The 131,358-nt window shown below is 53.5% G+C and overlaps 18 protein-coding genes across 21 annotated transcripts in view; 8 read left to right on the top strand and 10 right to left on the bottom strand.

The window, feature by feature from the left end:
* Positions 1–220: 220 nt before the first annotated feature.
* Positions 221–3,579, top strand: LOC116498138 (myotubularin-related protein 9-like). Its single transcript, XM_032202387.1, has 10 exons — positions 221–417; positions 967–1,075; positions 1,360–1,485; positions 1,581–1,754; positions 1,842–2,059; positions 2,189–2,350; positions 2,442–2,583; positions 2,665–2,885; positions 3,040–3,191; positions 3,331–3,579. The coding sequence occupies exons 1-10, from the start codon at positions 221–223 to the stop codon at positions 3,492–3,494; spliced, it is 1,665 nt and encodes a 554-aa protein (XP_032058278.1). The 3' UTR covers positions 3,495–3,579.
* A 927-nt stretch (positions 3,580–4,506) lies between these two features.
* On the bottom strand, positions 4,507–8,931 carry EIF3I (eukaryotic translation initiation factor 3 subunit I). Its single transcript, XM_032202396.1, has 11 exons — positions 8,868–8,931; positions 8,137–8,229; positions 7,935–8,022; positions 7,295–7,360; positions 6,849–6,998; positions 6,620–6,747; positions 6,240–6,350; positions 5,757–5,846; positions 5,455–5,528; positions 5,278–5,370; positions 4,507–4,934 (listed from the first exon to the last, which is right to left on the bottom strand). The coding sequence occupies exons 1-11, from the start codon at positions 8,868–8,870 to the stop codon at positions 4,853–4,855; spliced, it is 978 nt and encodes a 325-aa protein (XP_032058287.1). The 5' UTR covers positions 8,871–8,931; the 3' UTR covers positions 4,507–4,852.
* Positions 8,932–8,974: 43 nt separating this feature from the next.
* TMEM234 (transmembrane protein 234) lies at positions 8,975–11,012 on the top strand. The gene is made up of 5 exons (XM_032202265.1): positions 8,975–8,987; positions 9,378–9,529; positions 9,929–9,995; positions 10,135–10,227; positions 10,691–11,012. The coding sequence occupies exons 1-5, from the start codon at positions 8,975–8,977 to the stop codon at positions 10,750–10,752; spliced, it is 387 nt and encodes a 128-aa protein (XP_032058156.1). The 3' UTR covers positions 10,753–11,012.
* A 1,954-nt stretch (positions 11,013–12,966) lies between these two features.
* On the bottom strand, positions 12,967–15,071 carry DCDC2B (doublecortin domain containing 2B). The gene is given in 3 exon segments (XM_032202487.1): positions 12,967–13,132; positions 13,303–13,459; positions 14,774–15,071. Coding segments are annotated over 3 exon segments (621 nt in total).
* Positions 15,072–15,428: 357 nt separating this feature from the next.
* On the bottom strand, positions 15,429–18,444 carry IQCC (IQ motif containing C). Its single transcript, XM_032202405.1, has 5 exons — positions 18,151–18,444; positions 17,825–17,968; positions 16,965–17,304; positions 16,632–16,750; positions 15,429–16,396 (listed from the first exon to the last, which is right to left on the bottom strand). The coding sequence occupies exons 1-5, from the start codon at positions 18,442–18,444 to the stop codon at positions 16,355–16,357; spliced, it is 939 nt and encodes a 312-aa protein (XP_032058296.1). The 3' UTR covers positions 15,429–16,354.
* A 39-nt stretch (positions 18,445–18,483) lies between these two features.
* Positions 18,484–20,123, bottom strand: CCDC28B (coiled-coil domain containing 28B). The gene is made up of 6 exons (XM_032202406.1): positions 20,062–20,123; positions 19,260–19,750; positions 18,998–19,155; positions 18,767–18,921; positions 18,636–18,658; positions 18,484–18,547 (listed from the first exon to the last, which is right to left on the bottom strand). The coding sequence occupies exons 2-6, from the start codon at positions 19,403–19,405 to the stop codon at positions 18,496–18,498; spliced, it is 534 nt and encodes a 177-aa protein (XP_032058297.1). The 5' UTR covers positions 19,406–19,750; positions 20,062–20,123; the 3' UTR covers positions 18,484–18,495.
* A 1,598-nt stretch (positions 20,124–21,721) lies between these two features.
* On the bottom strand, positions 21,722–28,905 carry TXLNA (taxilin alpha). The gene is made up of 11 exons (XM_032202385.1): positions 28,806–28,905; positions 28,263–28,412; positions 26,858–27,196; positions 26,596–26,687; positions 25,433–25,603; positions 24,837–25,031; positions 24,555–24,674; positions 24,181–24,255; positions 23,540–23,632; positions 23,051–23,146; positions 21,722–22,906 (listed from the first exon to the last, which is right to left on the bottom strand). The coding sequence occupies exons 2-11, from the start codon at positions 28,378–28,380 to the stop codon at positions 22,556–22,558; spliced, it is 1,650 nt and encodes a 549-aa protein (XP_032058276.1). The 5' UTR covers positions 28,381–28,412; positions 28,806–28,905; the 3' UTR covers positions 21,722–22,555.
* A 1,434-nt stretch (positions 28,906–30,339) lies between these two features.
* KPNA6 (karyopherin subunit alpha 6) lies at positions 30,340–47,048 on the bottom strand. Its single transcript, XM_032202361.1, has 14 exons — positions 46,995–47,048; positions 39,224–39,357; positions 38,386–38,481; positions 38,002–38,101; positions 37,605–37,699; positions 36,527–36,658; positions 36,212–36,300; positions 35,102–35,201; positions 33,928–34,091; positions 33,451–33,529; positions 32,957–33,082; positions 32,218–32,345; positions 31,534–31,712; positions 30,340–30,551 (listed from the first exon to the last, which is right to left on the bottom strand). The coding sequence occupies exons 1-14, from the start codon at positions 46,996–46,998 to the stop codon at positions 30,367–30,369; spliced, it is 1,611 nt and encodes a 536-aa protein (XP_032058252.1). The 5' UTR covers positions 46,999–47,048; the 3' UTR covers positions 30,340–30,366.
* Positions 47,049–47,940: 892 nt separating this feature from the next.
* On the bottom strand, positions 47,941–48,256 carry FAM229A (family with sequence similarity 229 member A). Its single transcript, XM_032202100.1, has 2 exons — positions 48,150–48,256; positions 47,941–48,055 (listed from the first exon to the last, which is right to left on the bottom strand). The coding sequence occupies exons 1-2, from the start codon at positions 48,254–48,256 to the stop codon at positions 47,941–47,943; spliced, it is 222 nt and encodes a 73-aa protein (XP_032057991.1).
* Positions 48,257–49,021: 765 nt separating this feature from the next.
* Positions 49,022–50,229, top strand: TSSK3 (testis specific serine kinase 3). The gene is made up of 2 exons (XM_032202419.1): positions 49,022–49,166; positions 49,568–50,229. Exons 1-2 carry the CDS (start codon positions 49,022–49,024, stop codon positions 50,227–50,229), a joined length of 807 nt encoding a protein of 268 aa, XP_032058310.1.
* Positions 50,230–52,420: 2,191 nt separating this feature from the next.
* Positions 52,421–57,534, bottom strand: BSDC1 (BSD domain containing 1). The gene is made up of 11 exons (XM_032202392.1): positions 57,490–57,534; positions 57,184–57,244; positions 56,688–56,804; positions 55,977–56,147; positions 55,815–55,869; positions 55,063–55,178; positions 54,836–54,904; positions 54,556–54,637; positions 53,855–54,394; positions 53,263–53,366; positions 52,421–52,700 (listed from the first exon to the last, which is right to left on the bottom strand). Exons 1-11 carry the CDS (start codon positions 57,498–57,500, stop codon positions 52,668–52,670), a joined length of 1,359 nt encoding a protein of 452 aa, XP_032058283.1. The 5' UTR covers positions 57,501–57,534; the 3' UTR covers positions 52,421–52,667.
* A 247-nt stretch (positions 57,535–57,781) lies between these two features.
* On the top strand, positions 57,782–62,218 carry ZBTB8B (zinc finger and BTB domain containing 8B). Its single transcript, XM_032202449.1, has 3 exons — positions 57,782–58,792; positions 61,329–61,507; positions 61,817–62,218. The coding sequence occupies exons 1-3, from the start codon at positions 57,847–57,849 to the stop codon at positions 62,132–62,134; spliced, it is 1,443 nt and encodes a 480-aa protein (XP_032058340.1). The 5' UTR covers positions 57,782–57,846; the 3' UTR covers positions 62,135–62,218.
* A 10,812-nt stretch (positions 62,219–73,030) lies between these two features.
* Positions 73,031–79,430, top strand: ZBTB8A (zinc finger and BTB domain containing 8A). The gene is made up of 3 exons (XM_032202370.1): positions 73,031–73,986; positions 74,495–74,664; positions 75,068–79,430. Exons 1-3 carry the CDS (start codon positions 73,047–73,049, stop codon positions 75,398–75,400), a joined length of 1,443 nt encoding a protein of 480 aa, XP_032058261.1. The 5' UTR covers positions 73,031–73,046; the 3' UTR covers positions 75,401–79,430.
* A 3,269-nt stretch (positions 79,431–82,699) lies between these two features.
* On the top strand, positions 82,700–85,814 carry LOC116497976 (zinc finger and BTB domain-containing protein 8A-like). Its single transcript, XM_032202070.1, has 3 exons — positions 82,700–83,660; positions 84,592–84,761; positions 85,030–85,814. Exons 1-3 carry the CDS (start codon positions 82,700–82,702, stop codon positions 85,357–85,359), a joined length of 1,461 nt encoding a protein of 486 aa, XP_032057961.1. The 3' UTR covers positions 85,360–85,814.
* A 2,083-nt stretch (positions 85,815–87,897) lies between these two features.
* ZBTB8OS (zinc finger and BTB domain containing 8 opposite strand) lies at positions 87,898–92,763 on the bottom strand. Of its 3 annotated transcripts, none has more exons than XM_032202393.1 (7): positions 92,584–92,750; positions 91,131–91,155; positions 90,546–90,667; positions 90,276–90,358; positions 89,840–89,892; positions 89,549–89,585; positions 87,898–89,173 (listed from the first exon to the last, which is right to left on the bottom strand). In XM_032202393.1, the coding sequence occupies exons 1-7, from the start codon at positions 92,669–92,671 to the stop codon at positions 89,087–89,089; spliced, it is 495 nt and encodes a 164-aa protein (XP_032058284.1). In that variant the 5' UTR covers positions 92,672–92,750; the 3' UTR covers positions 87,898–89,086. The 3 variants fall into 3 exon arrangements, with proteins under 3 accessions (XP_032058284.1, XP_032058285.1, XP_032058286.1); XM_032202394.1 differs by having other exon boundaries at positions 91,117–91,155; positions 92,584–92,633; XM_032202395.1 differs by lacking the exon at positions 89,840–89,892 and having other exon boundaries at positions 89,127–89,173; positions 92,584–92,763.
* A 1,312-nt stretch (positions 92,764–94,075) lies between these two features.
* Positions 94,076–102,205, top strand: RBBP4 (RB binding protein 4, chromatin remodeling factor). The gene is made up of 12 exons (XM_032202307.1): positions 94,076–94,180; positions 94,692–94,839; positions 95,229–95,374; positions 96,649–96,822; positions 97,753–97,868; positions 98,030–98,190; positions 98,313–98,439; positions 98,547–98,624; positions 99,752–99,828; positions 99,933–99,990; positions 100,103–100,213; positions 101,046–102,205. The coding sequence occupies exons 1-12, from the start codon at positions 94,165–94,167 to the stop codon at positions 101,109–101,111; spliced, it is 1,278 nt and encodes a 425-aa protein (XP_032058198.1). The 5' UTR covers positions 94,076–94,164; the 3' UTR covers positions 101,112–102,205.
* A 426-nt stretch (positions 102,206–102,631) lies between these two features.
* Positions 102,632–108,193, bottom strand: SYNC (syncoilin, intermediate filament protein). 2 transcript variants are annotated; one of them, XM_032202383.1, is made up of 5 exons: positions 108,041–108,193; positions 106,554–106,972; positions 105,478–106,400; positions 104,337–104,461; positions 102,632–103,189 (listed from the first exon to the last, which is right to left on the bottom strand). In XM_032202383.1, the coding sequence occupies exons 1-5, from the start codon at positions 108,082–108,084 to the stop codon at positions 103,126–103,128; spliced, it is 1,575 nt and encodes a 524-aa protein (XP_032058274.1). In that variant the 5' UTR covers positions 108,085–108,193; the 3' UTR covers positions 102,632–103,125. The 2 variants fall into 2 exon arrangements, with proteins under 2 accessions (XP_032058274.1, XP_032058273.1); XM_032202382.1 differs by having other exon boundaries at positions 105,478–106,972.
* Positions 108,194–128,206: 20,013 nt separating this feature from the next.
* Positions 128,207–131,358, top strand: part of KIAA1522 (KIAA1522 ortholog) — a 7,928-nt gene continuing 4,776 nt past the window's right edge. Inside the window, exons 1-3 of the mRNA XM_032202420.1 lie at positions 128,207–128,392; positions 129,864–130,019; positions 130,267–130,322. Coding sequence (XP_032058311.1) covers positions 128,338–128,392; positions 129,864–130,019; positions 130,267–130,322 — 267 coding nt within the window. The 5' untranslated portion in view covers positions 128,207–128,337. The remainder of the gene's footprint in view (positions 128,393–129,863; positions 130,020–130,266; positions 130,323–131,358) is intronic.

The raw sequence follows: 131,358 nt of genomic DNA on the forward strand, positions 1-131,358 counted from the left end.
CGCCCCGCGGGGAGGAAGCTGCAGAGGTGACAAGCAGAGGCCGAAGGGCCCCAGCGCGGCTCGGGGAGGGAAGAAAAAGGACGGGGGGGACGGGGTGCGGAGGGGGATTTCCAGGCCTTGCTGCGCCCGCTCACCATTTCCCCTTTCTCCCTCCAGCCCCGCCGGAGGCAGCCGCAGCGGGACCCGCAGCCCGGCCACCGCCGCCACCGCCGCCGCCGCCATGGAGTTCTCGGAGCTGATCAAGACGGCGACGGTGGAGAGCGTGCTGCTGGCGGGCACGGGGCTGCCGCCGGTGAGGGGGACGCTGTGCATCACCAGCCACCACCTGCTCCTCTCCTCCTGCCCCGGGGGGGACGGCCAGCCCGGCACCGTGGAGCTCTGGCTGCTCATCCGCAACGTGGACGCGGTGGAGAAGAGGTGGGTGCCCCCCAGACCCCCTCGGTGGCGTCACCCCACGTCGGCAGGGGGGGAAATTCCCCTCCCCGCTGCCCTCCCAGCGGCTGCGGCCGCCGAGCCTCTTCCCTCCTCTTCCCCACGGCCCACGCTGGGGATGCTTGCAGCGCCGGGCGTTGACCTCCTCTTCTCCTCCGTGCCTCAGAGTGCAGAATTTAGGCTGGTACCAGCCCCCCCGGACTAACGGCTCCCCGCGAGACACCAGGTTTGGCTTTTAGCGCTCTCGGCTCTGCTAAACCCGCCCGGCAGCGCCCGGCTTCGTGCTAACCCCGCTCCGCAGGGCAGGGGCAGCTGCTCCGAGGAGGGGAGATGATGGAAATCGCAGCTCCGGGCACACGTGAGGCCGGTGCCGGATGAGAGCCAACGGGATCCCGGTCGCCTCGGCACGGCGCTTTGCCTTGCTCCATCCTCCCGGGGAGCGGGGGCAGCTCCCTGCTGCTGGCTGTCCGCGTGCGCAGCCCCCTCCTGCCCGCGCAGCCCCGCTGCCGGCCCTGACCCCGCTGCCTTCCCCAGGCTCGCCGGCTCCTCCGGCACCATCACGCTGCGGTGCAAAGACCTGAAGGTGCTGCAGCTGGAGATCCCGGGCATGGAGGAGTGTCTGAACATCGCCAGCTCCATCGAGGTGAGCCCCGGGTGGCGGGCGAGCCGTGCCGGAGCCGCTCCGGGCTGCAAAGGGTTGGCAGGAGAAGGTGGCTGCCTGCAGTGTTTGCTCTGGGTCCGTCATTACCGTGGGTAAACACTCAGCTCCTGGGCTCTGTTTGCACGGGCACTCGGCGATGCCAGCCCTCGCTTGCAGCTGGGACGTGGCCATGAGGAAGGAACGGGGATGGGGGCTGCAGGGGGGGGACGGTGGGGACGTTTCCAGATGTCCCTGCATGCCCCAGCTCCACCTTCGCTCTGCTCCAGGCCCTCTCCTCGGTGGACTCCGTGATGATGATGTACCCGTTCTTCTACAGACCCCAGGACCTGCGGCTCGAGGAGGGCTGGCACCTCTTCCCCCTCGAGCAATACTTCCAAAAAATCGCCGCAGAGGTGAGCCTGGGGAGGGGAGACCCAGCTGGCAGGGGAGGGGGAGAAGCGACTCCCTCGACCCACACCCCGCTGCCCCCATCCCGCTTCTCTTCCAGACGAGCCAGTGGCGGCTGAGCGACCTGAACAGGGATTTCACCACCTGCCCCACGTACCCTGCGGGCGTCATCGTGCCGGCGGCCGTGAGCGACGACACCTTGCGGAGAGCGGCCCGATTCCGGCAGGGCGGGCGCTTCCCCGTCCTCAGCTATTACCACCCCAGGAACGGGACCGTGAGTCCGTCTCCCCAGCCCTCTCCCACCACCGTCCCACCCTGCCGGGCCCCCAGCCCCAGCTACCCGCGGCCCCTCGCCCCGCAGGTGATGCTCCGCAGCAGCCAGCCGCTGATGGGCCCCAACCGAAAGCGCTGCCCCGAGGACGAGGTGCTGCTGGGGACGGTCCTGGACGAGGGCGAGCGGGGCTTCATCATCGACACGCGGTCGGCACAGGCGGCGAAGCAGGCGCGGATGACGGGGGGTGGCACGGAGCCCAAATCCTCCTACCCGCAGTGGAAGCGACTGCACCGGCCCCTGGAGCGGTGAGGAGCTGTGCCAAAGCCTGGCTCCTATAATTAGGGCGATCGTGCTGTCCCGCAGCCAGCACGGCACCCCCAGCCCCCCAAAACCAGCCCCGCCAAGCCCCTCACCCCATTTTCCCTCCCGCCCAGAGGCCGCCCGCTGCAGGAGAGCTTCATTAAGCTGGTGGAAGCCTGCAACGACGCCTCACTCAGCATGGACCGCTGGCTGAGCCGGCTGGAGAGCTGCCGCTGGCTGAGCCACGTCAAGGTGGCCCTGAGCACGGCCTGCCTGGCCGCACAGTGCCTCGACAGGTAGGGGGGCTGCTGCCACCCCAAAGCCCCTCGCTGTGACACCAGCCACGGGCAGGGCTGGCAGCACCCTAATTGCTTGTGCCCCCCGCAGGGAGGAGGCCAGCGTGCTGGTGCACGGCGCGGAGGGGACGGACACGACGCTGCTGGTGACGGCGCTGGCGCAGGTGATCCTGGACCCGGGCTGCCGCACCATGGTGGGCTTCCAGGGGCTGCTGGAGCGGGAGTGGATCGAGGTGAGAGCGGCAGAAGCAGGGCTGGGCACCCCCGGTCGCCTTCACCCCTGTTATTTACCCCGCTTTTTTGGGGTCCCGCAGGCTGGACACCCCTTCCACCTCCGCTGCGCCCGCTCTGCCTACTCCCATGCGCGGCTGAAGCAGGAGGCGCCGCTGTTCCTCCTCTTCCTCGACTGCGTGTGGCAGCTGAGCCGCCAGTTCCCCTTCTCCCTGGAGTTCGGCGAGAGCCTCCTCCTCGCCCTCTTCGACAACGCCTACGCCTCCGACTACGGCACCTTCCTCTGCAACAATGAGAAGGAGAGGCGAGTGCTGGGAGGTGGGGATGGCAGCGCCCCGTAGGAGCAGTGCCACGGCCACCTCCCTGCCCCTGGGCAGAGCCAAACCCTCTCGGTAACACCTGGGGTCAGCCCCAGCCCCGTGCCCCGGGGACTGAGACGCTTCTCGACGCTCCCGTAGGTGCCTGTGTAAAGTGAAGGAGAACACGCACTCCCTCTGGGCCTGGCTGAACCAGCCTGAGGAGAAGAAGAAGTACCTGAACCCCCTCTACTCGCACAACCCGCTGGTCATCTGGCCCTCCGTGGAGCCCCAGAGCATCCAGCTGTGGCAGGGTGAGCCGGGGCCAGCCCTGGGGCCTTTTCCCAAACCCGAGGCCGGAGCCGTGCTCGCAGACACCACCTCAGGCTGGGTGGCTTAGGGCAAGCTGCTTGGCTCTTCCCTCCTGCTGTGACACAACCCCTCACCTCCTAGGTTTATTCTTCCGCTGGATCCGTCCCTCCCAGTACCTGGAGGAGGCCCGGGCAGAGATGCAGAGGTTGGTGGAGGCCAACGAGGCGCCTGCCAAGGAGAGCGCAGGGAGCAGGCTGAGCCGGTCGCTCTCCGACCCTGCTGCCCGGACGGAGAATGAAAGATGAGCAGCAGCACGGGCACCTCGGTCCTGGCAATCACATCCCCCTCACCCATCACCGTGGGCTGAGGGGTCAAGGCGATGCAGTTTTCCACGGGATGTGTGCGGGACACTCACCCTGTGGAGCCCAGGGAAGGCTGCGCGCACCAGCAGCTTGGACAGCCCAGGGAGAGGGGGGACGGATGCGCTTCAGCAGCCTCTCAGCCATGCAGACTGAACGTGGCACAGTAAAGTGGTGTCTCGCAGTCTGCTCCTGCGTTGTGTGGTGTTCCTCGGGCAGGAGCTGGGCAGCGCAGGGCTCTGCAGCAGCAGGAGCAGCCCCGCTCCCTCAGGCAGGATCCTGCTCCATTCCCCAGTGGAATCGTGGCAGCTCTCGGACCTGGACCACCCCAGGAGGCCGAGGTGCCCAGCAGCTCCCCTGCAGCACATCAGCCCTGCTCCGTGACCGAGGCAGGGTTGGCACAGCTTCTAAGCAGCAAAACATCCTAAACTCACACCGACCTCTCCACAAAAGGCACGCTGGCTGCAGCGTAAGTGTTGCATCAGTCACTCCAAGCAGGGAGCCAGCCTGGGAAATGGGTCCTTGAACCCAGTTTCGAGGAAGGAAAGAGATAGGAGCCACCCTTCCAAGCAGACAGACACGGGGACAGAGGGCTAGGACGAGGATTTGCAACGCAACCTTCCCAGTGCAGGAAATAACTGTTCCATGAGGAAAGTTGGCTCAGGGTCAAGCCAGCAAATAAACAAAGCCCTAGAACTGGGCGCACATCGTCTGGAAAACAATGACTGGCTACCACGCTCCCAGATCCAGCACTGCTGGGGCTGGACCTCAGCAGCTGCAGATCGCTGCTGGGAAGGAGTTAACCCAGGCCTGGGCGAGGACAGAGGTGCAGGGAGAAGCAGCACCGCTGCCTGCCAGAGGGCGGAGAGCGAGGCACTGCCAGCAGAGCTGGGAGAGCAAAGAGCCAGGTTAATTTTGTCCCTGAGAGCACAAGAATAGAGGCAACTTTTTTTTTTTCTGGCGTTTAGAAAATATTTATTAATTTCCTGCCCATTTTTTTTTTCCTCCACTGGTATATAAATATGCCCAGCAGGCCAGGAAGTTAGCATCCACAGGGGCAGGCAGGCAGCCAACCCAGCTCCTTTCCTCACCTTTGCTCTACCTCCTGAGAAAGCCCCAGGCTGTGCTGCTTTGAGCTGGCTGGGGTTCTAGATGCCCACCTCCATACAGCCCCTGAGTTTGCTGCTGCTTCCTGCTGCCTCCTGTGGAGCAAACCAACTTCAGGCCTTACAAGAGTTCTGCTCAGGAGCCAATGGGCTGGGCAACGGATGGGAAGAGGGAAGAAGAGGAGAGGACGCCCTCCTTTAAGCTTCAAACTCGAACTCGAAGTACTGGGGATCGAAGTAGTGGATGCGAACGTAGCCGTCCTCACCACCACTGCTGTAACTGTATGGGAAAAAAAAGATGAGAAAGTCATCAGTCCTGTCAGGAGCACACTGCGTCCAGCTTTATACCAGCAAGAGATGGAATCTGTTCTCACAACACCCTCCGAAAGCTAAGAAATAGTCACAAGATGAAAAAAAATATCAGTAACACAGCAAAAAGTGCAGCAGCGTGTAAATGACCCCCAGAGCCAGCCTGACAGGAGGCAGCAGGGTTGGAATGAGAGAACTGGGGAAGGTGCTGGCTTCATTCCCACTGCAGAGCTCCTGTGAGCCCAGCCATATCCTAACCAAAGCACAGGCTAGGTTTGATTTGAGCATGCTGGAAGATCTGCAAAATTCCTTACCTCTTTCCATCGGGGTGAAAAGCGACACTGTTTATCGGACCAAAATGCCCCTTCACTCTGCCAAACTCTTCTTCAAAAGCCAAGTGGAAGAACCTGGGAGAAGGAAGAAGTCAGGAGCCTGGTTCGGGACACAATCAGGGTTTCCTCAAAAAACCTCCACAATTGTAAAGCACCAACCTCGCCTCAAATTTGCCAATCCTGGTGGAGGTCGTGGTCACATCCATGGCCTCTTGCCCACCACCAAGCACGACCTGCAAAGAGCAGAGGCCACGACACTGCAGGACTGCTTGCACAACGCGCGCAGCAGCAGGCAGGGAAGGAGGGAGCCCAGCCCTGGGGAAGCCTCCCACCACGCCAGCAAAGCCCAGGAGCTCATCGATGGGCCCTGAGAAGTTCCTGCCTCTCTGCCACACTTGGAGACAAGGGGACCTGGGACAAGGCAGGAGTTGCAGTAAGACCATCACGAGTGGGGTTCTTACGTGATCAAAAATGGGGGAGAGTGCGGCAGAGTTCACCGGTCGCTCGGTCCGGAAGGTCTTCAAATGTTCCAGTGTCGTGCAGTCAAAGAGCTAAGAGGCAAAAGGAAGAGAGAGAGAGAGTTAGTTATGTTCCAAAGGCCGTGCAGCCCAATTAACTCATACAAACCCCAGCCCCTGGCTGCCAGTCCTCACACAAGCAGGTATTAGCACTGAAGCTGCTCACAGGCACCCAAAACCCAAAGGCATTTCTCCAGAATCCCCAAATACCTGCCCGAGGTAACCGTCACCTTTACACCTTCTGCAGGTAGCACACTGCAGCCTTCATTTTGTTGATGCTAGTTTAACGTGGCGATGCCTCCCCATTCCCACTGAAGTCTCCCACCCAATTTGACTTCACACTCGCTCAGATTTCCCAGGAGCAGACCCCTGAGGCAGTCTCTACCAGCAGGTGCAGCAGCTGGCTGTGTTAACAAGAGGCCTCACCTTGGCTGTGTTGTCCTTGGAGGCGGTGATGAACATGGTCATGTCCCTGGAGGTCTGGATGTCGTTGATTTGCTTGGTGTGCTCCTTGATGTTTGAGAGCTGCTCCCCTGACTGGAGGGTCAAAGAAGGCACGTTCAGTGAGCAAACACAGCCAGCACACTTCCCCAGTGAAAACAATTTAGGAGGCATCGCTGTCAGCACTAGGGCAGGCATTTCTACGTCAGCCTGGCTCAAGGGAACCACATATTTTCACTATCCTTCCACGAGGCTGCTGGTTTGAGCCAAGAAGCCCACGTTCTGCCCCGTGACCACTCAGGAATGCTGCAGCGTCCTCCCCACGCCCTGCTGGCGGAGGAGATGCTGCCCCTCGTGGCACCGACCTTGGCGCTGAACTGGTTGAGCTCCCCGCTTTCGTGGCCTGCGATGATGAACTCCCCCAGGGGGCCCCACACTGCACTGGTGATTTTCGAGTCGCTGCAGGGGATTTTCATGTAAGGCTCGTTGTTCTCTGCAGGAAGGAAGGAAGGAGACAGACAGACAGACAGCATGGCACCAGCTCTGGCCGTCAGTGCTTCCCCTTGCTCCCTGCTGCAGGCTCGGATTCCTCACCAATCTGGCTGGGGTCCCGCAGGTCAAAGAAGCTGACGAAACACTGGTAGCCCATCTGCTTGTCCGTGGAAAACATGATGATGTTCCCTCCAAAGTCAAAGCCACACGTCCTCACCGCCGAGCTGGTCTTCACCAGGGCAAGCTGCTTTCCTGCACACAGAGCAGAAACAGTCACTCACTGGGGCCTGCACTGCAAAATTCACCAAAGTGACCGAGTGGGCAGGGTATCAGGCAGAACCGATGAGCTGAGGCACTGACTGTACGCTCAGACTAAACAGGAGGTGAGTAAATTGGCCAAATGTTCCCTAGAAATTAGGTGTGCACACACACTTGTTAGGATTCAGCCCTTTCAGGGATCAAACAAGCAGACGTTGCACACAGACTCTAGAGCAGGACAGAGCTGGGAGCCAGACGTGGCGTGGGGGAGGTCCCCACGGGAGCCGTACCTGTTTCACAGTCCCAGAGCCGACAGCTGTTATCTGCAGAGCCAGTGAGCACGTGTCGGGTGTCCCCTAGGTCACCAGTTAAGGAACATCAGCGTGTTTGTAGCCCCCAGAAGCTGTTTAGATACCCAGAAAGTATTTATACACAAGGTCACAAGGGTGCATTACAGCGAGAAATTGCTGAGATTGAGCAAATTCCATTACAGGAATGGCAAAGGTCCAGTACAGACAGCGAGTCCCAGTGTTCCTACTATAAAACCCACAGCTTTCCTCCTGAAATGGTGAGAAAAAGGCTAAAAAGGCTTCATTCCTCGCCTTAACAAAACCTTTGTACGTTTTCACCTCTGCTATGCCCTACCCACAATGGAGAGGGAAGATTGTGTGCAACTCGGACACCTTCCTTGAGCTCCCTGGCCCACCTCAAGCACGAATGCGAGCAGGTGTCACAGCACACGCTACTCCAAACAACACCCCAGAAAGAAAAAGCAGCAAAAACATCCAAGAGATGGAGTCAGGGCAAGTTAAATGCACCACGTGGCCTCCAGGCCTGTCACACGGCAGCAGCTGAAAGGAACGGCTGAGCTGAATCACTCAAACTAATAAGCAGGGCACAGACAAACTGGTTTCGCCGGCCAAAAGATACAGTCTGCATCCACGCACCACACGGCTCCCGTGTGGCCATTGTACGTGCCGAGCCGCTCCCCGTTCACCGAGTACCAAACGTTGACGATCTGGGGGAAGGAGAGAAGCCCTCACCACGCAGACCTCCTCAGGAGGCTCGCTAACCCACCGCCGCCCCTTCCCACCACCCGAGGAGGACGGGGGTTGATTCACGCCACACTCACGGGGTCTTTGGCCACGGTGAAGAGCAGGTCTCCCTCGCGGTTGTACTTGATCTGCGTGATGGAGCGCTCATGGCCCTGCAGCAGGATCGGCTTCTGTGGGGAGGGAGGTGACAGCTGGGGTTGGAAAGGGATGAGGGACCTGGCCAGGATCCACCACCTGGCTGTCACAGCCCAGGAACCCCCACCAGGGCCTGCACCACCTGAATAATCCCTCACAGCCCCTCTCCAACCCCTCACAGCCCCCCATAACCCTTCACCAACCCCTCACTGCTCCCTCATAGTCCCCCAGAGCCCCCTCACCACCCAAACAACCCCTCACAGTCCCCCATAGCCCCCCACAACCCCTCATAAACCCCTCACAGCCCTTCACCTACCTCTCCGAGCCCCACTGTAGCCCCCCACAACCCCTTACTGCCCCTTTCCGCTCCCTCAGAGCCCCCCAAAGCCCCCTCACCACCCGAACAACCCCCCACCAACCCCTCAGAGCCACCCAAAACCCCTCACAGCTCCCCACAACCTCCCATCAACCCCTCAGAGCCACCCAAAACCCCTCAGAGTCCCCCACAGCCCCTCCTCCACCCGAACAACCCCTCACAAACCCCTCGTACCCCCTCACAGCCCCCCATAAACACCTCACAGCCCCTCCCCAACCCCCCATAGCCCCTCACCAACCCCTTATAACCCCCTCATAGCCCCCCCACAGCCCCTCACGGCCCCCTCCCCGCTCCCACCATGGCGGCGGCGCTGCCGATGCCGAGGCTCAGCCAGACGAAGAGGCCCCGGTCACCACTTCCGGGTCGGAGGGCGCGCGGCCGGCGGAACTTCCGGCGCCGTTGCCATGGCGACCGCGGGTGCGCTTCCGGGATGGAGGCCGAGGGAGCGGGGATGGCGGCGGGCGGCTCGGGCCGGGCCGGGGCTCGGTGGGCGGCGGGAGAGGGACACGGGGAGGCTGTGGGGGGGACGCAGTCGTGGATTTGGGGCTTTGGGGCCTTCCCCGAGGGGACGCGGCCGTGGGCTGGGCCTCAGGCCCCAATGGTTGCGAGCAGGGCCCTGAAGGGGCCGGCCCCGGGGGGCTGGGGGCAGCAGGCCCGGCCCGGGGCTCCCCCTGAGGGGTCGCTCGGGGCCTCCCCGGGTTAGGGCAGGCCCCGTGCGGGGGGGAGAGGCTGAGCCGGGGCGGGCCGAGGGGCCGCTGCTGGGTCCGCGTCCCCCGGGGCTGCTGAGCTGAGGCTGTTGTGGCGCAGGGGAGGCGGCGGTGCTGCTGCTGGTGGCCGCGCTGTGGGGCAGCACCGGGCCCTTCCTGCGGACGGGCGCGGCGGGGCTGGAGGAGCTGCGGCACCGGAGCCGCCTGCGGCAGCTGCTGGCTGAGATCCGCTTCCTGGGCCTCAACTACAAGGTGAGGCCTGAGCCGGGGGCGTCACGGGATCGTTCCTGTGTGCTTCTGCACTAGATACCTTTATTTAAATTGTTAAATGTTCCTTCTGTCTGAAGAATAAGTTATCCTCTGTAATATTTCATTTACTTGCCCATAGTGCTGCTCTTCCTGTGCAGAATTCTGACTGCTTTGTAGAAAGCAGGTCGTTAATCCTCACTTTTTACACAAAGTAAGCCCTGCCTGCCACCTGCAGATTGGGGAACTCAGGCACTGAACAGCTCGTGGCTGGCAGCAGTCAGTGGTGGGCTGCATTTCCACCCCCAAACATGGCACAGAACAAGGGGGTCGGGGCTCTGCTGCTCATTGGGGGGCTTGTGGTGGTTTCCGTGCCGTGACTGACGGGCTGTGCTCTTCCTGCAGTACATGGTGCCCTTCCTGCTCAATCAGTGCGGATCGCTGCTCTTCTACCTCACCTTGGCCTCTGCAGGTCAGCTGTCGTTGCTTTTGTGGAGTGGGTTGATTGGGATTTGGGGGAGGAACCGTGTTAGTGATTAGTTTGGTGACCTGCTTGGTGTTCAGTCAGATGTCTTGTAACAATCTGTTTGTGTTACGCTGCTCATTTTCAGACCTGTCCCTGGCGGTACCGCTCTGTAACTCCCTGGCTTTGATCTTCACTTTGGTGACTGGGAGGATGCTGGGAGAGGATATCGGTGGTAAAAGTGAGTTACACTTAAAACATTTTGTCCTACTGTCTCCTGCATCTGTGTGCTAACTTAGAGTTGCGTGTTCCCCTCTGTTTTCCTGAAAACCAGCAAATGTGGACACAAGCCCTGTAACTAGTTAAGTGGTAGTTCTGGCTAGGAAGCTGGAAAGGAAGTGAAACTGATGTGTACGTGAGTAGGGCAAGTGAATTTGAATTGGCTGTTCTAAGTGAGCAGAATTTACAGGCCTGAGCCTCTACCTAACTGCTTAACCATAAGAGAAACACTAAGGAATATGCCCACTTTGAAACAGGATGCCCTGTAAGCCCCAAAACGTGACTACTCATACCCCTTCCCATCCTTCACTCCATCCCATAACATTATTTTGCTGAGAAAGTCAGAAAATGGCAGGAAGATGAAAAGTTAAAGCCCAGAGCCTGGCAAAATAGCTGTAGGAACACGCTGTGCTTTGCCTCTGCAGGGGCCGTGGCAGGAATGGCACTCACCCTCCTGGGTGTCACACTCTGCGTGGCTGGTTCGTGACCAAGGTGCAGCAAGCAGAGGAAGAGAACGCATTTAAAGGTGACCTCGTGTCATGAGGGGAGCTCCTGGCTCAGCTGCTGACCGCTTGGCTCTCATTCTGACACACCTGGAGCATGGATTGGATGCACCAAGCGCCAGGGTGGAGCAAGGCATAGTGCAAGGACAGCTTATTTAATGTCTTAAGGATTTTTTTTCTGTGGGTGTTTTAAAGCAGGGATGGGAGGAGGGGTAATAACTTTCTAATAAATAATTCAAATGGACCTTCTGGGATCGACTGACTTTGTATGGAAGGAATCTTTTGTTAGAAAGGAGTATGTTCTGTGTGGTAATTCTTACTTCCCAAGTTCAGCTACAAACTGCTTTTTTAAATTAAAGCTCAGAAAAGCAGCCCTGTTCTCTGCCACATCACCACCCACAGAGCTGAGGAAAGGAGGAACGTTTTGCATTGTTTAATAGAAATGTGCATCTGGTTCGTGGTTCACTGGTAGTCTTTCTCAAGCCCAGATAATTCGGGTGCCTGCTAAGAGTCTGTTAATTCACCAAAAAGCTTGGCCAGTCTATAATGTTACACAGACCTCAGACTCCCATGCTTTTGTTATCTGCAGCCAGGCAGACAGCAGCGTACCTCGCTGTCCTCCCATCACCGTCCCTTTGTGAGCTCTTCAGAGCAGGATTGCTGCCGAGGGAAAACATCATTCAGTGATCCTCACCCTCAGCATCGCTGCCATCCCTTCTCCCTGCCGCGGGCTTTTGTGCTGTGCCTGCAGTCCTTGCCTTTTTGTAGAAAGAAGAAAAAATACAGTTATTAATGCGGCACTTTGCTGTTACAGAAAGCTTCTGGGACTAAATTCGTGGATTGTTTCTAGTCTTACCCAGGCTTTGGTGTGCAGACCTGGGTCTCTACGTTAAATTCAAAGGTAATTTTAAGACCTAATAACCCCTCCCGCTGCAGAGCAGAGCTATGGCACCCAGATAATTCTGACTGTAGAGCAGAGCTCCTAAAGCAAATTGCAGCATCAGGCTCCCTGCTGAGCCCAGACGTCACTACCTGGTAGCTAATTCTTCACTAGGGCTTTCTCTAACTTCAGTTCAAAGGAGCTCTTTTCTTTTGAAGTTCTAATTAGTCTAATGAGACTACCTAGGCAGAACGGTGAATCAGCTATAGTATGACGCACGTCATCCCCTTATATCAATTCTTAGTGTGCTTATGACAAGTTTAAGCCACAAATGCCCCATGAACAATAAGCATCTTTCAGACATTTTAAAACAAAATTCTGTAAAATGAAAACAGAGACTTTTCCCTTTTTAAAAAAGTGTAAAGCTCATTATTATTTAACAAATACATTCAGGCATTTTAGGAATTACATGTTTATTCCATGACAGCTTCAAAGCTTCACCTAGCTACAGGCAAGTTCTAATTAACAAGTTGTATCTGGGGGTACTGAGTTTTAGCGCAAGAAATCAGAACACAGCCACAAGGGATCTTACACACTGCCCAGACACATTAAGTGGAATAAATACTGCTGTAAACTGCTTGGGCTTTTAGTGTAAGTTGTTCTACAGTCTCTGCAACTCTCTGGTAGAGGAGTAAGGATAGAAATAGGGCACATACACACCAAAAATAAATAAATAAATAAATAAATTATATATATATATACATACAATAAAGCCTTTTATATCTTTACTGTCGTGGGGAGCTGTAACGTGCTTCAGAAGGGAAATGTTCATGACCCAGATGACAATCTTTTGGCTTTCTAAAACGCAGAGCACTGTGGCTACGCTTCCTCTGGTGTCAGAAGTTCCCCCTGGTGGTTACTTCCATCTTTACACATTCTGGGGGGAAGCGCAGCGCTGTGCACTTTCCCAAGCAACTGCTACAAACTGTTCTTAACGTGTTCACACAAGGCTGGTGCCAAGCAAGGATGCCGTAACCATGGCAGTTGGGGAGGGAGACTGCTGCACACATCCACGGCTTCATCTCATGGATGTCTACACAGAGCAGCTGTGATCATAGCACACACAGTCCTGTGCCAGCCGAGCCACCCACCTTTCTGCTGTGCTTTTTGTGTCTATCTGGATGGTTCCTAAAACAAAAAAAGAAGCAGGTTCTCAGCATCAGGCAGAAGCGAGCTGCAGGACCTGTGACAGTGCTGAATGGGAGGGCTAAGGATATCTGTAGCCAAAGAGCACCATGGAGATGAACATTTAAACCTCTCAGCCACAGCCTACGTACCACGGTGTCCTGCGTGTGGAATCCTGGGGCACCAGCAGCTCAAAGTAAGGCAGTTTTTTGTACTCCTCATCCCCCACAGCCACGTAGTAACCGCCATTCACCAGCTCCTCCTTGCCAAGCACCTGCGTGCCATCCAGCCTGCAGAGCCTTGGGAAAAGACAGCAAAGGGTTTGACACTGGGGAAAGCCACAAGGCAGTGAGCAGCCCCTCGGTGTGGAAGCACTAAGCTCCCAGTCCTGTGTGCTATTTATTAAGTGCTGCTTATGTTCCTGGCCATAAAGAGGGAAGATGGAGCAGTGCCTTGTCCAGACACCCACCTGTTAACAGCTCCGCTGCGCAGATCAGCTTTTGCTGTCAGCACAGCCAGGAGCGTGTCCCACTGCAGCGGGGCACTCGGAGAGAACAGCAGCTGGAAAGGAGGGCTCAGCAAATCCCCATTCCGGAAAACACTGCAGCAGAAACAGCCCAGAGCATGCCATGAGCCAGAGTTCCTGCAGCTCCCGTGAACACAGCACTCGCAGTCCCAAGACTTTTCACACATCTCAGCCCCACAGCCGCTGACAGCCCCTTACAATCAGCAGATCACACGCACCACCCTGTGGGCCACAACCAGCCAGAAATGAGCAGAAATGTTCCATTAACGGCTATGAAGACATCAATTCTCCCCACCCCTGGCAGCTCCTCATCTAAGACCATCACTGGACACTGTGACAGCTGTAACTGTGCCACCAGCATCTCTGTTCAATTTCCCAAAGGAGACAGTATGTGGAAGGGAGGGGAAACAGGCAGATGCCTGACAGTATTTACAACAAATTCCCTTCAGAAGCATTCCCAAAGACCCTCCAAGGAGAAAACACTGAGGCACTTACTGTATGGCAAGGTGGGTGTGCTTCTGCCGTCGTGCTGCGATGTTTGACTTCCAGGGAGCTACGGTGCGGGACTGGAGACAAGGTCAGTGCAAAAAAACAGCACAGCCCTGGCACTGAGCCTCCCAGGGCTGTTCCCTTTTCTGCACCAGGAGCTGTCTGCCCTGCCTTCGTGTTTGCTGCTGCTAGGTGGGGTTTGTTGTCAGCAACATCAAGGCCTGGAGAGGCTCTTCACAGAGCTGAGAGCGTTCCAGAATTGCCAGAGAACCTCTGTGCACAGATCCTTCCCCTGCACGGCTGAGATGGGAGGAAGGTACCCAGCAGCAGCCCCTCACACACACATCAGCCTACTGATTCCTGTGGTATTTTTACCTGATCTCCACTGGGCACCTTGCAGCCTTAAACCTCAACTTTTGATTGATCAGTGCCAGCCTCCATGTCTCTCACACCTCCCCCCTTCTGCATTCCTGCCCGTCCCCACTCAGCTCAGACTCACCAGCACGCCGCTGCTGTTACTGGTCCCACGGAGCTCCTTCCTTCCCTGGTCTAAATAGCTGTGGGAACAAGGAGATGACACTCCACATACCAACTGGGCCACGACTGACTGAAGAGCAGTAAGGAAATGGCCAACTGCTCTGACCTGGTGCATCATCACCAGATGTGCTTATTATTTAGGTCACTTTAGAAACAATCCTCTATGTGCCACGTCTCAGGGGCTTACAGAATTTCACTCTAAAGTCTGTTATGTTTAATAAATTCCCCATCAATCACAGACGAGTTCAAATATCCATGGTAAAGATATCCAGAATGTTGTATTCCTTTAGCCTTCTGTATTTCAGGATGAACCAGAACAGCTCTGCTTCATGCAGGATTGAAAAAAAAAAACCAAAAACAAACACCTCCACTAAACCGAAGCCTGGGACCGAAGGACCACCTACTCACTTGAGCCTTTTGAACTTCTCAAACCCCGCAGCCACGTACTGACGCCCGTCCTGCAGGTCCCCCAGCTCCACGATGCGGTGGCCGTGCCTGGGGGTGTAGAGATTCCTCACGGCCAGGGGCGCCTGAATGCTCCTGGTCACCTCCTTCAGAAACGCCTCGAAGGTCAGGAACCGCCGCTGGTTCACCACGAACTTCTTCCCGTGGAAAAAGGGGTCACCGTTGCGGTACACCACCACGTTCTTGGCTGGAGGTGCCAGAGTTAAGCCTCTGGAGCTCATCCCCGTGGGTCAAAGCCCCAGGAACCAGCGCAGAGCACGGAGGAGAGCTGTGGTCAGCCTCCTGCCCAGCCTGAAGCCTTCTGAGCAGCCGTCTTCGTGTTCTGCTGTCCCTCCCCAGCAGTCCCCTGAGCAACTGGCCGTCTCCAGGGCTGCGGGCCCAGCAGGAGGAAGCTGTGGGCCAGTCCGGAGGCCACATCAAACAACCTGCAAACACCTTGATATCTGAGAGCCAGGAACCACACGGCTCCTCAACCTCACCCTCACTGCACGTCGAGTACTGTGGCCACCAGGCTCCGATTAATGGCTTAGAGGCCAGGAGCAGAAGGGCAGGAAAGAATAGGCAGATTCACAGACAAGCTGCAGAAAAACTTTTTATTCACATACAGTCGGTGTCATCAGGAACAGAAAGATATCTCTGCCATACAATAACAGCGCCCACTCAGAGCATAGAAACAGAGTGTTTGCACGTGAGACTCAGGGTCCCTGTGAGGAACCAGAGCAACATGCAGGAAGTCCCCCTTTTAATATCCCTGAACTAGTACAAAGGTAAAAAAAAAAAATAAAAAATATCTCTACAAATGAAGTGCTCTCAAAGCACAGCACCAACCCCTTAACTCCTTACTTGCTCCCTGGAGCGTGAGGCATTTTCTCCAAGTGATCCTGCCACACACACAGCCAGAAACGTGCGTGTCAGGAACCTCATCTCCTGAAGGTCAGGTTTGATGTTCTGTCCCCACCAGCTGCACGTTAGGAAACTTCCCTCCTAACTCAATACTTCAACTAGGTGTTCCTACCATGAGCACCTGGAGACCCCAGAGCTGTGACAACCCAAAAATACAGCTCAGATCCTGGTATGGGTCACCCACAGTTCAGTGGAGAAGAGCTTATTCCTACAAATTAAAAGTACCTGTTGTCTTCAGGCATTTCAGGTCCACCCCAAGCAATCAGCTAGCCAAAGAGTACCTCCTGCATGAAACAGTCTTCCCAGCCTCAATTTACCCCAGAACCACCCAGCTCTGCCAAGAAAAACAGGGTTTTTGTGGATGGCCTCCCTGGGACTCCCTCCAGGGCACACAAGCTGCAGTGACAATTAACCCCTGCTTTGACCAATTATTCAAATTTAAAATAAATTAAATGTCTTTCTTGCCCCATGCATCTGACATGGAGAACATCATCCTGTGGAGCTGTAGTCCCATCAGGCTACTGCTGTCCCTGAGGTGATGCCGTGGTGCTGCAGCTCCTCCACACCAGCACAAATGTTCCCCACACTTGGCAATGCCTTTCTATGGGTCAGGAGTCCCCAGCCTCTGTTTCAGCTTCAGGTACTGTAAGAGAAAGAAAATCAAGTGTTAACAATTAAATCCCAGGTATAGAGAAGCAGGAAAGCACCTGCCTTTGCAGATTAGCCAGCAAAGTCATCACACTCAGCCAGGACCATAGAATCATAGAATTATAGAATCATGGAAATAGATTCCATATATGGAATAATGAAAAAATTATATGATTCTATAGAATCATAGAATCATTCCTGATTCCTAAGAGGCAGGGCCAGGCCCTTACGTTTTTACGGCTGACGATAGCTTGTTGCAGCCACAGCAGCTCCATGATCAAGTGATTTCTGTAGGACTGGAGGCCAGCCCGAGTTCGGGGAAGCTCCTTTATGTCCTCAAGTGGAATTTCTGCAGAGAAATGGAAGAAACCATTACCAGAACACTCACATTGCAGCTACCATCTGTCCTGCAATGAGTTTCTCTAACCTCTCCAGTACAGTCTCGAGGTTTTGATTCCCCAAGGACCTACACTATGCCACCCACGCTCATCGCCAGGTTGTTCAAAGCACATGGGCAGAGGGCACAGCCCTGACCACAGAGTGCAGGGGCTCCTGTCCCTTACCCAGGCAGGCTTCGAGGGACTCCGACTCGTGGACAGTGCTGTCCCACACAGATGACACACTGCTGTTCTGCCACTCCTCGCTCTCTGCTAGGGCACTGCACCCCTTTGCAGTGCTTTTATCTGCCTCAGCCCCTGGATTTGGGGGTCTCGCCACATCACATTCACCCAGGGAGCTCGGGTCCTCCTTGATTTGCAGCTGGGCTGGAGGTTTCACACTGCTGCTGCAGCCCCAGTCCCGCTCCGGTTCGGAAGCATCCAGCTCCTGCTCTGTTTTTTCTGTGCTGGCCTTGTCACTCGGTACAGACTCTTGTACAGCTGAACACTTTCCTTGCAGTGAATTCTAGAGGAGCAACATGCGACAAACTGAACAAACAGACATGAAACATCTGAATGGGGCTGTGCTGCGGGCCAGGGCTCAGTCCCAGCCAGGCACCTGCTGTTCCCAGCAATCCTGCCCCGATACTGACATGCCCTGGTTGGGGCACACAGATTTTTAAAGGGCCTCTCTTCCAGAGGGAGCAAAGGCATTAAATAGCAGCACTCAGCTATCACAGGAGCAGGTTGGACTGTGTGCTAGGAATGGCTGAGGTGGGTGCAAGGAGGTGAGGTCTGCAGGAGCAGGCTGGGCGTTTGAACCCTCAGCCAGGGACTCAGTGACAAAATGGGACGAGCCAGAGCCTTGGCTCTGTAATTATCACTTTCCTCAGGTAGAAACAGAGCACAGGGCTGACAGAGACGGTTCCTGTGGCAGCACAGCGCGAGCAGCACCCAGGGCACCCACCCTCCAGTCCATGCTCCCCCCAGGAGCAGCCGAGCCCCCAGCCCACCCTCCTACCCCCCTGGCAGCCACGGGCACGGACCTTGGGGACAAAGACGGGCCTCGGCAGGTACCGTCCCGTCCACTGCAGCTCGCTCAGGTCTCCTTCGATCTCCCTCACCACCTCCTCGTACTCCTGTTGCAAGCTCCTGAAGCGCCGCCGCAGCTGCCAGCCCCTGACGCAGGCCTGCGGGCAGAGGCACCTCAGGAGCCCCATGCCCCCCCCAGCACCCCCAAAGCCACCCCCAAGATCCACCCCCGGCCCCCCGTGGGTAAGAAACGATCGTGGCCGAGCCTGGAGCCAAGTCAGTTTAATGGCAGCGCGCCCCGGCCCGGCCCTCCCGCTGTGCCCCCTCCCGGGACCCCCACCTGCAGGCGGGTCACGGCGCCCAGCAGCCGCCGCCACTGCTCGGCCTCCGCCACCGCCGCCATCACCGCGGGGCAGCGGGCACCGGCCGATGGCGTCACCCGCCCGGCCATGGGGGCCCACAAGATGGCGGCGGGGCTGGGCAGGGGGGGGAAAGGGGAAGGGCCCGGTCCCGGTCCCCGCTGTTTTCCCCCAGGCGGGTGCCTGAGGTGTCGCCGCCGTCGGCCCTGCAGTGGGGGCACTGGGGGGGGTCCTCCCCGTGTGGGGCTGTGGCTGCTGCTCCTGTCCCATCCCATGGGGTCTCCTCCTCGCAGCAGCCTCCTCCTTGCAGCTGGGACGGTGCCGGGTCAGGCTGCAGCCTCCTCGGGGCCGGGGCTCTCCGCCAGGTGCAGCTTCTGTCTGGGTCCATGTCAAGGGAAAGCACCGGCGGCCGTGCCATCATCCATCCCCTGCCACCACCATCACTGCCACCCCACGCCAAGGATACATGGAGCTGCTCAGCTCCTCCAGCTGCGGGAGGCAAAGGGAGAGGCTGCAGCAGCCGTGGGGAGGCCGGGGGCCGGCGGGGACCCCACCAGCACCGCAGGGCTGGGCACGGGGCGTGGAGACGCCACTCACGTGCACCAGCAGCTGGTCCAGGTTCCTGTCGGCCACCGCCTTCTTCTGCTCCTCAGGGAGCTCCTCCACACAGACATCGAGGCCAAAGTGCAGCCGCGCCAGCTTCTCCTGCATCTCCCGCACGTGCTCCAGCTGCTCGAAGGAGCACTCCTTCCCTGCAGCCATGGGTGGGAGCCGTCACAGCCCAACCAGTGCATCCCCCGCACCCCCCTGTGGCCCCCAGCCCCTCACCGAAAGCCTGCAGCTTGCCCGAGTGGAAGTCACTGAGGAGGCTGAGCAGCCCCCCCTCCATCTCGCACACATCGGAGACCTCAGTGAGGAAGCTGTGCTGCAGCGGAGCCCCCCGCGCCGCCCCCGTGCCACCTGCCCTCACTCTCTCCTTGCTCGCCCTGCTCAGAACACGCAGCTGGTGGCATCACCAGACCCCCCCCCCCAGGCCCCTCAGCACCCGAGGGCGCCCCAGGGACGGAGGGTCCCCCCCACCAGCACTGACCGCCGGGGCCTGGCGCGCTGCTGGGCCGAGGGCAGTGCGGGCAGCGGCAGCGCGAAGGACGCGCTCTTGCTGATGGGCAGCGGCCGTGGGGCCCCGGCAGGCGCCGGCTGGGCCCTGGGGCTCCGCTTTTTCCTCCTCTCCTCCATCCTGGAGGGGTTCCCGGAGCTGCGGGGCAGGCACCCGCGCAGGATGGACGCACGGCTCTTGGCAGCTCCTTGCTGGGGGCTTCTCCGTCCTCACGCCCCCAGCAAGGCGCCTCGGTGGGGCTTGGTGGGTTGTAGCAAGGCTCGGTGGGTTGCAGCAGGTCTTGGGGGGCTGCAGCGGGGCTCCAGAAGTTGTGGTGGGGCTCGGTGGGTTGCAGCGAGGTTCGGCAGCAGCAGGAGGGCCGAGGCCAGGAGCTCTGCCCGCACTCGCTGGGATCCGCGGCCGGGCTCGGGCTGCGTTATCTCGGGCTGTGCCGCAGCATCACGGCGCAGGGCAGAGGCTGGGACCTGAAAAGCAGCCAGGGAGCTCCCAGCCAGGGATTATTTCCCAGCGTCATCTCCCAGAGCCCAAGCAGAAAAGAAAAGAGGATTTCAGCCCCAGCGGGGCAGGGAGAGACCCCGGATGCCCTAAGGGAGAGCTGGAGCTGAGCCCACCGCAGGGACCCGACACCCCCCGAGCCCTCCCCGGTACATTTCGACCCCCCCAAACTCCTCCTGGGCCCCCGGCGGTGCTGGGATGGGGCTGCGGGAGCCCCTCGCTTTGTGGCAGGCTCCGGCTGCCCCCCCCGAAGCAGCGGGACGGGGACGGGGACACCGACCTGTGCCAGGCCCCCCCAGCTCCGTCCCGGGCCGTCCCTCGGAGCCGCCCGGCCGCCTCCCCAGCCCCGGGGCCGGGATTTGCATTTAAAGGGAACGGGAACTTCCTCCGGGCACCGCACAGCCCCGGCCACCGCCGGCACCGGCACCGGCACCCCAGTAAAATCGGGGGGTGTCGCAAATGCCAAGGGCTGAGCCCTCAGGGGGCTGACGGCCCCCCCCAGGAGGGTCCCCGGCTGGGCTGTGCCTGCAGGACCCCAGGGTGGGTGAAGTGCGGGGCCCCCCCAGCTCCCAGGGGAGAGCAGCAGGAGCTGACCCGTGCTGGGGGTCCTGGGCACTGACCCCCACCCCTTCCCCATAGGCAGGGACGTGCCAGCAGGTTTGCACCTGAAGCCCCCCTCCCAGCCTCTCCCCTCCCACCCCAGGAGCCAGAGCCACCCCAGAGCCCCCCATTTCGCTCCCAAACGCGGCCCTAAAGCCCAAGAAATAACACAGACAGCGGCAGCGAGTTTGGGTGCATTTCTATTGGGTACCAAGATACATACACCAGCCCCCCGCCGAGGTTATCTGTACCATAACAGAAAAAAAAAAAAAAAAAAAAAAAGGTGGTGGTGGTGACTTGCTGTGAGATTTTTCTTTGACTGAAAGAGCAAGAAGAGAAGTCCAGAGCCAGGCTGCAGCCCTCGGCCAGCCCTGCTGCCGGGGATCTGGGGGCTCCCACTGGGCCAGAGCTACATTCACTCGCTCCAGAAGGCTCCTGACAGAGGCAGAGGCGTCCCCATGTAGGAGGAAGCGATGCTGGCGGTGCGGGGCTAGAGGAAAAAGCCCCACAGAACTCCAGGGAATGTGTCCTAGTGGATGTTCAGGACTGCGGCTCTACAGAGATGTATTGGACTCTGTAGATGACCACATTCATTAAGCCTGAACTCGCTGGACTTCCCTTGGAGGAAAGGGGGACGCAGAGGCACCTGCTGCAGGCTGCTCCCAGGGCAGGTCCTTCGCGAGGGCACTGTACAGTTGCAGAGAGAAGATGCAAGAGCAGCTGCATCACCAGAGAAGAAATCAAAGCTGTTCCACTGAATGCAGCCACCGCGAGGAATGGCCCAGGCTGGCTCACTTCAGCTTCAAGCGAAAGGAAGGCAATGCTGAAAATAAAGTCTGCTGTAGAGAAGCTGCAGGAAGGGTTTCAAGGAAGCAGAGATCTCCCAAAACAACAGTGAAAAGAGGAAGTCTTGAGAAATTAAGGAGAAATCCCCCAAGCCTCGTGCCAGCCAGCCTCACGTGTCTCTCAACGCCCTCCCAGCACAAGCGGGTCGGGTCCTGTGGGCAGAGGCACCCGGACACAGCAGCAGCTGGCACCTGGGACCAAGCAGAGGGCCAGGAGGGGGCCGGGCAGCACCAGTGCAGGCTGGAGGGCCCACGGGGGGCTGCAGGAGGGCCCGGCCCACGGCACGGGCCTGTGCTGGTCCCAGTGGTTCAGCTTCAGGTCGCGGAGCAGACCTGGGTTGGATCCTCCTGGAGCCCCAGCCCCCTGAACGCCCCCAGGAGCAGCTCAGCACCACGGGGCGGTCCCGGCGCAGGGCAGAGCTCAGCTGAAGGCCCTCCCCGTCCCCTTGCACAACTGGTCACACGTGCTTGTGCAAAACACTTGGGAGTTAGACCTTTGGATTAACTGTTTAATACACTTGTGCACATGTGCGTATAGCAAAGAGGCAACTGTGAATCATAAGGCTATCGAGACATTGGCAGGTTCTGGGAAGAGCAAAGACCCTGCAGGAGGCCTGGGTGAACCAGGCGTCCACAGGTTGCTTCTTTTTGTCCCCATTCAATACACAAAACCCATACACAGAGGAGGAACGGCCTCTCTCGCCCTCCTTTGCTCGGCTCCCACTCAAGAGAGCTGCCAGCCAAAGCAACAGCAAGTCCAGGAGCTCCCTCCTGCCTGTTGCAGAGGAGGGAGGGAGAATCCAGAGCTGGGAAACGCTTCTGCTCTCCCTCGCTCAACTCTTTTGCTGTCACTCAACACGAGAGCGTCGCCGTGAAGGCGGAGGAAGCCTCCAGCTGTCCCAGTGCCACGAGCCGGAGGAGGGCTGGGGCCGATCCATGCGCCTGCTTTCCTGAGCTGCACTAGATTTTGGGGGAGTCACAGCCTGCCAATGCCAAGGTCTTTTAGTGAAAGGGACAATCAGTTGAGTCTCCATATATTAGTTATTCACGCACACGCAGGGAGGTGGGTCGTTCTAGGTTCTGTATATATTCGTATATAAAGTGTACGTTGCCCTGCACAGATTTTATATACCATATATATATATGCCTCGCACACATATATATATATATAAAAATTTAAAAACCCTCCAAAAACCTACGCTAGGAAATCTCGAAGCCCAGGGAGGGCTGTCCTCTTGCACCTGTCCAAGGACCAGGAGAGGGCCATCAGAGTCTGGAAACATTCGCGCTACCCTCCCTCGCCCTACCTCTGCCTACCACACGGCGAGCTCAGTCAGCGCCCTGAGTGCCTTCCTCAGTCCCACTCTGCCCCAGGCCTCCTATGCTCAGTTCTCCAAGCGGCTCCGCAGGATCTGTGCCGTGCGTTGGCTTTCCCGAGTGGAGGCAATCCTCAGCCAGGCGCTGCTCTGCCGGGGCACCTCCCGCCACCGCCTCGGAGCCCTCCCGGGCTGGGTCCTTCAGGGGCTCCGACAGGTCCATGTCTGCCCGGGGCGCGTGGGCACACAGGTCCTGAACCTTCTTGTTGAGGTCGTTGCGCTCCGTCTGCAGGGCTCGGCACAGTTTCTCCAAGCGCTGGATTTTCACCTGAAGCCCCTCCAGCTCTTTATCCCGCAGGGTTTTCTGCAAACAGAGAGGCAGTTTTCAGACTCTACCACACCGGGGATGAAGGCAGAAAGGGAGAGAGACGAAACCTCAAAGGGAAGTTCAGGGGGAAAAGACCAGGCAAGTTGCCTGCCTCAGCACAGAAAGCCAGAGCCTCCTCACCTCTTCAGCCATTTCCAAGAGAGCCTTGTTGCTGCTCTCCCAACGAGAACGGTACATGGTGGTCTCTTTCTCCAGCTTCTTAATTTTCTTAGTCATCTAAGTGACAGAAAAGGAACAAATGAGCCAGTGATGCAGTGGGGCACACTTCAGGTATCCACACATGGGCACCTGCTGTCCCATACAGCGAGACCCTGCTGCCCTGCACATCTCCTTGCCTTGTTGTGGTCAGAGTCAAGTGGGAAACACCAAGCAGGTAACAACAAACCAGGCGACAGGGGCAGCGCTGCTTTTTGTGACTCAGGAGGGGTGCAGCAGCCACCCCACAAGCTCAGCATCCACCTCCTATCAGCAGCCAGCTCGTGGCTGGTTTAATGCCAGCAGAAATCAACAAAGCAGAGCTGCAGCTTATCCTGCTCGCAGATGCAGCGAGGGGACAGGCAGTGCCTCCAGCCCACACGCGCTCTGCCAGGCAGCGACAGCGTTACCCACCTTCTCCATCTCCTGTTTAAATGTCGTGAACACTTCGCTGCTTTTGGAAAGGGTGTTCTGGAATTCTTCAAACTTCTCTGTGTAGAGAGCAAGCTGCAGGGAGAGACGGGGTTACAGCTCCTCGCCATGGCACCTCCCGACAGCCTTCCCCGGGAGAGGGGAGGTTTTAGCCAAGAAGTGAGCTAGTTCTCTTGTGACTGAACTTTATGACAAACAAACTAGCAGCATGGGGCTGCTCTGCCAACTTTAGGTACTGGAAAATGTGGAGCAGTATTTCTCCTTTCTTAGGGAAACATCCTCAGAGAGTGATGTGCTCTGCAAACATCTCCTGGCCTCGGCAGGAAGCATTGCTGGGTCTGATTCAGCAGAGCATGACCACCCAACTGCTCCCAGCACTGCCAAATGTGCTGGTAAAACCAAGGCCCCTTTCTCCCACAAGGCAGAAGAGCTGAAAGAGGTCTCAGCAAACAATGTGCTGACACAGACACACCGATACCAAAGTCAGGAACAGTCCTGCCCTTGTGTTTTCCAGATTAAGCAACTTCAGGTTGTTCCCCGCTGAGGGAGAAAGGAAGAGAAAACAAACAAACTAGCAGGCAAACGAGCAAGCAGGCTGAGCGCACACAGCCCAGGTAGCTCACCTGCTGCTTCAGATGGGTCTCCTGCTGCTTCATCAGCTCACACATCCTCTGCGACTCCACAGCTTCCTTCAGCAGCTAGGGAAGAACAAAAGCAGTTACCCCGCTGCCACCAGGGGAAGTTCCTGATACGCGCTGCGCAGCTGATGCTTGGCCTGGAGACAGCAGAGGGCTGGGAGAAACACCGAGAGCAGAGCGGGGGCTCCAGCCGTGCTCCTGAGGCAGCTGGGGAACAGTCACTGCCGGGCAAACAGCGGGCCTGGGATGGCCTCATCTGGCTTGGGCTCTGCATTTGGGAACCCAGCAGCAACAAACCTCCACAAACGAGGCAAAAAGCGAAGTGCTCGGCGCTGTTACGGACTGGCTGCAAGACTTACAAAGTCCTTCTCCCGCTGGTGCCTCTCCTCTGCCTCCTTCAGCATCTCCTGTGCCTGCTCGAGCTTGGCGTCCACGAGCTGCTGCTGCAGGTCCTTGTGTTTGAACACCTTCTCGATGTGCTGCCAAGGGAACACCACCAGTCACTGACACGCCAGGCCAGGGCCCTGCTGCCAGGGTGGCAGAGATCCCGAGGGAAGACCCCAGAGCCCCGAGGCCCCTTTTTCCACCAGTCCCTGCCCAGAAACACGCCCCGTGGGGCAGAGCAGGCTGCCCCAACCCACCTCCTCCCGCAGCTCGTACTGCTCGATGAGCTTCTTGAGCCGCTCTGCCAGCTCCATGTTCTCCTGGCGCAGCTTGGAGTTCCTCTCGTTGTGCTGCTCCATCTGGAGCTGGATGTCGTTCAGCGTCACCTGGAAGTGGGAGGTCACCTCCTTCCTCTTCTCCTCTTCCTCCCGGGCACGCTGGACACCCTCCTCCTGCACGAGCAGGGCAGAGACAGCGGGGCCACGTCAGGCTCTGCGTGGGCAGGCAGGTGAGAGAACCTGCCCACGCCGTGCTGCTCGGAGCCCACCCAGCCTCCCCCTGCTGTCAGTCAGTCAGGAACCATGGGCCACTGCCTGAAAACCCCTTCCTCAGCCTGCCCTGGGCCTTTCCCCAGCATTTCTGCAGGGAACACAACAGGGAACAGCCCCCTGCCCTCCTCTCCCTTGCAAGGCAAAGGTTTAACAGCAATTCTAAACGCCTGCTCTGGAAGCCATCAGGCTGTGGGCTACCACGGGCAGAGGTCAGCTTGCCAAAGAGGCTCCCAGCCCTGCAGCAAGTGATCTGAGTGCTCAGGAGGAAGCAGCTCGTGGAGCAGCACCCAGGAGACACTTGCCTTGAGGGTGCGGTTGTGCCTCTGGAGCTCACGGCACAGACTCTCCAGCTTGCTGCGGGCCAGGATGGCCTTGCTGTGCTCGCTCTGCAGGTGGTCCTTCTCTTGCACCAGCTGCGTCTGCTTCTTCTGCAAGATCTTCATCTGCTTCTGGGAGTTACGGTGCTCTTCCAGCTAGGGCAGGAGAGCAAAGGGCACAGATGTAGCAAAACAGACCAGGGCAAAGCTGTGCCTGTACGAGGGAACAGGGGGACCAAAGAAGTGCTCTGTGTACCGTAAGAGGAGAACGGGAGTTTTATAACACAAAAGGTTCTGGTTTTGAGCAGAGGAGAGCCGATGCAGAGCCCAAAGTCCCCTGGACTGGGCCTTTCTCCTTCCTGAATCAGGATCTTGCCAGTACCCGACAGACTCGCACGTTTCTCCAGCATCTCCACGCACACTTTGCTCATTGGAGCAGAGCTCTGAGCACACAGCCACCCACAGGGAAACCTGAACACGACCCCTTGGGATGCACACGGACAGTCCCGTGTGTCTCTGCCCTGAATACAGCACGTGCTGAGGTTAAATGTGGCCCATGAGAGCTGTACAGGGCTTTGTGTGCATGCTCAGCTCTGCAACACGCACCTAGCAGCACGCTGCCTCTGCCAAACAGCCACTTCTTGCTACGAAATTATCAACAGAAACACAGTGACTGAGCGGTGGAGACAGGAGATGCATCTGGTCCTGTCACAGCTGGGCCTGCCAGCTCATGGCTCAGCCCTGCCTGCAGAGATGAGGAACGCAGGCTCAGCAGAACAGGCCACCAGGACAAGATGGGTGAGAGATGCAGCTCCCACTTACAGGAACAGACAGGAAGCGTGTCTGAAGTCCTCTTACATGCAGACCTGTCAAAAATGCTCCTGTCCCTGCTTACACCTCTACAGAACGTCAAAACAACAGTGCCCAGCCAGACCAAGCAACGCCTGCCCTCTGACATTTGGATATCCAGCGCCACAGAGATCCCAGAACATACACTACAAAGCTCCAGGCGTGTTCCTGGACTGTCCCTCTCAACACCAAGAGCAAAATAATCTGCAGCCATCGTCTGCCTCACCGCACAGCCCTGGTGCTCGCTGCAGCACTCCTCCCTCTGCCCCAGAACCTGGCACGCAGACGCAAGGACTCACCAGCTCAGCGTATTTCTTGCACAGTGCTGCTAGTTTCTCCTCTGGAGTGCTCAGGGTGTTCAGCGTCTGCATCAGCAAAGTGATCTCCTTGCCTGGAACGAGACACAGGATGAAAAAAAAAAAAAAAAAGTAAACATAACTCACGCAGAATTCTGCCTCCTAAAGGCAGAAACAAAGCAGGCCTCGCAGCCGTCACTGCCCCGGGCCAGAGCTCCCAACTCCACAACCACCACCGGCACCACCACCGCAGGGCAGCTCTTACCTAGGCCCTTGGCTTTCTTCTTTTCCTGAGCCTTCTTCTGGTCCCGCTCCCCGCACTCCTCGCCAGCTCGGAACTCCTCGGTCCCCTTGGTGCCCTCCTTCTCCCCGTTCATCTCGGGGCCACCCGGCTCCTGCTCGCCGTTCCTCGGGGACTCGCTGCGACACTTCTCCGCCTCCTCCTGCTCCGCGGGCTCGCTCTGCCCGCCGTCCTCGCCCGGACCCTCCTGGCTGGCATCCACGCAGTACGTGTTCAAGATGTCCTCGAGCTGTCTGCTCAGCTCTTCGGAGACGTCACGCACGGCAGGCCGGGAGGACTTGGCGTCCTCCTGCGCGAGAGGAGCTGCGGGAGACGCGGACACAAGGCATGACGCTGCCCCCACGCAGCCTGTTCTCTGCTCCCCAGAGACACGCGGCCAGGGAGAGGTTTCCCCGAGCTCCCCACGGCACCACGGGGCAGGCTGAACTTCCAGCAGCACAAGGCGCTTTGTTCAGGAGGAGGCCCTGACAATGGAGGTGCATTCCTGGCAGCCTCTCCTTTGATCACGAGAGCATGCCCGAGCCCCTGACATCTGTCAAGAGCAAGATCTGCCCCCTGCCCGCCAGCCTTTAGCACAAGCAGGTTGTGCACGAGTTCTCCCTCAGAGGAGCAGCCTGCAGATTTCCCCAGAGCCCAGCTTTTGGGTTATTCCCTCTTCCCACACGTAGGAGCAGCTGCACTGGATCAGACCGAACGCGTCTCATCCCCAGCAGCAGACACGTGGGGAAGAGCAGGCAGCGCATCCTTCAGCACACCTCAGTGCTTCCAAAGCTCACCCAAAGGGAGAATTTACAGCACTGGGTTATTAAATTAACTCCGTTAACTCTATTATTAAGCTATCTCTATCCACTGGGCACTTCCTACATCACACGTTTACGAGGTGTGAGAATCTAAGGCGAGGTTAACGTTAACCAAGCACCCTGCTGATTACTGTTTTATTTGTCTTCCATAGAATTATTTTTACCAAGTGCTAACGACAGGGCAGATCGCTCAAGGCTACCCCCAGGAGGGCTGGCTGACACGTTCTGTACGGGACCCTGGGGGTTTAAGCCCGACAAACACCCCATCATTTCCACACCCGCATCAACTCCACACCTCGGAAAAGCAGCAGGAACTACCTCAGACCTGCGTACACGCAGGAATTACAGAAAACCAGGACTTTCTGCCCCCGAAACCACACCTGCCCTCACCCAAGCACCAAGGGGTGAGCACAGCACCCTGCCCGCACCCAGGAGCAGCAGCAGCCCTGCTGCCTCCAGGCCTGGAACCCTCCCTCAGGGTTTCCCCGCGCCTCCTGCTCGTGCTGCCAGCCACAGGGAGCAGAAACGCCAGCCCCAGCCCCAGCCCTGTCCCCGTGTCCCCTCCCCACCTTCCAGCCCCGCCGTGGGCTCGGCCGTGTCGCCCTCCTCCAGCAGCAGGGCGCCGCCGGCCACGGAGGATCCCGCGGGGCGCGGGGCTGCCTTGGCTTCCCCGCCTTGGTTCTTCATCGCCGCCTGCGCCCGCTCGGTGTCGGCGAGTCCTGGGGGAAGAGAAACGGGGGGCGGGGGGGGGAGAGGGGGAAGCCCCGGGGTTTAACGGGGTGAAACCGGGGGGTTAACGGGGCCAAGCCCGGGGGTTTAACGGGGTGAAACCTGGGGTTTAACGGGGTGCAGCCCCGGGGTTTAACGGGACAAAGCCCTGCGATGTCCCGGGGGCCCAGCCCGGGGGTTTAACGGGCAGCAGGCGCCCCCCCCCGCCGCAGGGCAGCTCCGTGGCACCGGGACGCGGCCGCTTCCCGCCCCCCCCCCCTTCGGGGCCGCCGCTCCCGGGGGCTCCGGGCCCGGCCCGTGCTGAAGGGGGGGGGAGGGGAGGGGGGGGGGGGACAGCGCCCCCGGTGCCCCCCCCCGGCCCCGCCGTGACGTCACGCACGTACCCCCGTGGCGTCAGCGGCGTGACGTAGTCGCCCCTCTCTCCTTCAGCCAATCAGCGGCCAGCAGCCGGCGGCGCTCCGGTGTACCGGTGGGGAGGGGGAGGGGAGGAGAACGGCCCCGCCGCCACCGCTCCCGGCCCCGCCGCTGCCGGCCCCGGCCCCAGCCCCGCTCCCGGTCCCGGTCCCGGTCCCCGCGCTGCAGGAAGCGGCTCCGGCCCGGGCCCCTCGCCGTGCGCGCACCGCGCATGCGTCGCCCCGCGCCGCCGCCCAATCAGCGACGGGCACCGCGGGGCCTGCCGGGAAACGCCGGCAAGAAGCGGCAGCCGCGGCGGGCAGCCCCGCGGACTACAACTCCCAGCGTGCCCCGCGTGGGGGACTCTCAGCGGCCTCCCCAGGACTACAACTCCCGGCGTGCCCCGCGCCCGCCCCCTCAGCAGCCCTCACAGAGGGCCGGGGCCCGGCCGAGCCTTCAACCCCGCCCCTCCCCCGCCCCCCAAGGCCGTTATCCGCCTCACGGGGCCGCTTTCCCTGCATATTTATATATTTTTATATAAAAATACAGAGATTTGGGTTCTTTGCCTGAAGTAAACGTACATGATGTGACTGGGGTAAAGCCCGAAGTGAGGCGCAGTCAGCACCACACAGCCCTTAAACCACCCCCACCCCACCCCAGGTCGGAAAAAAATAAAGAAAATGCAGAACTCAGAGCGTGTTCTCACAGGAAAAAAAAAAAAAAAAGCTTTCAAGTAACGACGAGGGTGGGTTTCAGCACTTGAACAGTTCTGTGACTCCAATCAGTAGCAATGCAAACAAAGCCTGTGCAGGCAGCACCCCGGCAGCCCGCCCACAGCTACCAGCGCTCCTGGTGCTTTTCTCCTTGTGAGTGCTACCAGCAGTTCTTTGGGAACACGAAAATCTAGGCCGAGGGAAGTCTCCTTCCCCCAGAAAACTCTTCCCAGGAGGGGGAGAAGGTCGTCCCGCTTCTTTGTCCATTTACAGCATGTCTCAGGGGAACTCAGCTCTGTCAGGACTGTCCACTCAAGGAGGGTCGCAGAAAGGCCAGGGCCAAACTTTGCTCTTGGCAAATTAGAGTCTTTAATAAGAGTAATATGTGCAAAAAATTAAATAGATCAACCCAGGTTTCCAGAATTATTGTTGTCAGAATGCTTACTTTCTATTTGTGTTCTTACCCAACCCAATGCTGAAATCTCAATTAAGTACCCGAGGTAAGAAGTGACATTTGGGAGAGATCACCACAAAGAAAAAACCCCGAGAGGTGCAATCTGTTACCTCAGTGTTCTTCCTCCACCCAGATGCCTGCATTAAAGACACATATGCAGCAGCAAAAAGAAAAAATGTGCAAGATATCCCCTCCTTTCCATGAGGACAAAGCACTGTTTCTAGTTGTTTGAAGGAAGAATTGTTTCCTAACAGGTGGAGTGGGTGTTCAGCCTTCCATTTGCAAGGAGGAATGGGACAATCAGCTGCTCCCAGTTGCTTTCTGGCAAGTTTGTGGTGGTGTTTTTGTTTGTTTTTTTTTTTTTTTTTTTTCCCCCCGGACACATTATAGCTGGAAACCTTCCATGGGGGCTTCAGCTTGCTGGAAGATGAATTGCTGCTGGTTCTCATCTACCTGGGGAGCTAGGGTGGAGTCATCCTCTACTCCAAAATAGTGCTCAATCAAGTCAAAGGCCTTCTGGTAGATCTCTTGGTTCTCATGGCTCTGCAGGAACTCTATCTTATCCAAGCCTTAGAGAAGAAAAAAGTGAAATGCAATGAAACAAGGAGATCCTGTTGTTCAGTGTCCCAAATCCATCCTCCACCCTTCCCCCTATTCACTACAAGACCCTTGTCTGTGTTAGATTAGCATTTTGTGAGCAGCACTAACAGCTAAAGCTAACTAACAGCTAAAACTACCCCTGTTTCTCCAGAGTTGCTTGTGGATTTAATCTGTATCGGAAAGCATTAATGCCTTTCCAATTGTAGGTTTAGCTGATACAGCTAAAGCAGAGAGCTTTACCGGCTCTCCAGCAGAGAGCTGCGAGCACAAAACCAATCATCAGTGAAATTAATATCACAGTCTGTGAAAAGTTTGGCAGTTGCAGGGGGAAGGAGGTAGGGCCTGTCCCAGTAATCTCCAGCAGAAGGGCAGCAACAGCTTTAGCTGTCCTAATTAAATCCACTGCTGAACAGGAAGCATCCAAGCATTACATATTCAAGAATTTCAAGAATTATTCTTACTGGGACACACGATGTAACAGTGAGAGGGCAAAAAAGACGCTGGCAGTATACAGGACATTTCAGACCAAAATAGGAACTGTTCCTCAAAGTATTAGGAACAGGACAAGAAACACCAAATTAGGCCTCTCCGGGGAAAAGCTAAGTCTCTCTGGATTTCCATCATACAACTGCAGCAAGAAGAGTCATGGACTTCTTACTTAGCTCAGCTTATTTTGATTAATATTCCCAACAGCACGAGCTACAATTATGCGGTTGGCATCCAGCTCTAAGAAACCCAGATAAGTATGACAGCTTTTGCTTCCTAGTGCTTTGTCTTATGCTGTATCGTAAGACTCTAAAAAAAGACAGCGTGATCTATTATTGGAGCAAATACTGACTAATTTAGAATATAACAAATCCCTTCACTAAATGGAAAAGCAACCAAAAACCACCTAGCATCAGACCTTTCAATAAAATCTATTGTTTTCAAAGACCACCAACCACAACCTACCGTACGCCTCTTCGATCAAGCTGCAGTAAGGGTTGATGCCTGTCCCGCTCTGGTTGGCTTCTTGCTCTCCAAGCCTCAGGATGTTCTCCAGGCCATTCAGCGCCACCTGAACAATCTTGGAGTCCATGACAGTCAGCAGGTCACAAAGAGGTTTGATGCAACCCAAGTTTACCAGGTATCTAAAGAGAGCACCAAGAACACACATTCACCTTCCAGGATAGCTAGCATCCCCTTTGCTCCGTTATAAAGGACAGAAGTGAGTCAAGCTAAAATATATTGCTTTATTATGTAAGATTTCTATTTTGCAAGGCTAATTTTTAGCTACTTATTTGCATCTGTATACAACCCCTCCCCTTTTTTAAAATAAAATTTCTTGAAATGCTGGTGCTATTCAAATTAGATTTTAATTGGTCATCAAGTCTGGACATTTAGCCTAGCCTAAACTATGTAAATGGGATGGGAGGGAGTTGGGGGGGGAATAGTTTGGACTGGCTTATCCTTAATTCAGAAGGAAACTACCATTTTACAGCACAGCATGTGACCTGTATAGCTTGGACTGTGTCTCAGGTACTCTCCCTGAGGTTCTCCAAATTAGCCCCTTGTTACTTATTCTTGCAGTTCCCATAAAGACAAAGCTACCATACATTCAGACAGATTTTCCTTAAGAGGAGCCCCAGGGAGTACCTGATCTGTTCAGGAGTTCCTCCTGACGTTGCATTTGTAATTGCCCATGCTGCCTCTTTCCTCGTACGGAATTCTGCTTTCTGCAAGATTTCTATCAGTACCGGGAAAATGTTTGCATCTATGACTGCCTGGGAAGAGAGAATAGTAAGAAGTGTTTGAATTGACAACATGGTTTCTAAAAAGGCTATTAAGAAACCTGAACAAAATCTCTACTTTCATTTTCCAATTCAGAAAGAACTTTCCAAGCTATTCCCTTCAATGATTCCTCCATTTCATTCTTCAGCCAGATCCTAGTAATGCAAGATACCCAATTCTGTAACCAGCACAGTGATCTTTATTATTACATCAATACTGTAGGAATGCTTTCATCATTTATCTGCCTTTGTACATAGGTCATTGAAAGGATAATTAAAATTCAACAACCTACAAATTTTCAAAGGGGTATTTCTAATTGCATATAGAGAAACTGGGGCTGTCTCTCTCATTATTCCAATGAACCAATCTGTGGGACTCATTTCAGCCCAGTCTTTGTAGGTACAATTAGCTTTTTTTTTTAAAAAAAAAAAAAAAAAAGCTTTTGTGTGGCAGATGGCTACGTGCAGAAGTCTGCAAATAACTTCCAAATAAAGGATATGGAAAAAACAGCCTCCAAGTATCAGATATGAAAAAATGCAAGTTCTTCACGCTGAGCTTGGAATCTAGGATTTTTACAGGTGGGCTAGATGACTCGATGCTGTACCTGTATTTGTGCTCTGTTTCCTGCTGTGATGTTAGATATAGTCCAGCAGGCTTCTTTCCTGATTGACTCCTTGGGACTACTTAATAAGTGAAGAAGACACGGCAAGGCTGAACAGTTCAGAATCACCTTTAGAGAAAGAAAGCAGTAGTTAGATCACCAGTATCAGGCAGAAAGTTAAATGCTTTTCATTTTCACAGTGAATATGCTGTATGGGCACTCCCCGACCTTTTAGGGAAGTGGGGAGCAATGGCACTTCTACATTATGTAGTAAAGAAAGGTATCCCACCCCACCTTCCAAAACAGAGTTTTTGAAACTGCACCAAAAATACACTTTCCAGAGTAACAAAAACAAACAAACAAACAAACAAAAAAACAACACACAACAGAAAAGCAAATGGTGCACCTTGATCCTAGGAAAATTTGCTGCAGACAAATATTATGAAGAGTTGTACTCCTCTTCAGGTGCATCTGTAAAACATTCCTATCCCCCTCACCTGGGTCTGGATGTCGTCTCCTGTCACGATGTTGCCAACCGCTCGCAAAGCTGGGGAGGCCACTTTGTAGTCATTGTGCCTGCAAGGAAGATGGCGCAAGGACAACAAATAGATCACTGCACCCGGATATTTAGGAAATCCTCTCTCCAGTCTCCCATCTGCATTACTTAGTATTCCATTCCCTAGCATACACTCTAAGCATCAGTCCAAACCTCTGTTTACTAAGTTTTTCTTAGTGTACAGCATTAACCAGCACTCCAGCACTAGAAAATGCTCTGCCTCTCTCAGAAAGAGGAGGCCGATAACCTACAGCTCCCACCCTGCTTCAGCTCCCACCCCTGTTTTGTAACTGCCCCAGCACATCTGGTTAAGGCAGTGCCTGGATCCTGCCCCCACAAGGTGGGGAGAGCTCTGATGATTTGGGAGTGAACTGCTGCCCAGTCCCACTGGGCTGGAGCAGTGAGACAAGATACTTACATTAACAGCTCCACCAGTCGCCGACACACGCCTGAGTCAATAACTGCTTGAATTTTCTCATTGGGGCCATCTGATAAATAGGAAAGAGCCCAGCATGCATCTGCCAGCAAGTCAGAGTCACTGTTGAATAATAGTCGGGACAACACTGGCAGGCAGGGAGATACCTACAACAACAGCCACCACCCCGCATTAGTCACAGCCTGTCAAGGACCACCACATTTGCATACCAACACCACACGGCCACGCTGACTGACAAGATTAAAATATTGAACGTCCACAGCTTCCTTCCCCAAAGTCAGCAGCTGCCTTGCTGGTTTACGTACCTCGTAATCACGGCTTAAAGTTACCTCAACAGCTTTAATACTAAACTGAAATTACATCCCTTCCTCTCGGACCAAGTGTAGACTCCTGAGACGAGTGCTACCATGCACACGGCAGTTTGGAAGCTCCTTCCATTTCTTATGCAAGAGCACTGCTCCAATTCTTGTTCTCACTAACCCTAAAAAGCTCAGTATTCAGAACACCAACAGTTATACTTCCAAGTGCTTCAAGTATTTGTTTTTATATTTACACTCAATTTAGATTTCACCCCTCACTGCAGGCTTCCCAGCTTTGATAAGGAAGCTTTCATTTTAAAAACACAAAACAAAAACTCACTGATCTAAAACCATTTCAGATTTACCAAACAAAAAAGAACGAGACTGATCTGAACGACCAGCAGAACTTTCTGTTAGTGCCACTGGCATACCAGGGAAGGGCAAGAAGAAAGCTACCACAGCTGAAACATAGCTACAGAGCTCCTGTTTTGTAAAATCTGGATGCCTCAGAATTGAGTTTTCAGTCTAAAACTCAAAGTTGCAGGCTTCCAGCATTCACAAAAAAAAGAGTTCAGGGTAGCCCAGAGTACATGCTACTTACACAGAAGTCTGCATTTGCCCCTTACTCAAGGGGCTTAAGCTGATGGGCTGCCAACAGAGCCATGCAGCGAGGTTGGCAGAATATTAAACAGGCACTCAAATATCTGCTGAACACTAAGATCCACCTCAGCAGGAAGAACCTCACCCCGTTCCCTCCCAGAACATCTTACAGAAGTCCAACGGCCAAAAATAATTTAGACAAACATCTTGGCTGGGTGTCTCCCCATCACATCTGCCAACGAGGCATTTACTCTCACCTTATCGAATTCAGGCGGCGGACTCTTCCCTCTGCATAAGTTCGACAAGGCCCAGACAGCATTTCGTGTCATTGTCAACCTGGTAGACTTTGTAAGGAGCCTAGAGAGACAATTACCATGCATTACCCTTGGTGCAGAACGTAAGTTGCTGGAAACCAGCAAGGGAATCAAAAAAAATAAAACACTTGTACGACTGTAAGGAAGTCAAACCACTATTCCACTTGCTGTAGCTCAAGCCATGCCCTTTGTCACTCGAGCCTCTCACTGAGCAAGAAGAGGAGTGAAACAACTACTTCTGGAACAAGCAGCTACTTTCCTAACACTACAGTGACATGGAACAGGCAAGCTCCATGCTGGACAAGTTGCAGAAAGCAGTGTAAGTTAGTCAAATGCAGTTCCAAGATCAAATTCAGCCCAGACACTCGCACCAGAGGTGAGATGGCCTCTCAGTGGCCAGCTGACAAACTGCTGCCTCTACTCTGCAGTGAAGACGGTAAGTCCTGGGGGCTGAGGAAGGCTTCAGTCAGTTATTGCTGAGAGAGGGGACTGACAGGAGGACCAGTATAGCAAACCAGGTCATTTGTGACAAAGCATCAGTTTGCCAAGGACGGGATACAGCAAACAATCGCTTCCAAAGCAGGGAGTGGTGCTGGAGAGCACACTCCTGACAGCCAGATCTGACTGTGGTGGGATGCACCACACCTGAGAGCTCAGAGGCAAGGTGGTGTGCAGAGACCTGCTTCCCTTTCCTCAGTCCTAGAGAAGCCCACTCAGACAAGCACCTGAAATCCACAGCATAAGCACAAGAACAGGCATTTGGAGGGACACAGTGAAACAGCAAGGCCTATGGCTTCAGAGAGGCAAGCACACTGCAACAGCACCCGCTGCAGGTTCAGAGCAGTGTAAAGGTTTGTGAGAAGGCATGTTATCTACCAAGTCCCACTAGTTATCAGATACTTGTCTGAGCTGCCAGTTTATCATCTGGTACCAATGGTTTGATTCCCATCAACACACATTGCTAGGGAATCTGTTCATCCAGCTCAAATATTGCTCTGCTGCAGTGCAGTGGGACTTCACAAAGTGTATTGGCAAGTATTCATGGCTACTCACATTAACAAGGGAGGAAGAATAGCGCAGTTAAGGACATAATCTCTACACACAGAGCTGTCTCCAGCAATGTTCCCCAATGCCCAGACAGCCTGAAAGGAAACAGCAACAGTTTTAGCATTCACGCAGTTTCCAAACAGAGGAAGAAAAGGGTAGTGTGCTAAGAAAGCATTTTCCTGTAACTCCAGGTAACAGACACTTCAGTTTGTGGTCTGCAGCCAGCTCTCAGACTAGTCACTTATTTTAAACATTGCATTTTAATTGTGTGCGACCCACTGTGCTTCATTCCCTAACCCCAAAGAAAGAAGTGAATCTTACCTGTTCTTGAACATCCTCAAAGTCAGAGTTTAACAGCTCTATAAAGATAGGAACTGCCCCGGCCTCAATTACTATTTTTGTTTGTTGGGAAGTTCCCGACGCAATATTCGTCAGTGCCCACGCTGCTTCAAACTGAAACGAGTAGAAAAGAGAAGTGTGAATAAAATAACCGTGACGTAGCGAGGTATTTGCTATTAAATTGCAGCTACAATTCTTTCATCTTCTCTTAAAACACTTGAGAGAAAGCATCCCCCAACAAAACACCTCAATACCCTAAGAAAAAGATTTTTCTTGTACAGTAAGAAAAACCCACACCTGCCTCCTCATTGGCTCAGCTGAACGAGTGAAGGCATTTACCTACACAACCACTTTCCTGTATGAAAGTGAAGATGCATAGCCCAGAAATACACAGAACAGGAAGCTTTATCTATTCAGTGCGAGCACTTCCAGCCCACCCTCTCATCTGGCTAACACTACGAAGATGCCTCATGATACATGGCCCCGGGCCAGAGGGAAGATAGAAAATTATGAAGGCAGCCATCAGCTCTGAGATCCAACTCCATGTATGGAAGTATCTTTAACTCCTGCAAGATAACTATAGTTATTACCAAGCTGGAAGGAATCTCAAAAAGCCATCTAGTCCATCCCTCTGCCCCACGGCAGGGTCAGTACTACCTATGTCACTTCTAACAGCCACTTAGCCTGTTCTTGAAAGCCTCAAATAATGGAGGCTTTTCCTTACACAATTGCTCCCTACACATTTCCTCTGTGGCTCCTCTAGCTTCCAGCAGCAACATCAGACATAGGAATGACAAATTCCCCTCTGCTACAATTGAAATACAGTTTTTCATTATTTTTGCCAGCGTTCTTCCAAGAACTGAATTTAGAGCAATCTATAACTTTTCTGTTGCTCCTTTCCAAGCATTAAAACTATCTTTATCTTCTCCCATATATCATACACCCTGCATCTTTTGGGTTCAAAACCACTTTTCTCTAATAGCACCAGCGGGTTCATGCTGCTCAGCTGCAAAGATTTAACAGCTACAAGCTGTGAAGAATTCCTAACAGGCTGCTTTACCTGTAGCGTGCAATTTTCACTTCTCTTCAGGAATTCAACAAATCTGTCCACCACTCCTTGAGTGTTTATCACTTCATCTATTGGAGGATTTGGCTCTGAAATAGTAATGCAGTGTCAAAATAGTATATAGGTCTAATACAAGGGAACAACAAGCATGAACTACTGTTGTCCTGAATGGTTCCAAGCTGTACTGAACTTGGCAGGACAACTCCTCAGAATCACTTTCAGTAAAACACATTCAATTGTAAATAGCTAGCGAATTTACTAGGTTATCAAGTTTCTAGATTATAGCATTCCCCAAACTCAAAGCTGGGGATTTGTACAACACTTCAAGTGCACAAATACTTCTGAAATAAAGCTTATGTCGGACCCTAGGGCAGGGATGAGGGACTTTTACCTTTGGAAAGTAGCTTCCTGAATTTCTGTGTGGTTGCTAGCTGTAGGTCAGGGTCATCTGAAAAAAGCATCTCTACCATCTCTCTTGTGATCACTCCCTCCTGAAAGGAGACAGAACAACAGTTCCATGTCACATGAAGCTTATTTAAGGTATCTCAATCAAGGCAGCCTACCACAATGTTGTGCTAGCTGTTAATCCAGAGATGTGCTGTCTGAGATTACAGCACACTATCTGCTTCCTGGCAGACTTCTCCAGTTTGTTGTAGTAGTACTAGGAACATTCCCCAAACCAGGGAAAAACAAACAGGTTGCAGTTTATCAGTTTTAAATCTATCAGCATTAAATCTATCTGAAGGCATGATCGCAGCAAGGAGAGGCACCTTACCCCACATGTTGTGGAACTAACATAGGAGTCCACGAGGAGGCTATCAAACATGGAGGCATCTTCATTGATCAGTTCCACATTTCTTCTTTTAAAGAGCTGACAGGGAACAAAACACGGGAGTCATTATTAGAAAGCAATGATTAACAGTCTTCACAAGTAGACATTCTTGTTCCTCAAACAAGATACCGCCAGCTATAGACGAAGCGTAACCTGAATAGAAAAGTAGTCATTAATAACAGCTCTGCACACTGAACACTAGCTTGGCATACAAGCCCTGATAATAAAACACGCTAAGGCTTGCTCTCAGATATGCAAATGCCCAAGTCACTGAAGCACTGGTATAGGCAAGTGCAGAATTTGGCCTAACAAGTTAGGGAAAACAGGGAGAAGGCAGCTTGTAGACGATGCAATCATTTAGTCTGAGCCACAGGGATCACCCGAGAATCACCTTTCACTTTCTCAGACTCCCAGCAAAACAAAACAAAAAAAAAAAAAAACACACAGCTCAGAGTGAAGAAATGCATGCAGCCCATACTTTCACTTACTCTCCCTGCTTCTGGTTGAAGCAACTCCATTCACTAATTAATTAAAAAGTTAAAAACAAGGATCTGTGAACAAAAACCTTCAGTACCGTAAAGACAAAGTGCTTGGAGAGCCCTTGGTGTGAGCGACACTCTGTGCTAGGTACAATGGAAAAGCAAAGGAATGTCTCAGAACAGGAAAAATAAGAGGACTGCCAACAAACCTTAATGCACAGATCCTTGAAGATTCCCGTTTGGCAGCAGCACAATCTTGGTTGTGTTAAGGCTGTACACAAGCTAGTCAAGATGAGAGTTACCTGTTGCTCTCGTTTCTGTTTGCGCAGTTGAATTCCTTCCTCTTCTCTTCTCCGACGCATTTCCTCAGGATTTAGGGCTTTGTTCTTGTAACTCTTCATTCGATAGTTATCCTTGCCAGGACTCGCCATGGTTTCTGTGAAAAGGAAAAGGCCTCAGATTTCTGGTCACTCTCTGTTCCTTTACCAGCATGTCATTTTCAACGAGAACGTCGGTGCACTTAAAAAAGCAAAGAACAGCCAGATTAAATGGACTTTTAATGTAAAAAGCAAGAGCTGGTCTCTTACACACTGAAGTAAAAGCTTCAGGCCGGAATATGACCCTGACACTAGTTCAGGTGATGTGTTGTTGATGCAAGACTGTTATTAAGTCTGCAGGAAGCAGAGCAGATTTGCTGCTCTGAAAGGAACCTGGATCCAACGCCACAACACTGGAGCAGGTCACCCATATGAAAAGCTTCTCCTCAGAGAGCTTCACCGTCCAGGAGGTGTGTAACTAAGTTCTAGCTTGGTGTCAGATCTTATTTTCCTTGTACCATCAGGGAATAACCCACACCTCGACATCCCTTTGCCACAGACATCTGCTGAAGGCCGTTCCGATTGCCAGTGGGTGACTGCACCAACTTCAGCATTTCGGAGCAGCCCGTGGAAGCACCAAACCACACCTGCATGGCAAAAACCCAACAGAGCTCACAGTAAACTGCAGCCTTGATTTTACAACTCCACTAAAAACACAGCCAAGAGACAAGCTGCACATATCACAGGCCACGTTTGCCCTGCCAGCTTACTGCGAGGGTTCAGTACCTGACCTACTTATTTTGCTGCCTCATATCTGACTAACGCAGTCCTTCAAACCTGATTACTCATCTATTTGCCTCCTAGTCAGGGAAGTGACACTCCACTGTTTGGCAGAGTAAAACCACCAGGGCCAAGTAGCAACCTGAACACAGGAGGATAGCAATTCCTCAGCTGCACCCAGCTACAACCCCCTGCTTTGACCATGCCAAATTCTTCCCAAAACAGATCCCTTGGATTCTCTTCTGTGCCCTTCCCAGAGCAGGAAGGAAGCAGTGATAATGCAGAGCAGCAAACTGCCCGTTAGCCCTGAGACCAGCCAACAATTCCCTGGCAGTCTGCAGGACACCAGTATCTGTGTTTTGTCCACCTGCCCCAAGCAGCTGTGAAGCACCCTGTGAAAGTCGGCAGCTACCTCCTCGGACCTCTTCCTTCAACCCTTAAGTGCTCTTCAGGCACGCTGCTTACAGAGAGTCCACGTCTGACTTATCAGCTGCCTCCAGCCACCCTGGAAGCCCTCCAAGATCAGCTGGAGAAGTTTCAGACCTTGCTGCCCTCCTGCTAGCAGGGCCCACAGCCGAGCCAAAGACAGGTACAGTGTACAGCTGTCCAACAGCTCACTGCTGTGGAAAGAGGAAACAACCAGAAGAATTCATGTTAACATGAGGAAACAAAATACTTTCAGTTATAGAATTTCAAGACAATACCTACAGACACTAAACATTAGGAGAGCCACGCTCTTTTTCATGGTATTTTCTTTCTGAGGGGGCATTCCCTTCCCTGGTCAAATCAGCAAGGACATTCTTGTGAATGGCAACAGATAAAGCAAAAACACCACCAAAAAAAAAATCAAGTTCCTCTGGTCACTTGCACTGCAACAACCACACATGCCCCTGGCAAACAGTCCTGACCCCGTTCTGAAGCTCAGCTGACCCCAGAGACATCCTGAGGCTTGAGGAGGTGTAGGCACAGCAGGCTGCAAGCTTATTGGCACCTCTGAGGCTGAAAAGAAGCCACCAGCCCTTCATCAGTAAGCAGCAGTATTCCAGTGCTGTTAGAAAGCCTTGCAGTAAGTTGTTTAGGACACAGTAGCTCTATGAAAAAGGGACTGCATCGTACATGAGCACCACCAAGGAAAACACACAGAGCCTCCAAAGAGAGTGGAGGGCTGAAACAAGTCAGAGCAGGGCTCCTTTTTCCCTGAGCTCACCTCTCACAAGGCAGAGGTTCAGAGGAATAACTGGCATGTTTGTAAAGGCGTCTGACACACCTACCGCGTCCTCAAGGACCACTGACACGGCAAGGAAGCAGCCTGAAGCTCTCAGAAGCCAGGCCCCTGCTCCCCCTTGGCCATCCCCCTTCCCAGCAGGGCTGTATGCCAGGGTGGAGGGGAGAATCTTTATTTTTGACCGAGTAGCAGCTACTTCAGGAGACAGAAGACAAAACGTACAGGGGGTTGTTTATAGCTGATCTTCCAGGAGCAAGGCGTCATCTACACGCAGATTTTAATTCAGGAATTAAATTTCACCACTGCCACTGGTTCAGCTGGTGAAGCATCCCTGTGACTGCCCCAGCTCTAAGGGTTGATACGGGCACATAAAGGAGTAACAGCTTAATTCAGAAAGATTACACCAGAATCCCTAGCAGACAAATTGGCTACCTCCCTTCGGAAGGCAAAGTCCCCAATTAAAAGGTAGTTTTTAAGGAAGGGAGGACGAAAAAGTGGTTAAGTGGCTTAGCATTATGCCCGGGATTACCAGCCAGTTGGTCACACAAACAGCTGAGTGGCACATGACAGTCGAGCTGCCCGGGGACTTGCACAACCCCGCTCCCAGGCACACCCTGGCAGCCTGGAGCTGGGTGGCAGCGCAGAGAAGGAACCCGGCCAGGCACCAAGGTCTCACACTCAGCGTGTGCTATGCCCCACAGCATGAGGCTGCGGATTTCAGGAGCTCTGAGCACCACCGTGACACTGCAGGGACCCCCACGGCTGGACACCCACACACCTCCGTGCAACCATCACTGGTTTCCTACTTCATTTTGCGCACACACCTCCTCAGGTCCTTTCCGTTGACCGTTTCCAGTCCATCCTGTCCCAATCCTTTGGCCTTGGAATGCCAATTTGTGACGTTACCTCCCATCTCTATGGCAGCAACATCACCGGTGCAAGATTCTAACTCCACGGTGAGCTCAGCTGACGCTGTCAGCACCAGGCTGCAGCAAACACGTGGAACAGAACTGACAGCAGGAGGCCCAGCACATCCAAATTCTCTGCACAAAACATCTGGCTCATCCAGTATATCTGCAAGCCAGGCTTCGGCAGCGTTAACTATTAACTGAAATCCTACCCACACGAAGCCAGGCTGGAGGGGCAGTCTGATTCTCTGATCAGGAGAAGCACTCATCCACAATCATCTGCGAGTGATGCGCAGGCAATGCTCAAGCCACACATTTGCACTTTGCAACTGACCATCAGTTGTTGCTCCGAGAAGTTTCTGCTTTTATAGAAAAGCTCTTGGCTAAGCAGCACTGGAAACCTACCTAGGGCACGTTTCTTTCTGCTGCTGGAAGTTTCAGCAGCCACCCAAACCCCCACAGAGCGCTAGGACAGCGCCTTGCACTGCGTCTCTGCTAGGACAGCTTTCTCCTCTGACAAGCAGCTAGGCCCTGCCTTGCATCAAGATAGCATCGGCTCACGCCCTGGAATTACAGAATCGTTCTGATGTTGTTCCAGGCACAAGTCCTGGGCTCTGGGCTTCCCTGCAGTGCCCCACGGAAGCTTCCTCCTGCACAGCAGCACTCAGCCCACAGCCTGGCAGCAGCTGCCCCAAGGACCCTGTTTCCTGCATGGCAGCTGTGATGTAAATGTAAATGTAAATCAAAGACAGGCTTGATCAAGTTAATTCACTCTGGGACTGCTTTCAGGTGGTCCGTGAGCTGAGAATTCTCTTGCAGGAGCTACAAGAACAAACCTGGGGGTGAAGGTTAATGGAACAATACCTGCTCAGTTCCCTGTGTAAAGGAAACTCCTTGGGGAGGCCGCAGAAGTTTGGCTCCTGCTGTTGGCTTTGCTGGCAATGGTCGGCTTCAGTGAGGAGAAATCCTCCTGTGGTCATGTAAGCCAAAAAACAAACAGAACACCACACTCTTCCTTACCCTATATTGAACAATGAGAAAGTTTTCACCAGGTCAATGAAAAAGCAGGGTGAAAGGTGGACTCTGAAGGCTCACCAGAGCCCTCGGGTCCCGTAACCACCCACGGAGAAGCCAACAAAGCCACAGCACTCGGCCAGAAAGGCGACTCCAGGGTCACTGCTACCACGCCAGGACTGTAACAGCTTCTCAAGACCACTGAATCACCACCCAGCCTTGCTTCCTTCCAGCTGACGCTCTCCCCACTGCTCTGCCTTACAGAACACAACTGCTTCCAACAGTTCGGCTGCTGCTGAAAGCCTCCGAGCTGAGTCACTGCAGGGGCTCGCACGTCTAAATCAGGACTTGTGCTGCTGAGTCAGCCTGGAGGGACAGAACAGAACAGTTACACTCACAGATCTCACCAGGTGCTTTTGAGCCAAAACTCCCTTCCACGAAGGCAATCTTTGTAAGGAGTCTACTACAGTCCTGGTGCTGGCCACAGGACACGTACCTAGGACACCTGGCCAGCAAGGAGGGCTGACAGCCACGTGTGTGGAGTTCAGTACAGCAGCAGAATTACACAACGGCAATGAACAGCATGAACTTGGTCAGTTACAAGGAAAGAAAAAGCCCTAAGCTCCACAAATAAGAGCAAAACACAATCAATTGACTAAAAAGATGCATCTGCCAACCTTGCTGCTTACATCCCTCAGGTCTCTCCAGTCCATAAGCTCACCTGAGGAACCTCCTGCCACCTGCCTCCCTGCAGGCCCTGACCCCCAAAGATCAGCACAACGGCACCAAACAAAACAGCATTACAGATTTCTGAAGTGTCTCTAAACCTGAGCCCTGTCTCCACGCAGCCAAGCATTAACCACCCATTTCTCTGTAAGCGTGGCTCTGAAGACCACAGCTGATGTCTTGCAGCTGTAACAGGAATAACAGCCAAGCTTTGCTTGAAGTTTGTAAAACCCATCTAAATTTACTTGATGATTAGCAGTGCTTGCGTGAATTGTCTGTTTCTTCTGTCCTATTTGTGAAAGCTCCTGAAGTTTGACAAGCAACAGAAAGAAAAGTTCTTCTGAACCTCAGACACGTAATGCGTTACCCACCACCACAGGCACGTCTTCAGTCAATTCTTAAAGGGATGTTTAAAGCAGCTGCTTTACGACATGGCATAAAGGTTCTTCGTGACAGCAGCTACAGACCTAGCTTCAGAGGAGCGTGTCCAGGACAACTTAATGGTTTAGTTGGGAATGGAGAAAGCCAAGCCTAAATAATCAGTGCTTCCTGAACACAAACTAAGTGAAGTTGGTTATGCTGAATGTACACAAACAGTTGATTAACGTGCAATGCATGCAGAGGCAGCTCCAAGCTGCTGGCAGACACGAGCCCAGGACAGGTTCCTACGCTGAGCCTCTCATTTTATAGTGAACCTGTCATTTTGATGGTTTTATAGTGAAAAGTGAATTGGGAATAAAATCGCTTCATTGCTCAGAAGGTGACGGAGGGAAAAGGAAACCAAACAACTACAGGAGGAGTCCTGCCAAGCAAGCAGCAACTCGAGGCTTTTCCTCCACAGCCCTGCAGTGACCCAGCCGCTGCTAACCCTGGAGGAGAGGCCAAGCGCTGCGCTCTGTCACTCGCTTGCTCGTTTCGTTCTGCTTTCAAGTCCTCCTGCAGGTTCTCCGAGTGCCTGCTCCAAGCGAGCAGAGGCAGTAGTCTTGCAGAGAGGTCTCAGACACCAAGCTGCTGCCACCCGGGGCCGGGTGCTTGTCACGGAGTACACGGTGTGCTCTCAGAGCGCTTATCCCCGCAGTTATTTGGCTGTCTGGTGCAGCAGTCGCCGTTGGCTCATTCCCGTCGGTTTTCGCTGCGAGAGCCAGGGCCGTGATATCACTGCAGGAATGTGCAACAGCCTCGCTGCTGCCTGCCGAGGGGGAGGGGAGCACAAAAATGCTCTTCAGAGGAATTAAGAGCCCTGCAGCACGCTTCTCTTTCGCCGTGGTCAGCCCGAGAGGAGGCCTCCCGCTGGCTGCCCGTGCCCGACGTCAGGAGAACTCGCTGTCCTTGAGTCTGTTTCTCTGAACACAAACTTCAACTCTACTTCCTCCTGACCTTTTCACCCCGAAAGCCTGGGGTTTGGCGCCTATAAATCCCCTTCAACCTGATTTACATGCCCCAAGACCTTCAGACTTCCTTAAGAGTGTATTGATGATCTGAGAAGCATAACTCCCTCTCACCTGAGGTCAGGGAGTCCTCCGTAACAGTTTCTGAACCAAGGATCAGCTCAAACTTGACCCAAAAGAGAGACGGGAGCCCTAGCGCAGCCTGAAATAAAGTTGCAGAGAGCTACAGAATTCCAAAAAGCTCATCCCTCCCAGCACGTGCTTTTCTACAGAAACAAGCAGCATTGTGCTTTGATAAGCATGTTTGTCTGGGCTTCAGAAGTACAATAGCTGAAAAGTGAAAGGCTGGAGGAATTAGGACTTCCCCTATTACACCCACCACTTTGATGAGCAGGCTCCCCTTTACAAAGTTCATGTTTGCTCTCCCGAACTCAAGCAAACAAAGCAAAACAGCCAAGTAACTAGTTCAATTCATCAGCCACGAGAGCTCTGTTGAGAGCCTGACATTCCTGCTGCATGGGCTGAGCAGCACAGCAAAGACACACGGACATTTGTAACCTGCACAGCCAACGAGGAAAGGACTGAGGGGCATTTCTAGGATTTTGGGCACTTCTAGGAGGCGAGACCAACGCTCCACAGCTCCCTACAAACCACAGCACCCCCGACCCACACCACGCAAAGCACAGCAGCGTACTGTCACAATTTAGACCTGTTAACCCAAAGCACTGAAAAAGCAGCCTTTGCTTATTTTAAAAGTTACTTTTAAAAGGTTTAAGTGGGAAGCACCGAATGGCTGCTGTCAGAAACGCGGCTGCTTCAAGCTCCAACGAGGAACCGCCGAGGCAGAGGGGGGAAGGACGGGAAAGCTCCTTCGAACACCCTCAGCCACAGAAAGCGCTCGCAGTTTCCAGACGTGCTCCAACAGGCCCGAGGACGTTTTTCTGCTCGAAGCTGCCGGCCGAGGTTTCTCACCAGGCTGCGTTGCGTTCCAGAAGCTGCTCTGGACGGGAGCTGCTGCAGCCGGGGCAGCCACGGCCTCACAGGAGGCGGCTGAGGGGCTGCTGACCCCTCGGGCAGGCCGCATCCCTCCACAAGGGGCATTTTTAAGGCTTCTGAGGACAAGCCTGCTTAAAAGCTGCTGCAGTTAAAAACTGAAAGACCTTAATTTTTACCTCAGAGACGAAGCTGGCGGGGAATGCTCCTGCTGCTGGCCTCGCTCCCTGCTCCCCTCAGCCCCCCAAAGCCCCCTCACCCCCTGAGGGAATCGCCACAGCCCCGAGTGGGGAGCCCCAGATGACGGCCAGGATGACAGAAACCCCCTGGCACCGCCGGACCCGCCGAGGGGCAGCGCTCGGCGGTTAATTACGGTTAATTACCCGTCCCTAACGACAGCGCTGCGCCTCTGACAGGGCGCGGGGCCGGCCCGGGGGGGGGCTCACGGCGCTGCCGGGACCCTCGCTGACAGGAGCGGCCGCTTGTGGCTGGGGTTTTGGGCCGGTTTAGAGGAGAATTGGGAAACCCGGGGGGGGTTGGCGTGAGGTGAGGCACCGGCTCCCCCCGCCCGGGAAAGGCCCTACCGGGGCCGCGCTGCTCGAGCCCTGCCCGCAGCCCCCGGCTCGCTGAGGGGCACGGGGCGGGGCCGGGCCGAGCCGTAGCCCCCCGCCCGGTCCCGTCCCCGGTCCCCCCCGGTGTCCCCGATCCCGTCCCGCCCTCACCCATCGCGGCTCCTGAGGCGGCGGCTCCCGGCGGCGGCCACAATATGGCGGGAGGGCGGCGGGGGGCGGGCGGCGAGCGGCCAACGGCGGCCGAGAGGAGCCAAACGGCCCCGAGCCGCGCGGGCCCGCCCCGGGGCGGGACGGGACGGGACGGGACCGGGGAGGGGGACGGACTCGGCCCCGCCTCTAACGGCCGCCCCTCAGGCAGTTATGGCACCTCACGGTGTGGGCGTCACGGCCCCTCAGCCCCGTCACCTCAGTTATGGCGCCTCACGTTCTGTGCCCTCACGGCCCCTCAGCCCCGTCACCTCAGGTCCCCTCACAACCCGTCCCGTCGTGTCTGTCCCTTCATGTCCCCTCAGCCCCAGCCCGTCACATCCCCTCGCATCCCGTCCCCTCAGGTCCCCTCATGTCTGTCCCCTCACATCCCCTCAGCGCCATCCCCTCAAGCCCTGTCCCCTCACGTTCTGTCCCCTCATGTCCCCCCAGCCCCTCACATCCCATCCCCTGAGGTTCTCTCATGTTCTGTCCCCTCACCTCTGTCCCCTCACATCCCCTCCTACTCCATCCCCTCAGCTCTGTCCCCTCAGCCCTGTCCCTTCATGTTCTGCCTCCTCATGTCCCCCTAGCCCCTCACATCCCGTTCCCCTCATGTCCCCTCATGTCCCCTCATAATCCATCCCCTCACATCACCTCAGCCCCATCCCCTCAGCCCTGTCCCTTCATGTTCTGCCCCCTCATGTCCCCCCTGCCCCTCACATCCCCTCACATGCCAGGGGAGGCATTGAGGGGACACGGGCCCGATCCTGCTCCATGTGCAGCTCGGAGCAGGGCAGCACGCACAGCAACGCTCTAAGATGTCCTTTCATTATAAAGTGTTTTAAGGATCTGTGTCCTTCGCAGCTCCACGGCCTCCTGCGGCAGGGGCTGAGCGGCGCGGGGGGCATCAGGTGGCGCGTGGCCGGCAGTTCCCTCCCATGGCAAGGAAGACGTCAATGGGGACGTGGGGCAGGGTCAGGCAGTGGCTCCCAGGGCATCGCCGCAGCTGCCTGTGGGGAGAGAGAAGGGTGAGGGCAGCAGCACGGCGAGGTCGGACCCTGCACCCCACAGGAGTCCCTCTGGTGGGGCTCAGCACCCCCTTACCTTCCCGCAGGCTGCTCGGCACCCACCGGCTCCTGAGCCTCTGGAGCCGCGGCCAGGCTGGGACAGTCACCTGCCTCGATGGGGAACCTCCGGACCTGCGGTGTTTCCTGGGAGCTCATGTCCGGGCCCTGGACGTGGCTGACGGGGGAGAAGGAGCCGTGAGCTGGCAGCACAGGGCCTGACCCCTGAGATCCCCATCCCCACATTGGGGGGCACCCAGGGGATCGCCGGGGCCGGGTCTTGCCCTGCCGAAGGGCAGGAGGCACTGCCTGCTCTGCTTCCAGCTGCCCGGGCTGGCTGGATGTGCCCAGCTTGGTCGCACGGCTGCGAGGCAGCAGCAGGAGGAGGCTGGCACAGGGCACGGCCACTGCCTGCCCTCGGCGTCCCCGAGCTGGAGCTGCAGGATGACACCGAGCAGCGAAACGTTCCCAGCACACCAGCTCTGAACCCCCTTCTGCCACCCCCAGCCTGCTCTGGGGAAAAAGGGGAAGGGACACGGAGGGGCAGCAACGGCAAAAGGAGGGGGAGGACGCGTGGCCAGCCCCACATCCCCTGCATTCCTCACCCCGTAAGCCCCCCTACTCACGGTGCCCACTGAGCGGGCGTTCCAGCACAGCCCTATCCCCCCTGCCCGGTGGAGTGGTCACCCACTTTGATGCACATCCGTCACCTCTGATTCACGCAGCATCAGCTGCATCATAATAGCACGGCCGGGTTTAAGAGGTCCCCCTATGCTCCCCTTCACACAGCACCAGGCCACGAGCGGGGCCTTGGGGTGCTGTGCATGCCAGCGGGGGGCACGGGGAGTCCCTGGGTGCTGCGATGCTGTTGTGGAGTTGCTGGGGGTTGACCTGAGGCTGACTGGTCCCGGCTCGTAGGAGGACATGGAGGAGTTTTTGCTTGCCAATGGCTACCAGCTTGGCAAGACCATTGGGGAGGGAACTTACTCCAAAGTGAAGGAGGCCTTATCCCTAAAGCATCAGAAGAAAGTGGCAATTAAAATAATTGATAAGAAGGAAGGCCCAGAAGGTAAGAGGTGGCCCCGAAGGGACTCCAGGCTGAGGCACCACCCCTCCTTGAGGACTTCCCATTCCTGCCAGAAAATAAGTTTCCCAAACTTTCCACCTAAGCGCAGTTTGGCCGGATGCTGACCCCCAGAGGAGCAGCCGGGGGCCGTGACCCAACGATTATTTAACTGGCTGCTCCTGCAACTGCAGGGAGGGCCAAGTGCAGGCAGAACCCAGCACCCCCTCTGAACGAGCATCCTGGGGGGAAGGTTCAGTTCCCCACAAGGAATTAAGCACCCACGGTGCGCCCTTCCCTCCCTCTACCCATCCCCGTGGCCTCAGCCGGGAGAGGTGCAGGGCATCAGCAGCTCGAGGATGGCCCCAGCCCTGCTCTGTGAGTAATTTTGCCTCCTCTCCTGACAGAATTTATTCAGAGATTCCTGCCCCGGGAGCTCCAGATCGTCGGGTGCTTGGACCACAAGAACATCATCCGGGTGTACGAGATGCTGGAGTCCGCAGAGGGGAAGATCTACCTGGTGATGGAGCTGGCGGAGGACGGGGACATCTTCGACTGCGTGCTGCGCGAGGGTCCCCTGCCCGAGCGCCGTGCCAGGGCGCTCTTTCGCCAGCTGGTCGAGGCCATCCGCTACTGCCACGGCTGCGGGGTGGCTCACCGCGACCTCAAGTGCGAGAACGCCCTGCTGCAGGGCCGCACGGTCAAGCTGACGGACTTCGGCTTCGCCAAGCTGCTCCCCAGGGGCCGCCGGGAGCTGAGCCGCACCTTCTGCGGCAGCACGGCCTACGCGGCGCCCGAGGTGCTGCAGGGGGTGCCCCACGACAGCCGCAAGGGCGACGTCTGGAGCTTGGGCGTCATCCTCTACGTCCTGCTGTGCGCCCGCTTGCCCTTCGACGACACCAACATCCCCCAGATGCTGTGCCAGCAGCAGAAAGGAGTCTCCCTGCCCAGGCACCTGGGGGTCTCCAGGGAGTGCCAGGACCTCCTGAAAAGGCTCCTGGAGCCAGATATGATCATGAGGCCCTCGGTGGAGGGGGTCAGCAGGCACCCCTGGCTGGCGAACCCCTGAGAAGTGCCCGCTCTGCCCTCCCCCAATGGGACAGATTGCTTCTAAAATGACGATAAATTTGGATGTCAGTGTTTACCATCTATGCAGCCTCCTGGGTGCCCTGCCAGGCCTCTGGCTGGCAGAGACAGGGCCTGGTTCGTATCTGGATGCTTTTACCTGCTCCCTCAAAGCCCTCAGTGGCAGGGAGCAGGGCAGACGCAGCAAGCTCCACACAAGCCCCACACAGTCTGGGGCAGTGTTTGCATGTGGGGGGGCACAGGGATGTGCAGCACGGGGGCCAGGAGGATGTACAACACTTGGGGTCATGTGGATAGGCAGCAGGGCACCCCGGCTGTGGGCACCCCAGCTGCCCAGACACCTCTGCTTGTCCTCATTCCTCTCCCCTTCACGCCCCCAGCTAAGTGAACCTCCCTTAGGGTAGGTAGGAGGAAAGGGAAGAGAGATTTAAAGCAGTTGGCTCCCTCAAGGCAGCTCTCCCCACCCCGCCGGCAAAGGAAAGGAGGACACAAGCAGCAACTCTGTAGAATTCCTTTAATTGCTGTTAACTGCAAGTCTGTAAAAGGTTTGGAGAAAGTCATTGTTACAAAACTACCAGCTGTTAGAAGTGTTCCTGGTTTTTGCCCCAGCTAGAAAAGGCTCAGGGAGATGCGGAATAGTTCAGAACAGAGAATATTGCACAGACAACCCCATGGTTAATTTGACAAAAGAAAAACAAAACAAAATGACACAGATGAGAGCACTGCACCCTGAAGCTCTGCTGCTGGGCCAGGGATGCCGCTGTGACTCATGCCTTCAGCCTGCTGCCCCAACCCCTCGGCAGAAACCTTCCACCACAAGGGCTTCTGCTACTTGAGCCCACCCCAGGGCGAAGCTGCAGCAGGTTTCAGAGGCTCTGCTGTGTACCAGCAGCTCAGGCCCGGGACCCCACACACAGGTTGTGCAGCACAGACAAGAGCTCGTGTAAGGGCCTGAAGTCGGTGCTGCTACCAAGCCACCCAGGGGAGCAGCTGCATTTGAGAATCTCCCCAACGGCGAGGAGAAAAAAAGAATTAAAAATAAAATCAAGTCTTCCAAGTGTACCTAGGCTAATGCTATCCAGAAACAGAAGGAAAGCCCCAGCTCACATGGAGCAGCCCTGCAAGGGGCAGAAGGACAACGGTAGCACATATAAAACCACCACCCAAAAGGCCAAAAAACAGCAGCGTGGGCTCTGCCCCTTTAGGATAACTTCGTGTTAGTGACCCCCACTGAGGAGCACCTCGTGGCACCACGAGGGAGCTGCCTGCAGAGGCCGTGGGACCGAAGGAAGCGTTGCAAGCAGTCACAGGGGGCTGGGTGAGGGAAACCAGGTGAGCGCAGGGAAGTTTGTGACCCTGGTGCGGCTGGAAGGCGAGGAGGGCAGACACACCAAGAGGAGCCATCTGTGCTCGGATGCTTCTGCCTCTCCCCGGGCTGGGAGGAGGCTGAGCCTTGGCACCACAGCGTGTTGAAGCCGTCAGTGGCCCACACCGGGGCTTCACAAGGGCACTGCAGCACAAGGTTTCACTCCCAAGCTGACCCAAATCACTGGCTGCCCAGAAGGGCTCAGTGAGAGCAAGCCACAAAAATCTCTGCTTGGAGAATTGAATGAGAAGTACCTAGAATGCAGTAGAGGAAGGCAGCACAGCTGGTCTAGCTGTGAAGGGGAAAGCATCAAGCCCTGGCTCTCAGAGGAGCTGTTGCTCTTGCCGCAGCAAAGAGGAGTTCCCATCAGAAAAGGCTTCCAAGACAAAAAGCCAGGCAGAAGCTCAGGGTTTGGCAGGGAGTTTGGCTCCTTCCAGAACAGCCCAGCGCTGGGCCAAAGCCACAAACCAACTGCCTTTTTTGTGGCAACGAGTGAAAAAGCAAATGGGGCTTCTCCTGCAGCATCTCCAGCCCCCGGCCATTCCCCACGTGGGGGCTTTCTCTGGGGACAGCCTGACCAGCAGCACAGAGAAGTGAGCGAGTGGGAGCAGCACCCAAGATCCTTTGAACTGCTGTACCATCGATTACACACACACACACACACACACAAGCAAACACTCAGCCAACAGGCAATTCGGCAGCACCAAGCAATCCTGCCGGGTGCCCGAGTGCCTGCTCACCCCAGGGACCCCTCCCTGCATCGCATCTGCCTCCACCCGACACCTTTGGGGCAGTCAGTTTTGGCCTCGCCAGCCTCTAGGACCTACCGAGATGAACTCCCTAGCAGCTACGTGTACGAGCAAATTCCTGCTTCCTTCTCCTCCTCCAGGTCTGAAGGGGTCATTTGAGATGCCCACAGGATTTAGCAGGAACGAAATTCCTCCAGCCAGGAACTGCGATCCCCAGCACAGTTACACACAAAGGAACAGCCGGTCCGTGATTTAATTCACATTTGATGGTGGAAATGAGCCTGTGACACACTGGAAGAAGGTGGTTTATTCCCAGTCTTCCCACTCTTCATCTTCAAGCTGCAAACAAGAAGAACATCTCTGTTGTTTCTGTAACTCAGACGTCTATTGACAAATCCTCCTGCCCAGGGCACCCGAGCTGGTGCAAAGCCTGACGTATCCACTCACTCCCACACCCACACAGCAGAGATTTCCTTGCTGCGCTCCGCCTGCGCAACCTGCACACTCAGCCCTCTTTAAGCACGTCCATCCTTCTTTAAGCACGAAAACCCTTTCTCTGCTCTAGCTAATCCCCATGCTGAGCTCCCAAGCAAAGCCCGTGTCCTCAAAGAGGGAGCGACACCTTGAGAAGCCGCCTGTGAGCTGCTTGAGGCAGGCACCTGCCTGCTGTGGTGCTGTCCTTCAGGCCAGCAGCAGCCACATCCGCACATCCTGCAGCAGGGCTGACACTGAGGGCTTGGCCCTTTTGCTCTGTGGTCTCTCCCTGCCTGGCTTCGGGCCCAGGGGAAGCACCCAGGAAGGGCAGAGCGCTGCAGCATCACCCCAAGGAGCTGATGAAATGCCGACGCCTTCCCCGAGCAGCCTTCTCGCTCGGCTGAGCGAGCGCCTCCCCTGCACTCACCTCCCCAGAGGCTTCCACCTTGGACAGCACCAGCTGCACCTCCTCTTCAGTCATGTCCAGATCAAAGTCCTTCTCCCAGTCCTCGCTGATATCCGTGCTGGAGCCTGTAAGCACAAACACCACGCCAGAGCCATCAGGGCTGTGCGTGCTCTCCAGACACCCCGGCCAACGCAGGAGCCGCCCGAGCAGGCCCACGAAGCGCTCACGGGGCTCAGCTCCAACGCACCCTGCCCGAGGAGGGAGAACCTCCCCCGCTCCCAGCAGCTCCCTGCCAGGTGTGGGACGCACTGAGCTGCGTTTCTGTGCCAGCTGTTTCTGAGGGCTGCTCCCCCGGGCGCAGGACAAGTGGGAGAGGCGGGTGCTAGAACACGTTCTCCTCTGGGCTGGGAGAACTGGGACAGGTCACGCCTCACTCACACACAAAACGCAGCAGGTAAGGAGTGACAGTGACAGATATGGGGACTGCCACAGTCAAAACAGAAGGCACAACCTCCCGGGGCAGAGGGATGCTCCTTGGGGTGACAGGCAGAGGGAGGGAAACCCACCCCCTGCACAGAGCACAGCCACGGCACCGCTGGCCCCACACACGCACCTTTCTTGCCGTTGTTGGAGGGGGTGGACTTCCCACTGTCCGAGTTCAGCTCAAAGATCCGTAGATCCGTTGGTCCCTCCTCTTTCAGAGTCTCTGTCCTGCCCTGGGCTCTGCTCTCCACCTCTCTGGGCTCTGTAACAGCCGGCTGCTCGGAGGATGCTGCGGGCTCCCGGGCAGGTGCAGGAGGATGCCCAGGTTCTGGGGGCTTTGGCAGAGAGCTCGGCTCTTCCGAAGTGGCTTCCAGCAGCCTCTGGGAGAGGTCTCTGGCCCCGTCTGGTTGTGCTCCAGTCTGTAGCTGTGCGGCAGGCACAGAGGCAGGGTTTGCAATCTGAGTCACAAGGGAGATGCTCTCACTGCTCTCGGAGGGGCTCCCCTCTGCTGGGGCCAGCTCAGGAGGGAGGACAGCCCAGCCTTCCTCTGAGGGACCCTTGCGAGAAGCGGGGTGGCTTCCCTCCGGGGCTGCAGGGGCAGCTGCTTTCTCTGCTGCTTCTGGAAATTTCACGTTTGCACAAGGCAGGGGGGACATCCCCAAGAGCTCCTCTGTAGGAAGGCAGAAGAGAAGCAAGAGATGTTTCAGCGAGCACGGCAGCAGCTGGGCCAGGAGCTGGACGTGGGGGAGCGAGGAGCAGCCACCACCCTCCCGAACTCAGGGTGCCGAGGTCTGCACGAGCCCACCCTCAGGCCCCCACCCCCTGACCCACCTTCATCCTCTTCCCAGCCTGGCTCCTCCCGGTGAATGCTCTGCTCCGCGCGCTGCTTCAGAGCCTCCCTCCGGGCTTCATCCTGCAGGGAGCTCAGCATCAGCAGCTGCTCGCGGCCCCGGTCCCTTCACCCCCCAGGCACAGCGAGGACAAGGACCCAGGAATAACAGCCCAGAGCCCTGCCCTTCCAGGAAAAGGAACCTTCTGCCTCTTGGGCCTGCCTCACAGAGCTCCTTGCCTGGCGTGCCCACCCGCAGGGGGAACACCCACCCCGACCTACCTGCTCCAGGCGATGCAATTTGTAGAAGTAGCGCTGCCAGAACTCAGAGTGGGAAACAGCCACGGGGACCTGGGAGCAACACAGGGATCACGGCGTGAGGGAGGGCTGTGGCTGCTGCCTCACCCCTCTCTCCCCCTGAACTTCACAGGCACCACTGCAACCTGTGTAAGGCAGGTGGTTTTACCACTTGCACCACTGCGCCAGTTTGCCATAAACCAGCTCCTTACCATTTTAGTGTACAGAGCCCGTATGGAAGGGCTGGTTGCCAGCAGCTCCGCGATCTCCCCTTTCTTCTCCTCCAGGTGAAATTGGGAGAGCCAGGCCTCGAGGAGCTCAGCAGGGCCTGGGAAGGAGAGGCACTGAGATAATTTTTGGCACAAGCAAGGCACAAAAAGTTTCAGGAAGTTTTCTCAGATAGGTGCTCCAGAGCAGACCAGCTGGGATGAGCAAAGGGCAGGCGAGGGAAGGCAGGAGCACAGCAAGACACAGCCCTGACGAGCACACCTCCTCCTTAAGGCCTCAAACCCCACACGACAGGCAGGAGGGGATTTGCAAGCAGGACGCAGTCAAAGCAGAGAAATCAGGGAGGGGAGGAGCAGCAGCTTCAAGCCCCGAGCAGCCAAAGCCCCGAGGGGTGCCTGCATTCCCCCCACCCACTGCATGCTCCCCGTCCCCAGAGGGAGCTGCTCCTCGCTGCTGCAAGAGAAACCCCAAAGCCCCACACGAGGCTCAGCACGCAGAGGGACGGACACCAATCTCACAGCAACGACTGCGAGGGACACACAGGGCCCTGCAGGGTGGGTCCTCTGCCAGCAGTACCAGCAGTAGGGGTGGTGGAACCCACAGCAGGCTCCCAGCCCAGCCTGGTCCCGATGGCAGCAGGGCAGGGCTGCTGGTGACAGGCTGTAGGTGATGGGGATGCCCCACAGCCCCCACAACAACCCCCCCCAGGCTCTCGGCAGCACTGCCGTGCCCATACCATCGGGTTCGTTGCAGTAGGTGGCTGGGTCTGACTGGAGGCTGTAGAGGCGAGCCTGGAGAGAGGAGAACACACGGGGAAGAGGAGTCAGTGGAGGGGCAGCAGCGGGGTTGGGAAGACGAGGTGCAGTGCTGGGGAAAAGCTCTGAGACAGGGCACTCACCTTCGCGCTGTCGTAGGGTTCTGTGGTCCCCGTGGGGGTTGCCATCAACGTTATGACATCGCAGTCGATGGTTTTGTCCGGCGAGGGGGCAAATGTGTCTGAGATGACGCCCAGGAAGTCAGAAATCCCCTTCCTCACCTTTTCAGTCGCACCTGAGGAACCTTCTGCCCTCTTGAAGGAGAGAAGCAGCACAGTGTAAGTAACAGGACAAATCTGTCCATTCGGGGTGTGTTCTTTTCAGGAAGGATTTTTCTCCCTTCAAAGCGTGCTAACAATGCAGCCACATGTCCAGGCTGTACAAAGGGTGTGGTGCTACTGGTCCGACTGGAAGCTCTTCACGAGAGGTTGGTTGGGAAAGGAGCCGAGGCTTTGAGGGGAAAAGCAGCCAGGCTCAAGGCCTGGCACAGCAACAGCTCTGCAGGGCTAAAGAGGGCAGCTCGGGCAAAGGTCCGATATGACACGATGGTGACGCTGCCAGGAGCCAGAAAAGCACTGGTCACCTTCCCACGCTCATTCCCAGAGGTTCCTCACCACCACATGGAAATCCCACACAGGGCTCAGAATCGGATCTGCACAGGAACAAAGCCTGAAACCCACAGCCCGTGTTTGTATCTCGGGGTCTGTTTGAAGGATCGTGCCTTCAGTGCCAGCTGTGGCCGTGTCCCTTTCACCCCATCCTGCAGCACCCAGCTCTCGCCCTCCTCTACTCACTGCCAGTTTGTCCTTGACCACGCTGGCCGTAGCAGCGATCGTGCAGGCCGTGTCATGCTGCACTACTTGGGTGAACTCGGCCAGGTCCCGCTTCATGAACTCCAGAGCTTCTGAGGACTGCAAGAAGAGAACAGACAGATCATCTGCCTGCTGTGGCTCTCCAGCAGAGCCACGGTCGCTCTGACGTTTACACAGCTGACACCCCGAGAGCCCTCGGCACAACTCGTGCGATGGGCAGGGCTGCGGTGAGCAGGGTAACGGCGGGACGCAGCCGTCCCCAAAACCCAGAACGGCATTTTTTATGTTAAAAACCGAAATCGAGGTGTTTTGGAAAGCCTTGTTTGGAGCGTTACGTAGCGTAACGACCACGAGCAGCGCTGTCACGCAGGAAGTTACACAGCACCGGGCAATGCTGCTCGGCTGCTCCTCCCAGCTCCCGATCCCGGTGCCCCCCGGCCGGCTCCCGGTGCCCCCCCCCCGGTGCCCAGCCCCGTACCTTGTCCCTGACGGCCTGGAAGCTCTGCTGCAGCCAGCCCCGCCACCAGCCCGCCTCCTCCCTGCCGGGAAAGGACGAGAGTCAAGGGGGGGGCCTGGGCCGGGCCCCACCGCACGGCACCGGCACGGAACGGAGCCCGGCTCGGTCCCCGGAGCCCAGCCCCACACCGGATCCCAGCCCGGTGCCCGGTTCCCGAACCCCAGCCCGGTACCGACGCCCAGACCCCAACGCATCCTAGCCCGGGCCCGGTCCCCAGATCCTGAATCCCAGCCCGGTGCCGGTCCCGGTCCCGGCCCCGCCGCTCACCCGTCCGCCATCTCGGCGGCGTGACGTCACCACTATTTACCGACCCCTCACCCCGCAGCCCCGGGGCGGGGCGGGGCTCCCGGCGTCGTCACTTCCGGCGGGCGGGAGGGGAGGGGAGGGGGCGGCACCGGCACCGGCACCGGCACCGGGAGCGGCACCGGGAGGAGCTGGGCCGGGCGGGGCGGGGCGGGGGCTCGGGCTCTGGTGGGGAAGCCCTGGGGAGGGAGGTGTGAGGGGCGGGGGGGGGAGGACCGGGTGGGGTGCTCCCGGTGCCCCCCCGGTGCCCTCCCGGTGCCCTCCGGTGACGGCGCCGGCGCCGGCGCCGTCCCCGTCCCCGTCCCCGTCCCGCCCGCAGCCATGGAGGTGCAGTCGTACTACGCCAAGCTGCTGGGGGAGCTGAACGAGCAGCGCAAGCGGGACTTCTTCTGCGACTGCAGCATCATCGTGGAGGGGCGCATCTTCAAGGCGCACAAGAACATCCTCTTCGCCAACAGCGGCTACTTCCGCGCGCTGCTCATCCACTACATCCAGGACAGCGGGCGGCACAGCACCGCGTCCCTCGACATCGTCACCTCCGAGGCCTTCTCCGTCATCCTGGATTTCCTCTACTCGGGGAAGCTGGATCTGTGCGGGGAGAACGTCATCGAGGTGATGTCGGCGGCCAGCTACCTGCAGATGACCGACGTGGTGAACTTCTGCAAGGCCTACATCAGGTCGTCCTTGGATATCTGCAGGAAGATAGAGAGGGAGGCCGCCTTCTACCAGGCCGACAGCGGGAGCGGGGGCTCCGCGAGGGAGGGCCCCTCGTACGGCTCCAAGAGCCAGGGCTCTGCCCCCGCCTCGTCCCTGCAGGACAAGGAGAGGGTGGGGGGCTGTCAGCGAGACCCCCCCTGCGGGGAGTGCAGCGGCTGCCACCCCCTGGAGCTCGTGGTGAGGGACCCGGTGAGCAGCGACTCCCCGGAGGACGTCAATTCCTCGCTGCCCAAGGGGGTGGAACCCAAGGTGGAGTTCGACTCGGATGAGGTGGAGGTGGAGGTGGGTGAGCGGCTGCAGCAGTACCCGACCCCGCTGTCCCTGGAGCAGATGGACGAGGGGCTGCACGGCGGGCAGGCGATGGACCTGGCCTGCAACAATTACCACATGAAGCAGTTCCTGGAGGCTCTGCTGCGCAACAGCTCGGCTCAGAGGAAGGACGACGTGGTTCATCACTTCGTCCGGGGCTTTGAGGGTAGGCCAGAGGATGCGGGGGTAGCCATGAGCTCCATGATGGACATTCACAGCGACTGGTATGGTGAGGACGCAGGTGAGAGGACTCGAGGGCGTAGGCAGGGTGCTTGGTGAGGAAACCGCCTAGTTGTGCGACCTCCTTTGTTACTTTCTTGTTGAGGAGTGTGTTGCTGAATATTATGCCGTAGCGAAATAAACGATTGTTGTGGACTTCCAAAGAAAGCTGTACTCCTTTATTCAGTGCAGCACCTGGGAGGTAAGTATTTCTGTAGGGTTCACAGTCTGAAACTGATCCTGGAGCTTGGTGTTGGTGACGCTGCTTTAATAAATGGTCTCATTTGGGATCCTGCTGAATGGCAGGTGAATTTAAAACACTAAAGCTATGAGAGGAAGTTTCTTTTTTAAAAGTGCAATTGGCAAGTTAAGTTGGGCTGCTCCGAGAGGGACATACAGACCAGAATTAGCTTATTCTGCTGGAGCTCCTACCAGCTAATCGGCTGCAGGATCAGTCTGCTTGCCGTTCCTTTGACCTTCAGAAAGGCAGAACTTGGTGTTGTTCAATGCTGTGATGCCTAGAATGTCCTTAAGAGCGTGGAGAGCTTTAAACTCTGTGGTACTGCATAAAGACGAGACTTAACTTTTGCTTCCAGAGGCAGACTCGGTTTTCGTCTGCTGATCGCCAGAGGTGCTGCTGCTTTCACAAGCCCTGTGCCTGCTGCAATGTCTCCCAGCAGCAGTGTCAGGGGCCTGGAGCAGAAGGTGGTTGTGTCCATGTGCATTTCTCCTGCAATGGACACGAAGGCATTTTTATCTGCTTACAGTCATGTTGGTGCACAGCTTACCTCATCCAAACTGCCTTACGAAGAAGGGAGGCGACCGATACACACTGCAAGTGATGTCACTTGAGGACATGACAAATGGGATAATGGTGCGGGCAGCAGAAAGGGAATCTTCCACCAAGTATTCGTCTCTAAATAGCAAGCTCACATTTGTGTTACTTCCTGCTCAAATATGCAAGTGTGATCTTAAAGCCAATAAAAACAATACCTTCTCTCACTGTTCTTAGAGAACAAATCTAGTAAAATCAATAATCTGCTTCTACAGTCACCAAAAGACTAAAGTTACCAGAAGAGAGCACCATCACCAGCTCATGTCTATTTCTGACATGTAGTGAGGTGAGAGCATCTAATACCAAAACTTTGCTTACTTTTTCTCCTCTTAAGGTCTTTGGATTGTTAATGTTTCATTAAAAATTAAACGCTTCTAGGATTTGATAGTGAACATCAGGTGTTAGTGGCAACATATTACAAATGTTAACGCTAGGTGTGCTTTAAATAGGAGGAGGGGGAAAAAAACATCTTGCATTCAGCTATGTTTCTCTGCTTAAACCGAGCATCATAAGCAGTTGGTAGGATGGAGATGCCTCTTCTCAGCTTTTAGTGCTCCTGCTGCCTTCAGCATTTTCACAAGACACCAGGGCTGACAAAAATAAAAGATAAAAGAATGGTGTGCTCATGAATTCAAGCTGACAGATGAGAAATGCCACTTCCTTCCGAGTGTATGTGCTCCAGTCATCCTGGTCCCCCTCAGCCGATGGAGGGTCGACGCCACCCCTAGAGTCTGGAAGCAAGGCAGGTCCAGCTGTTTTTCTTTCTGTAATTGGAGGTCTTGATGCCCAGGAGGGACCAGCAGTACCTCACAGAGGTACAAAGCTGGGCAAGATGAATTTCACTTGATGGCTACATGTTGATATTAAACACACTTTTTTTTTTTTTTTTGAGACTGAGTTGGGCAAACCTCAGAGGAATGTTCTACAGTCTTACCTAAATTGGTGTAATTATTAAAGAGTTCAAGGCTGAATATACAAAGACTTTTTTGAATCAGTACCAATGTACCAATCAGTATCAATGTTAGAGAAACCTAATCCTTTAAGGTAACAACTAAGCCTCCATGCTGCAAGGGCAGCTCACATCTGGGCTGACACTGAAAATCTTGGCAATACCCATGTTTACGTAAAACAGGATCTTCAAATTTAATTCTCCATTTTTGCATCTGACTTGATAAATTATATATTTGCATGCACATGGTGTGATTTTAGTAAAATTTTGTCAGCAAGAACATTGGAATCCTTCATCCTGTTGTTTCTGATAGGCTAACGTAGGAACAAACATATTTTCAGATGGGTCCCGTGTACCTAAATTTGTGCATTGTAAAAGTGTATGGGAAACAGTGCGCTGCTACCTGTTATTCGTGGTAAGATTTTAGTTTTTAATGCTGTTTAATAAGGGTATATATATATACCTTTATATATATATATTATACCCTTTATATATATGTATAAAGATTTTCTATGGCTGAGACAGTGCAGTGCACTAAAATCAACTCACTTAGCCATGTAAATATAAGCAAGCTGATTTTCAAGAGACATGATCATCTCCAGCTGCATTAACAGGTTTTGAGATTGCGCAACCTACAGAAATTCCAGGTAAGCCAAACGCAAAAAGAGTGGAAAATGCAATTAATTTGACTCAGATTTGCAGCAAGGACAAGAAGCCGACATACCTGATGTTGCAGAGCTGCCTAATCTAATGCACTGTGTTCTTTTTCAAAAGGAGACGTGTTAGTTGTGCCCATCAAGCTTCACAAATGTCCGTTCTGTCCCTACACGGCCAAGCAGAAAGGAATACTGAAGCGGCACATTCGCTCTCACACAGGTGAGAGACCCTACCCCTGTGAGACCTGTGGGAAGCGTTTCACCCGGCAGGAACACCTTCGGAGTCACGCTTTAAGTGTAAGTTTGAAAGATGATCATGAAATTTGAAAAGCAGACTGTTTTATTGTTTCCTGATTGTATTTCCCAAAATATCTTGCACACAGTGATTGCTGCCAACTCAGATAAACTTTGCTAATAATAAGTTTAAGCAACTGATGTTTGGTTCAGCAGTAGTTACGTAGTCCCAAATCTTTGTCTCTGGCAGCGTGGTGGGGTCACCTGCCCCTTAGCTTAGATGTTCTACATGTGCCAACCAGCACCCTAAAACCAGCTAAAGCTAAGAAGCCAGATTGCCTTTTTATCACAGTATTTTATTTTTAACCTCAGGTGCATCGATCGAACAAGCCAATTATCTGCAAAGGTTGCAGGAGAACATTCACGAGTAGCCTGTCTCAAGGATTGCGACGCTTTGGCTTGTGTGACAGCTGCACTTGTGTGACCACTACGCACGACGACTCGATGCCCATTAACCTCAGCCTGATGGAACCTTCCTCAGAGGGCCAGGAGAAGGGTGACACGGATAACGACTGGCCCATATATGTGGAGTCCGGGGAGGAAAACGATCCAGCTGATGATGATGATGCTGATGCTGATGACAAGCAGGAGATCCACAGGAGTTTATCAGATCGAGAAACACTTATGTAGCAGTGGGAGGAGAGGGGGAGGACTGAAGGTCTCTCTCTGCCAGTGGCTGCTTTGCAACAGAAAACTGTGTTAGTGAGGCTGAGCTGTTTTTTTTGTTTTTTTTTTTTTAATTATTATTATTCCATTTTTTAACTGAAGAATGGGGAGAAATAGAGTTTTTAATACTTTTAAGTTTTCAGTGCTGTGCACCAGAATTCTGTGAAGAATCTTCTGTCTGGGCTTCACAGAGGTTTTACTTGAGCAATCTCCAGTTGTGTCTCTGCTTCCTAGTTTTGAGGAAGAGGCAACATTTTGTAGGCGGAACATCTGTTGTTTTGATAACAGGTTTCTTCAAATAATATTGGCGTGGTCCTTAATCCCTGATCTGGAAGGGGCACCGTCTTCTCTCTGAAGATTAGATTTGAAGAAATGTAGTTTTCATCCATTACCATGGACTTTTCTAAACTAGGTTGTGATCCTTCTGTATTAGGATGGTATTATCTAAGCTGTAAACCTTAAGTGTTTTTGTAGACTTGCGTTGACCTGGAAACCAGGGCAAACAAACCAGAATAACAAAAATATGCTGCTGCTGAAAGTGTAGAAAGTAAGAATAAATATATTTCACACATCCTTAATTGCAGGTATTTAGAGAACAAGTTTCTCTTTCTGAATTGTTTTTGCTACATCTTCCTCTTTCAAGAGCTTGGACTACAGATTTTCGGATGTATCTTCAATGTCATTTAGACATTAGTAGTCTGTGCTTAAGAAACATTAAGCACACGTTATGGTGTCTAGTGTCTTGGTCTCTCAGTTTAGACTAAGTGAACGGTCCAATTCTCAACTTTTTACAGTAGAAGCGAAAAGCTATCAGTCAGGTTACTTGGGAATTGTAGTAGATTAAATAATCACTTGTGAATGTGAGTCCTCAGCTGATGTAGCTGAGGAGTAGTTAAATACGTATACATGAGCTATGCATACGAAACAGCCCTGTATACCCTTTTTGAAGCAATTGGGTGGGAAATCTCAGAATTTTTTACTAGCCTCTTTGTATGCAAATCCTTTTTCTTTTCCTCTATTTTCCTTTAGTCTTTGGCAGTCTTTCTCATGGTTGATATTGCTGTGCGAATTTATACAAGTGTCGTGGTTTTGTTTGTTTTTGTTTTTTAAACTCCAATGTAGACCTCCTGTATCACAGCTGGGGTAGATAAAGGTTGGCTTTCAAAGGAGGTGAGATTTTTACCTTTCCAGATAAAACTGAGTTGATGTAAGCTATCCAAAATCAATCTGGGAAACTTCAGAAGAAAACAACACCAAACAGAAGGCTTGTTTGGTTATGGGTAACTTACTGCTCCTTAAAGAGGAGATCGAACTGCAAGATACTGTGAAGTAAGACTTTTAATGTTTCTTTACTGTGTTGTTTGTGTTTAATGAAAATGCAAATCATACCTGAGTCTTTCTAGCTGAGTAAGTGTAGATCTGGGATCTGGCTACAGAGACTGTAACCAGATGCAGCTGACAAAGTAGGAGCAGTTCCTCCCACTTTACACTAAAAACCTCAAGGAACACTGTTGCTACATTTATTTTTTGTAACTCAAACTGATTAAGCTTGCAGTATTTCCTATTCCATATCATCAGTAAATTTGTGTTTGTAATAGCTGAACACAGCTCACAGCGACAGGCAGAAAAATCTCACTGGGACAAGACAAAAAATCCAGGGCTCTGTAGTCCCTAGTCATGTAACTTAGGACCATCAGAGACAACTTGTGTAGGTGCCAGATATGGACCTGAGCTCCTCTGAAAATCCAGCTGTAGTTTTGGGTCCTACACACTTCTGAAAAACTGAACAAGCCATGGCCTTGTAAATTGTGCTAGCACGTTTGAAAATGCCACCTCTAGCCTACTGGCACTAATCTTTTGGACTGCTACTCTATTTTTTGTTGTGTGCAGACAGCTTCAGAGAGTGTTTTTTTCTGAATCCGATTACCTGATGTCGGGAGGACTTGTGTGTGTGAGAACACTGAAAAAGTTGCAATATCTGCATGTGTTAGGAGACTAGCTCACTAATGAGAGTGGGGTGAGAATGTAAATAGGGATCCACAATGATATTTAGTGACCAGGCATCCCGATCTAGCGTGAAGATGCCAAATTACTGTAAATATTGGTAGAGGCCACTAGACATGGAGTATCAGCTGAGCATGTTTGGGCTAATGCGCTGCAATTAAACTGTCAGAAGATTTAGCTTACCACATGGCTGAGCTGTGCTGAGGTGCAGGCTAGCTGACTCTGAAGCTGTGAAGACATTCAGAGCAGGGGAAATTAACCTCGCGAAAGTCTGTACTGAGAGCTGCAGGAACGACTGCGGAGATCTCAGCAACTTTACTTCAACCTGCTTCCTTTGGTCTTAGAGATTATTCTTGTGTGTCTTGTGCATAGAGGATGGAGCTGTGTGAAGGTCCGTGTAACACTGGGGAGGGTGGGGGGTGTGCCATTCACAGTCCAGATGGAAGGTGACCACCAAAATCGATGTTTCCTGTTGATCCATCATATTGTGCTACTTTGTTTTCAGTGCGGTCCTTCAGCTTTTGTATTTGGTAGAAGAGGATGTAGTTTATCCACATTCTTGTGACCAGATGTTCATGTAAATGTTTGCTGTGCTTTTCCTCCTAGTTTTTGATGTTTTTCCTGAAATCTTCCATTGTAAATCCAGCCTCTACAAGCTTTGAGAAAATGATGTAGCTGTTATAAGATATTCACATGGTGCTTAATGAAGAATAGAAAATAATGTTTTTAAGAAACTTATTTCTAATATAATCTCTTTCTCAAAGTTTTTTAAAGGCCATGCAGGCTCCATATTTTGAAGTCTTAGCTCTATGTAATTGACTTTGTCTAGGAGTATATGTTCTAGTATACTTTTGCACATAATCGCACTGTATTTCTCTAAAGGAATACATGCTGCACTGGTATTCATGGTGCATTTAACCTCTTGGTGCAAGACCTTGTAAATCTTCCAAATGTGCTCATTTAATTTACTGATGTTTTGTAAGGCAGTTTCATAACTGGAGTCCTTTAGTCTAGTTTAAGTGACGAATTCTTATAAACCCAACCTTACTTGTAGAAGTGACTTAACTATATTTGTGGATCTTAGAGCATTCCGGAGTTTTTTGACTGTCTAGAAAATAAAACTCTCTGAGAGGGTTGCTTTGATTTTTATTTTTTTTTAACCGTTCAAAAGTTGACTTGGTAAACCTGAGTGTGTCTAGATTAAGGCTCACATTTCAACTTTTGGGAGATAAAAATGAACATATCCATTTCTGCTAACATACACTGCGCAAGCAAAAAAGAGATTCTTGGTAGGAAAGGATTAAAAGGATGCTGTCCACTCAAAACCCAGCCAACTGGGATTTATTAGAAGATCTTTTATATTATTAATATTGATTTTGTTTTCTTACCAGTTCTCATAGTTTTATAGCCATCGTGATTTTTTAAAACCTTTTTAAAGCTTTTCTTTTTTTATGTTGGGCAAGAAAAATCCATGCAACTGGGAAGCAGTCACAGATGCTAGCTAGAAAAAAATCTTGGCAAATGCCTACAATAAAACGAATGGGGAATTTTTATTTTATTTTTTTCCTAGATCACCATGCAAGAATATTGGATATTTCACATATGGACTTTTTAAAACCTGTTTGTACAGACTCTATTTAAAATCTGTATTTATCTGTTGATTTAGAGTATCTTGAATCAATGAAAAATGTAATAACCTCCACTTTCTTTTCACTGTTTTAATTCAAACAATGAAATCTGATCACTTTTATTTTATTGGGATCTTTTTCTGTTGTAGTTGAAGGAGTTTTTAATACAAGACAGACATCTTTTGTTGGTTGATAATAGCTATTGGTAGCTAAAACAGCTATTTCTAGTTCACAAAAAGTTTGGAATACCTCAATTTTTTGGAGACTGGGAGGATTCTTCTCTCCTCTTGTGTGAAACTGTAAGCTAGAGTACGCACTAAACTAAACAATAGTTTAGTTTGATGAGAAAGACAAATGCCAGGGAGTGAAAAGTGAAAGAAGGGACCAGCATCTGGTGCTCTGGTTCCACAGGTATTTGGGATCAAAAGTCTATGTAGGTCTTCATAGTGTGTTACAAAAGACAGCTTTGCAGTGTTCACAGACAATTCAGAGTACGGTGCAAACCCAGAAGACCCTTCCAGATTTAATAAGTGGACGTTTTTTGCACATCAGTAACAGAGAAGTTCCAATGACATTTATCACAAGCTGCCAGGTCTGCCAGCGTACCTGTCCTGCTGTCGAGCTCTCTGCCAGTGTATGTATCAGGGTGGAAGAGAGAAAAAGAAATTAAACCAAAGTTGAGAGTTAATGTACACCCCCACCGTATAGAAAATTTACCCTTTTTAAGGGGTGGGGATCAAATCTTTAAGTGCTTTTTGTAACTTTTTTTCTACAGTGGTGCATTACTGAATTTGTCCTTACTGTATGTTAAATATATGTACTATATATGTTTATATTGTTGTATGTAGTCTGGTTCTTTTATAGTTAAAGAACATAAAGTATTAAATATTAATCTCATAGTAAGTGCGTTGTTTTCTCCATTTTCCACGAAAAGGGAGGACACTAGTTTAAAAAATCTCACAAGATTACTATTGAGTCTTCTAACGGGAAATGTAATTTAGTGTAGATTTGGTAGGGTTTCTTTAGAGAGGAGGGGAGGGAGTGGGATTCAGCAGGGCCATGCAAACACTACACAGAAACCATTTCTACACTCCCAGGATTTGCAGTTACTATTTTAAGGGATGGATGCAGTGAAAGGTAACAGGTACCCAGGCTATCCTAAGTGAGGGATTTCCAATGCTCCTTAGTGTAAATCTGTCAGCTCCCCCCCTCCCCACCGCTAGGGCACCACGGGCTCCGGGGGACAGAGGGACGACGTTCAGAGCTGTGTAGGAGGTTTCTTCCCTTGCTCAGCACTAAAGCTTTGATGTGCCGGGGCAGGAGGAATCCAAGGGACAAGAAAGAGGGAGGACACACTCATCCCTGCCTTTGTTTGCCTGGCCCCGAGGGCCCGGTTTGGTGAAAGGATTCTTTCAGCTGTAAATGTGTCTTTTCTGGGCAAAGGTGGGTGTGGGAGAAGGAAAGCAGCCTTGAGGGTAGGGCAATCAAGCGAGTTGAGAGGCTGCCAGTGAACTTGCTAATGAGTCGGGGAGAATTAATTGTTCAGATCAAGGTCTAAGTCATCAACGTAGATGAGCTGTACAGGAATATGCTCACAACTTCAGGTGTTACGGGAAGCTGGGTTGAAGGTAAGAATACACCCAACAATTCTCAGTTATTGGTACAGAAGTTGGGTTTCCAGCATAGATGAAGCCACTGACACCCTAGGCTGAGATGCTGGCGGAGCTGCAGCCTCTGTTAGCACCGCAGTCGAATTTGGGGCTTTTCCCAAGCTGAGAACTTTGGTTAGAGGACAGCCTGCTCAGGCAATATTAGGCCTACTGCAGACGGGAGATTCCTCCCCATGCTAAACAAATTAGGAAAAGTAATATGACTTCCTTGGCATTTTGAGAAATTAAGTGACCTCCTAGCGACCTGGAGGCTGACCAAGCCTTTGTGTTTGTAGTGGAAGACAACAAGGAAGCAGCTAGGGATCTTCATGAAGAAAGCTGAACTACAGAAACCACAGAAACTGAACACAGAAATCACTACTGGCTTAGTCACGTGGAGAACTGGTGATAGTCAAGTGATACTGAGGCAAGTGAACTAAGGTGAAATGCAGGTATTAGCTAGCAGCATATTAAATGAAAATCATAATCTCCTCCTTAATTGATTTCTGGAGTCTTAGCTATGGTTCCCCTATCTCCAGACTGTGTCTGCGTAATTTAGAAGCTCCTTCATTAAGGCTGGGACGGACGTGGCCTTATCTGTTATCTGTATACTTTGTATTTCGCAAGGTGTTACAGCCTGGAACACTGGAAAGTTTCCTGAGATGGAATGATGAATAACTCAGCTATGAACTAAAAATACTGTATTTTTGCATCACACAAATTTCTCAAAAGCTTTTGAATAGGCAGATGTTCTCAGAAATGTAGTTTGACGCTGCAGAAAGAGCCTCCTGCCAGCACTGGGATAAGTCCGGAGGTGTTATCAAAGCCCAGGTGCTGGGTCCCCAGGGTGTGGTGACACCCGGCCTGCAACAGGAAGCGTAGCAGCACACCAGATAGTGCCCATAAAAACAAGCAGCAGCAAGCGCCAAGTGGGACTTTGACTGGAACTGCAGCTGGATTGCAAAACTTGGGATCTGCCTCGGTCAGGGACACCTCCACCACCATCTGCCTCCTCTGAGGGCTGAGCAAGTAAGCTGTTCTTGCTGCTAGAAACTGTAGATAGTAATAAGCCATGCTGATTGCTAATTTTTTAGTGTGATAATAAAGCTCTAATTATACCCGCAGTCCTGTGGCTGGTCCTTATTCTACCAGGGACCCCTAAAGGAACCTGCTCGTTGGGCGATACACTGTTTTTAAAGCAACTATTTTTGCAAGAGCATGGATTAAAATTCCTGCTGTTCACATCTTCTCATTAAATGCATTTTACATGCAGGAAAAAAAAAGAGAAAGAAAGCGAGCAACTAATTAATTCCCCAAGTATGGTAAATTTCTGATTGCATAAAAAATATCCAGCTATTTCTTGCATGGCAGAAAGACAAAATAAATTGTGTATACTTTAGCCCAAGGTTATATGTAATCTTACTTGTATTTAAAAATAAAAACCGGAGTAAATTCATATTACTTTACTCACACACTTGAGAAAAATCCATTACCATTCCATCCAATCCAATCCAACAAGTTAATCTTGTGAATCAGTACATGTCTCCTTTAACTATGGTATGTCAGTTGTTCTGGTCTACACTCTTGAATTTTCTTTGGCAAGAAATATCATGATATACCTAAAGTCAGAAAACATCCCATAACTGAAATATGTGATTTCCCTGAAATATTTGTGTTACAGAAAAAATCTTTTAACTGCTGCAACTGTTAACTATACTTTCACACTTGGTTACCAAAACCCAAATAAAACAATGCACAGTCTATGTTAATAATTTTTGTATCAGCTCCAACAACACTGCCCTTTAAGTCATTTCTAAGTTATTTTCTAAAATGCAGACTATCAGTCTTGTACCTGAAGCACTCCTCCTCCTGCTGCCATGAGCAGCACCTCCTCTGCATAGTTGCTGAGTTTATTTCCATTGGATAAACTCTCTGAGCAATATCTCAATTTCAAGTGGAACTTGGTTAAATACAGCATCTCTAAAATTTAGAAGTGCAAAGCGCTAGATTAAACAACTGCCCTTCTAAAATCAGTGTATTGTTTTTGATGTGTTATTGTGCAAAACAGGATGAAATTAGTCCCTCTGTATGACAAAACCAACAGTCTGTTCCCTGGCTGTTCTTAACTGCCACAAGCAGCCTCCTTGGCGAGGTTTCTGAAGTATTCTGAGTAAAGCACTTGCAACACCTTTAAAAATTCTAATTAATCTACTCTAGATATCACTGCATTTTTTTCTACCTTTAAAATTCTGTTACCTCTTTCTAGCAGATGGAGAACCCTTGAGCTCCCACTGATATTGATACGAACTGCCAAGCTCAGCACTCTCTGGTACACAAGTGAAAGTACCTAGTAAATGAAAAGTCAGCTAAGTCAAACAGAACGAATACCTACAGAGTGTTCTTTTCAGAAGGAAGTTTTCAGCAGATGAAGAACTGAAAAAATACATAGGATGTTACATATAAAGTGGTGCTACTTAGCTGAACTGATAGGCAAGTACATTATTAGTAGCCAGGAGCAAGCTTCCAGTGGCTTTAGGAAGTCAGGGCTAGCAGAGGGATAATTAACACAAGGGCAGCTGCGAGAGCTCCTCTGACCCATTGTCTTGTTCACAAGAGCAGACGAAAGCAGTTACTCCATGGAAGAGTAAGAGAAGCAAACAGCAACACTTCTACCTCAATCTCCTCCAGCCTCCTCCAGTTTATGACTTGGCGGCTTCCAAAGGCACGGGCACTTCTGCATGGAACTCTCAGGTCTGTCTGTGACCACGTCTGGTACACCCCTGCACCACTCACCAACACTTCACATCCACAACAGCCTAGGGCAAGAAGTTCCAGTGCCTAATCGCACGTTATGTGAAGAACCACATCCTTCGGCTTGACCTGCCAGCTTCATTCGCTGTCACCTGACTCTCTTAGCAGAATAAGCAGTGAACAACCAACCCCTATTGATCCTGCCATGATTTTAGAGATTTCCATGGATCTCACCTGATTATTTTTTTTTATTTTACTCGTTTGGATACCTCACACTCAGACATTTGTACAAAGCTCTGGCACACTTATATCATTTCTCCTCTCCCTCTCTGAACAATGACAGGTTCCCACATACATTCCTTAAGGTGAGTGACACCAGGGTTGCAAACAGAGTTCAACATGCTCTATTAATAGAGAAGCTGGTAAGAATCGAGAAGCTGGGTACGGGAGTTGTGTTGGGTTATCCTGAAAAGGGAACGATGAGCACAAAGAGGGCTGCTAACGATCCTCTGGGCTGGCTTTGGGATCAGTTCAGCCCAGTTCAGTACACGGTTCTGACTCGAATGTAAAAGCAAGATGGATTGTGTGACATTTGCAGTTGACACTGATCAGAGATGACTAAGAACCAGCAATGTAGCATGGCTGGAAAGGGCTGGTCAGTTGTAGGTACATAGTTTCAAATGTTTCCAGTTGATAATTAACACCATTGTCCAGTGGACTGAAAAGATTCATGCAAAAATACTGTGTAAATTCCAACACTTTCTCATGTTCAAGAATGATTAATTTAAGCTGGTCAGCACAGAATGGAGTCTTGGACAAGCAAATGGGTCTCATGAAAGGTTTTAAAAGCGTGGCCTGCATATAAAAATGTGAGAGGAGATGGAATTTACAAGACAACAGATGTTGATTAAAAAGGCAGTATTAAGATGATGAAAAATATTGTTACAAGATAAAGGGATATAAATTGAATATGAATGCATGATATATGGGGAGAACGTTTCTAACTATCAGAGGAAAAAGTCTTTAGATATCTTTCTGCTTTTTCTATAGTGGGGAAAGGAACGTAAATTGTTTCAAGATGGAATGTCTTAACTTTATGGAAGGGAGGGCTAAAAGGACACAAAGGATACAGTGAAAACAGAATGGCTCACATGGGAAAACAAATATTTATGACAAATAACTGGGGTGACAAGACAGAAGAGAAAAGACCCTGGCGGTAAGAAGAGGAAGGAGAAAGATACCAAACTTCCAGTGAGAGAAGTTAAGAGGTTTAAGTAGTAGGATTTCAGACATTATGCATTTTTCTTCCCCAGAAGGTAACTGAGATACGAGAACATAAGATATTGCATCTCCTCTTAAGTAATCCGCAGGCACCTTAAAGAAGGATTTGGGTCACCAGGACCCCTGCTACACATAAAGCTGCGAGAAGGAAGCATCTAGGGCATCGCATCCCCTCCTGGGCAGCATGTGGGTGTGGGAAGAGGAAAGCAGCCCAGACTGCGGGGCGAGCAGGCGGAGGGAGCTGCTGGGCTGCGCCTGCATTCGGTGCGTTGCCCCTTTAATTGTGTCCCCAGCCCTCGGGCGTCTCTGTCCAACGCCCACGTCAGCAAATACCTTTTGTTTCTCTCACGTTCGGGCTGCCAGGGCTCGGGGCTGCGCGACCAGCACGGCGCCGTGAGCCGCAGCGAGCCCCGAGCGGGGGCCGGGACCCCGCATCCTCCGCCTGCTCCTCCCGGCCGAGCGGCAGCCGCCCGCGGAACCCAGCCGGTGAGTGGCGGCTGCGCAGCCCCGCTCTTGGGCTCGGGCTCGGAGCGGGCGCCGGGGCCGGGGCAGCCCGGGGCGGGCTGCGGCGAGGGACGTCGGGGGCTCCGGGGCGCCGGGAGCCGGCGGCAGCGGGGGGCGGCCGGGCTGCGGAGCGGCGGGGAGAGCGGCGCGGGCGCCATTTGCAGCCCCGGGCGCGGCTGGAAGGAGCCGGGCGCGGCAACAAAGGGCTGCGCGGGAGCGGGCGGCGGGTGCGCGGCGAGAGGGGCCGCGCGGGGCGGGCTGGGGCGCTGCCAGCGCGGGGCGGCCGCGGGCAGCGGCAGCGGGGCCGCGCCGGGCACCGGGCGGCGGGCGGCGGGGAGCGCCCGAGGCGCCGGCTGAGCGGGAGCCGGGGCTCCGGTGGGGCGAGCGGCTCGGGGGGGCTGCGGGCTCCGAGCCGTGCCGAGCCGCAGCCTCCGGAGCGGCGTCGTGCCCGGTGCTGCCGCCCGCGCAGCCGGGAGGTGGCTCCGCGCCTGCCGGGCGGGGGCCCTGCGCCGCCGGGCGTCCCGGGCTGCCCGGGAGCGGGTGAGCGGCGGCGGCCTCTGGTGGTGTCGCGGAGCCCGGCCGGGAGCGCTGCGGCCGCCCAGGGCTCGGCCGCCGGGTGCCCGCTCGCGGTGCCTGCGGCGGCGGGGAGCCGGGCCCGGGCGGCGCGGCCACGGCACGCCGGGGATGGGGACAGCGTCCGAGCGCGGCGGCCGGAGGGCTCCGCGGCTCCTGGGCTCCGGTCCGGGCGCTGCGCGGCTCCCGGTGGCTGCGCGCATCGCGCATCCCGCAGCCCTCGCGTGTCCGAGCGCCGTGGTGGAGCACAGACGTGGCTGAGATTATCGTGGTCAGGCGTAGCGGGCTCTGCCATCCCCTGGGGCTTTTCTTTTCGAAAAAGGATGAATGATCGTGGATATTGTAACTTAAATTTAAGTCTATTTATATGTTTTTTTCAAAATATCTATACAACTGGTTTTTGACATCTTTTATGGAGTTGCACAATGCTGAAATCGAGATTCTTTATTTTTTTTCTATTTCTTAGTGACTTGCATCTTGTCTGGAATGGAGATTTCTTCTCATCAGTTTCACCTCTTGCAGCAACTAAATGAGCAGCGCAGGCAGGACTTGTTCTGTGACTGCAATATCCTGGTGGAGGGAAAGGTCTTTAAAGCACACCGAAATGTGCTGTTTGCCAGCAGCGGGTATTTCAAAATGCTCCTTTCACAGAGTTCGAAGGAAACTACTCAGCCAACGACAGCCACCTTCCAGGCCTTTTCTCCTGACACATTTACGGTTATCCTAGATTTTGTGTATTCAGGCAAACTGTCCCTCACCGGTCAGAATGTCATTGAAGTCATGTCAGCAGCAAGCTATCTTCAGATGACCGACGTTATCAGTGTGTGCAAAACATTCATTAAGTCTTCGCTAGACATCAGCGAGAAGGAGAAGGATCGCTACTTCAGCCTGTCAGACAAAGAGGTAAATTCAAATGGCGTGGATCGATCCTGCTTGTACAGCGCTGGCTGGCGAGCAGAAAGCAGCCCCCCGCATTCCCACTTAAATCCAGATCAAGGGACTTGCATGATGGGTGGAAACGCTTGGAGCAATTTCAACTACTATCCTGCTTCTCAAAGAAATGCGCAGCAACAGCTGTCCAAACATGACCAAAGGCAGGATTCCATCAAGAAATCCCGGCACCTGGGACTACAGCAACCTTCTGACATTCCTCACTATAAATCAAGCAAACTGGAGGACAGGGCTGCTGAGCCTGCTGGCCACATTACTCAGTCCGAGGAGCAAGTTCAGATTGAAACAGAAGTTGAATCTCCTCATGTGGGATACCAGTACGGTCAAGGGTCTGATGTGATCTCAAGAAGCTTGGCTGTGTCACAGCAGGAGCACGAATCACCCCGTTCTTCGAGTAAATCCAAATCTTCAAAAGCAGATGAGCCGTATGCAAGCATGCCCTCTATTCTAGGTGTCATGGGAGGCTGGACTGAAGGTAAATTTGTTTTAATGCTGCAATCATCTGTTAATCATCTGGTGTCAGTGAGAAAATACACATTGCTGAAAGAGTGTGCGTTTACCAGAAATACATTTCCGTTTTCCAGAAATGTAAGCTTGGAAAGCAAAGCTCTGTTTTTCAGTAATTATGAATAAATGAAGTAAATGAATAAAGAAATAATTACGAAGAAATTAAATCAAAGTAGTCCTTCAAAATACATAATCTTTAGTGTCTCTACAGCTCCAGACTCATGATCATCTTTTTTTTTTTTAAGCTCGTTTTAATATAGCTAATGGTCCACTCCTTTTCCTTTGTTGCATTACTGTGTAATTTATAGGAAAACGCAAAATCTTTGTATTTGAAAAGACCTATGATATTTTTTTTAAAAAAAACAGGAGTGATTTTCTGTTCTGTTTCTGTTGCTTTTCATAACTAGAATACAGTTTCTTACAGCGTGACTGGAAGTGTTATGACTTTTTTTTTAAATAAAATTATTTCCTAACAGATGATCTGCCCAGGATGAGGTTCAAGTGCCCGTTCTGTACTCACGTGGTAAAAAGAAAAGCAGACCTAAAGCGTCACCTTCGCTGTCACACAGGAGAGCGCCCTTACCCTTGTGAGGCATGTGGGAAAAGATTTAGCAGGCTAGATCACCTAAGTAGCCATTTTCGAACAGTATGTATTTTTAGTAACTGCATGATTTGTTCAATGTGTAAATCTGTCTCAGTAAAATTAAACACAGTACAAGTGTATCTGGTTGATACATTGACTCCCATAAAGAAGAGGTAGTAGATAATTAAGCTGGTTTTGTTTAAGTCAATTTGAAGCATAATTCCTATGAGAGGGGATGCATTTCTTTGTTAATTGATGGTTTGCAAAGGTAGTGTGCTATCTAAGTCCTGTAATAGAGCTTAAGTGGACAATCACAGCACTCATGATTGTTTTATTTTTAAAGTTTGATGACTTCCTCAAAATGAGTTAATGCTACCACTTGATGCTACTCCAGCGCTACTTCTGTGATCTTAAAAACACTTCTCTCTGGATAAAATATCAAATTTATTCATTTCAATTTTCCCAGATTCATCAGGCTTGTAAACCTATCTGCAGAAAGTGTAAACGCCACGTGACTGAGCTAACAGGACAAGTGGTCCAAGAGGGGACAAGACGTTACAGACTCTGTAATGAGTGCTTGGCTGAAGCTGGCATAGACAGTATTCGCATTGACTTGGAGGCTGAAGCACCCCTTGAATTTCCAGCAGATGGGGATAAGGATTCCAGGTGGCACTATGGAGAAGACAACAGATCTGATGTGGAGATTGTGGAGGATGGGTCATCCGACTTGGTCATTCAGCAGGTTGATGACAGTGAGGATGAAGCAGATGAAAAGGATGTAAAACCAAGCATTAGGTAGTTGCAAGATGAGCGTTAGTACGTTCTCCGTTTTACATGGAATTCCTGTCCTGACCATAAACCCTCCACCAGCCTGTTATTGTACAAAGACTTATTGGTTTCTCTTGAACAGGTCCGGACTTGCATGTTTATGGACATATCATTGGGTCCATTCTGAGTTTTGCTATTGAAATACCCATACTTTGCTTCACTAGAAATAACCCATTCTTGAATGAAATGATGGCTGAACATGGACACTGACGTACTACATGGATAGAAGTCTACTACATTCTGTAGTAGACAGTGGGTCTCTTCTCAAAACCTCTTTCATGGGGGTAGGGTCTAAATACTCTTCTTGAAAAAAAGTCGCACACCATTGTAAATTACCCAATTTTTACACTTTTAGAGATGTTTGCTTTATATGTGGTATTTCCCAGTGATGAGAAAAGTCTAAGTACCCCACCGCCGCCATCTCCACTGTAGAATATAAAGGCAACTGCTCTTCAGCATTCAGAAATGAAGATAATCTTCCAGGAAATTTCATGAAGTCTTCATATTATGATTAGAAAAGCTGGGCAGAGAATTAAGAAAAAGCGCGTAATTTTTTTTAGCACATATATCTGGAAAAGCACTTTCTTGTAAAAAAATTATTCTAATAAGGAGAATCTTTAGCAGATCATTCATTCAAGACTTATTTCCTTACAAGAAAATAAACACATGAATGCTAGTCCCAGTCAATGCATCAGAGATAAAGTGGTTATGAATATGGATCAGTAATTGATGCCAGTAGATGTTTTATTCATTCTGAAAATTGGGAACTCAGATTGGAGTGTGTTTTAATAGCCATTGGTAAAATAATTAATTTTTTTTTTTATAAAACATCTCAAAAGTGGCAAAGTGGCATGACTGGTAGCCCTGCATCCACAGCGTTGCTATTGGCAGTGGCAGCTTTTCAATGCCAGCATGAATGAAACAATCCTGACAAGGTTACTTTGGCTGCTGTGTTCTCTCTTTGTTCCCTGTTTTATTCACCATTAATGGAGGCAGAGCCAACTTGTATAGCATGTATACTCTATCATTAGAAATGGAACTGATGACATTTTACATCTCAAACCATTAACTACTCTTGTTTGTATTGACCTGCCCTCAGTTTAAACTGATGAGTTTTAAGATGGAGTCCTTATCGATTTATATATTCCCAAAGTCACCCAGTCACCAAGAGAACATATTCCAACCTTTTTCAGTCTATGCTGTATGCCAGTGAAAAATATGTATTGAAAGTTCTAGACATCATATTTGTTTAACTTCACCTACAATTAGACTACAAGAGATGAGATGATTAATGTTGAAGAAAGTTTCCTTTTAAAACAAAATTAAGTCACTTTGTTTTCTAACTTGGTGAGTTCTGCTTAACCAGCACTGCAAAGAGGAGAGGAGGAGAAGTATGCTGCTGGGTGGTTTTACTTGGCATTTTCTTGGACAGAAATGAGTTTTACTGGTCTTTATATTGTGATCGTTGAACTCGATGGGTACAGGCTTAGGAAACTTTGTCTTTTTTTAACAATTTTGTAAGCATGTTTGGCTGAAACCTGGGGTTAATTACAGAGCAATTACATATATATATACACTATATAATCTCTTTCCCAGGGACAGCTAAGAAGTCACTATTTTATTTTTATTTCTGTAAAAACTGTATAGCCTTGTTATTATCATATTTACCAGAGTGTGCAGCATTTTCTTACCAGGCTGCAGATGGCCAGCCTAGGTGCCTCACAACTGAGAGCTGGAGCACATCCTCAGTTGATGGTGCTAGCATTAAGCACTTCCCTCAAACATGCAGGGTGTCGAGCAGCACCCAGTCTGTATGTTCCAAGGAGACTGTTCTTTTTCCATTTGTCCAGTTGGGAAGTGATATTTTATTGCTCCTACAGAAATTAGTGTCCATTGGCTTAGACATGGGGAGGAGAGGAGGAAAAAGGGGAGAATTTACCAAACTTTCTGATAAGCTGTACAAAAACATCTTTTCCAAACAAACTTGCCTTGATTTTATGCTTCCCTTTGCTCAGCAGTCCACAAAATGGACTTGACGTGAAAACAGCTAGTTATTTTCTTGGAGCTTATTACTCCTAAAATTCATAATATTAAATGGTTAAGAAATACTCCGCAGGCAACCATAACTAAATCAAATATATAACAAATATATATATAAAGGAATACAGAATAACTTCAATCAATGGCAAATTTTGACAGAAAATGCTTGCCAAAATAGAATTGAATAGATTTTTCATTTCCCTTTAAATTAAGCAGTATGCACAATGCTGGGTACCAGTGCCTGCTGTCCCAGAATACAAAGTAACTGGGATTAATTTCTGTCTGTGTTTGGGGACTGATTAAAGGGAGGTACATTGGGGGATATACAGTGTCACTCTAGGCCTGAAATCTTAACTGCCAACTGCAAAGGTAAGACTATTAAGTGTTCTTGTATACCTGAGGGAGTTTTTAGAAGCAAAGGGATTTCTGGATCAATACTCAATTTAATTAGATATTGTAAATCTAAGAATAGTGAGGACCAGATGCTTCAGAAAAAAAGATGTGAAGTGGCTATAATGGGCAAATGGAACAATCTATCCATATGAAGACATTAACTGTAGGCAAATTAATTGCTGATTTGCCTTGGCAAACAAGGGTTTTTACTGCTTTTATACGTTGTTATTCTCAAATAGCGTACTTAAATATTTGTAGTCATTTTTAAAGTATCTTATTAAGCTTGGAGTTTTAGCCCAAGGCTGCGATACCCACAGGTCAGTTACGTTTTATATTTTAAAAAGGTTACCATTTTTACATTTGTTGCTTTCATTTCAGTTGTTGTTCCGTTATTTTTGTATTACAAGACAAGATAAATGTTAAGTGCCTTATGTTTTCTATGTCATTCATTTTACATAGCCGGTCATGTATTTTTGCTTGTTTTTCTTTAAATGAAAGTAACCCTATTTTGATTTCTTTTAATCTCCTTGCATTGCCTCTGATAACTGTCTTCATACTCTTGTCAGGCTCACAGGCTGCTCATTAGCAGAAGTAACATTTTTTTTCTCCAAGGACGAAAGCAAAGGGCATAAAGGATTGTTCCCACATAATTTAATTTACCTGACAACAACTGTTTTGAATGATGCTTTTAGAACTTTGTCAGGTCACAAGAAAGACACCTGGTTTTATCTTTAGATGCTAGAGAAGTCTGTATAGGACTGCATTGGCTTCTGCTGATATTGATCTGTTCAGATTCTGTTTCTGTACTGCCATTGTACATCCAAGTCAAAGTTCGGAAGGTTAAATTGTAGTGCAGCATTGGAACGGGCAGTTCAGAGAGCAGCCTCCTAGATTGCTGCCCTTGAAGGTGTTCCAGATTTGGCTAGACAAAGCATGGCTGATCCAAGATGACATTGGTGCTAGCCTTCTTCCTCTAGGAGGTGGGACTGGAGACACTCAGAGCTCTCCTGTGACCAGCAGTTCTATGATTTTTGCTACTATTTTTATTTTTCCTTGTACATTTTTCATCATCATCATGACTCTTTCTGATTGCTTTGAATGCTCTTAAGTGCTACTTCTTAATGCATATTTTGATTCTTCACTGGTTTTCAATATGCCATTCTCTTGTCTTCTGCTTTTCCATTCCTCGTTTACTCTGATTAGGTGGTGGGTGTCAACTTCAAGAAACGTTCCTCTTATACCTCTATTTTTCTGTGCAATCCTGGGTTCCTTGTCCTGTTCCTCCGTCTGTACTTTGTCATTGAAAGACTGTCTCTGTTTGCTTGGTTTATGTTTATTGTGTTCACAAAACCACAGTCAAGAGTAAAGACATAGATTCATCATCCCCCATTTAGTGTCTCAGCTTTAACTGTCTTATTTTCTGGCAGCTATCTTGCTGTTCCTTAAAAAGATGAGACATGGAATCAAAAACATCTTCCTTCTCCTGTTTCAGGTAATTCATAAACAATTCCACATGCCAGGTAAACCTATGATTTACTTGATTTTGTTTTCTCCTTCAACTGCTGCATAAATATACCCCAAATTTTTGTTTTCCATTAAGTTATCTAAAGTTATGTATTTATTATAAAAAAAAAGAAAAAGACACTTGTCTTTCTTTTTAAAAGGTTTGGGAAAACAGGCTTTCAGCTGTTATTTTCACAATTAATACCAAAAAAATACCCAAAAGCTCAAAATGAATGTCCTTTTCCAAACATTTGGTATATATTCAATTCTCATTCTGAAGAACTGAGATGAAAAAAAAAAAAAGCAAATATATTTGTTTAGTGTGAGCTATGAAAATATTTGAGAGCCCCAGAGATCTCTGTAGCAGAAAAAAAAATGATTAGATACTGACAGTGACTGCTGCATGTATAATGCTTTCTTTACTCCTGGCTCTTCAGAAGAAATACGCCATCCTCCATGATTTCGGCACTCTTTCAATTTTTCAATGAAAATTTATATATATATATATATATATATGTATGTATATATATAATTCTGCTGGTATTATAGAATATATTCAGTTTCTTCCCTGAAGCATCTGGTCACTGTCAGAGATTATTCCATTACCTAGCTATGCCAATGTCTACATTTCTTATATTTTGGTTCCTATAGTCTGCAGAAGTACTTGGCTTTGAACTTCAGATAGCCTAACCGGGCTAATAGTACTGTATCTTCAGCTCCATTTATTATTTAAATTGACCTTGATGAAACTGAAAAATGCCCGACCTGCCATCTGGCTACAGCTGAATCAAGGACTGTTCCTGGGTCCCTCTCTGACAGTCATTAGCATCTGTTAGCATAACAACAGTGCTATATAGCTGAGCGTGTATCTAAAATCTCAACTGCTGAGGGTTAGCAGAGTTAAGGGAGGACTGCAGCTATTTTTATGTATTTTTTAACCCAAGTCTCTAGGTTAAAGTTATCAGTCAGACTAGGATAAGCACATGTGCTCAGGGTTTAGTTAATGAATTTACAACTTCATTAGAAACCATAACTGGACTGCAGAGGCCAGCAGTTTACATATACGATCTGGTCAAGCTGGCAGCGGGGACTTCTAATAATTTGCAAGGTAGAGGAACACGAGTTATAAACCCAGAATAGTTACTTCTATGTTCCTTTTAAGCTTCTACATGGATAGGTACAGCAGAATTGTAAGGGCAGTAGTTCCATATTCTAGCACAGACGTTCCAACACCACCTTGTTGATTTTTTTGAAATATCTCAGGGAAGTCTGAACTTGATTTGAGGGTTGCTATTAGTTGGAAGGCAGCATAAATGCGAATGAAAGGAGAAAAAAGTAATTCTAGCAAAAAGGGCTGAGTTTTGAAACAAAGAGTCATAATCATCCAGTCCTTGCCTGCAGACATTCAGTGTAATTTTTCCATTAGGTAGCAGGGTCCCTATAACATATATTTCTGTGCATCAACACACATTTTTGCATCACAAATGTTAAACACGGGACAAAAGAAATTGTAAGGAAGAGCTGGGAGGAGTTGAAGGAAAAACATTTCTGTCTCTTGGTCTAGCTGTTGTACGAAATGAAACCCTAATGAAGTTCTATGTCACATTCCAATATGATTTTTTTTTAACTGTGAAAAATGGCAATTGTTCTTTTACCCTGTTCTAAATGAGCCTAATCGAGGAGGGTGCTATACCAGACGACCTCCAGAGGTCCCTTCTCAAAATTATTTGACGATGTCAAGCAACAAGATTGAAATCATCTTCAAACAGGCATCCGGATTATTTTATCCACGTGGAAGAGGAAGAAAATATCTGCACTGTTGCACTCCCACTTGCAGTACGTTGGTTTTGGGTGTCCTCCATTGTTTGAATACAAAACTTTCCTATTATAAAAATGCTGCTGTATTGAGTAACACAATATATCCTACTGCACAGAACTACAAATATTTCCCATTCAGGTGGCGCCTTCCTTCCACACACAAAAGCTATCTAGCCGTGCCGTTAACAATAGCAGTGCATTGTGTACGGTAAGGTAGCGGGCCTCCTGGGCAGCATGTGGGTGTGGGAAGAGGAAAGCAGCCCAGACTGCGGGGCGAGCAGGCGGAGGGAGCTGCTGGGCTGCGCCTGCATTCGGTGCGTTGCCCCTTTAATTGTGTCCCCAGCCCTCGGGCGTCTCTGTCCAACGCCCACGTCAGCAAATACCTTTTGTTTCTCTCACGTTCGGGCTGCCAGGGCTCGGGGCTGCGCGACCAGCACGGCGCCGTGAGCCGCAGCGAGCCCCGAGCGGGGGCCGGGACCCCGCATCCTCCGCCTGCTCCTCCCGGCCGAGCGGCAGCCGCCCGCGGAACCCAGCCGGTGAGTGGCGGCTGCGCAGCCCCGCTCTTGGGCTCGGGCTCGGAGCGGGCGCCGGGGCCGGGGCAGCCCGGGGCGGGCTGCGGCGAGGGACGTCGGGGGCTCCGGGGCGCCGGGAGCCGGCGGCAGCGGGGGGCGGCCGGGCTGCGGAGCGGCGGGGAGAGCGGCGCGGGCGCCATTTGCAGCCCCGGGCGCGGCTGGAAGGAGCCGGGCGCGGCAACAAAGGGCTGCGCGGGAGCGGGCGGCGGGTGCGCGGCGAGAGGGGCCGCGCGGGGCGGGCTGGGGCGCTGCCAGCGCGGGGCGGCCGCGGGCAGCGGCAGCGGGGCCGCGCCGGGCACCGGGCGGCGGGCGGCGGGGAGCGCCCGAGGCGCCGGCTGAGCGGGAGCCGGGGCTCCGGTGGGGCGAGCGGCTCGGGGGGGCTGCGGGCTCCGAGCCGTGCTGTGCCGTGCCGTGCCGCTGGGGAGCCACAGCCGCGCCTGGCCGGGCGGGAGCTCTGCGCCCGTCGGGCGTCTCGGGCTGCCGGGGCCGAGCGGCCGGGGCGCGGGTGAGCGGCGGCGGCTTCTGCCGGGCCCGGGGGAGCCCGGCCGGCAGCTGGGGGAGGCTCTGCCCGCTGCTGGCCGCAGGGACTCGCACCCGGAGCGTGGCAGTCCGTGCTGCTGAAGGACTGAGTCGTTTTTGTCCTGTCCGTGAATCCTTTCTGTCTTCTCGGATGCAATCTTGGACTTTTAGGTTATGCGCTCTTCTTGCCGAGGCATCTTTTCACCTCTTTTAGAGTTGTTCAATTTACTCCGCTATATTATGCGGGGCGCGGGGGTGGAGCTATATGGGGCATGCGATGCTTGCAGCTTCATGTCTTTAAAGATAGTGCTCATCTTTTAAAATAGCATTCAGCAACATCGATTTAGTTTTAGATTGTCATGAATATGCTTTTTAATTTTTTTTCTTTACTTTAGAGCAAGACTTCCTGTTACTCCTTCATTGGAATGGAGATTTCTTCCCATCAGTTCCACCTCCTAGAGCAGTTAAATGAGCAACGGAAGCAAGACTTATTTTGCGACTGCAGTATCCTGGTGGAGGGGAAGGTTTTCAAAGCGCATCGAAATGTCCTGTTTGCCAGTAGTGGGTATTTCAAGATGCTGCTTTCACAGAGCTCCAAGGACACGAGTCAGCCAACAATAGCTACTTTCGAGGTCTTCTCTCCAGAGACATTTATGGTTATCCTGGACTTTGTGTATTCAGGCATATTGCCTTTAACTGGTCAAAATGTGATTGAAGTAATGTCAGCTGCTAGTTATCTGCAGATGACAGATATTCTTAATGTCTGCAAGACATACATTAAATCCTCTCTGGATATTAATGAAAAGGAGAAGGATCAATACCTTAGCCTTTCAGCCAAAAGTACCAACAGCGAACCTGCTCATCCAACTCTTTATCGGTCCAGAAGAAAAGCAAAGAGCAACCCAAGGCGTTCCTATTCAATTCCAGATGAAAAGGCTAACATGGTGAATGAAAACTCGTGGAGTAGTTACAGCAGCTACCTGTCCTCACAGATGATTCTGCAGCGGGCAGACACACAGCTATCAAAGAGGGGCAGAAAACAGAGCTCAACGAGAAAGCGCCGAAAGCATCTAGGATTGTCCCAAACTCGTGATTTTGGGCAGTGCAAATCAAACAAAGCTGAGCGGCCTGGCGAAGGTTGCAATGCATCGGACTCTAGTCACCTCTCTCGGGTGAGAGAGGAAGCTGATTTTGATGCAGAGAATGATGTTGATCATAATGATTATGGATATAATCACGAATCAGAAGTAATACCGAAGAGGTGGTCTGTTGCTCAGCTAGAACAAGAACTTTCGCGAACTTCTCCTGAGTTCATGGAATTAAAAGCAGAAGAACTGTACACCTCAGTGCCCACAGTTTTAGGTGTAATGAGTAGTTGGAATGAAGGTAAAAAAATACTTCGGATTTTGCAAAGTTGGCCTTTATTTAGAAGTCAGATAAGAGAATCTTGTATGGCTGCATGAGAACCAAAATGATGCCTCGTCTGTCAGGTTACTGACATACCACTTACTCTATTGTAGCGCCTGGCAGAATGAGAGGCTTTGAAGCCAGAACAGGACAAGAGAATTAGAATCAGAGAGCCTGACCCAGGTATTCTGTAGTTAAAATAATACGTGCCTGATTATTTGGACCTAAATGGAGTTTTATGATGCCTAAAGGGCTGCAATTGACTTAGGGACCTGAAGGACTGGATCACCCATGTAACACCCCTGGTATGTGGCAGGAGTAGAGGTGTTCCGCCTGAACCTGTGCTCTTTACAAGAGAAGGTTCCTGGTGTTGGTGCCGTGCTGCATTTCCCTTAAGGTGCAAACCAGCCCAGAACTTCACGATCGCTTGGTTGCACTGCATAAAGCATCTAAGCTCTTGGTGAACTGGCAGCATGTGTCTGAGGTGGTGGGATAAAGCTGACAGCTACATTCTTACACACGTTGTTTTGGGAACTAATCTAATATAGCTTATTATAAAGGCATAACTTTAAGACTTCAAAATCCTGCTATACTACAGAGATTACAAATACCTAATTTCTGAAGTAGTAGCTAATGCAAGAGTCAGCTATAATATACATTGTCATCTATGTATTCATGTTCATCTGTATGTCTAAAATTAAACACCTGGAATAAGGAAAAATATGTCATCAAATGCCTAACATATTCAGTAAAAACTACTGCTTTCTAGGGATGATATTTTGTGATTTTTTTTTTTTATTTAGTGACAAACCAGAGGAAAAATGACCTGCTACTTATTTAAGCTTAAAAATAATCAAATGTGAAGAAAGACTGCAGTGTTTGACATGTTCCCTGTGTTCCTCTGTGACAGATGACCTACCTCGGATGCGATTCAAGTGCCCCTTCTGCACACACACGGTGAAACGACGCGCAGACCTGAAGCGACATCTTCGGTGTCACACAGGGGAGCGACCGTACCCATGCGAAGCGTGTGGGAAGAGATTCACTCGACTGGAGCATTTACGTAACCACTTCCAAACGGTATGTCATGTCAGCAGGAGATTCAGCCTAGGAAAGAAAGCCCAAGATTTCATTGGTACCAGCTGTTCGGTCATTTCTATAACTAGTACCAGAGAGGTGTCCTAGCTGAGTATCAACTTCAATTATTCAGTATTTAAATTGGAAAATTTGATTTTTACCTTTACTTTCTAGAACAATCCAGTGAATTTTCCTTTTTTCTTTTATTTAAAAGTAAAAATAAACTGTGTTTGGTTGAGCACTGACCTTTTCAAATTTTATATCTTTTTAGATACATCAAGCCGGCAAACTTATCTGCAGAAAATGCAAGCGGCATGTAACTGACCTAACAGGATGTGTTGTTCAGCAAGGAACAAGACGCTACAGACTGTGCCATAAGTGTCTAGCAGAAGCTAATTTTGACAGCAACCCTGATGATTTAGATGCAGAACATTCTCCTGTCTCCTCCACAGGAAACAAACATTCCAGTTGGGCCTTGGAAGAGGAACAGAAATCAGATGATGAAACAATGGAGGAACCGTATAACTTGGTTGTCCGACATGTTAGTAGTGATGATACTCCGAATGAGGCAGATGAAAAGGTGAAACCAAATCTTAGGTAGATATATTTGTATATTTGTTATTGCGGTATTCAAGATTAAATTACTTGTGTTTTACCAACTAATGCTGGTTTATTAGTTCATTAAATATTGTTAAAATGATGTTGTTAGAAACAAAATAGGGCTACAAACGTGTTGCTTTGTACTCACAGACACACAACAGTGTAACTACTTCTAAACATCATCCAGAAATTACTTATTATCTGGAAACTATTTAGGAAAATTGCTTTATATTTCTTCGAAGACTTACTCAGAGCTCCGGTTCATAAGGAAAGTATAAACTATTTTACAGTTCCACAAGGAAGATTCTATACTACATAGATTTAAAAAAAATGATAATTTGCTTTGAAAAAGTCTTACAAAAGCATCTAAGAAATGTAAAACAATTTTGTTGACACTGTAACTAACATGTATATACACTTAAACTTCCTAAGAAAGGAGTAAACAAATAGAATTCTTCCTGCCGTACTGCAGCTTTGTTTTCTGATCGATCTGTTCCTCACAGTTCTGAAAAGCATGAACCATTTTAAAGAATAAACACTGCCATACAGAGTAGAATAATGAACAGCACATCTGTAGTGCATTTCCATAGTATGAGTTTGCCTTTTCAGGTATGAAGTTTTTTTTTTTTTTGTACTGTGAATTTAAAGCAAAGATAAACTGACATGGTTCCAAGGAAATAAAAGCGCAATCACTGGAAGTACAGTTCTCAGCTTTCTTCCATTTTTTTCAGGACTGGTGCAAGATTTGCTTAAACTCTTGTCTGTCTTACACTAAAATACCACAGAGGATAAGCCTCTTTAATTTCAATTGGACACATCATGCATCATGTAGCTATTTTAGAAAAGCTATCCTAAAAAGAAAATAGGATGCTCGAAGGCTGCTTGACCAAACAATAAAAATTACAATTTCCTTTAGAGCTTAAGCAACCTTTGCACTTCTGGAGTCTTCAGCTTTAGTAATGATATTCTTTTTGCAGTCTTACTCTCTTTTGAGTAAGAGAACCAAGCCTCCCTAGAGAAACTGAAAATGGTTAGTGCTTTTTTTTTATTAAAAGGTGAAGTGAAAAAATAGAAGCTTTTTGGACTAAGTAGAGAACGGCATTAACAATGGGAACTCTTGATAGAGACCTGCTGTTTGCTCTCATGTCTCTTTTTTATTCCACTTTTCCTTAGAAAGGAAGGTTAGCAGGACCTGTAGCTTAAGGTTACTGCCAAATGAGCAAAAATTCCCTTTGGAGAATTTAAGAGCAGTCATACTGATTCAAGGTTCTGTCTCCACTAGCGTCATTAGCAGATAACTACTAATCTGAAGTAGAAGAGGACAACCCTATGGAAGAATTCCCTAATGCTCTCCCTGACTCCAAACATTTTCAGTTTAGGGGATTTTCTTAATTCAGGATTTAGTACATCTAGCAGTCACCAATGCATGTCTCTTTGAAGTACTTCCCCACTCTACCCTTAGACTCATCTATACTTACATCAACAGTACCCTTTAGCAAACACCTCCACAGGTTTAGTGTGCCTGTGTAAAACCCTCTCCTTTGAACTGCTCCCAGAACTGCCACTGCTGCCTCTAGCTGATCCCACAGGGACTGCACATGAAAAGCTTTCTCAACTAACAGCAAAAAAGGGAGGTTTTGCTGTTCAAGCATGTTTATGAAGTAGCTGCTTGCAGGTAGTGTTGAGCTGGGCCCCAGCTGGGTGAGAATATGGCCAGCTGAGAAAACACCTGCTTATTGAGGCCTGTCACTTCCTGGGGCTGTTAAAATGGAGAATTTCAGACCTGTGTTACCGTATTTAAATATTGAAAAAAAAAAAAAGAGTAACAATTAAGTGCTTTTCTAGTAAGTTCCTGTCAGCAGCTGTAAGAGCAGAGCTGTTTATGGTGTCACTACAGGTTGTGACTGATGGTGTACATGGCCTTTTAGCACTACCACGTTAAAGTTTAACTACATTAACATCCCTTCTCTCGTTTTAGTGGGAAAAAAGAAAATAAATAAATTTAAAAAAAGCCTCTGCCCCCTGCACCCACCTCACGGCCCCGCTCTCGCCTCAGGCGCTGTGGAGATTAAAACTGCCTCACACTCGACGCCCGATTGGCTAACTGCGGTCACCTGACCCAGCCAGCCAATGAGGTGTCGAAGCCGCTGCTGAGGGGCAGTAGCGGCGCTGGGCCGGGTGAGGGCCCGGAGCAGGGACCCCGAGCCCGCCGCGGCCGCCATTGGGGGCCCCGGGCCGGTGGGCTGGGGACAGGCCCCGGCCTCGCTCTTTCTCCACAACTCCACCATGCTGGCACTGTCCCCAGGCCCAGCAGGACACCACGGGCACGTGCTGGAGCCCTTGGGCTCCTTCAGTGGGGAGAGAAGACCCGCTGTGTGAAAATCGTATTTGTTCACAAAGGGGTCTGCTCACCTCAGCAGAGCAAAGCACAAATGTAATCTATTAGACTCAAAAATCCACCAGCCAAAGTTACTCACAGCCAAAGTTATTCACACAAAGCCGTCAATTCTTTTAGTTGGTTTTATTTCAGTGTCAAAGGTTTCTCAAAAATAGATTTTATCCCTCATCTTCACAATAGGAAATAAAAACTGTCCGGTCCATTTAAGATGATTTTACAGCAAAATAAAGATGAGACATTACCTCCAGTGGCAAAGCACCTCTAAAATTTACCATAAAAAACAGGTCTTGGCAGCGCAGACCTTCCCTTACTCACTGTGCCTATGTCACATTTGAATAGCAATGGCAGGTAATGCACATTTGCTGTCCCGTGATTTAAAACAAAACAATTTTTAATTTATTTTTGATTTAGTGATCTCAAGTTCTAGTGTTTGACTTTAAAGGAAAAGCTAAAAGAAGCTTTTCAGGGGTTAGGCATACAATCTCAGAACGCTGTATATATTGAAAAGAGATTAAACGCATGGACTCCTCTCAGTGGTAAAAAACAGTGCAATAATCAAAAAGAGTCAGTTTGACATGTGAATTGCCATGCACAGTCCTCCTACCAGAGGGATGCTCTACATTGTCCTTTATAAAAAAAAATGGGAGCTGATCCAGATTGTCTGCTTCTTCTAAAAGATGAGAATCAGCTTTCACAACACATAGTTAGGAGCGAACCTGCAGAGAATCTGGTGAATTCCTTTCAACAGTGGCAGCAAAGCAGTCTACTTTTTTAGGATAATAAATGGCTATTAGTATTCCTTGTACACGGTCACATGCTTTAAGGTTTTATCTGGAAATTTATTTCCAGGAAGTCAGCACCACCTGGTGGCGTGACTGATCCACTGAAGATATTTAGGACCCTTCAGATAATACAAAAGAGATCAAAATTATTCTATTTAAATTTGCAAATGAAGTCATGTAATTATCTCCTGCCACCCTACAAAAAGCTAGTATTTAGCTAGCAGCTCCACTACTTTATCTTAGTTCATACAGCACCCAACACACGTATCAGCTTTAAAAGCTGACTACCAGCATTCCTGAGAGACTTTCATCCCATTAATTCTCTTCTCGAATCCCCCCCAGACCCAACTAGCTCTTTTTTTCCTGGCATGCAGGTGTTGGTCTGGCTCACCATCCTCAAGTCAAAATACAGGATAACATTTCCCACAACCCCCTTCAATTTATGATTTGAATCAGCTAATTCCTTAGTCCCATTCATGGGGGTTACAGTTTTCTTGTGACTTTTGTCAGCCAGTGACAAGTATCGGCTTAGTTACATTTCTCTTGCTTTAAATATCAATGATGACAAAGACTTCTGGCTTTTCTTCTTCACAGATCTGCATTGCTGAGTAAGTTATGGCTTTGACCTCTGTGCCCTAGAATGAAAAAGACACAAAAGCATGAATTTTCTAAGCAAAATAAGACTAAGCAAGAAGTTGTGATAACAATGTGAGAACCAAACTCACGTAAACATTCTGAATATCGACTGTTTCACTATTTTATCGTACATCACAAAAACAAACAAACTGTTGAGTTTGCCAGTGTGAAGGAAACATCAGCTCAACAGTTCAGAAATGTACTCACAAAAAAAAAAAAAAGCAGGATGTAAGACCTTAAGTTATTAGTGCCTGTGATACCACTCAAATATATTTATACTTGGATCTCTTGCCAACTTAGAGGTCTGACTTAAAAGACACCACCCCCTCCCTATCCCCTAAAACATAAAGATGTACAGGTGAATCACTGCATACCTGAGGGTGTTTTTGTAAAGAGAACTCTTCTCCCCACCTTTAAAAGCAAAAAGAAAAGAGGTGATCGTATTGGTAATATGTAATCAAATGTTACAACTAGTTTCATTGACAAACATAGGACAGTGAGACTTTGATTTAAAGCCTCAAAGAATGGTAAAGGAGTCCACAATCCACTTTTTAGAAAGCATCAGTGCCCTCCCAGTACATCACAGTATTTCAGAGAGATGACTGAGGGCAACATGTGTCTTCAGTGGAAGATATTCATTACTTAGTTAATCATTTAAAGCTCACCCAATTGATCTTATTTTGAATTGCATTCGGTCAATGTAAAGCACTTTCACCTCCTGCAGAGAAAGCAAGAGAAAAAAAATGTGTTAGAACATCTTCTATATTCAGGCACAATACCTCATTAACAAGAATATTCTACTGTTTAAATGGAAGCTAAAACCAGAAAATCTGAGCATTCTCAAAGATGCATACTGCTACTTGGAACATACAGACAGAAGAGCTGCCACTGAGGTATAATGGCAGGTAACGACTGTTTTTTTTGGAAACAAAGCTAAGTGTTTATTTCTGATTTTTTTGTGCCTTGGTATCTTCTGCCTTACACCTAAGTGATCTGTTGTGTCCCTTTTTCTTCCCTAAGGGGACAGTGCATTCAGAGCCCATACTACCAGAGAATTGACTTGTCCCACAAAATGGAAATAGAACAAAACAAAACACTTACCCTGGGTATAAAGAACTCATTGGCACTGAATTTATACAGCCACTCATCCAAGAAGTGAAAGAGAAGAGACAACATGTCATGCCCTGCATGATTGAAGCAGAGAAGGTAGTCAGTCAGTTGACTGCCCCAGTAAGAACACCCAAACATTTTTAAGAGTGCAGCTTATGTACAGCTTCTGCCCAACTAGAAGATTCAGATTAGTTATGCTTAATTGAATTTTCATCCACTATTACAAAACCACATCTAAAAATCCAATATAAAAAGTCTTACCTTCTGCTTCTACCTCTACAGTATCCAGAGGTTCCACAGTCTCTGTATCAGTCATGTAGCCAAACATGGCCATAACACACTGCTCAAATGCTTCTTCCAAAGTGTCTCCCCATGCATGTAGCCTAAAGAGACACAGGATAATTTACCACACTGTAACAATAAATAAATAAATAGAAGTATTATGCAGGTGAGAAATGCGAACATAAGAACAAATACAAAGGAAGTGACTGCACAGAAATGCTCCTCTATATCTATGCATTTGGGTAGATCACATAGATTTTAGAATTTACATAGAATTTAGAAAAAATTTGTTGTAAGGGCAAGCATTTAAAAGAAGGTTTCAAAAGACACTCCCAAAGAACAGAAGCACCACAGCAATAGTACTTTAGCAAAGAAACCAAGTATGTGGTTCTATGCCTTCTGAAGAGCAGAAATGAAATAGACAATCAAAAAAACTCAGTACATGACATTTCCTAGTTCCATAAGGTCCATCTGTAACCAGTCTTTAACAGTCACCCCAGACTTGTATCAGTGTAAGAAATAACGCATTTGTCATATAGATAAATCCTACCTGCCCATACTTACTGCACATCTGCTGTGTGATCCAAATCTGAGGAGGAAGGAAAAAGAAAAGGCATGACATCACCACATATACTTTAAAACAAGGATAAAAAATATTGTTGTTATAATAATAACTTTCTACATTCATCCTGAGACAGTGAACAATGATCATCTATCTTCCAGTGTATTAGGAAAAATAGCATAGGTAAAGCCTTCCGCTCAGCAGAAAAAAAAATAGCGTTTGATACAAATTGTGGTAGTGCCCTACATGTACATGTACCCTATGTTCAGAGTATGGCTGGTGTAATGCAACAGGCTTCTACAAGTTAATTGACAAAAAAAAAACAGCAATAAAGAGTTTTTGCTGAAGTCTGCAGGACTTAAAATTGTTCATGCAGAGGATAAGATTTGCAAATGTTCACAGTTCAGTGAACAAGCGTACCTGTCCACACCCAAAAACACCCATTATGCAAAAAGGAGAAATTTTAAGTGTGTAATACAAAATATAAAGTAATCTTCGCTAATAGCATAAGCTTAACATCCCAAGCATGTATCAAGTTTTACATGAACATCATTTATATTCCCTTAGAGAAACAAGAGAAATGGAAAATTGGGCCAGGTTGGTAGAAACAGGGCTATCTTGGGATGTAAATATGCCACGCTGTGATCACTCCAACTGAATGATGCTTCTGATGCTGTTTAGATCATTCATACACTATTAACAGTTTCTCGACAACTGTCTCTAAAGCAAACAAATTCCAGTGAACGTAAAAGAAGAATCAAATCTCTTCCAGTTATAGAAGCAACGCAACTATTGTAATATGTCACTGTATTTCTGCACTGCTATCAAATAGAGATCTGAACACATCCTAAAAATACATCTTCTAACAGAGTAATGTAAACTGTCCCTGCAAACAGACACTGCTCAAATAGAAAACAGACACTCTGTGGTCTCCTGTGAGTGCCTTACGATGGCCCTTGGGCTGACGCCCTTTGGCTTGAAATTTCTTAGAAGTCATTCCAGGGGTAGGGAATACAAGAGAATGATCCTGTAGTAGTACATGTAGGAAGAAGAAAATACCAAAAAAAACAAAACAAAACAAAAAAACAAAAACCACACAGAAGACCAACACACTCTTGCTTATCTCTTGTAATATAAAGGAAGTAAACAATGTAATGTCTAGCTAAGAAATAGCTCAAAAGGGTAAAGTTTTCAGCCTACGTCTCTTAACTAATTTATTCATATGATTTCCTTAGCAGCCATAACAAAAAAGGCAGCCACCTTCCATAAAGAGAAATGGATGTATCTCATCTCTGTTTTCAACTAGAGATGTATCCCACAGTCTAAACACACAAAATTACCATACTACAAAACCCCACAAGCACCTAAACAGCATATCCTGCTTTCTTCCTTCCTCCCCCGCCCCGACTGCACCGTCACACTCGTGCTGTATGGGATAGCGTTAAAAACACTCACATTCATACTTCTTATTGAGCGGGGGGTATTTGGCTTTGGTAGCCCTCTGCTCCGCCGTCAGGTTGTAGTCCCTCTCGTCGCCTGCCATCGCTGCTGGGCCGAGCACCACTCACCCACTTCCTGCTCGCGCAGAACATGGCCACCGCCGCCCACGCTCAGCCTCATGCCTCTCGTGCTGCCGCTGCAAAAACCCTTTTTGGTGTTTTTTTCACCCGGCAGCAGCTTGGTAACAGCTGTATGCTGGTGTGTTTAAACCCAGTATGTTATGATGCTCGCTGTCAGAGCGCGGCGAGGCGAGGGGCTGCAGTCCTGGCGGAAAGCACGCACCGCAGCCTTTGCGGGGAGGAACCACGTTTCTTCACCAGGCATTGCATTCAGCCTCAAAACACTGCAATAATGAAAAATAATGAAAACAGCTATGAGGTGAATTAAACGTTCATGCTTCAGGTATTCTCGGCTTCCAGGTTTTACAGCCGAGGGTGCTCAGCCCACTGCAAGCCGGAGTATCTGGTGCCTCCAGACCCCGAGCTGGGACAGAAACCCTGCAGCCTTCCACACAGCCTTAAAGAAAAAAGCATTTTCCCCTTCAAGAGAGTGACTTCATTTAAGGCTTCGATCCTAGAAAAATGGGCATGGCAAATAAAACCGTGTGTGTTCAATTTCCTCCTGAATTCTTTTTTTTTTTTTTTGAAAGGGGAAGGGGTGATTTTCATTTAAAAAAAAAAAAAAAAAAAAGGAACTGATATTTAGAAGCCTAATTCTCAGATCAGACCTTAGTAGTTGCTGAGTTTCATACCAGTATGTATCTATAAACTGAACAGACTTAGACTCAAGTTAATCAGAGTCTCTGATCTAATTAATTTTTCCTCAGATTAGATCTGTAGATTTTCAGGTACAGTAACTATTCTCACTTTCTCTGTATTTTTGTGCATTTTTAGATTTACCCACAGCTGAGCGCAAGACTTCCCCAAACAACACAAACACTAGATTTTTAGGTGCCATATAATATTTATTAACAAAACACTCAGCGTCTGTGCTAGTCACAGCACGGCACGGGGTTCTCCCCTTCAGGTACATTATATCTGCATACTCTGAAGGGAAATTGGGGGAAAGAAGCAGCGAGGGACGACTGCGGGCAGCGCAAGGCCCCAGGGAGTGCTCAGGGGGTGCTCAGGACCGGGCCAGGCCCCTCACACCGCCCCCGGTACCGGCAGGAGCCGCCCCCCCCAGGCCGTACCCGCGGGCGCTGCCCCTTTAAGATCCACTCGAGGGGCTCGCGCCGCCCTCCCCTTCCCTTTCCCCTCCGCAAAATGGCGGCTCCCAGGGGAGCTTCACCCCCCTCCCCCTCCCATCCCCCTCCATCCCACGTGACCCTCCCCCCTCCCCGCGCGCGGCCCGTCCCCGCCCCTTGCCGCTCTCTGATTGGCCGCGGCCTCCCGGCGGCGGGCGCTGATTGGGCGGCGTTGGCGCGCGAACGGGGGGTGCGCGGCGCGCCGGGGCGGCAGGCGGCGGGGGCAGGGAACAATAGAGCCGCGGCCTGACGGCTCCGCGCGGCCCCGCAGCGCCCGCCGCCGCCCCGCCATGGCGGACAAGGAAGGTACGGCACAGCCCGGCCCCGATGCTCCGCCAGGCTTCAGCCAGGCCCCGCCGAGCTCGGGGGAAGCCCTCGGGGGCCTGGGGCGGCTCCGCCAGGGGGCGCGCGGCGGGCAGGGCCTCGCCGGGCCTGTGGGGCCTGCACCCGGTTGGGGGGGGGGCTACCGGGGCCTGTGGGGATGCGGCGGGGCCTGAAGGGGCTGAGGGGGGTTGGGGGGTGGCACCCGGCCACGGGGAGCCCCGGGGGGTTGCGGGCCGCTGGGTCCAGGCTCCGGCCAGGCCGCGGCGCTCGGTAGCAGCTCGGGGCCGCCCCCGCCTGCACGGGGCGCTCCGGGCCCCGCAGCGCCTCAGGCAGCGGGGTTGGGGCCCGGGGTTGTGCCCGCAGGGCAGGCTGACCACAAAGCGGTGCCCGTAACGATTTTCTCTCTATTCAGTGCCCGTTTGTGACATTGCATGCTTATTATAAATGTATTCGCAACGCTAATGTGTGTTTTCTTAAAAAAAAAAAAAATTAGCAGCCTTTGATGATGCGGTGGAGGAACGTGTGATCAACGAAGAGTACAAAATATGGAAGAAGAATACTCCCTTCTTGTACGATTTGGTTATGACCCACGCTCTGGAGTGGCCCAGCCTGACTGCGCAGTGGCTGCCGGATGTCACAAGGTGAGCTGCTCCTTTAAACCATGATAAATTGTAAATCTAGGATCCTTTTTTGCTGAAGTAAGGCATTACATGATTCTTTTCTGTCTTAATTGCTTTTTGTATCCTTACCTTGCCTTGCCATCAGCAAGTTGAGGACCACAAATACTAGAGTCAGTTTCATTTTGTGAAAATAAAAGCCTTTTATCACTGAGAAGACATTTTCACACCCTTGATTTTGATGCTTTTCTTCTTTCCACTTCACCTTCTTTAAAAACAAGTCTCCTTTCTTCTAACGCAGAAATAAATATAGATATAACTTCAGTATAATCACTGTCATCAAAAGCTATTGCGGTCAGCTCAGTGTTTATGTGAATCCCTTTTGTTTCTCATTCAACTTTCTTCTCTTGCAGACCTGAGGGCAAAGACTTCAGTATTCATCGGTTAGTGCTGGGCACCCATACTTCAGATGAACAAAATCATCTCGTGATAGCTAGCGTGCAGTTGCCGAATGACGACGCGCAGTTTGATGCTTCGCACTATGATAGTGAGAAAGGAGGTAAGGGGACAAAGGTGTCAGCCAGACGGAATTTTAACCATTTTTTCCTCCTCCTCTCAGTAGAATATTTCTCTTTTCTTAACATTCAGGCAATAAAATTCAGATACTACTCCTGAACTGGCCAGTTTATTTCTGTTATCCTTACTTAATGGACAAATATCACGTTTGATGTATCTGCATAATGTCTTGGAAGTCCTATTGAAAAAGCATGCAGGGAAAAACTTCACCCCTCTATTTTTCATCATGAGTCGACAATGAATTTCTTGGAGAACTGCTTAACCTGGTTTTATCATCATTTTTGCATTACATAAACTCAGTGAGAAAGTCACTCACGTAAAAGGATGTTTTATTTCAAAGCAGTGTATCGTTTCAAATGTTCTCCTCTAGTCTGAATTCTGCTGCCTGATACTTGTGCCAGCCTGGCTTGGATGAAAAGATGACTGTATTTTGTTCAGTGAACTGGCCTTGAATTTGATGCTTTCTGTAATCTTAGTTGGCTGTCAGCATTGCTCCAAGTTAGGCACTTCTCACGTTTGTTTGGTTGAATCAATCTTTCTACATGGTGCAAGTCCTCAACGACCTAATTTTAGCTTTTGTTTTTACCAGAAGCCTGGATTATGCATTTTGTGTTTTGATCTTTGGGCTTCTCAGTTATTGATGAACACAATGTTGTCTAATCAATAATTTGTTTCCATTCTATCTTGATATTTCTCAAAAATACACTATTCTGATTAAAAAAAAAAAAAAAAAAAGGAAATTGCAAGCCTTCTTTTTGCCAGAATGTTGCTGTGCAATTTCCTTAAAATAGAAAGTTATTATAACTAACTATAGAGATATAAGGTGGCTTTAGCAAGTTACGTAGTTTCACATTTTAAACCTTGTGCAGCAATTTCTTTATATCAGAATTTTGTCTGTTCTGCAAGGCTGAACTTCGTTATATTTGAAAGTGCAGTTACAACACATTCATTTCAAATATACAGCACATATCTTCATTACAGATCAAAATTTTAGGTAGGATGAGTTTGGGTCTTGTGCTGTTTTAGAAGAAAACAGTTTGTCTCTAAACTTAGCCAAAGTCCTGATGTTTTTATGTTGTAAATAGAGATATTTAAGACAATGTGCCATTTGAAAACTGGGTTCTTCTAGTTGCTTGTTCTTACGACTATTCACCCAAAATAAGTCCTTGGTAGTACCAGTAACTGAGTCTGGATCTTTGTGTCTTGTTCTGAAAATGACTTATTATTTACAACTATTAAATACCTCTTTTTTTCCAGAGTTTGGAGGCTTTGGGTCAGTTAGTGGAAAAATTGAAATTGAAATCAAGATAAATCACGAGGGCGAAGTGAACAGAGCGCGTTACATGCCACAGAACCCCTGCATCATTGCCACAAAGACTCCATCCAGCGATGTCCTCGTCTTTGATTACACCAAACACCCTTCTAAGCCAGGTGCCTGAATCTTTGTCATGTCTGTGCTTCAGAGGTCATAAGAATATAAACGACATCCTTTTCTTAAGAAAATACTCTTAAGAAAAAGCTGATGTAGTGCAAAAGAGGTTGAAAACTTCTGTGGATTCTATATCACTTGTAATTTTAGAGGAAAGTGGGCATTTAGTGTGAAAGGTTATTTTGTAGAGACGTGAACGTAGATATCTGATGTGTATCAGTACAAAGGTACGTGTTTTTCTCTTGCTGTCTTAGTGTGTTTGCCATGTCAGTGTATGTAATGATATTTGGAGTGGTAGAAGGTGGCTTGCTGGAAATGATACGATCTGGGTAGCTGAAATGTTGTCTTGATCTGCAAGGATATTACCTCTCATTTACTGATGAGCTTGGCAAGATCACACAGAGTAACTAGTTCTGCCAGTTGTGGGGAAGATCAGAAGTGTATTTATCGCTTTTGAAGTAGGGTTGGAGATGATGAGAGAAAGAACAATACTCCACCAGCAGAATGTTTAGGAAGAATTTTCTGAGCAGTAATTGGGTTGGGCTGCTGCTGCTCCTTCATCCAGCTAGACCAGGTGCATCGTGCCAGAGTCTGAAGGTGGCTACTGGGCTTCTTTGACTCCTCAGCAGGTAACATAGCACTAATTTAGAAAGGGCCACTGCTAGGTCATCCAGCCTAAAAATTTGCAGCTCTGAAAAAATATACAATCTCTGTCTGTTTAAGCAGACAAACTGCTCTGTGCTGTCTTGTTGCAGTTTTTTTTTGAATGAGTTGATTTGTAGGGTGGGGATAATGCTCAAAAGGACAAAGAGGCATTCTGTTGGAAATAGAAAACAGAGTTTAGTAAAGTACAGTAAAACTTAATGCCAGGTATTCCACGACGCACTGAAAGTGATACTAAGCATTGGAGTTCTTATGCTGCTGCTTTACAGACCCTTCTGGAGAGTGTAACCCTGATCTGCGTCTTCGTGGACACCAGAAAGAAGGTTATGGGCTGTCATGGAACCCAAACCTGAGTGGGCATTTGCTTAGTGCTTCTGATGATCATGTGAGTACTTTAAGTATTAGCTGGGGTACGACCTGCACTTTATTTGTGACCCTTGGCAAAAGGTTAAAAATGTTTTTCTTTCTTGAGGGGGGAGGAGGCAGGAGAGGTGATGAGAATTTCTGTCTCAGGATTCAAATTTGTTTTGTTTTGTTTTTTTTAAGACTATTTGCTTGTGGGATATTAGTGCTGTTCCAAAAGAAGGTAAAGTGGTGGATGCGAAGACCATCTTCACAGGGCACACAGCGGTAGTGGAAGACGTGTCTTGGCACCTGCTCCATGAATCTCTTTTTGGATCTGTTGCTGATGATCAGAAGCTCATGATGTAAGTGGGGTACTGTCTTTAGAAAATGAGCACTTCTGTATGCTTTGCTTTCCCAGTTGCCTCCAATTCCATCAGTAAAACTGGCTTTAAGCCTTTATTTCCATTCTCCTTTCTCCTTCCAGCTGGGATACGCGGTCAAACAACACCTCCAAACCTAGTCACTCGGTGGATGCTCATACAGCTGAAGTCAACTGCCTCTCTTTCAATCCCTACAGCGAGTTTATCCTGGCTACAGGATCAGCTGACAAGGTAGGTCTGCCTTGAACTTGGAACATATTTATTTAGTTTCTGATGTGTAAATGTGGATGTGTTATATTGGTTACTTCAGGACAAAATGTTTTTGTGTCTTTGACTAGACTGTCGCGTTATGGGACTTGAGGAACTTAAAACTGAAGTTGCACTCCTTTGAATCCCATAAAGATGAGATATTTCAGGTACAACAAAATATCTTTGTCTTTTATGCCCTTAGTTCTACTTAGATGGCTGGGAAAAAATGAAAAGTATTCTTTTCCTCTATGTTTTTATTAAGTGTACTTGTACTTAAAACCCTCATGTTCTTTTCTCTCATCTGCTTATAATTTCCTGGCTTATTGTTGTGGAGATGTGTAGCTTTCTGTGTGGGGGTGACTCCAGCACAGTTCAGAGTATCCAGAAAGCCAGGGTCAGAATGTAACAAGGAAATGTTTGAGAGTTTTGTCCACAATGTTAAGAGTGAAATACTAGCAGTACAGAGTAAATGTAAATTATTCATGGTAGCAGATTGAAGCAGGGAGGCACAATGAAATAGCTGCAGTGTTTTCATCTTCTCAGCTTCGTCCTGGAAGAAGGTTTTAGCTGGTAATCACTAAAAGGGACTGCTGGACCATCTTGTGACAAAAAAATAATTGCTAATTTTGCTCGTTGTAAATATAGAAAGTTAACATCATTAGTAGCATGTGCTTAGCAGTTACAATATTTCCATCTCCAACTCATGCATTAGTCAGAACCAAAATATGTAGAAGGTTTTTTTTTGTGGAAGGGTTGGTACTTAAAAGATTCTGTACATAATTTTATTTAGAGGTAACCAGAGTCTTAAATGTCAGGTTAGCATGCAGAATTGTCTTAATTTGTAATCCTGTGATCCTAGTGAGTGGTATGTTTTGGAGAGATTTATCTCCAGCAGCCATGGTTAATGTGAGCTTTTGGGCAGTTAAGCTGTATTACAGCGATTTTCTTCTCATGTGTAAACCGTACTTACTATTTAAGGAATCTGCAGTTTATATTCGTGCAGTCCTTATTAAGGAGTAGCTAATATCCTTGAGAGTTGTTTATGCTTCTTAATATGTGGCGTTCATTAGAGGAGAGGTTATGTGTGGTACCATTTTGGTGCTCGAATGCCTCGTGACTATATAAACTAATCGCTATCTTAGAATGTAATTGTTGAGCACATTCATATTTTGAGTTAATAGCAATTTGCCTTTTCATAAAGCTCTCGTAAGATACAGTGGTGTTTGCTGTGAATGTCAGTAGTGTTATGGCTTCTTAAAACTAATCTGCTTTCTAAATTCATCCTTGTCTGTAGGTTCAGTGGTCTCCCCATAATGAAACTATATTGGCCTCCAGTGGCACTGACCGCAGGCTAAATGTTTGGGACTTGAGGTAAATCCCAAATTCGTCAAGTTGTCATGACAAAATGTTATTGATGAATTGCATCACAAACAACAACAACAAAATAAACACAACCTTTTCATTTTCTCTTAAAGTAAAATTGGAGAAGAACAGTCCCCTGAGGATGCTGAAGATGGTCCCCCAGAGCTATTGGTAAGTCTTTTGAATCTCATTGATTGTTTTGACCTATATCACTCATCTCTGTAACACAGATTTGAAAATGTTACCACCACCACTTTTTTTTTTTTTCTTTCCCCTGTAATAGTTTATTCATGGTGGTCATACTGCAAAGATATCTGATTTCTCGTGGAATCCCAACGAACCCTGGGTAATCTGTTCTGTATCAGAAGATAATATCATGCAAGTCTGGCAAATGGTAAGTTGTTTGGGAAAGTGCAGGAAGTGGTAGATAAGAGAGTGTTGAACTGCCTGAATTTCAGCATTCCTGTTTTATTTACAGCTCTCAGAATGACTTTGTAGAGCTGCCTAAGTCTCAAATGGGTTGTGAAATCCATTTGCTAGAAACAAGGGTTTACAAATACTGAGAAACTGTGTTATTTCTCTATTCAAAAGGAAAAAAAAAGGAGAGAGTACTTCTTTTTCCTTCTGTGCTAGATTTTTTTTTAAGTGAAATTGAGGTTTCTGTTAGTTACTGTCATAACAAATGAAATGTTTGCAAATGGTATAAATATCCTCCTGTGGATGGAGAGGGGTAGCGGTGAGTAGAAAGAGCTTGCTTATTTAAATTACCAGCTGTTGAAAGTTTTGGAGAACAGTCTTGTGCAGTTCGAATAACCTTAAAGACCATTCTTCTAATTTTGGTTTATTTATAGACTGGTTCACGGAGGCTTTGTCTTAGCAGCATTCGGTATAGTTCTGGAAGGTGCTGCAGCAAAGTAAAGGATCTATTAAACATATACAAGGTAGTCTTAATTGAAATAAGCCCTGCAGTGGTCTCTACTTGTAAGAAGTCAGATTCCCACAAGCTATGGTAACTTAAGAGTACTTCTCAAATGTTTTGAAGACGTTGCTATTTCCAAAAAGAAATCTGTGTTGCAGCCTTTATGTTAAATAGCCTTGAGGGATCAGGGATAGGTAACTTATGTGTGCAGATAGAAAACTGCCAGAACTTTTGGAAGTGTTCTAGCAGATGGAATCCTGTTAAATGAGGTGCTAAGTGCTTCAATTCCTCCGCTTCTGTCTTGCAGGCAGAGAACATATACAATGATGAAGATCCTGAAGGAAGCGTGGATCCAGAAGGTCAAGGATCCTAGATGATAACTCTTCATGTTCTTAGTCTTTTTTTCCTTCTCTTCCTTCTCAACCTGATACTGACTTAACACTGGTTTTGAGACACACGTAGACTTTGTGTTCAGCCATCCTTCTGTAGATACCATCCACTGCTTTTTATCCCAGACAGTGAGTACTCCCTAAGAAAAGGGCTTAGCCCAACTCAGCTGGTTCTGCACTGTAGCTCCTTGGTCATATTTCCTACAGCAACCTCTTGTGTATAGAGCTGGCTGTCCCATTTTAGCTGCTTTCCTCATGCAGAGCAAACTTTTTTTTTCTTCTTATTTTGTCTTTAGCTTGCTACGGCTACGGGCTTTTGCCTAATTCAAACAAAAGTTAAATCAGTAGAGCTGCCAGAATATGCTTAAGCCAATGGAGATGATACAAGTGTTAATCCACTGGCAGTTCAGAAATGGAGTGTGGAAGGTCTTGCCCTGTTCAGTACAGCTGAGAAGTCTTGTGATTCCTTTAGTTAATTTGTACCTGTGTGGCTTTTTCTGCCTCTGCAGATACAAAAAAAAAAAAGGGGGGGGGGCAAAAAAAGACTAGCAGATTCTGACTTAAACTGAAATTATTTCTTTATATATTTTTTTTCCCTACTGGTACTTCTGGGTTTTTCATTCCTTCCTTTGGTCCTATCCCTCTTCTCCCGTCTGCTGGGCAACAGCAGTTCGGGTACATTAGCTGTTCCTGCAGAGCATTGCTCACCTTCCATGTATCCTGCTCTATTGTGTGTTTCTTGAGCTGTGTTTTCACATGTATTTCTTTCCTTTCTGTGAAATGGTTTTTAAAACTTGGGGCCACCAAGTTGTAAAGGTGTATGTTTTTACCAGCTGATGTCCCACAGATGGCATGCCCAGTAATCTAAAACAGCATTGGTAGCTGGTACATGTAAAGCAAATTACAAATTACATGTGGATGAACTACCTTTTGTAGGAGTTAGTCCTTGACCACTAGATCCTGCACATCTTCCACTAGGGTGTCCTGTTCCACCAGCAACCTGTTACTCTCCATGTTCTTCATGACTAATTGCGTGTAAGTGCTTCAGATGGAATAAATTTTTTCTACATAAACGCTGCATTGCTGTGTGGTTTTGTGCTGATGGTTTCCTTCTGCATTGGCAGTTTTCTTGAGAGTAAACTATTTTTTTCAGAAAGCAGAGAAAGCAAGCATAAAGCACAGGCGTAATCTCTACCTGCGAGAGGGTAGGTGCTGGGATGGATAGTCCTTACATTCATAATGCATGTTCTTCAACGCCACCTCCTCTTATTTCTGCTGCTTGTTTTGTGCAATAAGCACTTAATAGCTCCAAGCAGTTGGGAGTGCACGGGAGGGAGTGTGCCTTACCCCCAGGTGTGCTGCTGTCTGACTACTAGGTCTGTCTTTAGCTCTTACCCAAGAATATTTTTTTAAGTAGTCTGCAGCATGAATAGTTGGACACCTTACACGCACCATGGTTTGACACAGGCTTATTTTTCTTTGAGACACAACATTGAGAAATCAAAAGCTTCTTAAACTGACCTTTATTTTCAGTGTGAGACTTTATATAAAGTGGAAACCTTTTTATCCACAAGCTTCAGTTTCTGTGGCCCACATTGGAGCATGTCACAATACAGCAGACAGCACTTGAGTTACAAAAGAGTCCTGTTAAAAGGATAAAGCTTCACCTGTATGTAAACTTCAAAAATCAACCCCCAACACCGCCTTCCCAAACACCTTCTGTGCAGGCTTACAATCCAGCTATGGAACAAGACAAGATAACGTTTTCCAAACACAGCAAAACATACATTATTATTCTTCATATGTGTCCATTTTTCAGTGCAAGTATAATTTTCTCTGCTCCTCTGTGGAAAAGCAGTTTGACTCGAAGATCAGCAGCACTCTGGCATTCCTGACTTCAGGCAGCTGCTGTACAGCAGGAGATAAGCAGTGAAAGGAAACGTCCCCTGCAGCTGCCTCTGTCCTCCGCTTCTGCTGTGAAGAGGACGAGTGTCGTTTCTAGCAGTCTTCGTCTGCTTTTTCTTCTTTTTTGCAGAGGTGGCCATAGATTTCTAAGCAGCCCCTGTGTGGGTAGAAAGTGAATTTAGGGTCTGGAATATATGCAATGTGTAAAGTATTCTGGCTGGAGAAAATGGGCAACAGGGACAGACTACTGAAAAATCTTCCATTTCATGATGTGGAAGAAAAGCAATCAGCTGACACTAAAACTGGCTCAGTGCACGGTGCTGTGGCTGTGCAGACACAAGGCCAGCCCCACCAGAGCCCTTGGCAGTCACACGAGCTCTGGCAGGAGGGAACCTGAGGTCTGGTGCAAGCTGCAGGAGGGAGCAGCTCAGATGTACCTAACTCAGGTCCCTGGTTCAAATGTGGAACTCGAGGTGCCCTGACATTTAAGAAATCTGGAGCCCTGTTGCTTCCCGTGATGGCAATTTGCAGATCCCCAGGAATTTAGAGCCTGCAGCTGCTCCTGGGCTTGGATGTTGGCCTCTGCAGCCTGCGATCAGACAGACCCCACGCAGCAGAGACGTGGGGTTGTTGGGATCTGTTCAGAGCTGTCAATGCGGTTACCCGCGTTAATAAATCCTGCAGTGACTGCTGATGTGACAGGCTGAAACAGGAAGATTGCCTCACCCTGGCTTATCACGCTGCAGTCTTTCGTGGAAAAAAGAGAACTGCAGCTGCTGGTGGTGGGGATGCCCTCCCGTGGTGGGTGGGGAAGGGGAAAAAGGAATCCTACAGCGGCAGTAAAGCTCCAGAAAATGCTTAAGGATGTGCACAGCTGAGACTGGAGTAACGCACAACAATGCAAAGTCTGGCAAGTAAAATAGTCCCCAAACTGAGGGACATTTTCTGGAGCTTTAGAAGCTGTGTAGTAAAGAAGTCTGGAGTGAAAGCAGCCGTGTAGGTTCGCAGGGAGGCGGTTCTCTCTGTTGAAGAGCCTCTGCAGCAACGTCCCCCAACCGAGAACTCTCCGCTCCCTCCCATGTGTTCCTAGGGAAATATTTTTTTTCAAGTTGCCGCGCCTGCCTCTTGGAAGGCAGCCCCTGCTTCTATTTTGCACAGAACTTTCCATGACATCGCTGCATGGCAGAGGGTCGGACTTTCCACGGCCGCAGCCTGTGCCCGTGCCGTCCGCGTGTGCGGGGCCAGGAGCGCCGGGCTCGCCCGCTGCCAGCCCTCCCCGGCCACCCCGGGACGGACAGACTGACTTGTAAATGGACAGCTCCTGGTGCAGGCTGCTCCGCAGCTCCTCCAGCTCCTGGTTCTTGCGCTGCTGGAGCTGGACGCCGTTCTTCAGCTCCTTCAGCCTGTCCTCCAGCTCCTCCACCTGCTCCTGGGGGTGAAGAAGCCAAGATCGGGTTATGGGGGAGCACTCACGGGGCTCTGCCCGTCCGTGCTCTGCTCCAGGCAGGGGCAGCCAGGCTGACGGCTGCCTGAAATGGTGTTAAGAAGCCTCTGCAGAAAAGCTTTGCTTTCCTACGAAGGTGGGAGCCAGGGCTGGAATGCAGCGCGTGCTTTGGCTTCCCTGCTGGCTGGATTTGTCCCCTACGCTGCTAGGTGTGCGTTTGAAAAGCTGTCAGCGCTGTGTAAATCTAAAACCCTTGAGAAGATAAACACGGGAATGGGAAGAAGAAAACGCGGAGGCACACCAGGGGCTCCCCAAAGGTCCCAGCTGCCGAGCAAGGTGGGACCCTGGAGGTCCCTGTGCTGCAGCCCCAGCCCCGGCCCGTGGGGACAGCAGCAGTGGCCGGGAATGTTGGCAGTGAGACGGGCGGCAGAGCCACCCTGCCAAATGTGCTCTTGTGGATATTGAATTGCATTTTCTCTCTGCACGAGGTGATGCGGGGGATGCCTGGCACGGCCCCACGTCTCTCTTCCAGCACCCACAAGCAGCTCTCATCAAATGCTGAGCTGTGGTGCTGGTGCTGTACCTGCACCTCCTTTCTGTCCCCCCGGGGTATGGGGATGTGTCTGTGGGTTTCTGGGCTGACACGGCCTCACCTGGAGCCTGCTGACCCACGCGTGGGCCTGCCCTGGAAGTCTTCCCAAAAGCCAGAATGTTTGCTCATGCCTCTGTAATGGTCTTTTCATGCTGAGCATCCAGACCAAGTGAGGCACGGATGCTGAGTCACCGAGTTTTAGACTTTGGGGCTTCTTTAGGGGCATGAAGTAAATCCTCAGGGAGGGGGACACCTCTGACTTGAAACCCACGGGAGATATTTCACCTCGCTGCCCCCCTTATCCACCCCTTTCCCCCCTCGTCCCTGTGAGCCAGCCCTTTGGTTTCCCAGTCCTTGGTGCCCCCAGACAGTGACCCCCAAACCTGAACACGCCACCGAGGACGCCTACCCGGTACTGCCCGACCTCTTCGTCGCGCTTCTGCTTGACGAGGACGATCTGCTCCTCCAGGCTCCTGTTCTGCAGCCGCAGCCGGCTGACCTCCCCCTGCAAGGGCCGCAGGGCCTCCTTCATCCCCTGCATCTCCCCCTGCAGCGCCTGCAGCGCCTTGGCCCCGGCCTCGCGCCGCTCCAGCAGCCGCAGCAGCTGGGGCTCGTAGTGCTCCTCCAGGCCCCGGCGGCTCTGCGCCACGAAGCTCTCGAACTCCATGGAGAGCCGCCGGCTCTCCTGCAGGTACTGGTTGTCCTCCCGACGCGGAGGAGCCTCCAGCCGCTGCCGCAGCGCCTCCTTCTCCTTCTCGCAGGTCTCCTTCAGGCGGGACAGCTCGCCGGACAGCTGCCCGGCCTGGGTCTCCAGCTCGCCGCGGTAGGCAGCGTGCTGGGAGAGGTCGTGGCGCCGGCTCTCCAGCTGGTACTGGCAGGCCACGCACTCCTTCGTCACCTTGAAGAGCTTCTGCTTGATCTGCCGGATCTCATCCTTCAGGTTGTCTCTCTCCAGCTCCACCTTGGCCAGCAGCCGGCAGGCGGCCTGGATCTCCTCGTGGGCATGGCGGATCTCCTGCAGCGCCGGCTCCCGCAGCTGGGCCAGCTCCTCGATCAGGCTGTCGCGCTCCTTCTCCAGCTGCTCCACGGCTTCGATGCACTCCTGGAAGTAGTCGCCCAGCTCTTCGAGGGTGAGGCACCGACACTCCGTGCCCTCCGTGTCCAGCGGGGTGCCTGCCCCCTCCGCGTCCATGTCCAGCGGGATCCCTGCCCCCTCTGCGTCCACCTCTGGTGGGATCCCGGCCCCGTCTGTGTCCATGTACAGCGGGATCCCTGCCCCGTCTGCGTCCACATCCAGCAGGAGTCCTGCTCCATCCACATCCAGCGGGAACCCTGTCCCACTGGCATCCATGTCCAGCAGGATCCCTGCTCCATCTCCTTCCACGTCTAACGGGATCCCCGCTGCATCCACATCCAGCAGGATCTCTGCCCCCTCTGCTTCCGCATCCAGTGGAACTCCTGCCCCATCCACATCCAGCGGGATCCCTGTCCCACTGGCATCCATGTCCAGCAGGATTCCTACTTCATCTGCTTCCACAGCTAACGGGATCCCTGCCCCATCCACATCCAGCAGGATCTCTGCCCCCTCTGCTTCTGCATCCAGTGGGATTCCTGCCCCATCCGCATCCAGCGGGGCTCCTGCCCCGGCCTCGTGCTCGCCCAGCAGTGGCCCTGGCATGCTGAGGTTCAAGGCAGCGTCCCCGACGTCTGCCTGCAGCTCCTGGCAGGCGCCCGGGCTGCCCCTGTGTGCAGGAGCAGCCCCCGCGCCCAGCGCTGGCTCTGAGGGGCTGTGCGGAGCCTCTGGGTGCGGAGGAGTGCCCGCAGCCTCTCCCTGCGGGGCCGGGGCCGCTCCTGCTTCATCCAGCCGTGGTTCTGGAGGGGGCTCTGGCTCTGCCATCAGGTCCCTGCAAAGGAGAGGAGATGTCAGCCAGCGCGGTGCCGCTTGCGTGGCCCGAGGACAACTTTGACCCAAGCCGTTTGCTTCAACGTGGGCCAAAACAAAAGAGCGAAACCATCCCAAAACAAATGACTGGGGCAGAGGAAGAGCAAGTGCTTCAAAACCCAGCAGCACTTCTGTCCCCACAACGGGGAACGACCCGCATGGGTCACCCCAGCAGGACCACCGGCACCGGCGGGATGGCAGCGGGGTGGCCGGCGGCTCTCACGGCACGGCCGGTGAGGCGCTCCCAGTCAACGTGCCCGGATTCCAGCTCCGTGGCATAACCTCATGGCAGGGGAATGCGCTGCTAAAGCGCAGGCGGGCTCCGTGCTGGCTGAGGCCGGAGCAGAGCACGGCAGCGGGCCCGCGGCAGCCCCGGCTTTGCAGTGTCATCCGAGCCGGGCATTATCCCCGGCGGGCACCTGCTGCTGCCACCACAAAACGTTCCCAGCTCACGATCACCCGGGTGCTATTTGGGGCAGGAGCTGAGCACGATCTTGGGCCCGGCGGGGGCTTTTTTCTGCCACGGGGGCAGCGGGGAGATGCTCTCACCTCCCGGCCCCGCGGGCTGAGCTCATATCTCGTCATCCCCAAAGGAATGAGCGCGGGCTGGCACCGAGCGGCCTCGGCTCGCTGCAACGGCTTTAAGGAAAGAACAGATTTTCACCGGTACTTTCTCTCCTAATAAGGCAGTTTTCTGCAGCGATGACACATCGCAGCCTCGGACCCAGCGGCCTGACCGCTGGAGCCGGGGAGCGTGGGGAAAGGTGGGGAGGGGGCTGCGCAGTGCTTAGCGTGCCCCCCTCCGCTGCCAGCGTTTATTTTCCAAACTTACCGACTCCGAGCTGCGCCTCTGGGGCGTGCTCCCCCTGCCACCCCCTCGCCCCCTCTCTGGGTGCCTGCGATGCCCCCTGGGGGGGCTGAGCCTCAGCACCCCCCTTCCAGCCCAGCACCCTGGGGTCTCACAGTGCCCTGCCCTGCCCCACACCCCCCTCCATGAGCCCTTCTCCCCCCACGCCTCCCCAGCTCCTACCTTGCTCTCCAGGAGCCCGGTGCCCCCGGCGCTGTGCTGCACATGGGCTTAGCATGGGGCGGGTGGGGGTTATTAATACACGGGGCTGGAAATCAGACTCCCCCGGCAGCCGCTTCACCCGGCTGCAGCGCCAGCTGCGGGTGCTGCCGCCCTCCGCCCTGGGAGGAGGAGGAGGAGGAGGAGGAGAAGGAGGAGGAGGAGGAGGAGGAGGAGGGCGGGGAGGGCCATGCCTGCATCCCTGGCAGCAGCAGCCGCAGGGCTGGCTGCAGCCCCACGTCCCCAGAGCATCCCTGCCAGCCCTATGAGGGGGAAACGTGACGGGGACATGGGGGTCCCTGGGCAGGGGGGGGTCTCCCTGGGACTTGCAGGGGTCTGTGTCCAGCAGGGGCGGCTGGAAGGGGCACGGGGGAGGACGCAGCACGTGGCTGTGAATCTGTGCGGCCTTACTCTGTGCACGGAGCAGGGGCTTAGCGGGGCGCTGGCAGCACGGCGTCTTGACACACTTGTTATTTATTGAAGCACGCGAGTATATCAAACACCAGCACCTTAAGGTCTCCACCGTCCCAGTGCCTGCAGAGCACAGCCCCTGTTTCCCACCCGTGCCCCCTTTTCTGCTCTCCAGCCCGGGGCTGGGGGCCGTGGCCGCGCTCCCAGGCGCTGCCGCTGCCCTCACCGCTGCCCTCGCCTCTTGGGGCTCTGCTTTCCACCCTTGCCCACCCACCCGCCCTCCCCGCAGGACCCTAACCCCACCCTTTGGGGTGCTATAATTAACACACAGTTACACGTAGTGCGTATTTTAGGTATATTGCCACACCAGCGTGCGTGCAGTGGCCCAGGGGGGCAGCGTGGCCAGTGGGCACTTGGCGTGGCCACCCCCGCTGCGGGGCCGGAGGAGGTGAAGGGCAGAAGCGACCGATTAAAGCCAAATTAATTAATGTATCAGAGCGAAATGCAGCCTACCTCCGCCCTGGCACTGCCCGCTCAGGAAGTCGGCACTCGCGGCTCAGGAAGTCGCCAGCTTACGTGCCCCGAAATCGCCCAGCAACGCGCACCACAGCTTGCAACATCGCCAAATGCCACCCCGGCCCCGGCCCCGCGTCACCACCTCCGTCACCTTGCTGGCCGCCGGGTTTAAAATAACTGCTCTTGTCCATCTCCCGGGCCTGCTGGCACACGCGTGCAGGGGAGCAGAGCTTTAAAAGGAAAGGGAAGATTTGGGTGTTTGGCTTTTTTCGGCCCTGTTGCTTTTTTCAGCACAACCCACCTTTTTTTTTTTTTTTTTTTTTTTTTTTTTTTTTTTTTTATTCTCCGCTCTCTCTTTTTTTCCATCAAGCGCCTCTCTTCGTGCTGAGGCTTTTGACTCACTAGGAGAGGAATGCTGTTAATTCGGACAAGTTGTGCGTATAAATATACATCTGTACCCGGGATTGCCAAGGGGGGGGGGGGAGAAACCTGCGGGGCAGGGGGGCCGGGGGCAGCAAACCCTTGTAGGGGACGAGGGGAGGACGGCAGCGCCTGGGCACCTGCCAGGGGACGGCCGGGGGGCTGCAGGGGCTCAGCTGTCCCCGGTAAGAGGAGAGCCCCGGCTGTTTTGTGGATATAACCAGGCAACGGCCGGCTCGGGTGTCAGACCCGCCGCGGCTCCGTGTCCCACGGGGTGCGACGCCCTCGTGTGCGAGCCGCCCTGGACTTTGCTCCGGCAAACAGGAGGGAGAGCGAAAGGCAGGAGCGTATCTGGGAGGGGAAATGTTCCAGCTGTTGGAACAGGATAAACCACGGCGTCTCCGGCCGCTCCTCCACCCCCTGCTGCGTCCTGGCACCGGCCTGGCAAGGGCTGAAGGCAGCTGGGAGAGATCAGTGCGTGGCCCCTTCGTGCCCCTGCCACTCGTGCTGCTGGCCCCAGGGCAGGGACGGATCCTGGGCTCTGAGGGCAGGGCTCCATCCCGGAGCTGTCCCCAAAAATCCTCAGGGACAGGCTTGGGGAAGCAGGGAGGCTTCATGGCCTCGGCAGCTCCCGTGGCTCCGTCGGTGCATGCAGCACCGCAGGGCACCCAGCCCGCCCGAACCGCAGAGACTCCGAGTGCTGCTGCCAGCCCCGTGCCCCACACGTGGCTGACAAGGTCCCAGCATGGGGCTCAGCACCCCGGGCTGCGTGCCGAGGCTGCGGGAGTCTAGTTTCAGCCCCACGAGCAGTGCTGGATCCGGCCCCGCATGCGGGAGCTCAGGGGGAAAGCGTGATTCATCGCCAGAGCTGGGAGCGCTTCCAGGGAAAGATCCTGGGTGGGGAGGGCGCCTGCACCCTGCACCCGCTCTGGCCCCTGCCCTCACCTCCTGCCTCAGTTTCCCCACTGAGAGCTGAGACGCCAGCAGCCGTGGGGACACTGCCGTGGGAGCCAGCATGGAGCAAGCGCCGTGGCCATGTCCTAGGACCCAATGCCTGGGGCTCACCCTGCTTCCACCGGACCTGCCTCCAAGCTCCCAGATAAGGATGCTCAGGGCCTGTGCGAGAGCGAGGCAAGGTCACCGGCGGGACGGAGGTGGAGGAGGAGGAGGAGGAGGAAGAGGAAGAGGGCAGTGTGGGCACGGACCCAGCTGGGCCTTGGGTAGAGATGAAAGCGGGAGCCCAACGGCGCCGTCCGCCCACGGCTCCAGCTCCAGCGGGGACCTTGGCGGCTGCACGGGAGTGGGGCTGGACCCTGCCCCAGGCTGCAGGCGCCGGCGGCTCCGCTTATCTGGGTGCTGCGGCGAGGGGGAACCAGGAAAGCGCCGCTCCTGTGACCACTGCTGCCAAGAGGACGCTGGCCTGGCCAGGGAGCGCAGTGGGGACAAGAGCTCTGTCCCTTTTGGGGACCCAGTACCACAGCCTTCAGCAGTGCCTGCCCGAACTGTGCTGCTTCTGCTTTATCTCCCTTTGTGCAACCCAGATATCAGCTTTAAATGCTTGCGTCAAGCCCATTTGTCCCGGCGGCGCTCCCGCAGCAGCCACCCCCGCGATGGGATCGTCCCCCACATGCCGGCCACGCTCCAGCCATGCCCACGGTGTGTGTGCGTGTGCGTGTTTATGCACGAGCACACGGCTGTGTGCACGTGTGTGTGTGTGTACATGGCTGTGTGCGTGCAGGTGCCCAGCTCAGCGTGCGGGCTCAGCCCCCCACAAGCACCCCCGGCAGCCGCAGGGTTCCCCGAGCAGCCCCGCACGCAACGGGCACTGCAGGGGCTGATGTGGAGGGGTTGGGCCTGAGGCATCTTTAACACAGCGGTGATGAAGCCTGGTTTGGTGCCAGCCCTGCCCCGTGCACCGCTCGCTGCCGGCCCACGGGGCACTGATAGCAAATAACGCCCACAGCACCCACGCAGCACCCTGGGGTGCACGGAGGAGCAGGGACCAGGCCGGGGGGGATGCACACTGCCGCTAACCCCTCGCCCTTGCCCTCAGTGTGTGCTGAACACCAGAGCAAAGTGCTGTCCCCTTTCACTCCCCTGGCTTTTATAAAACACGTTTCTAACGCAGCAAGTGCAGAGCTAATTTTAAGCCCCGCAACAAACGGCCTCTGTGTCCTGGCGATCGCTAACGGGGGCACTGCTGCAGAAAGGGCTCGGCGCTGGGTTTTTCCATTTCCTGGGGCGAGCACCGGGGAGCAGCGGCTCTGGCTTCTGTCCCTTGTTGGAGGGGGGTTTCCAGCAAGCAGCTCTGGCTCTGGGGTGCCTTGAGGTGGGAGACGGCACCGCTGGGGCTCAGCGGGGTGGGCGGCTGGGCAAGGACCTTGTCCCCACTGCCCGCAGGCACCGCAGGCGTTAATGAGTCACGAGGCCATGCCCGTGGAGCCAGCAGGTGCCTGGCCCCGAGCACGGATCCGTCCCACTGCCTCCAGCCAGGGAAAGGGAACGTGGGCAGGGAAAGGGCCGAGGGAACCCAACTGTGCTGAGCCTGGGCCAGCCACATGCGAGTGGCAGAGCTTTGGTGACTGCCCAGGGGCTGCAGCATGTGGTTAGTGGCACCCCTGGGTGCTGCTGGGGACGCCACCTCCATGGGGACAGGCAGGGCTTTGAGCTGCTGTCCCCTCCTGTCCTCTGCATCGCTCCCATGGGAGCTGAGCTCCAGTTAGACACTGCCACGTGACAGTGACCGATCCTCGCTCTCCTATTTGGACAATGCCCCATAACTGTGTGCAAAAATATTTTTAAAACTGGTTCTGCTGAATCTGAGGAGGAGAGGAGAGGTGATCTTTTGGGGGAGGGCCCCACATCCCTATGCTCCAGTGTTGTTAATGCTGAACAGCTGCAGGACACCGGGATTTGGGAGACCGCAGGAGCCGTGGTGCCAAGCCCCGGATCCCACCGCCTGCACCGGCCGGGGATGTGCAGGGCAGCCCACGGGAGGGCAGGCTTCTTGTTTGGTAAATTCTTCTAGTCATTTCCAGACACTGGCACGCTCCCCCGGGCACACAGCCAGGCCGAGCGCGAGCCTCCGGGAAGGATGCATTTTAAACACATCGCAGCCTCTCCCATTAGGAAGCGCATCCTCATGGGGAACCCGAACCCAGAGTGCACAGAAACCTTCCCCGTGGGGCTGCTGCCAGCAATATGGGGTGCGTGGCGGCTCAGGCGTGCCCTGCCACCCCCTTTTAGCCCACCACGGCGGTTGTGCTCTGCGTATTTTAGGTTGGATATTAGGAAAAACTTCTTTACCGAGAGGGTTGCGAGGCATTGGGATGGGCTGCGCAGGGAAGGGGTTGAGTCACCGTGCCTGGAGGTCTTTAAAAGACGTTTAGATGTAGAGCTCAGTGATATGGTTTGGTGGAGGACTGGTCGGTGTTAGGTCAGAGGTTGGACTAGGGGATCTTGGGGGTCTCTTCCAACCTAGAAATTCTGGGATTCTGTGATTTTCTGTAACTCTGTGATTTTCTGTGACTGTGATTTTCTGTGACTCTGTGATTCTGTGTGAGGGAGAGCAGAAATCGCTCCTCACAGATCCACCGCTGCTCCTGGGGAGAGAGTGACAGCTCCCTGCCTTGGGGGGGAATAAACAACCCCCAAACCCTTTATAATTTATTTTTTGTGTGTGTGTGTGGGTCTTGCATCATTAGGGGCAGCGTTGTGTGGGTTCCACTGGGACCCCCCCCCCACAAACACACGACCCCCGGTGTGCTCCCCCCTCACGAGAGGGGCTCGGGGGGTGGTGGTGGGGGGGGAAAATTCGGAGGCCGACCCCGAGCTGCAGCCCCCAGCCCCCAAGCCCCGGCCCCCAGCGCCCCGCAGGTGGCTCCGGGCCTCGGTTCCCCCACCTGCGGGGCCCGGGCGGAGCCGGGGGCGGTGCGGGAGGCCGGGCAGGGCCGGGCCGGGCCGGGCCTCCCGCAGGCCGGCGAGGCCTCAGGCTCCACCCAGACCCCGCAGAAACTTTCCGTCGGTGCTCGGAGCCCGGAGCTCGGAGCTCGGAGGGAGCCTGGGCTGGGCCCGGCCCCTATGGGCAGCGGGCGGCGCTGGGCCCTGCCCGCCGCGGCCATGTCCGCCCCGGCTGCACCTGCGGGGGGCGGCGAAGCCGAGCCCGGGGGCCCCGCGGTGGTGGCGGCGGTCGCCCCCCGGCAGAAGAAGGGCGGCTCGCTGCGGAGAGCCTTCAGCTGGCTGCGGGGGAGGAAGAGGAGGCGCAGGGCTGCCAGCACCCCAACTGAGAGCCCCCAGCAGCAGCAAGGGGCAGGTGAGGGGCGAGGGGGGGTGGAGGAAGAGGAGGAGGAGGAGGAGGGCGAGGCGGTGGATGAGGAGGGGGCAAGGTGTGGAGGTGGCCCCCGAAAGGGTCGGGGTGCTGGCCCCCCAGGGGTTGAGGTGCTGGCCCCATAAAGGGTTGGGGTGCTGGCCCCCCAGGGGTTGGGGTGCTGGCCCCCCAGGGGTCGGGGTGCCGGCCCCCCAGGGGTTGTGGAGGTGGCTGAGGACCGGGCACAGCAGCAGGTTTGTAAGAGGTTGGGGTGGTGGCCATGGAGGGTTCAAGGTCCGGGCTGTGGAGGTGGCCCTGGAGGGGTTGGGGAGGTGGGCGAGGAAGGGTCCGGGGGGTGGCCGGGGTGGTTGTGATGGTGGATGAGGAGGGGTCGGGGTGGTGGTGGTGGAAGAGGGTGAGGAGGGGGTGAGCAGTGGGGTGGGATGGGGTGGGGTGGGGGATGAAGGGGTGGCCGTGGAGGGGTCGGGGTGGTGGCTGGGGAAGGGTCAGGGTGACGGCTGTGGTCTCTGGAAGTGACCATGGATGTGGCCGAGAAGGGGTTGAGGTGGTGGCCCCGGAGAGGTCAGGGTGGTGGCCCCGGAGGGCTCCTGCTGGTGGCTGTGGAGGTGACCTAGGAGGGTACAGCGATGGCTGAGGAGAGGTCAAGGTGGTGACCGAGGAGTGCCAGCACTGGTGGCCGCGGAGGAGGCCAAATTGGGGCCACAGTTGGCCAAGAATGGTCCCGACACCGGCCACGGTGGCAGCTGCAGGGACGTGGCCGTGGTGGCGGTGGCCACGGGGGCTATGGTGGCGGTGGCCATGGCAGCAGGCCGGATCCGGCAGGCCCCGGCACGGTCTTGCCCCTGCCCCGAGGCTGTTGCCGGTTCACTGGGTAGGTTCGCTCTCCGCTGAGTCAGAAGGTCACTGGGGCTGAGGGAAACCTGGAGGGCCGCCAGCCACCTCCTTCTCCTCCTCCTCCTCCTCCTCCTCCTCGGCCGGGTGTTTGCCGTGCTCCAGGTGTGGCCCTTCCTGTCCTAGATATGGCCCCCACCCCGCCGTTTGCGGGCGCTCTCCTCCGTAACCCAGCCGTGTCCCTGCCTCCCAGCCCTGCTGGTCAACCTGCCGCGGGTGCCCTCCCTGGGACACCCCGGGGCGATGTTACGGGGAGCCACAGGCACCCATGGGTGTTCCTGAGGCATCCCCGCCGGGCTGTGCGCGGCCTCTTCCCCGAGCCACGAGGGATCCCGGCTGTGCCACGCCGCTGCCCTCCCTGCAGGGCACGCCGGGCGGCGGTGGCACCTCCTGGGCCTCGCTCGGCCAAGGGAGCGGCCGCCTCCGCGGCACCCGAACGCGGCCGGGTGCTGTCGCCTGGAACTTTCTTCCTCGATTTGCCCCCGGGGAGTCGATTCCTGGGCGCTCGGGACCGCGTGCGGGCGTGTTCACCGCTTTGCGAGGTGCAGCGATCTCTGATAAGGAAGGAGGGGCTGTGGAAAGGCAGCAGGGCCTCTGACAGAGCACGGGAGGTGGGCGCGATGCTGCCCGGCGGGACCTTCCTCCTGGCACGCCGAGCGCGGCCACTGCCGCTGTGGGCCTGGCGCTGAAACCTGAGCAGAAAAAACGAGCTGTGCCAAAGCATGTGATATTCCTCTTTGCAGCACGGAAACGCCCGCACCAGCTCTGTCATCCTTTCTTTTTTTTTTTTTTTCCCTTAAGTTTTAATGTTCGCTGGCTGATCCTCCAAAGGTGAGCCCCTGGAGAAGTTTCCATCTGTTGGGGACCTTTTGGAGGCAGCCTGCAGCCCCCTGGCCGCGCTGTCCCTGCGAGCACGGAGCCGTGTGCCAGGAGGGCAGCATCACCGCCGTGTTGGCCGTGTTAAGGTGTCTGGGGAGGGTTTTTTGTGCGTGTGGGGGCCTCGGGATCCCGCTGGCAGCTCCCTGCCGCGTCCCTGCCATGTTTCCAGCGGAGCCGCTCCGAGGTGTGGAGCGGGGAAGCTGCGCCGACGTGCCGTGATTGCAGCGTGCGCCTGATTGAATCACCCCGGCTGGCTCCAGCAGGCAGCGGCTCCGCAGCCCCACCCTGGTTAACCACCTCCGCCCCAGCTGCAGGGATATAACTGGGGGGCACTGGGGGGCGGCCCAGCACAACAAGGAGATGTTGTGCTGGAGGGCTTGCTGCCTGCTGGCCGTGGGTCAGTCCCGTTCCCTCGTTTTCCATCCTTAAAACGGGGTGACGGTGCTCCCGAGGGCTCCTCTCGCGATGGCCCACGTCATGCCGAGGGAGATGAAGCTCTGTGCGAAGCTCTGACCTGCCTGGAGGCTGCAGGCGCTGCCCGGCCTGGGAAGGTTTCCAAATATCGAGCTGTGGGACGGAGAAGAGGAGAGCTTTTAAGCGAGTCATTGTGGGCTCTGGTTGCAGGCGCGGTGCTCGTCTTTCTCCCTGCGTCTGTGCGGTGCTGAGGGGTGGCTGGGGTCAGGTCGGTGAGCTCCGCAGCACCCTGTGGCTCTCCCTCACCCTCCGTTCATCCAGGCTGGGGTTGTGGTTGTGGCATGGGGCTGGCTGGGAGGGCGAAGCCGAGCCGGGGAGCTGCGGGTCGGGGCTGGTTCCTCGGCCTCACCTCTGCGTGGTGGCAACCTGGACCTGGCTGTCAGCTGGGTCTGAATCGCTCAGCACCGAAATTGTGGGACCAGGGCGATGGGTGTTCCCATTTGGGGCAAGCTGGTGGTCCATGCGATCGGACACCCCATCTCTGGCTGCTCCAAGTGCTGAGCTGGGCACAGCACGGGTGTTGTAAGCCCTAAAGGCAACCTTCAGGCCACCCCTCTGCGGGGAGCAGCGCTGGGCACGAGCGGCTTTATCCTGGGCGGCAGGAAGGGTTTCTCCCCTGATGGATGCTGGTGGCTGCAGCGTTCCCTTCCCGTGCCACATGCGAGCAGCTGGGGTGCCTCTGCCACAGACGATTCCTCCCGTGAGTTTGAGTGTTGCCCCGCCGTGCTGTGACCTCCCCAGCCCCAATCCTGGTTTGTGCCGCTCCGTGCGCGTCCTGTGCGCTGCTGTATCCCCCAGCCAGCTCGGTCCAGCCCCGTGCCCCGAGGCTGTCGGCTCTCCTGCAGCTGCCCAACCCCTGTCCCTTCTGGTTATGGTGGGGAAAACCCCATCACCCCAACCCGTGTTGGCAACTGGAAGATGGAAAATGAGCGAAGTGCTCGGGCTGCCCCGATCAGCAGGTGTGCGGGGAGGAGGAGTGCCCTGGGGAAGAGCATCATTGCTGCCTGTGCTTTTGGCACTTCTGTGGTTCCTGCTCCTGTGGCGTGAAAACACCTCACAATTCTTAGGGTATTTATTTCCCCAGAAAGCTCTGGAGGCCGAGGGAAGGGAGCAGAGGCACAGGGAGTTGGGGCCAACCTGCCCAGGGCGGTATAAAGGGGCTAAAGTGAAGCAAGAAATGGGTCCTCAGCTCGCCTGTGCCGCCTGCTCTGGTCTGCCACATGTGGCTGCTTTTCCCTGCTGCCTCTGAGAGGTTTTTCTGTCGGGAGCAAGAAAGCTGAAAGCCTTTTCTTTTCCTCCGTGAGCGATGCTTGCAAACCCACACAGATTACGCCGGGCTTTTAACCCTTGGCAGCGCTGCGCGGACCACATTTTGAGAGCACGGCATGAGCAGGAGTCTGTGCCCGTGGGCTCAGTCCAGTTTTTGGCCACTGCCCTCTCTGGGTTTCACAACATCCTTCGTAACTCCCCAGTGAAGTAAAGGAATTGATGTTCCAGAAGGATTAAATGAGGGCTGGCTCTTCTTATTTGATACCAGCGCAGTCCAGCAGCAACAGGCTTCCAGACAGCTGGGGTCACCGCGATGTTAAAAATAAAGCTTTGAACGCTCCCAGCTCCTCCTGACACGAGCGAGCGCTTGTTGAAGGCCCCGAGATTGCTCCTGTGTGCCCGTGGTGAGGCAGCAGCACCCCCAGGACCTGCTGTGGGGCTCTGTGGGGCGATGGAGGCAGCGTGGGGCTGGGGGCTGCCCCGGGGTGGTGTTGTGTGTGCTGCTCTGAGCTGTGCCATCTCCCCCCTCGCCCCGTTTCCTCTATCTGCTGCCATATGGCAGCGCCGTCACGGCTGGGTGTAAGCACAGGGTTTGTATTTTAGTCCCGAGCTTCACAACTTGTCTGGAGGGAAGGAGGCTGCGGGGCGGTGCAGGGACTCCTGCTCGTGGCCTCCTGGGGACTGTTCCCACGCGCGCCGTCGTGGGTTTGTTGGTCTGCAGAAGGCAGAGAGTGACACTTGAGAAAATCTGAACAACAGGAATCCAGCGGCTGGCCCGGGCTGGAAACTGCGAGCTGCTCTGCTGAACAAAGAGAGGTGTGTCCTCAACCACAGCTATTCCACCTGGAGACAACTGGAAGAATTACTCTTGCAAATAACGTTCCATAAGCTCCGATAAAACTATTTCGCCGGGGTCGGGTTTCCTTTCAGAAGGAAGGTTTTATTTCATAAGACAATATCATCATTGACTTCGTCTCCAGCGCCGGTGGGAACACAAGCCATCGGAAGGTGAGGAGCCGGGCAAAGATGAAGCAAAAACTCTTTCACCTGCCAAAAGGAGCCGGAGCTCGGGCTGGTCCCCGCGTCCCCTGCGGCGAGCGCACGAAAGCCTCAGGCAGAGCCAGGAGCCGAACCCCTTCCACCCCTGTGGGTGTTTGTTGGAGCTGTCACCTGCAGCACAGCACGAGGCCACGCGCTGCTGATGGCCCCGGCTCCGGCCTGAGCAGGAAATAATTTGAAACCCTCCTGGTTATGTATTGCTGTTAATGATTGGGGATCTCAAGTGGGTTTCGTGCGTTACCTTTGCCTCGCTGCGCTTTACTTCCCCGTTACGGGAACAAGGGCTGAATTCCTTTCCCATTCAGGCAGCTCGGCTCCCGCTCTGCCCCTGCTCAGCGAGGGGGTCGGAGGAGGCCCAAATCCTTCCTGCTGCTGGCGCAGGGGGGTCCCAGCCCCTCCGCAAGCCGGGCAGGGGCAGCGCGTGACTCAGTGGGGATCAGATGTGCGTGGAGCAGTCATGCGGCGATGACAAGATCTGTATCTCCCTGCCAGCTTCCCTGCCCGACCCACCTCCTTCCTTGCTGCTGCTGGAGTCTGTCTGATGAATAAAATCAGGGGCCCCCGTCTGCCCCCGGTCCCATTCCCCTCTGGCTGCTCAGCAGTTGGGTTTGTAGCCAGGGAAGGCCGTGCTGGGGGAGCTGTGGGGACGTGGTGTGCTGCCCCGCTTTCACAGCGGGTTTTTGGGCACAATGATTTAAACGTGGGGCTGGAAGGCAGGCGGGGAGGCTCGGGCACTGGGGGGGGGGCCGCGGTGCTGGAGCAGAGGGGGAAGTGTCGCTGAATCTGGGGCAGCCTCTCCTCTCCTTGCAGGGAGAGGAACGAAAACGTTTCACTGGAAGAACTCGCGGTGAGGCTTAGAGGAGCTCCTGTGGCGTGGTGGTGAGGGAAGGGGGCGGTGCAGGGGGTCCCCAGCCCACCCGGCGTGGAAAATGCTCTCCGAGTCCCTGGGCAGGGAGCTTGGACTCTCCTGCACTCGTGCCCACGTCCTGGTTCGGTCCCAGCCCCAGGGAGGGGGAAATTCGTGGTCTGGGAGGTGCAGAGCAGCGGTGGGAAGCCAGCCCCGGCTGCTGGGAAGGGTTTTGAACCAAATTCCCGTTCCCATCGCCTCTCCCATGGTGGGCAGGGGCTGGAGGTGGTGCAGGGTGTGGGGGTCCCTGCCCCCAGCAGAACCCAGTGGGGAAGGGGGGGCGGCGTTAATCCCAGTGCAGAGAGAGCTGGGCTGGAGTCGAGAGGTTAACCTGCTGCAGATCACCTCGGGAGGTCAGGACGGAGCTGCTGGCTGATTTTTATTTTATTTTTTTTTCCATCATCCCCCCTTCGTCCTGCGCCTTTACCGCGAAACCGTCCTTCCTATTTACCCGCTCCTCGGGCTGAATCACCGAAGGAACATAAACATTCCCGGCAGGAATTGCCCACCGCCCGACCAGCTGACCCCTCCCTGCCCTCGCTGCGGTTAATTTTCTAATTAAGAAGCGGCGGGGGGAAAGCTGTGCTCCGCGCGGGGCGGGCTGCTGGCCTGGCCCCCGCGTTTCACAAGGGCCCTCCTCGGGCTTGTCTGTGCAGAGCTGGCGCCTGTTGCACCAGCGCCGCTCCGAGCTGCCCTTGCACAGACCTCTGCTGCTGCTGCTGCTGCTGCTTGCAAAACCGCGCGCGTGGGGAGCGGGGTCACGAGGCAGGAGGGAGGCTGTGGGGCTGGGATCACCCCAGGAGGGAGCGGGATCCGGGCACAGCACCGTGGGGGTGCGTCCCGTGCCGCAGCGATGTCCTCGGGGTTCACCCAGCTCCGATTTGCCCCACGAGGCAGAAACACGCAGGGGAGCTCCCGTGCAGCCAAGGGGCTCTTGCCCCAGCGTGGGGACACGTCCTTGGGCTCTGTGGTCCCACCTTTGTCCTCAAGGCCTCTGGGGAAGGTCCAGATGGGGGTGTCCCGATGGGGTTTTGGGGTCCTGTGACCCCGCAGCTCCAGGGGCTGTTCACATCGCACCCGGGGTGCTTCAAGCTGCGCTCAGGGACAGGCAGAAATTGTCACAGCAGGGACAGAGGCGGGTGCTGTGCTGGTGGCAGGGGCAGCCGGCAGCACGCTGACAGCAGAGGGGGGGGTCCTGGGGGGGCTGGACCCCCTGCCCCTTCCATCCCAGCCTCAGCACCCGCCGTGGAGCCGAGCTGGGAGGGTGCCACCGGAGCCGCTGGGCGCTCCCGGGAGGCCACTCCTCTCCCTGCCTGAGCCATTGGCTCCAGCAGAGCCGGCTGCGAGCGCTGGGATCCCGCAGCCGCGGGGATGGGAGCGGGCGGCCGGCAGCTCTCCGCCACGGGACCCCCCCGGAGCCCCCTGGGCAGCACCATGTAGCGCCGCGGCATCCTCCGCCCGGCAGCGGTGGAGGGCGAGACCGGCCTGATGGGCAACGCGCACCGCAAGAGGAGCCCCGCGGGCGTCAAGGCCGGCTCCTCCTGGCCCTGGAGCCGTGCCGGGAAGCAGAGGGCAGGTAGGAGCCTTGGGGGGGATCCGGGGGGGGTTGGTTCTGAGCCCCTCGTGGGGCTGCGCTGGGGAAGTTTGCTGTTTGCACTCGCTCTCGTGCCGGGTTTGGCGTGCCGGGGGGTCTGGGGAGGGAGCTGAGCCCGGTGTCGGGGCAGGTTGCCGGTGGCTTCGCGGTCCCCTAAGGGAGCTGATGCCCCCGGGGACCAGCAGCTGAGCTGGGGGTTGGTTAGGATCAGGCCCTCTGACTTCAGGAGCTGAAGAAAAAGCTCCTGACGTGCACGGGGGCTGCTCCCGTGGCTTTTCCTGCGCTATCAGGACAGCGATCGCCCGCTGGGTTGGTTTCCACCTTGTTTTTCTCAGCGGCTGGAGCAGGGACCCCGGGGCCACCGGCGTCGCGTTCCCCCTCGGCCCTGAGCTGCCTCCTCTCCCTTTCCCTGCCTCGGTTTCCCGGCCGTGCTGGAGTCGAGGAGCTCTCGCAGGAGCCCCCTGCATCCCCCCTGCCCACGCAGCGCTGCCTCAGCCGCTGGGGAGGGGAGAGAGCCGGGGGCCGGGCAGGGGCCGAGCTCGGCTCTCACAATGCAGCCGGGGGCACCGCTTCCACCGCTTTATTTATGCTCCAGCTCCACGCCTGCAGTTCAAAAGCCCAGAGGAGGCAGGGAGGGGGCCAGCTTTTTTTCTCTGGGGAAGGGGAAAGGAGAGGGGAGGCTCCTATACGGGCTGGGTGTGCTTATAGGGTTATCAGACCCTCGCAGTGCCCCCTTCCCGGTTCATCTGCTGGATGGGGTGAGCAGCAAAGGGTCTCTTGCAGTGCTGGTGTCCTCATCCAGAAGCTGCTGCCCTGCCCTGCTGGTGTTACGCTGTCCCCTTGTCCCCTGCGTGAGGTGGGGACGTTTGCAAAGCCCCGGGGTCGGTGCAGGTGGGGCTGGGGGGTCCGGGGTGTTAACCGGGTGGTTTGGCTGCTTGGCTCGAACATCCCCAGCACCAGCCGGGTCCTGCCCCGCTCAGAGCCAGCACGGGGGCTCTGCCACCAGCCCTGCAGGGATGTCCCAGCCCTGCTGTCCCTCCTGCCCTTGGCTCCCCAGTTTCCGTCTCTCTTTACGGGGCCGCAGGGTGCCCAGGTGTGGCTGTGCCAGCTGTCCCCGAGGCAAACACCCCGCAGCCTGGATTTGGATCCGCAGCCAGGCTCAGGGAGTGACAAAGCCGAGTGAAATTCCGCAGGTGAGGCTTGAAGGTGACCCGCAGAGCCAGGAGGCTCTGCCCTCGAGGGGCTTTGCAGGTCTGGTCCATCCCTTAGGCACGGGAGGGTCGGGGTTTGCAGAGCGGGCGTTTCTGGGAGCGTTCCCCGCGCCGCTCAGAGCCCTCAGCCTCGTAACCCAGGGGTGCAGGGAGTGTGTCACATCTGTAACAAAGCCTTCATTTATCCACACCATCAATTATCTGTTCAAGTCAAATGGGTATTAAGCAAAGCAAACAAGTCCCGAGGAGGCAGCTGGGAAATCCCTTTCCCAAAGACTTCAGCGGAGAAGCAAAGCGAGCACCTCCTGCCCCGCGGGCTCTCCGCCGTGCACCTCTCCCGGCTGTGGTCTCCTCTCCACCAAAAGGTTCCTGTTGCTGCGGTCGGCAGCTGGGAAGGGCCAAGTGGGGCCCTGCAGCCCGTGCTCGGAGCTGGGCTCCTGCCCTGTGCTGGCCCCACACCTCCCCGTGAGGATGCGCTGGGGCTCGTGGCTCTGAGCAGCCCCTGGCACAGCCCCCAGCAGTCTCCTGGTCCCATCCCGTACTGTTCCCAAACCTGGGGGCTTTTTTTTTCCTCTCTGGAAGTCCCTCTCCAGCTCGTGTTCTTGCCCTGAGCTTCTTCAGGAGGAAGCTTTCTGCCAGCCTGACCCGCTGGCTGGTGCCGTGTCTTGCTCTGAGACTTGTGGCAGCTGGAGGTGTCCTCGCAGGACGGGGCACTGGGATTTCCCTGGGGACCACAGGTGGGCAGCAACGTACTGGGGGCATATCACCATGCCAGGGGCATCCCACCCCACTGGGGGCATCCCACCCCACAAGGGGCAGCTCACCCCACAAGGGGCAGCTCACCCCATGACGGGCGCAGCCTCACCGTGTGAGGAGGGCTGAAGGGCGCCGGGTGGAAGGCGCTGAGAAAACGTGGGGCGAGTTCTGTTTGTTCTCTGCCACGGCTCCATGGCAACGGCCGCGGTGGCCACAAAGCGAAGGAATTTGCATTGTGTCGCTTCAGCGTTTTGGAGGGCGCAGCGGGATCACCGGCTGGGGGCAGGGAGCGGGGACCCGGCTCCCTCAGGTCCCACAGCTCCCCGCTCCTCCTGCCCTTAGGGGGATTCCCAGATTTGCAGGTCTGAAGCCGATTGCACATCACTTGTGAGCAGACCAGCAGCAGCTCCAGGTCCCCTCTCCATCCCCCAAATGCTCGGCCCCATCGCTTTCTCCCCCCTTTCCTGGGGCACAGAGGGTGGCCGGGGCTGGGCACCGCTCCCCGCTGGGGCTCAGGTCCGCGGCCGTTTTGCTTGGCCCGCCGTGTGCTTTTGGAGAATATTTACGAGCTCTCCCTCCCTGGACCCGCTGGCCACGTCTGCGTAACCTCCCTGCTCCTTCCGTTCCTGGGCTTTTTGTTTTTCCTCCCCTCCTTGTTGCTCTTTCCTCCCCCAGGGTTTTGGCTCTTTCCACGCGCTGCCGCTCCGGCTGCGGTGCCGCCGAGGCCGTGCTGCGGTGCCCAGGGCCGGTTGTAGGGGCAGCTCAGGCCCAGACAGGCACTTGGAAGCACAGCCCGGGCTGCGAGGCGGCTGTGGCTGCCCGCTGCCGTTTGATCTTGAAGGGCAGGAGCCGTGGGATGGAGCTGGCACAGCCAGAGGGCGAGCGGGGAGGGCGGCCACGGGTGGCTGCCCGCGACCTGGTCCCTGCTGCCGGTGTCACGGCGCTCCTTGTGCTCAGCCCAACCTCCCAGACCTGCCTCAGCGGGACTGGGATCCCAAAAGCCGTCTCCTTTTCCCCGTCCCCGTGGACGAGCAGGGCCCGTCTGTCTCTGGGGCGCATCCCCGGCCTCTCCTTCCCCTCCCCATGCGCCGCGGAGCTGCCTGGGGAAGGTCCCCGGCAGTCCTTGAGCACCATGGAGACCACGGCCTCTTATCTCCTCCTTATCAGGACAGCCCCGCCGGGCCCTGCTGAGTCAGGGTGCAGGAACGTGGCGCTGGGCCAGGCTGCACCCAGCGGCAGCGAGGTGCTGAGCGCCGTCAGCTGGGGCTTGGAGCTGATGGGGAACCCCGGTGCTGGGCTCCCGGCCTCGGGCTGGCCCCTGCGGGGAGCAGAGCAGCCTCAGTAGCCCTCGGGCCGGCAGCCTGGCCGTGGCTATGGTGCCGTGGGGGGTCCTGGCCCAGCCTCTGTGCCCACCAGAGCTGATGAGAGCCGGGATGAGAGCATGGAGAGGGCAGGAGGGGGCGAGGGGCGAGCTGTGGGGTGCTCAGGTTGTGGGTGGTGGAGCCTGCTGGCAGCCCTGGCTCTCTGGGGGAGCATTTCGGGGCGTCCTTCTGCTCTGCCCCCGCTGTTTGAGGCAGACCCACGCCAGGCTGGCTCCACAAACAGCAGGGGGGCAGATAAGGACGGGGGCCCGCCCCAGCAGGCACCACAGCGGGGTTGATGCGGGCGTTGAGCCGGGGTGGGTGCGTGCCGAGCCGTGCTCCACCACCGAGAGGCAGGGCAGGAGTCCTGCCCTTTTGCTGCGTGGCCTTTTTTTTATTATTATCATTATTTTTCCCTTTCCTCCATCGTTTCAGGGTCAGCCCCAGCCCCTCTGGCCCTGTTTCACCGCGTCCTTCCCCCGCTGGAGAAGTGCCTGCCCTGCCGTGCCGCCTCCTGCCAGCCCTGCCTGGCACGCGTGCGGGCAGGAGGAGAGGGATGAGGCTGCGGGGCAGGGGGTGCGTGCGTGGAGAAACCTGCAAGGTCTTGCCTCTAATCCATTTCCTGGAGCCGCTCCTGCAGTACCTGCTGCGGCAGGCATGCCTGACATTCACAGAGCACCTTCGGGACCTGCGAGCACGGCGGGCGCGATGGCACGCACCCAGGGGACGCAGCCGTGGGACTGGGCACGGGGGGGTGGAGGAAAGGGGAAGCAGGACTGAAAAAGCTGCAGATTTCGGCACAGCTCGGGGTGGATTGCTGGAGAGGGAGCTGGTGGCGATGGCTGGTCCCCAGCTGAGGGGTTCCTGCGGGGCTCTGGGGGCTCCGTGGGGCTCGTTCCCCGGTCCCATCCCTCGCCGGCTGCGGCCACGCTCTGCAGCTGGGCTGTTCCTACCCGGATCCGGCTCGCGGCCGGCGGGGGGAAGCTGCTCCTGCTCTTATTTACCTTCAAACCTGTTCGGTGGCTTCCCAGGAGGGGCCGAGCGGGGCGGGGATGGGGATAGAGGCCCTGCTCGCTGGGCTGGAACAGCCGAGCAGGGCTGGGAGCGGGCACGGGGCTGCCCATTGCCCTCGGCACCTCCGGGCCGCCCGCGGGGAGCACAGGGGCTGGGGGAGCGCGTGGAGACAGCACAGGGCGAGGGCTGGAGCGGCTTGGGAGAGAGCCGAGCTCTCCTGTGTGTGTTGCGTGACCCGGAGCAGAGGCTCGGTGCTTGTGTGTCTCAACTTGTCCCAGGTTTCTCTCTGCACGGGGATGTTTGGCCCCGCAGGCGCGCGTCGGAGGCCGCTCGCTGCGCGCCCAGCCCTCGCCGAGGGGCTGCGATAACGCCCGGCTGGGAGCCGGGGACGTTGCCCACCACAGGGTCACCGCCTGGCTGTCCCCAGCCCTGTGCTCAGGAGGGGTTGGGGTTAGGGCCGAGCTGGCTCCACGCAGCCCCACAGAGCAGCACGGTGCCCTCCTGCCCTTCATCAGCCCTCCTCCCGCTGGGGTTTCGCCCCCGTCCCCTGTGCTGCCTGCCCTGGCCGTGGCCTGATGACTTGTACGAGTCCTGGGGACCTCGTGGTAGCTTTCCGTGCTGGAATGGAGAGGATAAAAAAGACCGGAGTTTGTTTTCCTATCTGAAATTAATTTTATTTCTGCCTCTGCATGGGATCGTCTTTGAGATCAGAGCCAGCAGCGGAGCCTGGGTCGTGTTTATTTGCTTTGTGGAGATGTTTTCCTGGCTGAAACAGCCCCGAAGTGAGGACTGGGGCTGGCCGCAGCCCCTGGGAGATAGCGGGCTGCGTGACCGCCGGGGGCTCCGAAGCCACGATAAATATTATTGCATCTCAGCCTGCCTTGAGACAGCCCAGTCCCGCGGCACGTCCCAGGGCACAGATCCTGTGCGGATCCTCGCTGCACCAACAAGGCTGCTCCGTGTTTCTGCAGCCCCCTCGGTGCAGAGAGTCCCCAAACGTGGTCCCCAAGCTGTGCCCTTCCCTTCCCTTCCCTTCCCTTCCCTTCCCTTCCCTTCCCTTCCCTTCCCTTCCCTTCCCTTCCCTTCCCTTCCCTTCCCTTCCCTTCCCTTCCCTTCCCTTCCCTTCCCTTCCCTTCCCTTCCCTTCCCTTCCCTTCCCTTCCCTTCCCTTCCCTTCCCTTCCCTTCCCTTCCCTTCCCTTCCCCAGGACCTCGCAGCCCCCTTCCCCCCGGCTCCCCCCTCTCCTCCCCATTTTTCTCTGCTGACTCAGTGGCAGCGGGGCAGGGCTGCTCCTCCTGCTCCCTGCTCCTCCTGCTCCCTGCTCCTCCTGCTCCCCGCTCCCGCCGCGGGACCCGAAGGCAAGTCGGGGCAGTGCCGCGCAGGCGGGGATGGATGCGTGCAGCTGGGGCCAGCCCAACCGCTGCTCACAGTATCCCTGGTTTGGGTCTGTGCAGCCCCAGACGTGTTCCTTCAGGGTCTCAGCCCTGGTTTTTCCCTCGCATGGCTCTGCCCATGCCCCTCGTTGCCCTCTGGAGCAGGCAGGGGCAGCAGCAGCACCTTGCTCGGGGCGCTCTGTGCCCTCCAGGCCGTGCCTGGCGTCGGCAGTCCCCGGCCCGCGGTGTTGGCCACCAGCTCCTGTGCAAGGAGAGCGTCCTTGAGACCGTCCTGCCCTTTCCCGGGAAGGAAGCAGAGTTCCTCCTGCAGCAGGATCCGGCTGCCACGTGCGCACCGGGCACGTGTGCCGGAGCCCGGAGGGGCCGGGTCGATGCAGGGCGCGTCGCGAGGAATGCGCGAGGGACGGGAACGCCGGCTGCGCACGGGCGTGCTGCGACTGGCACGGGCTGCAGCTGCCCCAGGTTCCTCAGCCCACCGAGAGCTGCGGGGCCAGGCCTCCCGGCTGCCTTCCTCCCTCCCCGTTCCCCTTTGTCAGGTTTCCCTTTGGCAGCGGGGAGCTCCCGGTGTTGGTACCACCGGGGCGAGGAGATGGAGGCTGAGGAGGTGGCGAAGGTAGCAGGGAGAGGAGCAGCAGCAGAGGCCGTGCTTGGTGCCCTGCTGTGCTTTGGGGTGCTCCTGGCTGCTCGGTGACCGGGCTGCTTTGTCCCTCGGGCCGGATCCTTCCCCAGGGAGCTCCCCCAGCTCTGCTCCTGCTGCCGCTCGCGATGTGCCGCCCGGAGAGGAGAGGGGCAGCGCTCGGCGCGGCACGTGGCTGCCTGCTTTGTGCACCCTCAGCCCTTTCATTATGTCCTAATTACCTCCCTTCTCCCCTCGTGCTGTGAAAAGAGCCGGGAAGCGCCCGCCCGCAGCCGCCGGCACCTTCTGGGTGAGCGCGTGGGCAGCGGGCCCCATCCTGCCTGTGCTGGAGGCAGGGAGGGAGCTGGGTCACGCAGGAGCTTTTTTTTGCCCTTTTTGCCCTTGTGGGGTGCGTGCGGTGCCAGGGGCCCGCAGCCAAAATCTGGGCCTGGCTCCAAACAACGTTTGGGCAGCCCAAGAGGAGCCACGCCTGCCCCGGGACGTGCTCAGGACCCTTCTGGCGATGCAGAGGAATCCCCGGAGCATCTGCTCCTCCTGCACCACGGCTGCTGGACTTTGGGGGGGGTCCTGCGGTGTTTTTGGGGGCTCAGAGGGGGGCACCCGCTGCCCCCTGCCCCAGCTCCTCGCTGCGGCTCCGTCCCAGCTGCTGGGCAGTCCCAAGGGCAGGGAGAAAAAGCCTCCCAGCTCTTCCCAGCTGGCCACACTGGTTCCGAAGCCACCATACTGGTTTGTAGGGCCGCTGCGCACAGGGGGACCAGGGGCACAGCCCCAGATGAACGCAGACCTTCAGGAGCCCCGCGGGGCTCTGCCCAAGCACCAGGCAGGATCCGACCCCGCAGGCTGCGTGCAGGGGGGGGGGGGACGGGAGGGCCAGAGGAGGGGCCCTGCTCTCCTGCTCTCCTCCTCCGGCACCGAGGAGCGCGGAGGGAGCAGCTGGGGCTGTCCCCTCCTGCCGCCGCGCAGCGCTCCCCGGCTCCATCCTCTCCCCCCCTGCGCAGCCGCTCCGCCGGCCGGGCATCCTCCCGCTGGCTCCTGCGGCGCGGATGAGGAAGGGGAGAGGGAGCTGAGGGCTCCCCCCGGCACAACAGGCAGCTTCAGAGCCCCCCCCCTCCCGCGGGGAGCAGCCCCTTCCCCTGGCCACCATGGTGGTTTTCATGGGCAGGAACCTCTCCTCGCTTCTGGCGTTCTTCAAGAAGGGTGAGTGGAGGTGCGGAGGAGAGGAGGGAGGGGGGAAAAAAAAATACACCAAACCCTTGTCCTTACACAACCCTGCCTGCCCGCAGCGCCTCGCAGGGGGCTGCTGCCAACCCGGCATGGGTTGGGGGGGGTCCCTGCAGTGGCTGTCGCTCCGGGGAGGGCAGGGAAGGTCACCTCGGGCCTGGGAAGTTAATGGCAAAAATTATTGTGTCCCTAAAAGCATCGTGTCCCTAAAATCATCACGCCCCTAAAATCACCGTGCCTGTGTTGCTGGAAGGTGGCTCTGACTGTGCGAGGGTGGGGGTCCGGCGAGGGGCTGCCAAAACTGAGGAGGGGAAGGGCTTAGGGGAAGGGCAGCGCGATGGGGGCTGTGGGTGCCTCGTGTCCCACGCAGGGACCTCGTGCGAGCACAGGGGGTCCCCAAACCATCCGCCACGCGCCCTCCCCACCCGGCCGAGCCCCTCGGTGCCCGCTCGCCGTGCCGCGGGCGCTGCTTTGGGGCCCGAGCCCGGTGTCTGGTGGCACGCCGCGGCAGGGCGGGCCGGCTCCATTGTTCGGGGCCTGCTCTTTGTGTGCCGGAGCTGGAGCGTGGCCGGAGCCGGGGCTGAGCCGTGGTGGGGGCCGGGGACTGGGTGTGTGTTTATAGGGCTGCAGCCGGCCCCGCATCCCCGCAGCGCTGCCCTCCGGCCCTATGTCACCCCCCCCATGGAGGTCTCCCTTCCCTTCTCTCAGCCTGAAGTTGTGTTTTTTTTTGTTTTTTTTTTCCAAGCTGGAAGATTCGGAAGCCGTGCTGGCGGTGGAGGGCAGACGGGAGCAGGCTGGGCTGTGCCCGTGTCCCCGTGTCACCCTGCCAGGCGCAGCCCCCCCCGTGGGCACCCGGACCCCCGGGCAGGAGCCGTGCGTGGGCACTGCCTGCTGCGGGGAGGGGGCTGCAAACGGGGGGCGTGCAGGGCCCTGTGCCGGCCGTGCCGTGGATCCTGGGACCCCCAGCACCCATGGGGGCCTTGATGGGGGCTGCATCAGCCTCCGGGTCCCCTGGGGGCCGCGCCTCGGTTTCCCTCCCCTGTACCCGCCCTGGGCGTGGGGCTGGGTCCCTGCTTTTGGGGCGCTTTGCGAGGTTTTGAGATGATGCAAGCCTCCAGAAGGGAAAGTTTTGCTGCCTTTATTTCCCCCCCCCTCGCTGCCCCTTCTCTGCCGGGCTGCCTGCAGCCCCCACCCGGCTCTGAGGAAGGTGCTGGAGAGGAGGAGGAAGGTGCTGGGGAGGCAGTGCCGAGCCCCAGCCCTGTGCTGCTGGTGGGGAGGGAACGCTGCAGCTCCTGCAGCCGAGACAGCCTGACTCCAGCGCATCGATCAGCCCTGGGCTCACAAGGGGGGCTCAGGGGCTGCATCCTGCCTCACCACGGGGCTGGGGGCTGCTGTCCTGCGGGGATTTGTCCGGGGAGCCCTCTGAGCCCTCTCTCTGCCTTCTCAGGCTCTGCCAAGGCTGAGAACGACAAGCGGCTGAGCGTGCAGTACAAGCCGGGCGAGGAATGCCCCGACAACGTCTTCTTCCCCAGCACGCGGCCCCCGCACCTGGAGGAGCTGCACAACCAGGCCCGCGAGGGGCTCAAGTCCCTGCAGCACCAAGGTAAAGGGGGGGGGGGGGGTCCTGCCCCGCCATGGACCCTGTCCTGCCGCGGCACGGTGCCCCCAGCACCCCGGGCAGCTGGCTGCCCTGCCCGCATGGGCGGCGCGAGCGAGGGCGAGCAGAGTCCAGCTCTGGGGGTGGCCGGTGCTGCCCTGGGCTCCAGCGGCCGCTCTCGTGGCTGCCTGCGCCCCCCAGGATCCCGCAGAGGCCCTGAGCCCCTTCCCCTTTCCCTTCCTTCCTCCCGCAGAGAAGCAGAAGCAGACCAAAAGTGCCTGGGACCACGGGGACACCAACAGCCTCCAGGTGAGCGGGGAGCCCCGGCCAGCCCCTCTGCGTGGCTGGGGGGGGGTGAGGAGGGCAGGATGGGCGCCCTCTGCCCCCGCTGATGGTCAGGGCAGCTCTGAGGCAGCGACCTGGCTGAGAGCACTGCTGTAGGACCGTGTCGGGGGGGTGTACAGGGCAGTAAGGCGCTGTGACCCCCTTGGTGTCACCCCTTTTCCCCCCACGATGAATTTCTGTCCCTGTTCTCACCACTGGCACCTCACCTCCTGCCTTGTGCGGCTCTGCCCAGGGGCCCCCCTCCATGTCAGTGTCCCTCTGTCCCCCCCCATCTCACCCCAGCGGTGTCCCCCCATCAGCGCTGAGCCAGGGGGGGAGCAGGGGCCGCATCCAGCCCCGTGGCTGGGCCCCCCCCCGGCTGCTGACGGGCGAGAAACTCCCACTCACTTGGCTGAGCTCGGGTTCGCTGCTTCCCTGAGCTCTGACCCTGCTCCCAGCGCCTCACCCACGTGTATTTGCTTTAAGCGCTGCCTCCCTTTGGCGCTCGGCCACCTTAACCCCTTGGAAGCGGGCGGCGAGGGGGAAAGCGAGGCCGTGAGTCTTCGGGGGGGTATTTTTTTTTGGGGTCCTGCCCTCTGGCCCTGCCGGGAGGTGCTTTATTGGGATGAGGGAGGCACAGAGCGCCGTGCCCATCACAAGGGGCACAGACTGTCCCCTAGCCTGCCCCAGCCCCGCTCCCCTCCCAGCCCCCAGTCACCCCCCAGCCCCGGGGTGCAGCAGGGCTGGGCGAAGCCCCCGGGGTGGTTCTGGCTCGGTGGGAGCCCAGCAGTTCCCTCCAGAGCAGGGTCAGGGCGGTGCCGGCTCCTCCACCCAGCTGGACCTCAACTCACCGGCTCTCCGGGGGCCGTGGGGCTGTGTGGGGTCCCCGGGGCTGCTCCCGGCCCCGCTCCTGGTGGGAGGACTCTGGCTGCCGGTGTGGCTGACTCAGCCTTTGGCCCTCGGAGAAGCTTTTGTCTCGGCAGCGCTGGGGCTGCGGACTCAGTTCGCGGCGGAGAAGGGG

The sequence above is a fragment of the Aythya fuligula genome, chromosome 23, assembly GCF_009819795.1.
Source record: "Aythya fuligula isolate bAytFul2 chromosome 23, bAytFul2.pri, whole genome shotgun sequence".
Classification (NCBI taxonomy): domain Eukaryota; kingdom Metazoa; phylum Chordata; class Aves; order Anseriformes; family Anatidae; genus Aythya; species Aythya fuligula.

Excerpts from the sequence above, each read along its gene's own strand:
- LOC116498138 (XM_032202387.1), top strand. The coding sequence starts at position 221 with ATGGAGTTCTCGGAGCTGATCAAGACGGCGACGGTGGAGAGCGTGCTG. Across the intron at positions 418-966 it reads GTGGACGCGGTGGAGAAGAG|GCTCGCCGGCTCCTCCGGCA; the intron begins GTGGGTGCCCCC and ends TGCCTTCCCCAG. Across the intron at positions 1,755-1,841 it reads ACCACCCCAGGAACGGGACC|GTGATGCTCCGCAGCAGCCA; the intron begins GTGAGTCCGTCT and ends CTCGCCCCGCAG.
- EIF3I (XM_032202396.1), bottom strand. Across the intron at positions 5,847-6,239 it reads CCAAGGACAACACAGCCAAG|CTCTTTGACTGCACGACACT; the intron begins GTGAGGCCTCTT and ends TTTGCCTCTTAG. Across the intron at positions 5,529-5,756 it reads TCTCCCCCATTTTTGATCAC|GTCGTGCTTGGTGGTGGGCA; the intron begins GTAAGAACCCCA and ends TGCTCTTTGCAG.
- TMEM234 (XM_032202265.1), top strand. Across the intron at positions 9,530-9,928 it reads TCCTGGGCCTCAACTACAAG|TACATGGTGCCCTTCCTGCT; the intron begins GTGAGGCCTGAG and ends CTCTTCCTGCAG. Across the intron at positions 9,996-10,134 it reads CCTCACCTTGGCCTCTGCAG|ACCTGTCCCTGGCGGTACCG; the intron begins GTCAGCTGTCGT and ends GCTCATTTTCAG.
- IQCC (XM_032202405.1), bottom strand. The coding sequence starts at position 18,444 with ATGGGATGGGACAGGAGCAGCAGCCACAGCCCCACACGGGGAGGACCC. Across the intron at positions 17,969-18,150 it reads GCGCCGTGACCCGCCTGCAG|GCCTGCGTCAGGGGCTGGCA; the intron begins GTGGGGGTCCCG and ends CTCTGCCCGCAG. Across the intron at positions 17,305-17,824 it reads GGCCCGTCTTTGTCCCCAAG|AATTCACTGCAAGGAAAGTG; the intron begins GTCCGTGCCCGT and ends TTGCTCCTCTAG.
- CCDC28B (XM_032202406.1), bottom strand. The coding sequence starts at position 19,405 with ATGGAGGAGAGGAGGAAAAAGCGGAGCCCCAGGGCCCAGCCGGCGCCT. Across the intron at positions 18,659-18,766 it reads TGGACCAGCTGCTGGTGCAC|CTGGAGGAGCTGAGCAGCTC; the intron begins GTGAGTGGCGTC and ends TGCCTCCCGCAG. Across the intron at positions 18,548-18,635 it reads GAGGAGCTGAGCAGCTCCAT|ACAGAAGCTGCACCTGGCGG; the intron begins GTATCCTTGGCG and ends ACATGGACCCAG.
- TXLNA (XM_032202385.1), bottom strand. The coding sequence starts at position 28,380 with ATGAAGAACCAAGGCGGGGAAGCCAAGGCAGCCCCGCGCCCCGCGGGA. Across the intron at positions 26,688-26,857 it reads GAAGAAAGCCAAGGGCCTAG|GCAAGGAGATCACTTTGCTG; the intron begins GTAAGAGCTGCC and ends GTCTCGTTCCAG. Across the intron at positions 22,907-23,050 it reads TCTTGGAAATGGCTGAAGAG|AAAACCCTGCGGGATAAAGA; the intron begins GTGAGGAGGCTC and ends CTCTGTTTGCAG.
- KPNA6 (XM_032202361.1), bottom strand. Across the intron at positions 36,301-36,526 it reads TTGAGGATGTTCAAGAACAG|GCTGTCTGGGCATTGGGGAA; the intron begins GTAAGATTCACT and ends GTTTCCTTTCAG. Across the intron at positions 31,713-32,217 it reads GGAACTCCTGAACAGATCAG|ATACCTGGTAAACTTGGGTT; the intron begins GTACTCCCTGGG and ends TGCTCTCTTTAG.
- FAM229A (XM_032202100.1), bottom strand. The coding sequence starts at position 48,256 with ATGAGCTCCCAGGAAACACCGCAGGTCCGGAGGTTCCCCATCGAGGCA. Across the intron at positions 48,056-48,149 it reads GAGCCGGTGGGTGCCGAGCA|CTCTCCCCACAGGCAGCTGC; the intron begins GCCTGCGGGAAG and ends CCTCACCCTTCT.
- TSSK3 (XM_032202419.1), top strand. The coding sequence starts at position 49,022 with ATGGAGGAGTTTTTGCTTGCCAATGGCTACCAGCTTGGCAAGACCATT. Across the intron at positions 49,167-49,567 it reads TAAGAAGGAAGGCCCAGAAG|AATTTATTCAGAGATTCCTG; the intron begins GTAAGAGGTGGC and ends CTCTCCTGACAG.
- BSDC1 (XM_032202392.1), bottom strand. Across the intron at positions 54,395-54,555 it reads AGGCTGGGAAGAGGATGAAG|AGGAGCTCTTGGGGATGTCC; the intron begins GTGGGTCAGGGG and ends GCCTTCCTACAG. Across the intron at positions 52,701-53,262 it reads AGGTGGAAGCCTCTGGGGAG|CTTGAAGATGAAGAGTGGGA; the intron begins GTGAGTGCAGGG and ends TCTTGTTTGCAG.
- ZBTB8B (XM_032202449.1), top strand. The coding sequence starts at position 57,847 with ATGGAGGTGCAGTCGTACTACGCCAAGCTGCTGGGGGAGCTGAACGAG. Across the intron at positions 58,793-61,328 it reads CTGGTATGGTGAGGACGCAG|GAGACGTGTTAGTTGTGCCC; the intron begins GTGAGAGGACTC and ends CTTTTTCAAAAG. Across the intron at positions 61,508-61,816 it reads TTCGGAGTCACGCTTTAAGT|GTGCATCGATCGAACAAGCC; the intron begins GTAAGTTTGAAA and ends TTTTAACCTCAG.
- ZBTB8A (XM_032202370.1), top strand. The coding sequence starts at position 73,047 with ATGGAGATTTCTTCTCATCAGTTTCACCTCTTGCAGCAACTAAATGAG. Across the intron at positions 73,987-74,494 it reads CATGGGAGGCTGGACTGAAG|ATGATCTGCCCAGGATGAGG; the intron begins GTAAATTTGTTT and ends ATTTCCTAACAG. Across the intron at positions 74,665-75,067 it reads TAAGTAGCCATTTTCGAACA|ATTCATCAGGCTTGTAAACC; the intron begins GTATGTATTTTT and ends CAATTTTCCCAG.
- LOC116497976 (XM_032202070.1), top strand. The coding sequence starts at position 82,700 with ATGGAGATTTCTTCCCATCAGTTCCACCTCCTAGAGCAGTTAAATGAG. Across the intron at positions 83,661-84,591 it reads AATGAGTAGTTGGAATGAAG|ATGACCTACCTCGGATGCGA; the intron begins GTAAAAAAATAC and ends CCTCTGTGACAG. Across the intron at positions 84,762-85,029 it reads TACGTAACCACTTCCAAACG|ATACATCAAGCCGGCAAACT; the intron begins GTATGTCATGTC and ends ATATCTTTTTAG.
- ZBTB8OS (XM_032202393.1), bottom strand. The coding sequence starts at position 92,671 with ATGGCAGGCGACGAGAGGGACTACAACCTGACGGCGGAGCAGAGGGCT. Across the intron at positions 91,156-92,583 it reads GCTCAATAAGAAGTATGAAT|ATTTGGATCACACAGCAGAT; the intron begins GTGAGTGTTTTT and ends CTTCCTCCTCAG. Across the intron at positions 90,359-90,545 it reads TGTAGAGGTAGAAGCAGAAG|GGCATGACATGTTGTCTCTT; the intron begins GTAAGACTTTTT and ends TCAATCATGCAG.
- RBBP4 (XM_032202307.1), top strand. Across the intron at positions 99,991-100,102 it reads ATGGTCCCCCAGAGCTATTG|TTTATTCATGGTGGTCATAC; the intron begins GTAAGTCTTTTG and ends CCCCTGTAATAG. Across the intron at positions 100,214-101,045 it reads TCATGCAAGTCTGGCAAATG|GCAGAGAACATATACAATGA; the intron begins GTAAGTTGTTTG and ends TCTGTCTTGCAG.
- SYNC (XM_032202382.1), bottom strand. The coding sequence starts at position 108,084 with ATGTGCAGCACAGCGCCGGGGGCACCGGGCTCCTGGAGAGCAAG. Across the intron at positions 106,973-108,040 it reads CCGGGCTCCTGGAGAGCAAG|GGACCTGATGGCAGAGCCAG; the intron begins GTAGGAGCTGGG and ends TCTCCTTTGCAG. Across the intron at positions 104,462-105,477 it reads AAGAGGTCGGGCAGTACCGG|GAGCAGGTGGAGGAGCTGGA; the intron begins GTAGGCGTCCTC and ends CTTCACCCCCAG.